This window comes from Lactuca sativa, chromosome 4 (assembly GCF_002870075.4).
Source record: "Lactuca sativa cultivar Salinas chromosome 4, Lsat_Salinas_v11, whole genome shotgun sequence".
NCBI classification, from domain to species: Eukaryota; Viridiplantae; Streptophyta; class Magnoliopsida; order Asterales; family Asteraceae; genus Lactuca; species Lactuca sativa.
Genome location: NC_056626.2, coordinates 398,544,135 through 398,688,313, shown reverse-complemented (window position 1 = coordinate 398,688,313; position 144,179 = coordinate 398,544,135). Strand labels below are relative to the sequence as shown.

Sequence of the window (144,179 nt, the reverse complement as noted above, 5' to 3'; positions counted from 1 at the left end):
AGTACCTTACCCCGCTGCTTTACCTGGTACTTCCAAAGCTATCCACACAAGCCATGACACACGACCCTCGCATGGATCAAACCCGGACACCCTATGGTTGTCCTACTCATAACAGTTAGACCAATCACTACAGGTTGCTTTTAGGCATGCAAATTATACACAGAAAGGATCAATAGACTAAATCAATCGTCCTGGGGCTATAAGCTCCTAACTGTATATAATTTTAAAACATACACTTAGCAATTTCATATAATTGACAAAGCTCACTATCATATAACATGGCTATTCAACTTGGGAAACTACTTACTTGGCTCGGCTGATCACGCGCATTGCACTCTCCTCTTTTTGGCTTAAAATCCTTTTTAAGTTTCCTTTGAAAACATTTTACCACTTCCTTAGTTTGAGTCCCGACACACCCGAGAATATGCCTGAATCCCTCAAACCAAGGCTCTGATACCAACTTGTAACGACCCAATTTTTATCAAGAAATTTTTCATTTTAAATTACTCAAACAATTCCCATAATCCGTAGATTTCCAAACCATTTGTTTCCCAATTCACAATTATTACAATTTCATTGTACTTTTGAAAACATCAGAGAGTCTCAACACACAAAAAGAGAGGTAGAATGCACGCCACGTCATCACGCCTTGTCTTTGTCCTTAGGCTCTGAAGTACCTGAAACAATCAACAACATGTAAGCGAAATGCTTAGTGAATTTCCCAGAGCATACCACACACACACAAACCACATATCATATACCCTGTTAGATATAAAAGCTACACACATATCACGTGAGCCATGCATACATGAAAACTGTGAGATTGCCATGGGCTACCCCACATGGTCTTTACCTAAGACTACCATGGGCTCCCCCACATGGCCTTACATCCAATGCCATGGGCTACCCCACATGGTCTTCACCTAGGACTGCCATGGGCTACTCCACATGGTCTTACATCCAATGTCACGGGCTTCCCCCGAGGTCTTCATACAAAACATGCAATCACAAAACACAGAATGTCTAACACATATAACATAATCACATAATGGGCCGGCCTTGGTGCCTTAGACCAATAGGTATGGTGAGAAACTCACCTGTCAAGAATGCTGAACTGACACTTAGCGACCAAATGTACCCCACAGGCTGCTCCACGCAACTGCCTAAAAATGTCATACAATATCCAGTCATTTCCCCAAAGTCCATCCTGGTCAACCACAACCCAAATTAAGTCAGCGGTCCCTGTTGACCTTAACTCGCCGAGTACAACTTGTGACTCGCTGAGTTTCCCGGGATAACATCTACTCGCCGAGTCATTAAGGTGACTCATCGATTTCATGCGGTCTTGATCGATAATCTAAGGTCGTTTGTCGAGTTTCCTTGTTTGCCACTCGACATGTCTACGAATATCCAACCATTGGGGAAATCTTACCCGACTCGCCGAGTTGTTCCTTCAACTTGCCGAGTTCTAGGTAATCTTCATCCGACTCGCCGAGTTGTTCCTCCAACTCGTCGAGTTCATAGCAATATTCATCGGGCTCGCCGAGTTGTTCGTCCAACTCGTCGAGTCCATGTCTGCCTTCATATGACTCGCCGAGTCCTATCAGATCTCAAGCCATACAGACCCTTTTTGAGCCATTCAATGCTTCCAAACTACAGATCTAGGCTCCTGAGGATTGCTTTCCACGTAAAGTTGCAAACTTTACGTGCATGCAAGGCTTTAAGGCCCTAAAATGGCAAATCTAAGCTTGGAATGGAGTTATACACTTGAGGGAAGGCACATGCTAAGCTCAACTAATAACTTTATGCATCTTAAGGCCAAAAGGGGTTCAGATCTGAAGTTACAACTTCAGATCTTGGCTTAAACACAAAAGCCCTTTCTTAGAATCCATGCACAAGAGGGTTTTAGGTGGAAATGTGCCAAGAGACAACTTAATACCTTCAGAAAGTGCTCCACAGAAGTAGATCTTGAATCCCCACGAATCCCTTGCTCCTTCTAGCTTGATTCCTCAAGTGGTTCCTTCACCAAATCCCTCCTTCAAGCTTTAAAACCACCAAGAAGCACACTCACACTCGAATCAGGGTTTTAGGGAGGTATAGAGTTGTAAAGGGGAGGCCAAGGGAGGCTAATGACCCTTTAAATAGGGTGCAAGGCCCTGAAATCTAGGATTTCATCTGCCAGCATCTACTCGTCGAGTACCATAATGGACTCGACGAGTAGATCATTAACCTCGCGCCCCAAACGCGCTACTACTCGACGAGTAGGGAGGCCAACTCGCCGAGTAGGTTTTCAAGAATCCCAAACTGAAATTTTAATATTAATACCTAATGATCAGGGTGTTACAGAGTACTCCAAGATGTTTGAGTTGTCCTTTCAGATGTTATAAGATGTGTCAAGCCATAAAAATATGATCTTGGATGCTATTTTATTCCCATGCATGTTATAGGTTGTTTTAATGGGTTAAGAGGCTAGGTTTTTAATGATAAGGTCTTATTAGCCATGCAAAACCATAAAGTTGGAAACTTTATGGTTAAGAACACTTTTTAGGGCATAGATATTGATTTTGGACGTAAGTGCTTAAGGATTGAGTACTTAATGGATTGAGTGGGTGGCAGTCGCGAATGCTGGGCATACCAATGGGTACGATGTGCGTTCATGGTCAGCCCTTCGACATTTGTTCAAGTAAGCAATATGCCTCGCGTACAAGTTGGGGACGCCCAACATACTCACCGAGTTAACTCGGTTGACCTTGACCTGGATTTTGACCAGGGTTTGACCATGGTTTATTTTAGGTATTTTAACCTATATTATGAGTTATGGTCACTGTTTTTGTAAAGGGGATTTTTAGAGTTTATTTTGGAGCAGCGTACTATTTTCATTTTCTCATCTGTCTGTGAGGTGAGTTTTCTCACTGTATACATGGGTTGAAGGCACCAATGCCGGCCCATTATTTTGGTTATATAGAATGCTAGTTGTTATGTGATGTATACTTGTTTGTATGATCAGGTTGAAATATACCCCAGGGCGGGGACCACTATGGTATGTCGGGTTGAAATATACCCCACGACGGGGCCTACTATGGCATGTTCGGGTTGAAATATACCCCAGGGCGAGGCCCTAGGACGGGGCCCATATTTTTTATTGGGTTGAAATATACCTTAGGGTAGGGCCCATATTCGTATGTTGGTATGTGGTACTTTCGGGAACTCATTAAGCTTTGTGCTTACAATTTTTGTTTCTGGTTTTAGGTACTTCCGGTACTAAAGGGAAGGGCCCGACGTGGTGGCACAACATCATCCCCTCATATTTTTCCGCACTTTTCTGGATATTAGTACTCTAATGATTTGATATTGTGTATTGTGAATGTTTGGAACAGTTTAGTGTTTGAAATTGTTGGTTTTAAAAACGAAAATTTGTATCACTGTTTTGGGATGTTACAAGTTGGTATCAGCCTTGGTTTGGGGGATTCAGGCACACTTTCAAGTGTGTCAGAACTCAAACTGATAAAATGATAATCTTTTTAAAAAGAAAAAGAAATTGGATTCTGAAAAGATTTTTATTATGTAAAAGGGGGAATACGATGTGTGCAATCACTCGAGCTCAAGTAAGTGGTTCCTAAATTACACATATCTATGTATTGTGATTTGTATGCTTGATATGTGAATTGCAAGCTAGATTAGGGCCAATGATACCTTTAGGAATCATATGATAGAATTACGTGATTTTTGTGATGCTTGTTAATTGCTAAGTGTATGTTTTCGTAGTTGTATACGATTAGGATTATATAGCCCTAGAATGATCGATTTTGCCTCATTTCATAGTTGTTTGGGATGTTACAGGAAAATAAGTCATTTGTTGTTTTTGTACACGTTTAATACTTCTGAACGATTTCTTCAAGTTTTGCTCGCGTGGCATCCTACGTAGGACAACCTGTCACACCCTGGCCAACAGTTGGCGGAAACATTAGGCAATGCGACGTATGGATAATTGGATCTATGAAACAGGTACAATCAGACACAAATGTATATTTTAAACATTTATTTATTGTCGATTTTTAAAGGATTACATTGATTTTGATACAAACACAAACTCCTAAAATCAAATGATACTAAACTTCAACAACTCCCTTGCAGACCTCCTTCTTACTAGCGTGACACTCCTCCACACTCATCTTCCTGAGAATACACGTATTTTGAAAGTCTAACATAATGTTAATAACTCCCTTGCAGATCTCCTTCTTATTAGTGATACACTCATCCACACTCATCTTCTTGAGAATACATGTATTTTGAAAGTCAACATAATGTTGGTGAGTACATAAGTTTTTATTTTTGAATCTTTTTAAAAATCATTTTCTTTGAGAAAACCTTTCTTAATTATTAACCTAACTTTCTATCTTTTGAGGATATTTAACGATCCTAACTTATTTTAATTATGATATCTTTTATTAATCATATATTACTATCTTTTTAGGATATCTAACGATCCTAATGTATTTTAATTAGGATGTCTTTTATTAATCCTAATTTATTATCTTTTTAGGATATCTAACGATCCTAACATATTTTAATTACCACTCCAGGCGTCCCAAATGGTAATTTAAACTCTAAGGCATTTTTTAATAAATTATCGCAAGCCCTTATAATCGATGCTATGACCATACATGTACCCCAAATCACGACGCTTCATCGGACGTCGAATAGTAACTTTTATGGAAGGTATCTTGCCGACATTGTAGCTAGTATGATATTTGGGTAGTGTAACAACTAAGTACTATGCATATCCTAAATCTTGTATAACATAACTCCTAGGTACTAAGGTTTCCTAGGGGTTTGGCCATTATAACATCTAGGTAACACCTACTCATTGATTATTGGGCATTATAACCTCTAGCCATAAGATCGTAGCTTAAAACTAGGCATAGTATCTACAATTATACTATCCTAAGGATTCTAGCTTATTATAAAATGTTTTGACATTTATAAAATAAATATTTTTATAAAACCATTTGATAAGCATGTATCCCTCCTTGAAAACATTTAAAACAGTAAAATAGGGGTCGTGAACTCACTCTAGGGTTTGAAACCGTTGATATAGCGTAGAGACGAGCTCAGAAATCCGATAGCCACTCTACGGGGTAGCACATGGACTAGAGAGAAAGAGAGAAGTGAATGAAGGTGTGTTGGAACTAAATGGAACATCCTTCTATTTATAGTCGAGTTTTAGGGGTGCGTGTCGTCCATTTCTTATGCACGACATGCACTTGAACACCGTGGTTCCACAAGAAGTTGCCATGTGTCACCTCCCTACTCATCCACATCACTCGCAATCTGTTCGAATCCGGTGTCAGGTGTGCGGCACGCGAAGGCACGCACTTGACGTGCAAGTAATGATTTTTCAAAAATCATAACTTCCTCATGTGTGCTCCAATCTAGACCCTCTCTATATCTATGTGAAGATCTCAATGGGTACTACAACTTTTCTTTTGGTTGTGTTGGCCGATTTTGACTTTCATTTTCGAGCCTAACGGGGATAAGAATTAATGATTTTATAAAAATCATAACTTACTCATATGGATCCCGTTGTTGACAAACTTTTTCCTAAAGTTGAGTGTTACCAAACTCTTTTTTGCACTTTTAGTCAAAATTCAACCAATCTCTATATACCGTTTTGACATAATTAATTTTAACTACGCGACTCATTTTTATATCTTATAAAATTCATATACCCTTTGGTGGACGTCGAGACCACCAAATAAAAAAAAAACCTTAATACGACAACATACAAAATTAAATTGTAGTAGCGGTAATAGGGATCGAATCCACAGGGATTAGTTCGAATCAAATCTATGCATTCAGTTTCTATGAAATAAAAAAAATATAAAATTATATGGGGGTTTTCAAAACGTTAAATGCGATAAAAACTATTTCACAAAAATAACAAAAATGGAAAAATACAAAACCTATAAAATAAAACGTTCCAATATCGGGATAAATCACAAGTTGAATTAGTTGACTAATCATCATAATTTTGTGGTGCAATGAGTTTAATGGATACTAATTTGGCTATAACAATCTAAGAAGCTTGAGATCACCTAGATTTTTCTTAGTTAATACAATGGTTAGAGAAGCTCATAACACATTTTTTTAGTTAAAGTCATAATTTCCATGAAGCATGTAATTAATGAAAATTAACTAGCATTAAGATTTAAAAGTCACCAAATCCAAGAGGAGTCAAAATGCTTTCACTACCATGTTGGAGAAAATATTTTCATGATTGTGTGAAAGAAAAACAATCACAAAAACCATTTGTTGCTTGTTAATTTGAAGATCTATTACGTAATCAAGAAATTAACCAACTAATTAAACATTCACATATCTAAACTCATGATTAAAGATATATGAACATAAATAGATGTTTTACTAGAAAATATTCTCATAACATACCATTAAAACCACACAAAACTATTCCTAATCAATTAATTATTTCATAGATTCACCCAATATTGGAAATAAAAACTAACTACACAAAATAATAATAACAATAAAAAAGATAGAAGTTATACCAATACCGATTACGAAACGAAGATGACAAAGCTTCTTGAAATCGTCACTTCTTGTTGCTCCAAAAACTCCATCCATAATCCAAGTATTAATACAAAAATTAACCTAATCTAATTACAAAAATAAATGACTCATTAGCAAATTATGATTGTAAATCATAATTACAATGTTCCAAAAATAAGAAAAATAAAGGAGGAGTTAACACAAAAGAGAGAGTGAACTCTCCACTTGCGCCGTATCCTCCTCCCTACTGCCGGCGAATTGGTGAATTGAAAATGTGATGCAATTTCTTTCTTTCTATTTGCTGCGTTTTTGTCCTACCCCACACAAAAAATGTGGGCCAATTAAATTGTAATGGGCTGCTAAATAAATCACCAAAGTGGACTCACATTGTGAGCATGTCGTAACTTTTCTTTCCGGCCCAAATAAAATATGATGATGCCTGTATATTGGACTTCATGTATTGGGCTTTTTGATGCTGGCAGCTTTGTGTCCTGATGTTCACAAGGACAAAAATTATATCAAAACTAGTGCGAATCCATTTCTTTTTGACGAGGTCGAATATTGATTAGTTATGAAGACTCCTGTAAATTTTCAGCTCAATCGGACATCGTTTGCCCCTCCGTCTGATCGCTTGAAGAAAGGTGCGCAAAGCTGTCAAAATCCAAAAAATTAATTTATATCGCTTTGTTTTTCTTTTCGCTTCCGGATTTTGCTACGTGATTTCAATCTTGGTTGCAAGGCATTCGATATGGCTTCAACGATGCTCCGAAATACCATCTTGCTCGTACAAATCTGCACAAAAATAAATTAAACGAGTAAAAATATTCAAAACAATAAATCTAACGATTTAATGCAAAAAGAATATTAAAAATGCTAAAAGTAAAAGAAAATGGTTGCTAAAATATATACAAAAAATCAAGTTATCACCCTTCATATGAAGTCGGATTTTTACGAAATTTATATTTTCAGGATTGGGGAGATGTGTACTTTCAAAATATATAATAAAATATATATGGTTCAGCGTACTAATTTTTATGACTTACGGACGATTCGGTTGTTTTTCCTATTTTTCTTAATACGAAACATTATATTTTGATTATATGTTGATATATATAGCATATTAAGTCTATTATATTTGATGTTGGTCACTTTCATAAATATCGATCGGTGCCAAAAGTCGCAATTATTACACAACCATTAATGATGTGTTCTCATAGTTGGCTCGTTTGGGCAGTGGAATTGTAACGCCCCATTCCTAGTACGCAATTATTTAAATTATTCAAGTATTTAGTTTGAGCTACTCGACGAGTTGGTAGCCCTAACTCGTCGAGTAGATGCCAGAATGGACGCGGGATTTAAAGAGTCTACTCGGCGAGTCCAAGCATGGACTCGACGAGTAGGTCTTCCTAGAGGAAACCCTATTTTCGGGGTTTTGCACCCTATTTAAACCACTTAAACCCCCCTTTGGGCCTCCCTTACCAGCCTCCCTGTCCTCCAGAAACCCTAATTTTCGATTGAGAGCTTCACCCTTGAGTTTTGAGTGACATTATGTGTTTTTCAAGATATTTGGTAGAGCTTGGAGCTAGCAAGTTGTAGAAGAAGAACAAAATCCGGAAGCAAATCCATCTTTGGCAGCCTTTTGAGGTAAAAAGCTCCTTGCTTGACTACCCATAGCTTAGATCTCTTTGTATGTTGATTTTTGGGTCTTTTTCCCCTTTTGAGAAGGATAAGTTGGTTTCCATGGATTGTATGCAAAGCAATCCCTTTTTCCTATAGTATTTAGCCTCTAGAGTCATAAAAGGAGTCTTGAATCCATTTTCATCCAAGCCATGGTCATATTCATGGAAGTAGATTGCTATAACTTGAGTTTGGGTCTATTTGAGGTGTGCAAAGCTGGTGGTTGTCGAGGCCAACACAAATAATTACCCTAAATATTACACACTAAAATAATGTATAGTGGTAAAGGGATCGAATCCATGGGGATTGGTTCAATTTATAACTCTATGAAAAATCTCTTTGTAAAAATACTTGTAAAATGACAATAAAAATAAAATGGGGGGTTTTGGTGTTTTGAAATACTTGAAACACCCTAGAGTTAACTATGATTTAAATAGACAAATGCAACAAAAATAAGAGTTTGATGTAAAATCAATAAATGAGAGATGGTTGACTTAAAGTTTCCTCACTTTGACTTTTGATGAACATGTCATTAGAATCCAATGGTGCAATACTTTGATTTAAATCCTTAATTTGGCTATAGTAATCCAAGGAGCTTGAGATTACCTAGACTTTTCTTAATTGTTGAAATTGATAGAGAAGCTCATAACAATTTCCTTAGTCAAAGTCACTAATTCCAAATAGCATGTAATTAGTGAAAGTCAACTAGCATTAAGAACCAAAAAGTCACCAAATCCAAGAGGGGTCAAATGCTTTCACCACCATGTTGGAGGAAATGTTTTTATGATTGTGTGAAGCAAAAACAACACAAAAATCATTTGTTGCTTGCTAATTTGAGGATCATTTACTTAATCAAGAAATTAGCCAACTAATCACCACAAACATATTTAAACTCATGAATAAAAATATACTAATAGTGATAATATGATAAAACACAAAACAATTCCATAAAGATTTAAGATCAAGTTCTTGGATTCTTCAACATCCAACAAAAGTTCAAAAGATTCAACAAAAAGTCAACCAAGATTTGCTTAGCCAAACATGGCTAAACTCAAATGAACAAATTTAGATGAGATTGTACCAAACATTTGACAAGATTCAAGAGATGAAAAGAAGATATTCTTCAAGTGTTCTTGGCCTCCAAAAGTGCTCCAAAATCTAGAGAGAAAGTCTCAAAATCGGACCTTCAAGATAAGGCTAAAGAGGCACACCAAACTTCCCAATATAGAGCTCTTAGCAAAATCCTGAAATTGCCCTTGTCAGGAATCCACGCGGGCCGCGGGGAATCTTACGCGGGCCGCGGGCTCTGACGGGTATTTTGGGCTTCTTCAAGTCTTGGGCCCCCACAGCTAATCCATTGGCCCAGTTTGAGTCCAATCAGCTTCTAGCCCATTTTTCTTCAATATTTCTTCAATTAAAGCCCAATTTGTCTTTCCATAACACTCAAAACTTCTGCAAACTCTTAAACATCGATCTTGCACTCTCAAGAATTCTTTCGTTCCCTTTCAAATTTAAAGTTCAACACTTCTGCGCCTTCGAGCAATCGACAAGCCTACTCCCTGGATCACCTCCAAAGCCATCAAGCATGATATCCCCATTGCTCTTCAAGTCCTAACGCCATCCAAAAGATCCCGCACACTCCCGCTCCTCTAGTTTCCTTAAAATCTGCAATAATGCTCAAGAAACTAGAAAGTACCCGCAATGGTCATAAAAATAACAAAAAGGAAAATATTCATGGAAATTAACTAAAATGCGAATGAAATGTGCTAAAATAAACTATAAAAAGAAGTAAATAAAATGAAGCTATCAAATCACCCCAAGCTTAAACCTTACTTGTCCTCAAGTAAGACAAAACTAAATGAACTTGGGACGAACTACCCTAGAAATAAAAAGAATGGATAGAACCATGGAACCTGTTCGACGTTAGTCAACATGGTCAGAATTGATCTCGCTGCTGTCTCACAACTTTTTCATCCGATGACAATGGGACCATAAACCACAGCCAGGACAACTCCTCTAGGTGAATAAGGAGGGATGGTCAGTCGTAGTCTTAATGGAACATGCATACAATGAAGAACATCTGTAGTAGGGAGAAAGCAACTGGATGGGCTCGGGTGGAGCTCTTCTTTAAGTGCACACTCTGATCTCACGTCTGCCGGTTTCTCTCATGTGTAACTTGGTTTAATCGCTCGGGAACCGTTGTAGGAATCAGTTCACTTAGTGTTGGCCCAAACCTCCCGTAGTATCCGATTTGACAGTCTCCCTAACATCACCAATTTGCGAAAAAAAATAACAACTCGATCTATATACAAAAAAACAGACCTATACAAATGAATATCAAACGCTGGGTGACCAAGATGTTGGGAAATTTGTTCAATAATTGAACCGGCCACCTATCTAAGATAGTTGCAACTGAAAATTTGCATGCTTCTTTTTTTTTTTTTTTTTGAAGGTAATTTATTAACTATCGAAATTTTTAACAAGAAACCCTTTGACTCAAAATTTGGTTCCCAAAGGTGTGTAAGTGGAACCGAAAGGGTAATGATATAATCCGAATGGCCTAAGTGTGAAAATGACCATGTGTGGAGCATAAAGATGTAATGTAAGCTCCTTTTCAAACTTGTGGTTTTTTCAAAGATAATAAAAATGTCCAAATGTGGACTAAAAGACTCTCTAAAATTCTAAGAAAATCTCAAAAAGATATGGTGATGTAAAGAGACCGGATATGGATTCTACTCGGGGACAAGCACCAACGCTTCATCCTAACAGTTCAAACATGATCAAGTGTGATCCTCTTGGCGGTAGTGACTGCAAGGCTAAGAACATCCATTGCTATAGTATATCCTACAGTTGTTAGTATTGTATGCATAATTTTTTCATGAAACTACCTGGCCATGATCACTTACCCCTTTAAGCTACCAGCATCTAATCCCAAGTATGAAATCCCAAACTGCAGCCAATGGTCCCGGTTCGATGGGTGAGGTAGCAACAAGATCCTGGACCAATAATGATACAATAACTGTGAACCTGTTCCATGGCATCCAAGAGAGGTGAGAATAAACAGACAACAAAAATGCAAGAATGTTAATGCCTTAAGCTCAATTCCATGCAAAAATAAAAAGTGGAAAAGAAGAAAATAAAATCTTTTTGAAATTTTATAAAATAAAAAATGAATGCAAATTAACTTAAACTAATATGTTATGCAACCTAACTAAAGAAAAATGCATGAAAAATTAAAAAGAAAGGGAAATGCCCCACCCCAAGCTTAAGAACAAGCATTGTCCTCAATGCTTAAGCAAAGGGCAGAAAGGACCTAAATCGGTGGGTCGGGTGGCGGGAAATGACCGTGGCGATAATGGTAGTCCCATATATCTTGGACCTGGCGGGAAATGGGAGGGAATGACTGCTCCAATCGACCAACGTGACTCACCACATCTTGGATGGCTCTCGTATTCTTTTGCGTTTGGGTATCGATGCGCTGCACCGTGGAGAACATTATAGCAAATTGATCAAAGAACATAAGGGGGAAATATGGTGGGACTTCGTGTCCCCCCTGCTGCTGCGGCTGGAATTGAGGCTCGACGAATTGTTGTGCAGGCTGAAACTGGTCATCCTCATCATCTACAGGTGGAGGGTAGTCTGATGGAATGATCCATTGCTCGGGATCGGTCGGCTCAAAACTCCCTATATACTCATGGGGGAGAATGAGGTATGGTTGGTTGTCAAGGATCCACATGGGACCGACGACCGAATCCCGGATGAGTTGCATTCGGCGAAGTGCGTTGCCGTCAAGGCTAGAGGGGCCGGAAGCCTTCTCGAATGGAAGAGTAGAGAGATGAAGTTGAAGCGGTGGCCGGGATGCAATGAGGGTGATTATTCCCCCAATGAAAATGTCTCCTTTGTCCATAGTTGTGAGGTTGTAACACTTGGTGAAGAAAAAGGAGGCAAAATCAGGCCGCGGACCGTTCTCACGAGTCATGCACCAAAGAAAAAATAATTCCGCCTTTGAAATTTGTCCCACTTCGGAGCGGGCGAAAATGGTGCATGTGAGAACTCGATGCGCTAGGCGCAAACATGGGTGGATTATGGAGGAGGCCTTTGACGAAGACGATGAGTATTGTGGCTCGTTGGTAATTTGTTGCCAAAAGTGATGCTCATTGAAGTTTCCGGGCCATGGGTCATATTGGTAATATAGGTTGTCCACTGGAGTGCCCATCAGGGCGTTCACGACCCGATGTGGTAGGGATCGTTTCTCACCGAGCATTTGGAAGGTGACAGTTTGGGCTTCCTCCTCGGAATTGAATGTGGCAAGAAATTCCAAGGTGGGTTCAACATAGGTGGCGGCGCGGTTATAGAGGAATTGACCCCACCCGATGTTGTTAAATAACGCTTGGACTCCATCGAGCACCCCAAGACTAGCAAAAGATTCCCTATGGAGGAATTTTGTTGACTTGACTTGACGCTTATTTGAAACGAGAAAATCATAAGTTTTACGATCCTCGCGATTCAACAAATGAAACGGGGGATCCTTGGATTTTCCCTTCGACCCTCCCTTAGAGGAAGTTGCTCCAGCCCCCGTTTTTGCATGCTTTGACATTTATTCGGGACAAAATTTTACCAATAATAATTTTCAGCCACAATAAAGGCACACAATACCAACAACAAATGGGAAATTGGGATGTAAAAAATCAAGTTATAGGAATGAGATTACCTAATTTCTTAGACCCGGGATAAACTAGTGCCACCAAAAAGATTTCGTCAAGACATACCCCAAGCTTGCAATTTTGCTCCGTATTTGACGCTTTAATCGCTAAAACAACCCCACAAACTAGCTTCAAGATGACATTCCGGCGAATGGAGTGGCGGCACCCGGAATTAGACGGAAATTTTTCGTGAGTTTTTGCGGGAAGATTGGTATGACTAGAAAGCTCTTGATGAGAGAAACAAAACCTCGTGCTCGGATTCTCCAATGGTGGCCGGAGTTGGCCGGAAAAAGCGAAAGAAGGTGGTGGTGGGTGGTGGTGGCGCCCGAAATTCCGGCCACAGATCGGACCGGAATTTGGGTGGGGTTTGTAGAGGATGAAAAATGGAGAAGAATGGCGGTGGTTTCGCGAGATTCCGACCGGTAGAACTCCGGGAAAATGGATTTTTTTGTGAGAAGTGGGTTTAGTGTTCTGGAGCTTCTAGAGAGAAAATGGAGGAATTTATAGGGCTTGAATGATGAAGAAGGGTGCTGGAGGTGTTTAATCTTTGGTCAAGGAAGGTCAAACCCGGTCAATGTTTGGTCAACTCATTAAATCTCTTGGTCAACGAAAGTCAAGGCAGTCAACAGCTCAAAACATCAGTTAAACGACCAACACGCGGGCTGGGCGCGAGCCGCGTGCTGGCCGCGTCTAGCCTCCTCGAATACAGCAGAACCAAAAGCAAAAAAAACAACATCTGCGCGGGTTGGCCGCGGGAACTGGTTTGCTCAAAAAAAATCCCAAGTGCTTCGAAAATCCACGCGGGTCAGGCGCGGGCCGCGGGTACTGAATTGAATTTGAGCTTTGGCCCACGCGGGCTGGGCTCGGGCCGCGGGTTGGCCGTGTCTACTTGCTGGAAAACCTTCTGAACCTTCTGACCTTTAACGCGGGCCGGGCTCGGGCCGCGTGCTGCCCGCGGGCTATGCTGCACATCAAAAGTGGGATTTTTCCAAAAAAAAACTGATTTTTAAGCCAAAACGATCCCCGTAAGGCCCGGTATCAAGAATTTGATAAAATTTGGAGTAAAATGGGGATCGATTGGTGAAACCTTTCAAAAATTTATTTTGAATCCAAAAAAAAAACGCTTTGCAAAATGATTTATTAGAATTTTGAAAAATGGTGAAAGCACATTGCTTTCCAAAAATGCCCTTCTTTAACGTCTTTGGCGAGACGTCCTCCTAGCTTTCTTCAACACATCGGGACATCCGAATGGATGATTTCAAGGGCATTAGCACTGAAACCTTCATAGAATGGCTTCAACCGGTGCCCATTTACTTTGAAATTTTGTCCCGTCTTTTCGCTTTGAATTTCCACCACCCCATGGTCAAAGGTCTTAATCACAACAAAAGGTCCAATCCATATTGACCTTAGCTTGCCTGGAAATAACTTCAATCGTGAATGGTATAGTAAGACCCTATGCCCCGGTTCAAAATGCTTCTGGTTGATGGACTTGTCGTGGAAGAGCTTTGTTTTCTCCTTGTAAATCCTTGCGTTTTCATAGGAGTCGTTTCTCAATTCTTCTAGCTCTTGGAGTTGAAGTTTCCTATGCCTTCCCGCCTCGTCAATGTTGAAATTGCATTGCTTGACCGCCCAAAATGCACGGTGCTCTAACTCGACGAGAAGATGACATGGCTTTCCAAAGACCAACCTAAACAGGGACATTCCTATCGGGGTCTTGTACGCAGTCCGATAGGCCCATAAGGCATCGTCTAGTCTCAAACTACAATCCTTCCTTGTCGGATTCACTGTTTTCTCTAGAATAGACTTCACTTCACGATTCGAAACCTCCGCTTGACCATTTGTTTGAGGGTGATAGGCGGTAGAGACACGATGGGTCACGTTGTACTTTTTCAATAAAGCTTCCATCATTTTGTTGCAAAAGTGCGTCCCTCTATCACTAATCAAAGCCCTAGGCACACCAAATCTCACAAACACATTAGATTTTAAAAACTCGATAACCGTTTTGGCATCATCCGATCTTGTGGCTTTAGCCTCAACCCACTTAGAAACCTAGTCAACCGCGAGCAAGATGTAAACGTTGCCAAACGAAACAGGAAATGGGCCAATGAAATCAATCCCCCATACGTCAAAATTTTCACAAACAAGGATTGGATTTTGGGGCATTTGGTTCTTTTGCAAAATGTTTCCTGTCATTTGACACCGTTCACAACTTTTGCAAAATAAGTAGCAGTCGCGTGACATGGTTGGCCAAAATAGTCCACATTTAAGAACCTTTCTCAAGGTTCGGCTAGGTCCGAAGTGCCCCCCACAAGCAAATTCATGACAAAATTGCCAAATGGATTGGTGCTCTTGTTGGGGTACACATCGCCTAATGATTTGATCGGGACAATGTTTCCACAAATAAGGCTCATCCCACACATAATATTTTGCATCACTTTTCAACTTGTCTTTTTGAGCACGTGTGAATGTGTCGGGATACCTTTTTGTGACCAAAAAGTTAACGATATCGGCATACCAAGGAATAGATTGAGTAAGGGAAAAGAGATGCTCATCCGGAAACTCGTCCCGCAACGGGAGAGGAGTTTCATTTGAAGTGATCCGGCTTAGATGATCGGCCACGAGGTTCTCGCATCCGCTCTTGTCCCGGATTTCCAAGTCAAATTATTGTAACAGTAGGATCCACCGGATGAGTCTCGGCTTTGCATCTTTCTTTGTCATCAAGTACTTGAGAGCCGTATGATCCGAATACACTATGACTTTGGTGCCAAGTAGATATTGCCGAAACTTCTCCAAAGCAAACACTATGGCCAATAGCTCCTTCTCCGTGGTTGAGTAGTTGCTTTGAGCATTGTCTAGTGTCCTTGATGCATAATAGATCACGTGGGAGGCCCTCCCGTTCTTTTGACCCAAAACGGCGCCTATCGCATAGTTGCTTGCATTACACATGATCTCAAAGGGGAGATCCCAATTTGGTGCTTGCATGATGGGGGCGGATGTAAGCAACTCTTTGAGCTTGTCAAAAGCTTCTTTGCACGCCTCGTTGAACTCGAAATCAACCTCCTTTTGCAAGAGTTGGCACATTGGTCTTGTTATCTTTGAAAAATCCTTGATGAACCTTCGATAGAAACTTGCATGGCCCAAAAAAGAACGAACTTCCCGAACACAAGTCGGGTAAGGTAAGCTTTGAATAACATCAATTTTGGCCTTATCTACCTCAATTCCTTTTTTAGACACAATGTGACCCAAAATGAGACCTTGACTCACCATGAAATGGCATTTTTCAAAATTTAGAACCAAATTTGTTTCAATGCATCTTTTTAAAATTTTGGTGAGATTAGTCAAACACTCTTGAAAGGAGTTGCCATATACCGTGAAATCGTCCATAAAAACCTCAATTATATTTTCAACGTATTCCGAAAAGATACTAACCATACAACGTTGGAAAGTGGCCGGGGCATTACACAATCCGAATGGCATTCTACGGTATGCGAAAGTGCCAAATGGACATGTAAAAGTTGTCTTTTCTTGGTCCTCCGGTGCCACCGGGATTTGGTGAAAACCGGAGTACCCGTCTAGACAACAATAATGAGATTTCCCGGCCAACCTTTCTAACATTTGGTCAATGAAAGGCAATGGGAAATGATCTTTTCGTGTGCTTGCATTGAGTTTGCGGTAGTCAATACATACTCTCCACCCGTTTTGCACACGGGTGGGGACCATCATACCTTTGTTATTCTCGACCATCGTGATTCCCGTCTTCTTTGGAACGACTTGCACCGGGCTCACCCACTTGCTATCCGAGATTAGATAGATCATCCCCACATCTAGGAGCTTCAAAATCTCTTTCTTAACCACTTCCATCATTGGCGGATTCAACCTTCTTTGTGCGTCCCGTCTTGGCTTGCATTCATCCTCCATTAAGATCTTGTGCATACAAGTGGAGGGGCTCAATCCCTTGATATCCGCAATCGTCCATCCCATGGCTTCTTTATGCTCCTTCAACGCCTTGATGAGTTGTTCTTCTTCAAATTCGGTTAAGTGAGTTGAAATGATAACCGGAAAGGTTTCATTCTTTCCCAAATAGGCATACTTCAAGTGTTGAGGTAAGACCTTCAATTCCAATTCGGGTGGTTAAACAAGGGATGGGGGCAATTTTGTATGAGTTGGGGGCAATTCAACTTGCTTGACATCTAATCTTGTGGATTTCTTCATCTCCATTTTATTTACCAACTTCTCAACTTTCGAATCCAAAGAATAAAGTTTTAATTGCTAGGCTAGCTTCCCACAATCGAATCCTTTGCTTAAGATCATCTCCAATATATCACTGTTAGATAACTCGAACAATTCTTGAGTGATTGGCTCGACAACATCAACAAAGTACAAAGATGAAACATCACTAGGATATCTCATGGCATCATAAATATTAAAACTTATTGTTTCGCCATCAAACTCCATTGTCAAACTTCCCGCATACACATCGATCTTCGTCCTAGCCGTCTTCAACAACGGTCTCCCAAGCAAGATTAGAGCCAATTTGGAGGACACTTGCTCATCTAGATCAATCACATGGAAATCCGCCGGGAAGACCAATTGGTTCACTTGCACTAGGACATCTTCCAAAACACCTCTAGGAAAGACACTTGATTTATCCGCAAGAGAGACTATGACACCGGTTTCCCTTAAGGGTCTGACATTCAATGATTCATACACCGAATAGGGCATGACATTGATAGAGGCACCAAGATCAAGCATAGCACTACTAAAAGTGACATCTCCAATCTTGCAAGGAACCGTGAACATCCCGGGATCTTTGCATTTGGGTGGAAGTTTCCTTTGTAAAACCGCAGATGCGTTTTCATTCATAAAAATTTTCTCATTTCCCTTCAACTTCCTCTTGTTGGTGCAAAGTTATTTCAAGAACTTTGCATATCTCGGAATTTGCTTGATTGCATCAAGTAGAGGGATGTTTACTTCCACCTTTCGGAAGGTGTCCAAAATCTCTTTCTCCTCCATATTCTTCTTTGAAGTTGCAAGTCGGGAGGGGAACGGTGGTTGAGTGGCTATCGGTGTTACTAAAGGGGTAGTCTTCTTTGGGGCTCCGACTTGTGCATCGTTCTTGACTATAGGTTCTTCAATGGGAATGATCTCTATTTCTTCCTCTTCTTCCCTTGGCTTCTTCTTTGAACTACTTTCTCTGGCTTGTTTGCCACTTCTCAAGGTCACCACATTGACATTTGGGTTCTTTTCGGTTTGAGAAGGGAGTTTACCACGGGATTCCAACTTGCTTATAGATGTAACTATATCTCCCATTTTTGCTTCAAGGTTGGAGATACTAGTCCTTGTCTCTTTTTGGAATTGTTGGGTACTAGTGGCTAAAGATTTGACAATGTCTTCAAGAGACATTTCGAAGCTACTTGGTTGAGATTGAGGAGGTTGTTGATGATGATGTGGAGGGTGCAGTTTGGGTTGATAGTGTGGTTGTTGATGTTGGTATTGAGGTTGTGGTGGTGGATAGGACGGTCTAACCAATGCATTTTGAGGCAATGGTCTTGAGTTGTAGCTCATGTTGGGATTTGGCTTCCAACTCGAATTATATGCATTTTGGTAACCGGATGGTTTGTTGTGGTAGTTTTGGAACTCTCCTGTGGCATTCACATGTTCCGCATCTTCTTGAAGGATGGGACACATATCCGTAGGATGTCCCATTGTTGCACATATTCCACAAATCATCACTTGTGGAGTTTGTCCCATGGCTAGCTTTTGGACAACGGAGGTTAGATCTTTTATTTGAGACTCAAGATTTGATGTTCCCACTTCATTGACTTTGTGTTGTGTGTCTCTCTTCATATCTTGGCGAGGGCCAAAATGTTGTGAATTTGCGGCTATGGTGTTGAAAAGTTGTCTTGTTTGTTGTGGGGTTTTACTAAAGACATCTCCACCACTTGAGGCATCAACTAGTCTTCTCTCCATTGGAAACAATCCCTCATAGAAGTGTTGAATGAGGAGTTGTTCCGGAATTTGGTGTTGTGGGCAACTATAGCACAAGTTGTTGAACCTCTCCCAATAATCATGGAAAGTCTCATTTTGACCTTGGCGGATTCCACAAATCTCATTTCTAAGACTTGAGACTCTTGAGGCGGGATAGAATTTATCAAGGAAAGCTCTTGCCATGTCGGTCCATGAGTTGATCGACCCCGATGGAAGATAGAATAACCAATCTTTTGCTCTATCGGTCAATGAAAAGGGGAATGCCCTTAGCTTGATTTGGTCATCGGTTGACCCTTGTGGCTTCATGCTAGTGCAAATAATGTGGAACATATTCAAATGCTTATGAGGGTCTTCATTCTCCAATCCATGAAAAGTTGGTAGATGATGGACTAAACTTGACTTCAACTCCAAGCCTCCTTCCAAAACCGGGTAATTGATACCGGTTGGAGTTTGTGTAACATCGGTCTCCATCATTTGCCTCAAAGTTCTTTCGGGAACTTCTCATCTGTCCTCCATTGCAATTGGTTCAATAATGGGTGGATTTTGTTGTAGGGGTGGTGTTTCGGGAATTTCTTGGCGAGGGTTGGGACTAGAATCGGGTTCTATATCACTTAATGAAGCGGTTTCAACCTCCAGGTCCCCGTGGGGGTTAGAAGTTTGACCACGTTCAACTCGTTTTTCCTTCGCCAAACGCCTTGCTTCTTTTTCGATTTCCGGATTGTAAATCAAGTCACCTGTACGCTGAGATCTGGGCATAGAGAAACAAATTGATTAAAAATAAACCAATCCCCGGCAACGGCGCCAAAAATTTGGTGGTTGTTGAGGCCAACACAAATAATAACCTTAAATATTACACACTAAAATAGTGTATAGTGGTAAAGGGATCGAATCCACGGGGATTGGTTCAATTTATAACTCTATGAAAAATCTCTTTGTAAAAATACTTGTAAAATGACAATAAAAATAAAATGGGGGGTTTTGGTGTTTTGAAATACTTGAAACACCCTAGAGTTAACTATGATTTAAATAGACAAATGCAACAAAAATAAGAGTTTGATGTAAAATCAATAAATGAGAGATGGTTGACTTAAAGTTTCCTCACTTTGACTTTTGATGAACATGTCATTAGAATCCAATGGTGCAATACTTTGATTTAAATCCTTAATTTGGATATAGTAATCCAAGGAGCTTGAGATTACCTAGACTTTTCTTAATTGTTGAAATGGCTAGAGAAGCTCATAACAATTTCCTTAGTCAAAGTCACTAATTCCAAATAACATGTAATTAGTGAAAGTCAACTAGCATTAAGAACCAAAAAGTCACCAAATCCAAGAGGGGTCAAATGATTTCACCACCATGTTGGAGGAAATGTTTTTATGATTGTGTGAAGCAAAAACAACACAAAAATCATTTGTTGCTTGCTAATTTGAGGATCATTTACTTAATCAAGAAATTAGCCAACTAATCACCACAAACATATTTAAACTCATGAATAAAAATATACTAATAGTGATAATATGATAAAACACAAAACAATTCCATAAAGATTTAAGATCAAGTTCTTGGATTCTTCAACATCCAACAAAAGTTCAAAAGATTCAACAAAAAGTCAACCAAGATTTGCTTAGCCAAACATGGCTAAACTCAAATGAACAAATTTAGATGAGATTGTACCAAACATTTGACAAGATTCAAGAGATGAAAAGAAGATATTCTTCAAGTGTTCTTGGCCTCCAAAAGTGCTCCAAAATCTAGAGAGAAAGTCTCAAAATCGGACCTTCAAGATAAGGCTAAAGAGGCACACCAAACTTCCCAATATAGAGCTCTTAGCAAAATCCTGAAATTGCCCTTGTCAGGAATCCACGCGGGCCGCGGGGAATCTTACGCGGGCCGCGGGCTCTGACGGGTATTTTGGGCTTCTTCAAGTCTTGGGCCCCCACAGCTAATCCATTGGCCCAGTTTGAGTCCAATCAGCTTCTAGCCCATTTTTCTTCAATATTTCTTCAATTAAAGCCCAATTTGTCTTTCCATAACACTCAAAACTTCTGCAAACTCTTAAACATCGATCTTGCACTCTCAAGAATTCTTTCGTTCCCTTTCAAATTTAAAGTTCAACACTTCTGCGCCTTCGAGCAATCGACAAGCCTACTCCCTGGATCACCTCCAAAGCCATCAAGCATGATATCCCCATTGCTCTTCAAGTCCTAACGCCATCCAAAAGATCCCGCACACTCCCGCTCCTCTAGTTTCCTTAAAATCTGCAATAATGCTCAAGAAACTAGAAAGTACCAGCAATGGTCATAAAAATAACAAAAAGGAAAATATGCATGAAAATTAACTAAAATGCGAATGAAATGTGCTAAAATAAACTATAAAAAGAAGTAAATAAAATGAAGCTATCAAAAGCCATCAAGTCTCCAACTTTATAGAAGTGGACCTTGGAAACGACCCAAATCTATATTTTGGAGTTGTAGAAGTGTGAAACCAATTAACTAGGTTATATCTGTAAGGGACTTGACGAGTTCATAAGGGAACTCGGCGAGTCCGATGAAGGAACCAAGATGATGTTCATAGGACTCGGTGAGTCGATTAAGGAACTCGGCGAGTAGGACGATCTGGTCCCTTATATGTTTATGCAAGGACTCAACGAGTCTGAGGACGGCTCGACGAGTCAGTTCGACAAATCGCGATGTCTAGCAATTAGGAAACTCGACGAGTCAGAGGGTGACTCGGCGAGTCGAGTCGCGATTTCAGGGTTCTTAGTTCTAGGACTCGGCAAGTCACAAAGCTGACTCAACGAGTTTGGTCAACTTGGAGGGTTGACTTTTACCAAGGGTAAAATGGTCATTTTACCCAAAGAATAGTTATCAGTTTTTGACTAAGCATCCTTATAAAATTTATAGTCGGAGATTCGTCGGAGCAACAGATGTGACATCCCCATTTTCACGGCTAGAAAAGACCGATTTTTGTTTATGCTTTATAAAAATCAGAGTACCTCTTTTAATAAAAATGTGGCGGAATTTATTCCCAGTAAAACATGATAAATAAGCTATCAAAGCATTTCCGAAGAAAAGTATTTTTATTCAACTGAAAACATTTGGGATGTCATCGTCAATACAGAAACATAAGCATAAACAGAACTTACATTCATTATCACTGGTGATCTATATCTCCTTAATCTCTCAGTGTAATGTCACTTCATATCGACACCTATGATATAAATAAACTGAGTGGGTTAGGTTGGGAAACATGGTGAGTACATAGGCTTTTCAACCCACAATAATATAATTATTATGTTTAAACAATCAAACAATCAACCCAATTACCCATCCCCATTATCTTCTTTAGTCTTAAGGATCTACCTTAAGAATCAACTATTCCTCGTTCATTCATTCCTAAGTATCATCCTAAGGAATCGGCACGAAGTCCATCGTTGCCACGGTTTACACAATGGGCACTAAGTATGCATAGTCGCCAGTGCTTAGGCACTAAGTCTGCATAGTCGCCACGGTTTAGGCACTAAGTATGCATAGTCGCCAGGGTTTAGGCATCAAGTCTGCATGATCACCAAGGTTTAGGTATCAAGTCTGCATGATCACCATGGTTTAGGCATCAAGTCTGTATGATCACCAAGGTTTAGGCACCAAGTTTGCATGGACGCCATGGTTTAGAGTACACCGGGTGAACACATCGTTCACAACACGTACATGTTGCGAGCCTGCTAGTGTTCCATTGTGTCACACCCCCAAACCAAGGATGACGGAAACGTCCGGGGGTGGAGGACGTCATGTACGGTATCATAACAACGAGTATAATAGTGCTCAAAGTAAATACAACCATCATAAATATAATTGAAAAAGTTACACCAAAGTATATGTTTACATGTTTCAAAATCAATTACATTATGATGACAAAAGTAAATTGTTGACGGCTTAACGTCCCATCCTCAAGGCGCTGAAGTTTTTCCTGTTTCACTGATTTCCTGAGAATACAAGTAGTTTTGAAAAAAGTGTCAACAATTAAGTTGGTGAGTTCATAAGAGTTTTGTTTGAAGTAGAAACCATTTTCCTTATAAAATCGACAGAGTTTGATTTCCAGAAAATTCAATATTTTCTTAGTTAAGTATGAACATAATATTTCTATATGATGCGTTAATGAACCCTAGAATGACCCGTAGATTTCCCCTATAATCGTCCAGCGTATATAAGTTATATAAGATTTAAGTTAGATAAAACGTTGAATATAATGGGTCTGCCCTAGGTCCACAACCTAACGAGGAACAAGAGATGAGGCGGGCACCACCAATTCTAAGCCAATCAAGACTAATTTCTTATATGACTCAAGCATATACGCTCAACGATTATAGTTGAAGTCTAACAATTCTAGATGAAATATAGTTTTAATATCATAACAACTATTTTATGTGAACCTGGTACTTTGGAATGTACCCCATTTGTAGTTAAAAACCCGGTACTTTGTATCTGTACCCCTTTTTGTATAAAACCCGGTACTTTGGAATGTACCCCATTTATATGAAAACCCGGTACTCTGTATATGTACCCCTTTTTGTATAAAACCCGGTACTTTGTATATGTACCCCTTTTTGTATCAAAACCCGGTACTTTGTATTTGTACCCCTTTTTGTATAAAAACCCGGTACTTTGTATTTGTACCCCTTTTTGTATAAAACCCGGTACTTTGTATATGTACCCCTTTTTGTATCGAAACCCGGTACTTTGTATTTGTACCCCTTTTTGTATAAAAACCCGATACTTTGTATATGTACCCCTTTTTGTATCAAAACCCGGTACTTTGTATTTGTACCCCTTTTTGTATAAAAACCCGGTACTTTGTATTTGTACCCATTTTTGTATAAAAACCCGGTACTTTGTATTTGTACCCCTTCTTGTATAAAAACCCGGTACTTTGGAATGTACCCTATTCGTGTGAAAACCTTTTGTAATGTAAATGATCATAAACTATACCTATTATAGTTTATCAAAATGTTTGAAATGTATATGCAACCTAACTATACTTATTATAGTTTAGTATGATTATTTGTGGTGTATAAGAACCCTTTCTATGTAAGTCTAATGTATAGTACAATATAGCTATGTTTATCTTGCTTTGTTCTGTACTAACGGTTATGACGGATGATTCTTATAAATTCAGTAAGTAATTATCCTATTATATAAATATATCATTACAAGAAATACATGTAATATATGAAGTCATCAAAGATTTAACACTTTGCTCAACATGTTACAAAGTGTTTTGAAAGTTAGAAGTTGTTAACTAACTCTTAACGTTTCTGCACTGTTTTAGAAAAATCATATGAAGTCGAAAACTAGATCTGTAAATTCTGAGAGTTCCTAAATTGTGTCGAGTTTACTCATAATTTTTATCATGATTTTTGGAAGCATTTAACTTGTATTAAAATGCTCATATTCACTGACTAGTCCGGACTTGTGTTTGAAAAGACAGACTGTTTTGTAAAAATCACCATAAATTGTAGAAAAATCATGTGGAGATGTGCAAGTAGTCATTTTAAAGATAAGAAGTGGAACTACTTGCTCCTAAAATAGTTTTGAAAACTAAAATGTTTAAGTTGTCCAAAGCAGTCCGTGAATGGATTTGAACTTTTCTGATGAAGGTTGTTAGAAAAGTTTAGTTATGTTTTTGGTGTTTTAACTTGTATTCCCCCCCTAAAAACTTGAGAAAACATGAAAATGTAGGGGTATGAACTCACCTTGAGTGATTTCAGAAGATGGATGATGGAGAAAAGAAGTGTTTAACTCAAGAACACTTGGAAGATGCTTGAAGATTTGAGGAGCTAACAAGAATGTGATGATGTTTGTGTAAGCAATCTATGATTTTGAGTAGGAGGATGTGTAATAATCATAAGAAAGATGATGATAGTTACTAATTGTAGGAGAAAAGTCTTGGAGTATGCCTTGAAATTCTCGAATTGGAGAGAGAAAGATGAGAGAGTTTGGAGTGTGGTTCTTGGTGAAAATGAGAGAATGAATGAAGTGTGAGGAGAGAGGGTGGATGTTCTAGCCCTAAGAACGTGAGAATGGTTGAAAATAATGAGAAAGGACTAATGAAGTGACTAGGGATGGGCTGGTGGTGAATAGTGACATGGAGTGGGTATGGGAGTGGTTGCTTGTGTCATAGAATAAAGGAAGTCAACATTCCACCTCTTGTACTTCACCTACTCTCTTTTGGATAGGGTTTTATCCTTAAAATGTGATTAATCATTAATTAAGGGGTCTTATATGTTAAAATAAAGTTTTGGGTGAAAACCTCGTGTTAAAACAACTAAAAACGGGCCTAAAACGCAAAATTAGTCGAAAATCGGAAGAAAAGAGGCTTCCCAGCGAGACCTCTCGGTCCTCCTGTGGCTGGGTTCGGTCCCTAAGACTGCTTGGCGCGAAGTGAAGGGGGGCGAGGAAGAGAAGGGGCGAGGGCTCGGTGTACTCAGAAGCGAAGGCTCGGTCTTCGGTCTTCAGAAGAGAAAGTGATCAGACCCGAAATGTGCCGAACGTTCGGGTTCGGGTGTGTAGGCGAGGTTCGGGCCCGAGAGGACCTTTCGGGTTCGGTTCAGCAGCCTTCGGCTTAGAAGGGTTCGGTTCCTAAGAGGACTTTCAGGTCCTAAGAGGACTTTCGGGTCCTAAGAGGGGTTTCGGGTCCTAAGAGGGGTTTCGGCTCCTTAAGTCCGTTTTTCGCGTAGACTTCCGTTTTTGGGCTGTTTTCGCCAAATTCGAGGGTCGGTATGCCCCGAGTGATTATAGAAAGTTGAGAGAGATTTTGAGAGAGATTTGAGAGAGATTCCACATACTTAGAGAGATTTGACATTCTTGGAGAGATTTCTCATACAAAGAGATATTTGAGAGAGATTTCACATACTTAGAGAGATTTGGGAGAGATTTGACATTCTTGGAGAGATTTCTCATACAAAGAGATATTTGGGAGAGATTTCACATACTTAGAGAGATTTGGGAGAGATTTGACATGCTTGGAGAGATTTCTCATACAAAGAGATATTTGGGAGAGATTTCACATACTTAGAGAGATTTGGGAGAGATTTGACATTCTTGGAGAGATTTCTCATACAAAGATATATTTGGGAGAGATTCCACATACTTAGAGAGATTTGGGAGAGATTTGACATTCTTGGAGAGATTTCTCATAGAGAGAGATAGAGTGGAAACGATTGAGAGAGGTTTCATTTGTGACCTTTTTGAGTGTCTGGCTTCGCAATGAAAGGTCCGTAAACCCCGTTAAGCCTTGATTAAGGATCTCACACACTCCCGATGAGTATGCAACATTGTTTTATCGGTTTTGCTCGCCACGTACCACAGTTTAAGGTTAAGGAGATCTAGATGTATGCACTTTTCGATTTATGATCTCTCGTTAAAATAGCGAGTTGTTTAGTAAATACATAACGTAAGCCCTAGTACACAAGGGTTAGTTGAGTTGACCGGTTTGACTTGTTGACTTTATTTGACTTTGAATTGACCAGAATTTGACGGTTGTCACACACTGGACTGTCTAGAATAGTCTGTGGTTGTCATCCACACTCTGCTGAATGACGGGGCCATCATTTGGGAAAGGCTTCTCACATCGTTCACCTCTCACCCTCACCTCATGGTCTATAACACCTCTCAACTCATCATCTAACTCATATTCCATCTATTACATCTACCCATGTTTTACCCTAACATTATCGTAGATATAAAATACATATACAATTTAAATCATTTAAAACATATATAAAATCGTTCATCTAGCATAGACAACAAGTACTCAGATAATATGCACACATAACACGTAATTTATATAAAATACTTCATATCTATGTATAAGATGAAAGTAACTATGCACTCACTTGAAAAGGTGGTGATTCCAAACTCAAACAGCGCTTCGCTTCTTAAAAATAATTTCCTTCGACGAAACCTAGTATTATTACCACTAGAGTTTAGTTTTTTTAACGTTAACCGCGACTAATTAATAGTCTAGCTATTATTACTATTATATAAGCGTTAAATAACACTCAATATAACTCATAATAATAGCCCAAATAATTATTTTAAGGTCCTAATAATGTTACTATAACCAAATAAAAGTTATATTAAATATAGTATAGGCATAGCTCACTTACAGCGGGTTTTTATTAAAAACCAGGCTTCGCTGGAGCAGCGTTTCCGAGCCGAAAGCTTTTCTTCTCGGAGCTGTCGGGCGCTCCGGGGCTTCCTTCTCGTGCTAGGGAGGTTCCCTAGACTTGGGAGGGGTTTAAGGAGGCTAGAGAGAAGTTAGAGAGAGAAAGAAATGCTTATGGTGTGAAGAAATAATGAAGGGTTCACCCTTTATTTATAGGGATTTTATAGTAAAGTAGCTGCTAAGTTTCGTCCGTATCTTCCGCGTACGAGCTCCGTTTTCTACGTTCTTTATATCCACGTGTTGGTATTTACGAGGACTACAACTTTCATTTAGACCTCGTTAGCTAATTCTCCTTCTCTCTCAGATTTACAAAAACTGCATCGTATTTATCGCGCTCGAAGAGTAGCGACTAAGCTTCGTCCATATCTTTCGCATACAAGCTCCGTTTCTGACTTTATTTATATCCACGTGTTGGTATTTAGGAGTACTACAACTTTCATTTAGACCCCGTTGGCTAATTCTCATTCTATCTCGGGTTTATAAAACTATATCAAATTTATCGCGCTCGAAGAGTAGTGAATAAGCTTCGTCCATATCTTTCGCATACGAGCTCCGTTTCCGACGTTATTTATACTCATGTGTTGGTATTTACGAGTACTACAACTTTCATTTAGACCTCGTTGGCTAATTCTCAATCTATCTCGGATTTACAAAACTGTATCAAATTTGTCGCGCTCGAAAAGTAGAGACTAAGCTTCGTCCATAACTTTCGCATACGAGCTCCGTTTTTTACTGTATTTTTATCGTTTAACTCCTATTAATGATATCTTCATTTCCCGTTTAGATTATTTTGGCTGAAAATCGACCGATCTAAAGTTCGAATTTTCGGGCTGTGCACTGCTATGCTAAATCTTAGAAAAATCATAACTTCCTCATACGAAGTCAGATTTGGGCGTTCTTTTTATGGACACTCTTGGTTTAACATTTTCTATGACTTTTGTTTAGATCGTTAAGGCTAAAAGTCGCTCTATCGTAAATTCACTATTTACACTTCGACGGGTCATAACTTCTTCGTTATAACTCGGATTTCGGCGCTCTTTATATGTACGGAAACCTTGTAACATATACTACAACTTGGTTAAGATTATTTATTCTAAATAATATTTTGCCAAAAAGTCGTTTTCGACCCCTATTATCCTTAAATTGACTAGTCCGGATCTACGGGCGTTACAACAGACATCGATCCCTCACCCAACTTTTCAGTAGTCAGTCATACAAGGTGAGTTTCCCTTCAGTAGGAACGGGTCTAAAGCACCAATTTCGGCCCGATTATGTAGTATTCCGGGGCGATCCCAAGAAGTAGTTATGTATGCTTGATGTCTCTGTGATTCATGCATGTTTATGTTATGTGTTATGTGTTCCGGACTTCGATTCGATGCCGGGCGGGGCCCAAATTATGCCGGACCTCAGTCCGATGCCGGGCGGGGCCCAATATGTGTTTATTCAGTTATTGTATGGTATGTGGTAGTTTGGGGAAACTCACTAGGCTTCGTGCTTATAGTTTTCAGTTTTGGTTTCAAGTACTTCCACTAGTAAAGGGAAGAGCTTGGGATGATCGCATGACACACACACACACCACCGCATTAAGCCTAGGATTGATTGAGACTCTGATATTTTGTCACATGTTTTGTCACAGTACTTATTATGAGATTTGAGATACATGACACTTGGTTTTCTTATAGATTATGGATGATTATGATTTTTATATTAGTTATAAAAATGAAATTTTTGGCTTGTATTTTTGGGATGTTTCAGGAATCATGTGTCACTTGGTTTGATTTTGGGTTGGTAGTGGGATCATATAATACTATTTAATAGAACCAGATTAATAGCGTTGTACTTTTATTATCATTATAGAAGATTACAAATTATTTTAATCCTATCACTACATGAATTCTTCTTGAGCTCATTCACTTATTTCTTGAGATAGAAAACCCCATCTTTAACTGTTGCAAACTAATCAGTTTGACACGCTCTTCATCAACTTATTACCCAAAGTTGCACTTTTTACTTGGTTTCTTCGGTAACAAAAACAAAATTTAAGCATGTACGAAAGAATGTTAATTTGAAAATAACAAAAAACTCATTTGTAGAAAATGGTCAAAATCGACATACGAAGGAATTAGAGATGTAATGCCCGTGTTTCTGGGCTAAGCATTAATGATGATATAATAGTCTAGGTCAACCATGGGAACCCGTTTTGAAGTAATAAGAATGAAGTATGTGCTTTAAACTTAATTATTATGATTAAGAATAAAAATAAGCATCGAAAATTACTATTAGATAAAGCCGATATCTATGAAGGAAGTTGTAGTGGTCGTGACAAGGATACCGGATATATTAAGAATGTTGAAATCTGAGTTATAATGAAGAAGTCTGTTGAAGTTTCGCGACAAAGCCGATACAACACTGCGTGACGTAAATTGTGAATTTACGATAGAACGAATTTTATCCTTACTGATCTAAACGAAAGTCGTAGAGTTCGTTAAACCGAGAGCGTGCATAAAAAGAATGCCTAAATCTGACTTCGTATGAGGAAGTTACGATTTTTTTAAAGTTTCGAATTAGCAGTATGCAACTCAAAACTCGAAATAAAGATCGAGTGATTTTTAACCGACGCAATCTAAACGAGAATCGAATGTCTTGTCAATAGTAGTACAACGGTAAAAGACAGACGAAAACGGACGTCGGATGAAGAAGTTATGAATGTTTAACGGACTTTTCCTGTCCCATCCTGTTAAAAATATAATAATAAAAATGAATTCAAAATTAGCCGACGGAGTCTAAACAAAAGTTGTAGAGCATAATCTCAGCTACGCGTGGATATAAAGAACGTAAAAAACGGAGTTCGTATGTAAAAGATATGAATTTATGAAGTTCTAAACACAAACTTCGAGGTCTGACTGAACTCACGATGTGAACATAGAAATTCACAACGTGAACTTTTTGAACGACACCTTTCTAGCCTAGAAGACACACGACAAGCCTAAGAAGTGACCAGGATCATAGTCACGACGTGAACACTTATGGTTCACAACGTGAATGTTGAGTTTCAGCCCCTATAAATAGAAAGCAAGGCTGCTGTATTTTGTTTACAAACTCTACGTCCTCTCACTCTAAAACCCTTCTTTAGCCTACTTTTAACCCCCCTGAAATCCAGGTATTATCCCCGACGCCCGAAGCAAGTCTCGACGCCCCGAAAATCCCGAGAAAAAGATTTTTCGAGCCGAAACTTTGCTCGCGAGAAACCCGGTTTTTGAGAAAATATCCCGGTTTCCTCGAAGAATATTGTTTTAAGGGACGAAACATTGTCCAATCGTCGTCTTATCAAGTGATTGTATAGTCACTTTCATCTTACACATAGATATGCAGTATTTTATATAAAATACGTGCTATGTGTATATATGTTGTTTGTTTAATTGAGATGGATGTTGAATGAATGTTTTATACAAGTTTTAAATTGTATATGTATTTTATATCTACAAATATGTTGGGTAAAAATGGGTAGATGAAATAGTTGGTGTGTGATGAAAAATGAGTTGGATGATTAGAAGAAAGGTGATATAGATCATGAGATGAGGATAAGGGATGAAATATGAGAGAAGCCCTTACCCAAACGTTGGCCCCCGTCATTCAGCAGAGTATGGATGACAACCATGAACTATTATAGACGGTCCATGGAACACTAGCAGGCTCGCAACCTGTAAGTGTGTGAACTATATGTTCATCAGTTGTACTCTAAAAACCCATTGACATGTATTGCAGGTGGATTCCCGTGAATAATATTGTCGATAAATGAGAGGTATGGACTTAGCACATGTTGTATAAACCTAGATAGCTATAAACTTAGTGCCTGTTGTATAAACCCAAGTGATGATGTGACTTCGTGCCTATTCCTTTGGTTACCTTGGTAGCTATAGACTTAGTGTCTGTTGTGTAAACCCTGACGACGATGTGACTTCGTGCCTATTCCTTAGTTGAATCCTTAGGAATGAGTGATAGATGATTCTTAGGGTAAATCCTTAAGAATAAATAAGATAATGGGGTTGGATAATTAGGTTGATTGTTTGATGTTTATGATGGGTTTTGGTCATAAGACATCCTATGTGCTCATACAAACCCTAAAGCTCGGATCTAGGTTTCTCTATTGTACATACTTTGAATCCAAGACTTGAACCCTAATTCTAGCATATGGAAATCAGAATTCACATGTAAATAGGTTTAAGAACATACCTTGATTGTTATATAGCAATAACAATCCAATTCCTCCTTGAATTGACCTTGGAAAGCAGAGAGTCACAAGTGTCACTCCTCTAATGGCTTACAAACACCATAAGCAAGTGGAGAAGGTATAAGGAGAGAGGAGGGAGGTTAGAATTCGTATTTGGCACTTCTTGGGAAGGGATCCACGAATTCATAACCCTAGGGGTGTTTATATAGGTGTAGAGATAGGGTTTCAGTCATTATCCTTATCTAGTTGATTATCCATTAAGCAACCAATAAGATAATCCTTGAATCCTTATCATACTCGAATTCTAAGGCTTTCCAACCTTAAATTCGTTCACCATACTTATAAGATAATCCTTACCTTATTTTGTAACTATCACATAATTACAATTCAACCCCTCTAGTTTAATTAATTACATTTGATCACAAAACTAATTCTTAATTAATTATCGACCAATATTAATTAAACAAATATGATTTCTCCTTTAATATATTATTCTTATAACATATTAATAAATCATATTATCCTCTCTTTCTATTTATTTCTCCAATCAAGTTGCTTTGGTGAAGGCAACCCAAAAGGACCATGCACCATCGGGTCAAGTACATACCAAAATAGTTATGGACTTAGACACTAATCCAACAGTCTCCCACTTGGATAAGTCTAACAACTATTCTGCGTATGACTTCGGATCCCGATCTGCAATCGTAGCTTTCCAAAGCCGCTGTCAACTCTGATCATATCAAATACGCGTGTCCTTGGATAAGGGATCATATATTCCTCCATTCTAGATATCATATGAGATATGATTTCAAATCATTCTCTTTGTACTCTATCTCGATTCCCGATTTATGACGACTGACTAATTGAACAAATCAAATTAGCCCTAGCCCGGCCGAGCATTTACGTTTGTCATCACTAAACCATCGAGGGGCCCAAAGATATCGCTTTTATTCTACTTTGGATAAAAGGAACGGATAAACTCTGATACAATGCTTGCTTGTACTCACGCACCGAATCACACACAACAATATGTTTTATAACACCAAGTTACTGGTGCGTTTACATATTATCAATGTGCAACCGATTTGCAAGATACAACTCACACATCTCGGTTTCAAGAATATAAGATGTTATCGTCTCACCAATCACTCGTGATACAATCCATGGAGTGATCCAAGTGAGCGTGGGTCTAATCCAATGCTCAAATCACATTCATAAGCACTCATGAACGTTGCAGCAAACATTTGCTTATGTCTAATACTTTTCTAGACAATCCACACACCTATTCACGACAGTCTTCATTCATATCTACTTCCAACATATGAACGACTGTGGCCCGTTTGAATAATTCGATTATTCTTAATAAACTCAATTATTCTGGAAGTCAAAACATGCAAAGTGAAACACAAGAATAATACTAATCCCATATGGCCTCAAACCTTTGAGTATAAATAAAACTCCTTTTATTTATCACCATATCGATTACTCATTATTTGTCGTTTCGGGTAATCAACTTCTTACTTGAATTCCAACACTTGTCCCATGCTCCTAGCATGCACACAATGTTTACCTATGGTTCTTTCTTTGTGAAATAGATCACATTGAACACATTTCCAATCATTCTCATTTCACAACTCCAAATCCTTTTTCCATAAGTTAAAGAATATCAAATTCTTGCTACTTATAGAATATGCTAGATTCTAACATTCTATGCAACTATCAGAAAACATCTTAACTTTCAGAAAACAATGCTTATTGAATTTCTTATGTTCATGTTTCTAATACTTAGTGCTTTGATAATCTTTTATCAAGGATTCTTTATACACCTTTGCCTTCGATAGTTCATATGTGTGTCTAAACAATTAAGACTAATTGCCAAACCTCACAATTCAAATTATGGAAAGGGATGCCGTAACCATAATTGAATTCGAGAATGCAATTTCACTATCTTCTTAAAATCTTTCTTAGTGAAAGCATTTCCTCACAATCATTTTCATGAAGGAGGAAATCTTATGACACTTAGATTTTAAACGGTGTAAATGTTATTATCCATGTGAATTTGTCAAAACCAACGTTTACGACAAATTCAAACTCATATGGATCGAACTTTCTTAATCTTGATTTCTTGCCTCATGGTAGCACAGCTGCCCACCACGTCTTCCAAGTAGTTAAGCATCTCACCCTTTCTTATCAATGTACCTTTCATTGATTAAGGTGCTTTGCCTTTTATGCGTTCAAAATGAGAACTCATAGAACTCACATGCATAATTAACTCGATTGGATTGGCACATAATCAAGATAATGTCAACACGACAGGTTGTAAACCTCAACTCGTGTGCTAGTGATGATCGATAAGGTTTATTAGATTTGTTCTTGAAACTTTTCAAGACCATTAAGACTCCCACTGACTCCTTGACATATAAGATTCTCTTGTCAAAACATTTCTTGACAAATAAATATTTAAGAGTTAGTGTAGCTTTTATCAAAACTCTTCATAAATTGGTCCTAGTTGGTCTTTGTCTTGTCACAACTTACCACATTTAATGAAAGTTATAAACCTTCTTAATACCTTTCACTCAATGCCACAATCTTAACTTTAAGACTTGTTATTGGAACGAAGTATGATTGACTTATTGATTTAACCATTCCTTCAATTCTTGATTCCTCTTCTTAGACATACAATTGTACTAAGACTCACTTAGAGGATCAATTGAGATATGGTTCTTAATCACTAATACATATCATAAAGCATAAAAGCTACTCTCCCATCTTCTTAGAATGGAGAAACTTTTATCTTTCTGCCTACTTGATTCTTCTTATTCGTTCTGCTATTGATCTAAACCCTTTAATCAATTCAGAATTACACTTAGTCTTGTAAGTATAATCATATTTACTAAGCCTTTAGTAAATCATGACGAATATCTTTGTCATTCTTATGGTGGACTTGATCAACACACTACTTTGTGTACTTGATCTCCTAGTCCTTCACTTGACACTTTGTCAACGAATTGGTCTAATTTCCAAATATGAATTTCTCATTCATCATGCAACCAAGTTGCATGATTCCAAATTTCTGTCCGATTGAATCTTTGGACGATGAGAAACTCTCCCTATTTGGTAAATTCTTGACATTTCCATAAATAACATAAACAAGAATCATATCCATTCGTTGTAGAAATATTCAAACATCGATTTTCATAATGATTTCATTGTAAGGAAATAAACAATTAAATAAATAAGTCAAACAAACAAAAAATTATTTTATTTATAAAAGCAGCGGAAAAATTTGTCCTTACAATGCAAAATCCATTGAAAACTATGTACAAAAGAAAATTTCTAACAACTCTATCATAACTTTCTAAGCTCAAAATCTAATCTTCAAGTCCATGCGATCGAGATCCATCTCTTGTGATTAGATTCATCTTGCTCTCTTATCAAGCTTCCTTTCTTTTCACCGACCCTACAAAGCACTCAAATGTAATCTTATTACATCATGCATTAAGAATCAATGAATAGGAGCTTAATGGAGTTAGATAGTGGATTTTTACCTAAAGCGCAGTCATACCTTTGACTCTCCCATCTCTTAGATCTCTTAGGTAATTAGGGCAACTTCGTCTCCAATGTCCCTTCTCTTGGCAATAAAAACAAATTGACTCTTTTTGGAACAACACATAGAACTACTTCAGACATCGCCTTTCTCTTATGATCAAACTTTTCGATCATTGCATGTCTTTCATTGCCATTGTCTATATCCATAGAGTTCTTGAAGGCAGATTCACCAATCAACCTTGCTTTTCTATTGCGCCAAACCATTGCTGATTCGGCAACAATAAGCATATAGGTGAGATCTATAAGGGTCACGTTGTGGTTCGTCATATAGTACTCTCTTACGAACTCACTATATGAGTTGGGAAGTGACTGAAGAACCCAATCAACAGCCATCTCTTCACTAACAACGGATCCCATCATTCTTAGTCTATCAATGCGCGACTTCATCCCTAGGACGTGTGCACACACCGACTTTCCTTCATTATGTTTACTTGCCAAAAGGGCTTGAGTGATATTGAACCTTTCAATTTTACAATCTTGTGGGTTAGGGAGAATAATTGGAGGAGGAGGAGGAAGTGAAGCATGATTTCTTGATCCTCGATCGAATCGTGGAATATCATCTTCATGTGGAAAGCTTGTTCCACGGGTATTTGGGAATACCATAGTTGTCGAACTTTGACATCTACAAAACGGGAGAAAACGAACTCAAGTTAGTTGATAGATTAAGTCCTTGGTAAATCACCCAAATGAAATTCCAAGGCTAGGACCCAACACAATATTCTACAACTCGGGAGAGGGATGCCGTAACCCTAATTGCAGAATATTTGAAGGTAAGTGAATGACGATTCACTAATTTCCACCATGATAAACGAAAAAGAAATTTAAGTTTTAAATCTATGAAAACTCCTAGATCCTTTGAGATACATTAAACATTTCAATGGCATGTTTAAATCTCGATATGCCCCTCTAGTTTGTGACTGGGATGCCGAGGATCACAAAGCGGGTGTGAATAACCATGCAAACTACATGGTGCCCTCACATGTTACAGTCACCTATTCGATGTGCCGGTAAACCACACACGCTCCACCGAACTATGACAAACATTGAGTCACCCTTTGCTACCTTTGCTAAGACCCATTTAGTGTGCCGGTTAACCACACACGCTCCACTAACGTCTTCGCAAGGGCACAAAGTGTAATTTCATGGAATTGCATCAATTCACTTTTGCCTAAGTAACTAAGATTGGGAATTTTATAAAACATTTAGTTACTTGATAATTCATTATACTTATAATGGAAGGTTTCGTCCTATCCTACCCGTTCGGCTAACGACCCTCCACTAGTCAAGAGTGCGGTGGGTAAGAGTGGATACCCATTCAATCGCCATTTTATAGGCAATTTCCTTAAACACCCCTTATAGACCAGCTTCGTGAATGAGGCCTACTAACGGTAAGACTGACTTTTAGTTATACATATATATAATGTTAGACTTTTAATGTTATATATAGTATAGGGTGTATTTTATAACTTTTAAAATACTATGTGGTTAACTTTAACAATTACACTTTTAATTATATTAAATGGTTAACCTAAACTTTTATGGATTTATTAAATCTCTTTTAATTATACACCTTAATTAATTAATAAAACCATAATGGTGTGATTTGAACTTTTTCAAAACTTCTTAGAGTTTTAGAATTTAACATTCCTAATTAACCTTTTTAATCAACTTTTAAATTCCAAAACTTGAGGGCAAGTTTTGAAACATTTCAACACATTAGGGTTTAGAATTTAAATATGCATCAAAATTAAACTATTTAATCAAAATTTAAATTCCAAAACTTGAGGGCAAGTTTTGAAACCTTTTTCAAAACATTAAGGTTTCAACTATTTAAATTTCAAAACAACAAAACTTTTGGGGTTCAAATTTAAACTATAAAACCTAAAGGGCCAAATATGAAACTTTTCACAACAACAAGGATCAAATAACAAATAATTCAAATTAACATTTAATCACATAATTATCCATATTTGATGATTTCTTGCAAAATAATTTATCAATTTACTTAAATAATTAATCAATTATCTTATAAGGAAACAATTATCCTATTAATTGATAAATATCTTCAATTAGATTAAAATTACAGTCAAATATATCATATAATCGGATTAATATTAATCTAACATGATAAGGTAATTATCCATAAGCAAAAACAGCAAGAAATCCCGAAGTACCCTCCTTCTGACGAGTTGACTCGTCGAGTCAGCCTTGGACTCGTCGAGTCACCTTGGACTCGGCGAGTTCAGCCATGGACTCGGCGAGTCCAGCCTCCAGAATGCAAAAAATCGTATTTTTCAGTTACAACAAGCATCAATACAATAGAAACCAATCAAGGCTCTGATACCACTGATGGGTTTTGGTCATAAGACATCCTATGTGCTCATACAAACCCTAAAGCTCGGATCTAGGTTTCTCTATTGTACATACTTTGAATCCAAGACTTGAACCCTAATTCTAGCATATGGAAATCAGAATTCACATGTAAATAGGTTTAAGAACATACCTTGATTGTTATATAGCAATAACAATCCAATTCCTCCTTGAATTGACCTTGGAAAGCAGAGAGTCACAAGTGTCACTCCTCTAATGGCTTACAAACACCATAAGCAAGTGGAGAAGGTATAAGGAGAGAGGAGGGAGGTTAGAATTCGTATTTGGCACTTCTTGGGAAGGGATCCACGAATTCATAACCCTAGGGGTGTTTATATAGGTGTAGAGATAGGGTTTCAGTCATTATCCTTATCTAGTTGATTATCCATTAAGCAACCAATAAGATAATCCTTGAATCCTTATCATACTCGAATTCTAAGGCTTTCCAACCTTAAATTCGTTCACCATACTTATAAGATAATCCTTACCTTATTTTGTAACTATCACATAATTACAATTCAACCCCTCTAGTTTAATTAATTACATTTGATCACAAAACTAATTCTTAATTAATTATCGACCAATATTAATTAAACAAATATGATTTCTCCTTTAATATATTATTCTTATAACATATTAATAAATCATATTATCCTCTCTTTCTATTTATTTCTCCAATCAAGTTGCTTTGGTGAAGGCAACCCAAAAGGACCATGCACCATCGGGTCAAGTACATACCAAAATAGTTATGGACTTAGACACTAATCCAACAGTTTAAGCATAATAAATTTATTTATTGTGGGTTAAAAACCGTATATGTTCACCAGGCTCCCAAGCCAGATCCACTCAGTTTTCTATATTACAGATAGTGGAACAAGAGCATAGTTGGACGATGACGAGAGATTTTGGATTATAAGACAGTAGATATAAATAAATGTTGTAAGGCCTATATGATACTGTTTATGCTTTTTGTCTATATCGAAACATGACATCCCGATGTTTTATAATACAATGAAAATTCATTTATTTAAGAAATGCTTTAATAAATTTTTTATCATATTTTGGTTTGGGGACAAATTCCGCAACACCTTTTGAAAGACTACTCTGATTTTATTTTAAAAACATAAAAGAAATCGGTCTTTTCTGGTCGAGAAATTTGGGGATGTCATGAGGGAAGACTCTAATTTTTTTTTCCAAGATGTTCTTTTGTTTTAGAAGTGCAAATTCGAATTGGGAGGAAACAATCATATAGAATCTCGTTGTGTACTATGGAGATAAATGAAACTAAAGCCGAATACATCTTCTTATTGGAGAAAATCCAAATACCAACATTATTTGACGGATTCATAAATTATGTTACTGATAAAAGTGAAGGATAAACTACATATAAGAACACATTCTTAATGATTATCACACGTTGGATGCCATGTGAGCAAAACTTGAAATAACCGGTCATAAAAACTGAATATATACAAAAACAACAATGACTTATTTTGGAACAAAAAATATCAAGGCCTAAATATGTACAAAATGAAAACTCTATTACCACATATTAAGTTATATTTTCCGATTGAACTTGAAGTAATCAGTTAAAATGATTAAATGTGTAAACACAAACTTATTTTACGAAAAAACTAAACTGAAAACTATATTATTATTTTCTTTAAAATAAATAAATAACATAAAGCGATATTATGAGGGTGTTTGGCTTAGCTTTTCAAATCCAAAATTCCTTTTTATTTTATTTCACACACAAAATAAAATAACTTTTTAATTAAGATATAGATATTATGGGGTTTTTGGCTTAGAATTAAAATAAATAAATAACATAAAGCGATATTATGAGGGTGTTTGGCTTAGCTTTTCAAAGTCAAAATTCCTTTTTGAAAAAGAAAAAAAAAACAAAAGATGTTTTGGCTTAGCTTTTCAAAGATCTTTTGTTTTTTTTTTTTTTTTTTTTCAAAAAGGAATTTTGGCTTTGAAAAGATCTTTTGTTTTTTTTTTCTTTTTCAAAAAGGAATTTCAAAAAGGAATTTTGGCTTTTCAAAGATCTTTTGTATTTCAAAAAGGAATTTTGGCTTTGAAAAGTTAAACCAAACACCCCCATAATATCGCTTTATGTTATTTATTTATTTTAATTCTAAGCCAAAAACCCCATAATATCTATATCTTAATTAAAAAGTTATTTTATTTTGTGTGTGAAATAAAATAAAATAATAAGTAGGAAAAAGAAACATACAAAAATAGTATAGAAGTTCGAAGTTCGAAATTCGAAATTTTGTTTTTTACCTGCTCCCAAAAATCAATAGCGAAACCAAAATCCACACCCACACTCTCTACTCTAGTGAGAGAAAGTAGAGGCGAGGCGACGCTGGCTTCATGCTCCAATTCATGGTAACACCCATCAAAATTTTGGATTTCAATCTCGTTTGTTTGCGTTCTCGTTAATTTTATCTGTGTCTTCAAAGATATTGTCTGTGTTTTCTTCCAGTTTAAATTTTGTTGCGGTTTTGCAAATTGACAAGGTAGGGTTTTAAGAGCGATTTATTGATCAGGTACATTTCCAGATCTGAAGCACACTTGTTAAAACCCTAGGTCGTCGTTTAATTCTGTTTTTCATAAGTTGAAGTTTGGCGCTGTTGCAGATCTGTGTTAGGTTAGAGACACATTGCTTTAATTTCATAAGTTGAAGTTTGGCGTCGTTTAATTGTCGTTTGTATCTCTACTTGTTACATAATTAAACGATAATCGTATTCTATAATACTTCAGTTCATGTTTTGGGCTTTTGGTTTTACTGACCAAACTTGTTTATATCTGATTATAGGTGAGATTTATGATTCTTTCCTTCTATTTTGTTAAGAATTCATTTATGTAATCCAGGGACTTTTGAGGTTGTTACTTGTTACACTTCAACAATGGGGAAATCTCCTGGAAAGTGGATGAAGACTGTTCTTTTTGGGAAGAAGTCATCAAAATCTACTCTCTCAAAAGTAAGTAAAAGTGTTAATTTACAGTTTACATCTGTTACTTGTAAAAGTAAAACACATATACATGCTGATTTGATGTCTTATTATTCTTGAAGGATGCTAGTTTAGACAAAAAGACCTCCATTACCCTCAACACACAATCAAATGATCTTGCTGCTGATTCTACTATCATATCAACACCAGTGTGCTACGTCAGCAACATAAATGGAGAAGAATCAGAGTTAGAGAAGAACTCCAGTTCCAGTGGCAACTTAATAAATGCTGCAAATGATGATGAGTTAATCAGACTAGAACAGGCTGCTACTAAGGCACAAGCAGCTTTCAGGGGATACTTGGTAAGGTTAATGCATATTAATTCACAAGAACATTGCAGGAATAGCAATTTACTTCACTCCACTTACTAATATAGGCAATCTACTTTACTGGATAAAAAAAATAAAGTGAAAAATATGTTTTTTTTTTCTTAAATCTTAGTAAGTGTGATACTTTTACTGATGTAAATATAACTCTGTGAAGGCTCGAAGGGCATTTTGGGCACTTAAAGGCATTATAAGGCTCCAAGCAGTTATCCGTGGACACTTGGTGAGGAGACAAGCTGTTGCAACTTTACATTGTATGCGTGCAATTGTTGAGTTTCAGGCAGTTGTTCGTGGTCAAATAGTCAGACTTTCCGGAAGCTTTCCTCAAATTCTTCAAAAACAAACTCCAGAAGAACATTTGGATTTGGTAACTCATTACTCTTAGGTTTAATGGAAGAAATAGCAATATACTTTTGTTGATTTTTTTATTAAAGAATTGTACTTTCACTTCTTTTTATTACAACATTATGCTTTGAAAAATCTACTTAATTATATTTATACCAATTTCAGTTAAATGCAAAGCAATTTTCACATATATAATTGGGTAGATATTTCAAAGTATCCAATAAATGAAACTACATTGCTATTTCTTGTATTTTGACTAATTATACAACTAATAATCTGTTTGTATGTTTTATTAGCAGAAGGAAGAGGTTGACTTGCTTCAAACATCCCTCAAATCAGAGAAGCTGTCAACAAATGCATTCGCTGTTAAGGTACTCTCAATTTTTATAAATAATAAACTCTTTTTTTTTTTTTTAATTAACCATTTTGACCTATTATCAAAATGGTTAATTTGGATAATTATATGAAACAATAATATTATGCAAAATTGCCCAAAATGTAATGGTTTTTCTGTAATTTACCCTGATCTAATTTATTAAATAAAGCACAATTTAAGACGTTGCTATTATGATTTTTAAGAATTTGACATATATACCCTTTTTCTGATAATTTCAGCTTGTTACTTCATTAAAGACCAAAATGCCCCTGAACATCCAATACGATCCAACCGAACCGAATTCAGTCACCAACTGGCTTTCCCGTTGGTCAACTACCCACTTCTGGGACCCACTTCCACCACTGAAAAAAAGAAAACCGATTAAATCACAATCAAAAAAATCAAAAACCCCCGAAAACAATCCATTAAATTCCTCACAAAACAAAATAAATCTGGAGTTAAATGGGAAGGAAAATGAGAAAACAAGGAGAAGAAAGTCTTTACCAGTAAAACAACATCATCATGTACCGAGTTACATGGCGGCAACCGAGTCAGCAAAGGCTAAGCTGAGAGCTCAGGCGGCGGCAAAGGTGGCGGAAGATGGCGGTGAAAATGGTTTTGTCAATGTCCGGCGGCATTCTCTTCCCTCCACCACCACCATCACCGCCGGAAAACTTGGTTTGCAGTCGCCTCGTGTTCAGAAGCCTTTACAAGTTAATGTTAAAGGAGGGGGGAAAAATAATAAACCCCAAATTACCCCTGGTGGAGATGGTAAGGATATTTCATATTTGTTTCTTTGATTTATGATTATTTTAGTTGTTAATATGGCTAAATGCAAGAAATAGCAAGGGAAGTAAATTGCTATAAAAAGAAATCAATGAGCTAATTACAATTTTGGTCCCTATACATTTTGATTTTCATTAATTACAGTTTTGGTCCTTGTAATTTTTAATTGATTATATTTACAGTTTTGGTCCTTATAATTTTTAGTTGATCATATTTACAGTTTTGGTCCCTATTCAGGAAATAGGATAATTACAATTATTTTGTGCATCTAACCCTTCATTGTTGTTGTTGTTGGTTTTTTTTTTTTTTTTTTTTTTTTTTTTTTTTTTTACTTTCAGCAGGGTGGAAGAGATGAGTGGAGAAATCTTGTTATTTGTTGTAGCTGGTATTTTTATTTTATATTTATTTAATTTAATTTTGGTTTTATGAGAGTTGTTAGTGAATGTTGTAATGTACAGTAGTAATGAAGCCAGACAAAAAAGTTGGTTTGTTTTATATTTTTAATTATTTATAGTCGCTTTTTAAGACCATAGATGTGTTTTTTTGCATTTGATTTTAGCGTCTTTGGAGTCTAATTTTGTTAACTTATGGATTGTTATATTGTCATGATTTCTTTTTTCTTTTAGGATTCCTAATGTGACTTACGTGTTTTTTGTTTTAGTACCCAACATTTTTGGTGTTTATAACTACAATGAGAAACATCTTATCCACATTCAATAAATGGTGTTTTATATATAGGGAAAATTTTGGAAAAGTTTTTACTTTTTTTGGCTTTCTATCTGAAAAGCTGTTACGAATTTTTTATGGAAAAGTTGGTGATGATTTGATTTTTGTATGTTTTTGTTTAATCTTTTATTTACATGTTAAAATCAGAGTTAGCAGGTTACAAACTGATTATAAGGAAATTATTGTAAATATTTAAGTTAGTAATGTCTTTTAGTAGGTAAAAAAAAGCTTAAGGGCGAGTTTATAAAGTTTTTGAGAATTTTTTGGAGTTTTTAGCTTTTAAAAAAAATTGAAAAAAAAGCTCTGGCTGATAATAGGAGATTTTAGCTTGAATCTAAAAGCTATTTCAAGTAGTTTTCAAGAGCTTTTAGATTTAATTTAATTTTACAAAGTTAAAAATTAACTATTTTTGTCAAACATTTCTATAAATATAAAAAGTAATTACCATTTACGAATTAGCAAATTCAAGTTACTAACTAATAGCTAGTTTTACCAAACATGTCTTAGATAATAAAAATTAGTGATTTTTCTTGGATAAAGAAATATATAGTGTATGAATTATTCTGAAATTTATCCTTTTTAAGTATTAAATACACTAGGAGTTTGACTGTTTTAACGATATTCTTATAAAATAATTATTATAATATTTACTGTCATAGTTTAATTACAGTATATTTTAAGAAACATAATAATTAATCATATCATTGGAAAATGACACATGGAAAAATTCAGAAAGTGTGGGCCCCATGAGCTGGCCACCGGGGTGGAATATGCGCTGCAACCCATTTTGGACTTAACGGATATCTTCTTAATTTTTACCAAAAGGTAATTTTGGTATTTCAAGTGTATATAATTCGAGATTTAGACTTTGTTAATTTAGTTTAAATGCCTTTTTTGCTTGTTTGTAAATTTTCGACCATCATTCTTATGTTTTGTTACATATAAAATATGTCTTCTTATAAGTTTCAAAATTCATAATACACTTACATCACGAAAATTCGAAACAAATAAGAAATAAGGAAACATGTACATTGACAATTTTGGTTCTTTTGGATTGATCTTGTTTTGGTTTTAAAACAGTTTGAGCTTTATGAGACCGGTCATAGGGGGTTTTCGGGATGATCAGTACAACCCCTCAAATTTTACAGTATATTGTAGATTTTTTGGAAATTTTCCAGTGTAATGTAAAATTTTCAACGAGCTACCCCTAAAATCATGTGTGCTGCCCTGAGATTTTGTCCCACGTCTGCCACTGCTCTTAACATTCCGTTCTTTCTCGGACCAGTTTAATACGGTCTGACATTTTTTGGACTGATTTTGGTCTTTTTTTCGGTATGGTATCGTGGTTTTTAGCTTGCACCTTTTTTGATTCGGAATCGAGTTTTTTCAGTTCCTTTTTCTGATAGGTTTCAACCCCACGTTTATTTTTATTAGGTTTAATCACGTTATAAATAATTTCCCATATATGTAACAACACTTACATTTAAGATGCCAGAAATGTGTCAAGAACTCAAGATCGTGTTATAGGAGACAGGATAAGTCATGAGAAACTAATAGCCATGGCTGAGCCTGAGATCATTTCCATGTGAGTAAAGTATGATTATGTCCTCTTTGTAACTTATATATATTCACATAATTGTAAAGATTATCATTATGTATATGTAAATAATATACGATCTAAATTATGGGTTGAATGATGTGTAAAAGTGTAAACCACAACGGTTGAATAGTTGACTTAGTCTCGCCTTCTTTATCCTCTTCCATTTGTCCACATCGATGGTTGAATGAATAGTTGAATACTCATAATAATAATATTGTGTGATTATTGTTTTATTTTTAATTTTTTTAAAGATTTACAACTTTTCCTTTTACTATCCTAACGGGTTCCTCATACCCGACGATGATTCTTTCCCCCAAACTCGTTGGTGATTAAATAGGGTGGGGACATGGATGGGTAAAAGGACGGAGACTATTTTTCTCACAAAGTTCTCAAATATAGCTTTTTGAAAAACTATTTACGATAATTGACTGATAAATTATTGATGATTTTTTTTACAAAATTTTCAAATATATTAATTAATTAATATATACTCTCGTTTAAATTCTACATTTATATTTATTATTTAGTTTACTAGCTTGTTTTGGACAAACACAAATCTCTTTTTATTTTTTGTTAAAAAATAAAGGAATAAAAAATAAATAAATATTAAAGTCTAAAAAATGGGCGTGAGTTTCTCACAGTCCCAAACTCCCACTCCAGATCTTCAAACTAGTTATCCTATATTTCTATATATATTCCCACCATCAGACCCCAAAAAGAAACCCAAAGTCCATTTCTTGAAATTAACTCTTTACACTTTCACCATTAATTTCCATCAATCTAATTTATCCTTTTCTATACCCAATTTAACGATGTACAAATCCCCAACTGTTTTCCACTGTTTCATCACCATTATCATCATCATCAACAGTTTTGTGTTGTTATCAAGAGGTGTGAGTGCCACAAAACATGAAGATATAGGGATTTATGAGCTCAACAATGGCCATTTTTCTGTCAAATTAACCAATTGGGGAGCAACCATTGTCTCTGTTTTTCTTCCTGACAAAAATGGTACACATTCTTGATTTACTTTCTCTCTCTTCTTTAAATCCCATAATCTTTGTTGGAATTGCTATCGGATTTTTGGGAATTTAATAATCATATTCTGGTTTATCTTAACGAAAATGGTACTAACACGCACTAAACTCACCTTTTTCTGTTTTTTTTTCATGGAGTCCTTTTTGGGTCTTTCTTGAATTCCTAATGTTTTTTTGGTAATTTCTAATTGGTTTTGATAAAATCTACATTCATATATGTATTCAATTCTTGATTTTCATCCTAACTAGAATGTCACACACACACTAAACTCACCTTTTCTCTTTGTGTGTGTGTGTGTGTTTTATTTCCTTTGAATCTTTTTTGGTTGTTTCTGGAAATTCCCAGAATTCTTTTTGGCAATTCCTATGTATTTCGAGGAAATTAAGAATAATATATGTGTGTGTTTTCAGGGAAAGTCGAAGATGTGGTTCTTGGATATGACAATATCGATACATACAAGGTGAGATCTTTTGTTATGTTCTTATCTTTAAATTTCAATTCTTAAAGGGTACTAAAATTCGACTATAAATTGCCATATTTCCATTTTGATGTATATATGTTGGTGACATTTTTTTTGGAATAACTAATGGATATCAAATCACACTCATAATTTGGTTAGAGGCTTACTAATAATATGTTTTGATAATATTGAATGGAAATAAGATTCAAACATATCATCACCATTAATTATGAAGAGTTTTAGACTTTTAGTCATATGAACAAAAACAGGGAATTAAATGATGATCACGAATTTCTACACTTCAAATAAATGGAGATCACGACTTTTGACTATATGTATTTATCATGTTGGAAAATAAATAAAATAGTGATATAATATCTTTTTTGAATTATATATATAGAGAGAGGGAGTCCACATTTAAATTTTTGTTGAGATTTGATTTATTTTGTTTAATAATAAGATCATATCCCTTTTAAAATAATTAAGTTCAACATAAAATAAAATAATTATTTTATTAGGATTAAATTAAGATAATGATAACTAAAATCGACATACTAAACCTATCTTATTAGGGGAGAACATGGGTTGGTTTTGGTCTAAATCCGAACCCAAATCGTATATGTTTGTTTTTCAATTTGGTTTGTGGCTTTTTGGTTTGAAACGGTAGGTTTGTGGGTTCATGGTTTTCGGGTTCAGACCTATTGAGAATATGTTGCTATAAACAAAACTGTATCAAATTTAGATATACTAAAATAACTATTAACTACGCAATGATAAATGATAAAAGACCAAATGTATGTTGATGGAAAGTTGATAAGAATATAGTATTTTCTAGTGTCTAAGAGTCTTTTTAAATTTATTAAGGAGATTAAAAACTATGATACCTTTAAGTCTTTTTATTTAAAGTTGGTTTTGTTATCTTTATTATTTGAAGAAAGTTGATGCTGCTTTTAGTAGTCTTGAAGTTTGGTTCTTGCCATTTTGAGCCGAAGTCGACAAAAACATGTTTTGAGTGGTGGTTATCATTAATTTAAAAAGTTAATCACAAAAACATCAAAATAAAAGACACTCTTATCACATTGCAAGAAATAACATTGTGATTAGAAAGCATGAAATGCCCATAATAATGAAAGCAATAGACCTAGATTAGATATAAACCTCAATCACCACCTCTTCACCAAACACTTGTCTTTTACTATTTTTAAACAAGGGGTGTGAGACACGTTGGATAACGGGAAGAATAAACAGCTTAGTATGAGCTGAAATAGAAAGATTAAGTTCACTTTTATATGTTTTTTAAAAGGCGATTAGCATATTATATTTAATATATATTTTTTTGGTATAAATGGTGCAAATAATACGTAATCTTCAATCCTGTATTACTTTTACACCAAAAAATATTCATGTACATAAGATTTTTTCTTTGAACTTATTTAGAATTTTATGAAAATGTGATTCTATTTATTAGATAGTCATAAATTTGTTTTGTATCTTTTTGTTTCAATAATTCTAGTAATTGTATTAATAAATAAATATAACCAAACAAATAATTCAAATTAAAGGTTACACTATTAAAACAAATATATTATTAAAGAAAGTTTTAAATTTATGGCATATTTAAATAAGTTATTAAAAACTTTTAAAAACATACATATATTCGAAATAATATTTACATTTAATACAATTTAAATAAACTAAATATATAAAATCAAATTTGAACATTAAATTTGGTGTTAACAAATTTGTGACACCAAATTTTGTGTAACACTAAAAAATAGTGTTAGGTTGGAACAAATATATATTTTTTTACACCAAAAATAAGGTTGGGTTTAAGATCCTTTAGCTAAAAGTTTGGATTCACTTCTCACCTAGAAAGATAAAACATAACCTAAATCGATTTATTTATTAAGAATTGCTACAACTAGTTTTATTATTGTCTTATACTTATACTCCAAACCAAAAACCATTTATTTTTTTATATGTTTGGGAACTACAATAATCATATTAAGTTATTGATTTTTTTTTTGTTTTAATGTGACCAATGTATATAATGCCAAGAAACAAGTTGTAGTCAATCTAATCCTTCCATATCGCTTTAACACACATCTTCAAATTTGACTCGAAAAGTCCAACTTCTCTTGCGACAACTGATTTCTTTCGAATATTATTATTCAGCTTAGCTGTAAAATATTCCTTCTAATCTTATTACTCAAATAAATGGTTTAATTTAATAACTAAAATTATTACTTTAACAATATAGTTTTAATTTTTTTTAATGATTGTAGAATGATTCAACCTACTTTGGAGCTATTGTTGGACGTGTTGCTAATCGAATAGGAGGAGCTAAGTTCACGTTAAATGGGACTTCTTATAAGTTACATGCTAATGAGAAGGGAAACATTCTTCATGGTGTGGGATCACTATTCACTTCTATTTCTTGTTTATTTAATAAAAAAATTATTTTTGTAAATATATATTGTGATTGTAATGTTCTTGCAAATATCAATATAAATATTTGCTAAAATGAAGAACAAAACTATAAAAAAAACCATTATTTGACTAGACATTTAACAACTTGATCTATTTTTGGTTAATTATATATGAACACTAATTAGGAACTTGTTAAGTTGTTAATTACAAAATATCTTAAAATGTTAACAGTCGAAATAAAAAAGCTTATTTTGAGTGAAACTATTTGAACAAATTCATAGTTTATAAAAACAAAACTTGAAATACAAAATATACAAAATTAATATTATAAAAGGCCTTCTGTTTGTTTTTTTTTATTTTTTATTTGGCAATTTTTTTTCCATAAAAAACTATCAAGTTTGAGGTTTCTTTTTGGAAAAGAATTTTTTTTTTTTTTTGGAAAATAATATAAAGTTGAGACCTTACTCAGAAAAAATAGAAAAATACAAGTTTTTTTTTTATTAAAAAAAAAGTTGAGACTTAATCGAAAAAAAATACAATATATAAAGTTATTATTATTATTATTATTATTATTATTATTATTATTATTATTATATTTATACATAAATAAAAATAAATTGCTATAAGTTACATCTATACTTTCTGATTATCGGACTTCTAATTTCAGGTGGCACTCCCGGGTTTAGCGACGTTGTTTGGAAGGTCAAAAAATATGAAAAAGATTGTGAATCGCCTTGTATTACCTTCACATACCACAGTTTTGATGGCGAACAAGGTCAAATCTCCTTATTCATTTCTTCCTCCATTAATCACAATTCACATTAACTTAATTCAATCTGATTCGATTCATTTTCTGACCTGAATCAGGGTTCCCCGGAGATCTCAAAGTAATGGTGACCTATTCACTCGTCGGCAACTACAAACTCCGCGTAAAAATGGAAGCAAAATCCCTAAACAAAGCAACGCCGGTGAATTTAGCACAACACACATACTGGAATCTCGGAGGCCACAACAGCGGCGATGTATTATCGCAAAAAATCAAAATCTTCGGGTCTCATATCACGCCGACAGACGACGAACTCATCCCCACCGGAAAAATTGTCTCTGTCAAAGGTACGCCCTACGATTTCCTCAAACCCTACACGATAAAAAGCAAAATCGGGGAACTTCCCGACGGCTATGACATCAATTACGTGCTGGACGGAGAAAAGGGGAAGAAGATGAAAGTCGTCGCCGTCGTGTGGGATGATAAGTCTGGTAGGTCGATGAAATTGACAACGGATGCGCCGGGGGTGCAGTTTTATACCGGGAATTATGTAAAAGATGTGAAGGGAAAAGGGGGGTGTGTGTATGAAGCGCATGCCGGATTGTGTTTGGAGACACAAGGATTTCCAGATGCTGTTAACCACCGGAATTTTCCGTCGCAGATTGTGAATCCCGGTGAGATTTATAAGCATAATATGTTGTTTTCATTCTCGATCAAGGATAGGAAAGATTTGGGATCGATATAAGAATCTTTTGGTTTACAGAAGGTGTTTGTAAGTTGTAACTGGTTTGGTTATCATAATTTTCAACTTGCGATCTTATTTCCCTTTTAACTTTTGGAAATTGACAACTCAATTTAGTTATATGATTATTTGTGATTATAATTATCATGATATAGTTTTTACATATTCTTTAGACAAAATCATAAGAATTACTACTTTGGGCTAAATAGGTTTGGACTAATACCAATAGTCAAAAGTATTCCATTTTGCTGGTGTTTTGGTCCAAATCAGTTTAAAAAATTTAAAAAATCTAAAAATAATGGATTTGCTATTTTCCATTTGTTTTTTGTTTTTGTTTTTGTTATTTAATTATTTTCTAACTAAAAAAACTTAAAAAATAAAATAAAATATAAATCTCTCTCTCTCTCTCTCTCTCTCTCTCTCTCTCTCTTTTGAAACCACCTAACATACAAGATTATCTCTCTCGGTCTACAGTTACGCCGGAAACCACCTCTTCACCGGAAACCATCGAAACTGAAGCCCTCCTTCGTCTTCTCCGGCTTAATCATTTTCTTCGTCGAATCACAGCGCTGCCACCTACCGAGATCTGAAGAATTAGGGTTTTGGCAACTCCAGCTCCAATGACTTTGTCTTCTTCGATCTGGGTTACATCCACCGAGTTCGTCGTCTTCTCCGGCTTAATCCTCTTCTTCGTCTAATCACCAGCTTCATCTTCTCTATTGTTTCTTTAGATTTACCTCCATCGAAAACTAATATATCTCAGTCCACCACCACTGCCATCGACTGTACCAACACATTGGGATTACCATCTGCATCAAATGAAACTAAACTTGATGATAATACCTTCCAAAATCGCCAAATACGACACCAAACCACATAATCACCCCAAATAGAGATTGTCGGAAAAGACGTCGGTGTTCATCAAAATCGCCTTCCACCCCATCACTGGAGATGCTACCAGAACCCTAAATTTAACACCACCACCGCCATTATTTGGGATAAATCAATCGCAGGAAGTAATGACAGTGTCCATCACTCTCCTCCTCGTTGATCTCCGAATATCAGATCGATGGTCTGAACCTTCATCATCTAGGGTTCAAAATTCTAATCGATTCAACAAGCCTATTCTTGTTTTAATCGTGCAACCACCTCCATCATCGTCTCCACACCCTTGTTCTTCGAATTTGGTACCACCTGTAAGTTACAATCAGATTCAAGAGAACCATGTTTATCGTTCTCTTCTGTTTACGTCATCACCTTGTTCAGCGTATCACCAGACATGTGGACCGAGAGAAAGGGCAAGAGAGATCGAAGATTCGAGTTTTACCCATTTGAGGTTTGAGAGAGAGAGAGAGAGAGAGAGAGATAGAGAGAGAGAGAGAAAGAGATTTTATTTTATTTTATTTTGTTAATTTTTTTAGTTAGAAAATAATTAAATAACAAAAAGAAAAACAAAAAACAAATGGAAAAGGGAAAATCCGTCATTTTTAGATTTTTTAAACTGATTTGGACCAAAATAATAGCAAAATGAAAACCGTTGGACTGTTGGTGCTAGTCCAAACCTGTTTGGCTCAAAGTAGCAATTTTGGACATACTACTAGAACCATTCTTGCAATTTTGTCTATTCTTTAATTCTAAAGTTTTTTTTTTACAAAATTATCATTTAAATAGCAATTTATCTTGAAAAATGATATATTTTTACAATAAATAAATAAATAAATAAATATTACAAGTATATTTATATAATTTTCTAGTTTTTTTTTGAACCGGGAATCTAATCTACTACTAAATATCTAGATTATCGTCGTCATGTGGATCATTTATTGTCGTATAATTGGTTGTCATGTGGATCATTTATTGTCATATAACTGGTTACCGAAGCCGATGTTATTTGACTCGATGCTATTTTCTGTAATCACCAAAATTATTACTTCTTTCTTTTTTGTTTTCATATATGGTAAGAATAGACATGAACTTTTCCGTTTGTTCTTTGATTGGATAACGTTTTTATGACTTCTTTATTTAGTTGACTGAAGTGGTATGATATATATGCCTATGAAGATGCATTTTTGAAAGAAAAACAATATATTTTCGTACAAGTGTTATTTTCTAGGAATATACCCTCATATTTTAATTTTAGCTTGTACTCGGACGATGGTATACTCATGGAAACATAATCGATTGTTATAGACTCAACCATGTTACCCCAATCGATTTTGAGATGTCATCAAGTGTGCCTACGTGTGTCTGTTATATTTTTTGAGATGAAAGGTTTATTTAGATGAAAGTTGCCGCCGTCATGTGGCTTGAGAAGTCGGGTAGGTCGATGAAATTGACAACGGATGTGCCGTGGGTGATTTTTATACCGGGAATTATATAGAAGATGTGAAGGGAAAATGGGGGTTTGTGTATGAAGCGCACGCCGAATTATGTTTGGAGATGTAGGAATTTCTAGATGCCGTTAATCATTGGAATTTTCTGTTGCAGATTGTCAATCCCGATGAGATTTATAAGCATAACATGTTGTTTCAAGGGGTAATTACTAATCTAGCCAAATTAAGGGGGGTAATTAGCAAATTTTAGCCAAAAATTAGTAACTGGCCAAAAATAGCCCACGAAACCGTAGGTTTCGAGATTAGTCTACTGTTTCGCGTTTTCTATAAAAAAAATCATTTTTGCCATACAAAACCGTAGGTATTATAAAACCTATGGTTTCCCAAACCGTAGTCTACGGTTTTTGAGAAAAAGCTACGGTTTATTTATCTACTATTTTGGCAGTTTTATCTACTGTTTTATCCAAAAAAAACTACTGTTTTGTCCAAAAACCTACGGTTTTATATTTTTTTTTCGATTTTTTTCAAAAACATTTTAACCACATATATAAATCCAACTCCTAATCACAAAGACGGTAAATTTTGATGAAAAGTAGAAAAACCTGGTTGTTTTTTGGGTGCTCAATTGAGAGAAAAAAGTAGCCAAACCAAAGAAAACAATAGGCAAAATGACATAATCTGAAAAAAATTTCATTATATACTTTGGGCTAATGGTCACGAAAAAGTAAACGGACCCTTGAAACAGTAGCCCATTTGCACAAAACAGTAGTTTCCGGCCTAAAACAGTAGTCAATGGCCTTGACCGTAGTCAGCCATAAGTTGGATGACTTGTCAAGTTATTTTTGGATTATTGACATGTTGTTGTAAATAACTGTTGTAAGGTATGTATTGAAATGTTTATGCTTTTGGTCTATTTATCGGAACATGACATCTCGAGTATTGTAATATAATAAAAAATACATTTCTTTAAGAAATGCTTTGGTAAATCTTATTTTATCATATTTTGTTTTGGGAACAAATTCCGCAACTCTTTTAATCAAAGGATTACTCTGAAATCATTTTAAAAGCATAAATTAAACCGGTATTTTCTGGTCGTGATTTTAGGGATGTCACAATTGTCATGTTAAATAGATATGCAGAGTAAAATTGTAATTCATAACAATTGGTATCAGATTGATGCGATCTGAAATAGAAGCATAGTTGTTTCAATCTGAACAATGATAAGAATGGTTACTTAAAGAGTAGACGGAACAGAAAGAAGTAATTGTGTTGTGCAATCAAAATTTTGTAATGTTTAAACTCAAATCGGATCACTAAAAGAAGATGTTCAAAAAGTAATGAAACCATCAGAGCTATTGATCTGCATTTCCGAAGATTTACCTTCAAAGTCGATGTACCTTCAAAATTGATGCATGTGGTGATTTTGGAAGGTGTAGACTTGATTTTAGCTTCAAAAACTTGATAGGAGGCAGCAAAGTTTTCTAAATTTTAAGGATTTAAAAGAGTCTGTGGGCAGTTTAATCAAGATTCAGAGGATTCGGTTTTGAAGTTTGGCGAGAACTTAAGGGACTTGGGTTTTAAATTTGGCCATAGGCTTTTGGTTAAGGAAGAAAGGCAAAATGAAAATTCATATATGTTTTTGGTTTGAGTAGAATTCTGGAAGTAGCTGATAGACAGACGGTTTCGAGGGTTCTGGAAGCAGTTGATGGGTGACGAGGGTTCAATGAAAAGTAGAGAAGTTTCTTTGTTCATAAACATGCTTTTGGACAATCTCAATGTAACGACCCAATTTTCTCGTCCAAAAATTTCGTTTTTAAAACAGTACTTTAGAAAACATTAATAATTAAAAACATTGTTTGATCAAACCACATCACAACGTAAACCATGTCTAAAAGCCAAATCATACAGCCAATCGAAATATCAGAGTATAAATCCCAGAGGAATCTCGTAAGTGCGGAAACCAGTGTGTGTATGATGTGCCGCTACCGCGCCAGCTCCTTCCCCTTCGATGAAGAGGTACCTGAAACCAAAATTGTAAACTGTAAGCACAAAGCTTAGTGAGTTCCCCCATAATAGCCGGGAGATACGGGCCTCGCCCACACTCGTGAAGATACGGGCCCTGCCCACACTTCACTAGCCGGGAGATACGGGCCTCGCCCACACTCTACTATCTGGGAGATACGGGCCTAGCCCACACTCCACTCTCGAAGAGATACGGGCCTTGCCCACACTCAACCGCTAACTCATAATATACAAGTATCACACAGACAATAAGCATAGACAACTCTATCATATCGACACATATATCATAATTAACTAAACCAAGAGATACGGGCTCGGCCCACACTCTAGTGCTAACATCTCGTCTACACGGGTCGGCCTTGGTGCCTTAGACCCGTTCCTACTGGAAGGAAACTCACCTCGAAATAGCTGTTGGTCTGTGTGGGAATTGACTGTCTGCTGCTGCTGCTCCGGAAATCCTCTGGCTATAATTCCCACAAAACACTCGATCAAACACCGCTAACTGACCCTCGGGTAAATTGACCATTTTACCCTTGATCAAGTTAAAAGTCAAAGCCAGAGTCATCTTTCAGTTGACCCGACTCGTCGAGTTGGCTCCCCAACTCGCCGAGTCCTTATCCAATCAATTGTCCTGCAACCCGTCTCTACTCGTCGAGTTGGGCGTTGACTCGACGAGTTCTCCTTCTAAACTGATATCCAAGTCCTTCATCCTACTCGCCGAGTTGTATGAACAACTCGCCGAGTTCATCTTCATCCGATGAACAATTTATGTTGTGACTCGCCGAGTTGTATGAACAACTCGCCGAGTCCGATCTTGATCTAAGAAGATTTCCTTGAACTCGCCGAGTCAGGGCGTTGACTCGCCGAGTTCCTTCATGGGTGAGTTCGGCTACCAACTCACCGAGTCCACCCAGGACTCACTACTCAACTCGACACAACGAAAAAGGGACAAACTCGGAGACTCGCGACCAGACTCATCGAGTCAGATGAGCGACTCGCCGAGTCTGCTTCATGCAAAAGCCATATACGCGATTTTGCTTGAATCCAGTCCATGCCATTCATAGATCTGGGCTCCTAGGGCCTGGTTTACACGTAAAGTTTCCAACTTTACGTGTAGATCATCACCAATAAAGGTTCTAAGGCTCAAAGTGCACCAAAAGGGGTAGTTCTAGGGATTGTGTGCATTATGACTCCATAAAGGCAGTAGATCCAAGCTCCAGGGACTGAATAGGGTCTAGATCTAAAGGCTAACAACTTGAATTAACCAACAATGCACAACCAAGCTTGGGACATGGTTCAAGAAGGACTCTAATGGAGTAATAAGCATAGAAACAGAGGGAAAACGAGTTATACCTCAAAGAAATTACTGAGGGAACACGAAGATTCTTGGCTTCCTTCCCTTCCTCTTGATCTACTCCTCTTCCTTCTCAAAATCTTCAAGGAAACGCACTAAAAGCCTCAAACTCACAAGAACAAGGGCTAGAATGTATGGAGAGCTTCTAAGGGTGAAGGGGGCGGAGTTGGGGCGCAAATGGTCGTTTAAATAGGGTGCAAACCCTTGGAAATTAGGGTTTCATCAGACAGCGCGGACTCGCCGAGTCGCCAACTTAACCGCGTCCCAAGTCTCGTCTCTACTCGACGAGTCGGGCCTCCAACTCGCCGAGTCCAAGACCAATAATACAAAATACTCAGATAAATCTTACATACCAGGAACCAGGTGCTACACTCAATATTTGTCTTCTTCTTAGCATTTCATCACAATGGTCTACCAAATTTAAAAGATGTGACAATCTTCTCCAGTTTTGAAAAGATTTTGCTAATGAAGAATTGATAATCCAAAAATGTTCAATTTTTTTTTTCAACATCCGATGAGAAACATGTCATAAAACTAGTCAATTGCCTCAACGCCTTTATATCTCATTTGTTTTGTGGCTGTCGAGACCTCGGATCATGTGATCATGTGTTTATTACTTGTGAATTGGCTAGCAATGTTCGTAGATTGGTGTTCAAATGGCTTGATATATAGATGCATAGTTGGATTTCTAAGGAAGATATATATGATTGTTGTGGTGTTGTCTGAGGTTCTAAATAACGTAAGACGTGACTTGGCAGCAATGTCAAGCCTCAAGCTTTTTTTGAGTCATAGCAAGCCACGTCGTTTGTAAAACGTGACTTAAAGCGGAAATTTGCGTATAACTAATAATTTTTTATATATTTTCTACTATTATTCACTTTTATATACATATATGACTTAAGGCGACATTTTGTCAAAGTTTGGTGGCAAATACAAGCATTGGAGTCATGATGCGCTATGGCGAGCTTTTTAGAACATTGGTCTCAGGTAATACAAATAATAAGAAAACAGTGGAAGCTATTGTTTTCATAACGATATGGACAATTTGGAGATTTTGGATCAATTTGGTTTTAGAGACAGCTTGTCCCAATGAGATGATATTTGATAATATTGTGGATACCTCGTTCAATTGGTTTGTAAATAGGAACCCTAAAGTTTCTACCAAGTGGAGTGAGTGGTTTAAAAACCCTTTACCTGCAATTTTCTATATCGTTGTTTCTTTCTTGCCTCAACGCCATTGGAAGTAGTAACATAGACATGAGTTTATGTCCAATCCGAGTCTAGGGTTAGGAAGAGAAATACAACAAGACCAAAGAAAGACAACATCAATGGTAAAAGTACAAAATTAGAATTTGAGTGACTCAAATGCTTTTTTGGACTTCATGTGGAAACTTCGTTCTGTCGTGTGTAAAAAATAAAGATTGGTTCATTACTCTTATTGCTATAAAATTCGCCTTCTATGGATTTGATTAATTCTAAAGGAGGTCTGAAAACTACAATCTCATGTGCCATTCATTTCGTCTATAAACCGACATTAACCAAGCTATAGCTTGATGAAAACAAACAATGAATAATATGAACTTTTCGTCTTTTTTAAAGATTTTGAAGTTCATAGGCTTGGTGGGTATACTCTTACTACCTCTCAATTTTTGTCTATCACCTTATCGCCACATCATTTTACCCTCACCCTTTCACTTCACTATTAGAAAATGGTCAATTCTCACTACCTCTCACTTTTATTTTTTATTTAATTAAATATATTAAAATGTAATTTAATAATTATGTAAAATTAATAATAATAATAATAATAATAATAATAAAAGAAAACTATTTCATTAATTAAAAAAAATACATTAATAAATTCAAACAAAACTAAAACATATTAAAATAGCATGTCACTCTTCATCATCGGTCATATTAAAATAGAATGAGAGTGATGAAGAGGAGAGTGAGAAGGCTATTGTTCGCAGGAAGAGGGTTGGGGTTAGTGAATCAAAATAGAAGAAAGATGATGAAAATGAGTCGGATTCAAAGGAGAGGAAGATCAAAGAAGAAGAGTGTTTAAGTGATAGTGATGATGATGTGAGTGGTAAGAAGAGGAAGAAAGAAAAGAGGAGAAAGGATTAGTTGTCCGACGACGACACCAACAATGATGATGATGGAGAACGTCGATTTGAAAAGAGAAAGAGAATGAGAAGCCATAGGCATTCAGAAGATGATTCAGACAGTTCTGAAAAAGAGACGAGTAGAAGGCATAGGAGGAAGAGTAAGAGTAAAAGGGCAGCTTTGTCTTCTGATTCAGATGGTAGCAGCTTTGAGGAGGATTCACGGGTTGGGAGGGACAAAAAAAGGAACAGAAAGTGATTGTTTCTTATCATCGAATGGAGTGTTATTGTTTGAAAAAGGTATCTATCAGTTGTTATCTTGTTTGAAACTAGTAGCGTTGGTTTGATGTATTTGATGATGATTAGTCTATGATTGTATAAGTTATAACCAATCAACTTTTCTGTACTCATTCTTTCAGAGATTGAAAATGTGTGTGCTTGTTATATACCCCAATTTCTACTAGCGGTTTATACATTTTTTGTCATGTTTAATACATTGCTTAACATTATTTTATGTGCATAATTATGCATTGCACGATATTTCAGGATTGTATATACATTTAGGATATGGTCTTACTACAAGAAAATCAATGGCATTAGCATGTTTTCAAATACCTTACGAGGTCATGCAAATTATGCAAAGAAGTACAAAATAGGAGAGAAGATGCAGATCTTGGAGAAAAGCAATTGTTAATGGAAAGAAGTTTATGAAACTCAGTCTATATGTTTTATGGTGTTTACTTGAAAGACTAAAGCAACTCTATTAGACTACAAAAGTGAAGTGAGGTCCATAGATGCTATGGAGGATTAATCTGGTGTAGCTGCACCTTGGTTGAGTTCTGCAAATCTCAATCCAACACGCATGGAATGCTTCAAGAACTTCTCAGCACATCTCCTCACACATGTCTCCTCTTGCTTATCTAATGTCTTGCGTCTGAATGTATCCACACAATCTGTAAAGCATCTCTCCACAAGCGTGTTATACATTCTCAAACTGCAATCGAGAATTTTGTAATATTCAACATATAATTTCAATTTCAAAGTTGATATGCATATCTATATCAAAAAAGCATAAGAGGAAAAAGAAACGAAAATCTGAAGCAATATTGGGGATCAGAGGAGTATGAGTAACATAACATATGTATGATAGATGAATGAATCAGCAGATAAAGTTTATAGAGCAGTGAACCTGTCACGGATTTGAAGCTGGTCGATCATGGTGGCCATTCGAGCCTGATCCTCCGCTGGAAGATTCCCCAGATCTCCGAGCATACTTTTGTCCATTTGAGATTTGCTTCTTCTGTTACACAATCTACATATCATAAATAACAACAAAGATATCATCTTTTTGTATCGTTTAGCAAGGTACAAATCAGATTAACATGAAACGTAAACTCAATTTCACAAAATCATAAATAGCAAAATCGGAATCAAAATGTATATCAGACTCCACAAACATCAGATTAACAAAAATCAGAAGCAACAATCAGCTTCACAAAAATCAATTTCAGGAAATAACGAAGCTATCTGTGTATAATATCATAAACTAAAGAATCTATCTAGAAATTTTTTCATGAGACTCCAAAAAATTATATTTCAGGGAAAACAAAACAAACCTGATGATAGAGAAGGAAAATCCGACGAAGGCAGAATGAAGACTTCGATGGGACAGCAATTCCGGCGAAGGAAGGAGAAGCGCCGGAGACCGGTGATGGAGAGGGTAGAAGAAGCTGCGTCGATGGGGAGGTGGCGTCGATGCGTTTTAGGGTTGGGTGTTTGAAACCTGTATCACAAACTATTTACTACTATTTTTTTAGAACTGCAGGCTATAAAAGAAACAAGCGTTACACCCCGTTCCCTCCCTGCTTCAAGTTAACGAGAGAATGAGAGAAAGGAAAGCAACTAATTGGAAATGAGAAATAAAAAAGTTGGTGTTTTCGAGTTTGATTTGAGGGAAGTGGAAGGAAACAGGAGGATCATTTTTCTTTCTAACTTTCCTTTCAATTTTGGAGGATTTGGAAAGAAAGAACAAAATGATTCATTTTCCTTCTACTTCTCTCCAACTCGGGAACACGAAAGAAAATTTTGTTTTTCCTTCCTTTTTTTTTTTTTTTCGTGACTTTCTTTTCTCTTCTCTTTTTTTTTGTTAAACTTGGGAACAAGACGTTAGGGACTAGCACAAGAAACTAGCCTAAAACAACAAAATTACAAAATCATACGTCGTTGGAGTCACAAGTTTCAATCTCTAACATCTTTTTTGTTTTTAAAAGTAAGCATATTAAAAAAAACAAAACAATGGAATCAAATGACATATCCTTCCCATTCTTATTCTGAAAGACTAAGTAATTTCTAAAGCACCAAATAATCCACAATCCTGTCATTAACACCGTACACACCACCTCCTTATCTTGTCTTACATGCAGGCCTTGAATCCATTCTTGAGCTTCCAAAATGGTATTGAAATCAAAGTTTGGGAGTCCCAGCGCCATAAGAATCCGATTTCAAACCTGTTTAGCAATATCACATTGAAAAAAACATGATCATTATGTTCCAACTGATCATCGCACATCAAACACCTAATAGAAGGTATGCTAATTCCTTTGTGCGACAAATTTAGCCTTGTGGGCAATCTATCCATTGCTATTCTCCAAATCAAAATATTGACTTTTATAGGAGCATATTTATTCCATTTCATAATCACTAGCATAACTGGTAAAGCCCCCACATCCAAAGCTTATCTAAGAGAAGCTACAAAATACTCCCCCTCACCACCGAGATGCCTGCCCCACGAATCCTTATTCGAATTTAAATGAATTTGATGTATCTCCACTTGCAAATCTTGAAGCTGATCCATCTTAGCACCTGCGCAAACCTCACGACGCCATTCAAAACTCCACCGTGTGTCTATCCAAAAATCTTTCACCACTCCTTCTTTATTCAAAGATAAAGCATAAAGTCTATCATACTGCAGGCAAGGTTGTAGAACTCGCTACTCGGTACCTGCTCGGCCGACTGGAGAGTAGCGAGTACTCGGAAGTACTCGGGGAGCACTCGGATTCGGTAATTCATGTAGAAATATTTTTTGGAAAATTATATATGTCAAAATCATAAGTTAAAATCATAATTTGATTGAAATATATAACTAAAATTAGATACATGTAAATACATAAAAACTGAAATACACATAATTGTCTAACTACTTGGATAATTACTGAAAATTTAAGATATATATGTAGTAATAATCACATGTTTGTGTTAAATAATAAATCATTAAGTGCATTATATTAATCTTGAAATTCTTGATTTTTTTCTCTTTTTATGACAATTTGGACCATTTGACCAAGTTTGACCGATTTTGACCGAGTAGACCCGAGTAAGACCGATTAGGCCCTGAGTTTGACCGAGTTTGTCCGATTTTTTACCGAGTTTGACCGATTTTGGCCGATTTTGACTAAATCCGAGTTTTTTGGCCAAGTTGACATTAATCACCTCGGTGGAGGGCCGATTCTGAGTAATCGGCCGAGTACTCGGCCGAGTAGGCCGAGTTTTGCAACACTGACTGCAGGGGCGAGTGTACAGTATTATAAAGGGTGTCCATGGACACCCCTAAATCTCAAATTTTATTTACAAGATATAACGTAAATTCCATGGGACCCCTGTTGGGAAAAAGTCCGGACACCCTTGGATTAAGTAACACAAAAGAATAAATAATACAATATTTTGATTTGATTTATCAAAATTTTCAATCTCAATTTCTTGTTAATCTTTAAAACTTACAAAAAAAATTCAAGAGCAGAAATTTAGGATTTGTTAAGTAAACAAAATATTTTTCAAATATATAATAAGAAAGAATATTGCAAGCTCAGATCGATCTATAAACTGTAAATGGTAGAAAATTAGTAAAGTGGAAAAACAAAAACCTAAAAAATTATGATTTTTGAGTGCCCTTTGTCTTCCAAAAACCGAATTGGCCCCTTCAGGACACCGCTGATTTTTTGGTGTCGCCGACAACAACGACTCCGACTGTCTCGATCTCCGGTGACCGCAGGTTGTCTTCAACATGTCTTGGGGTCATAGTTTTATACTACTGGTCGTCTCTCACTTGTTCTTCGCCACTCGTACCGGATACCATCCCCACCTTCATCCGACCGGACTGGACCATCTATCGTCGGCACTGCAACCAGAAACATGCATTGCTTCTCCTCTATTCAATTTATTTGGGTAAGTCTTTCTTTTCTTTCTTTTAGGACTTAAGGTTAAATTTCTTGTAGCAGTCGATATGGTCGATATGGACTGTAAAGCAATTAAAGAAAAAAAACATAGTCCACCTACAAACTAGAAAAGTCATAGTCTAAACCTATCATTGTTTTTGTGATCATATGTCAGGCATCAGATGCCTCTCTTATTGTTTTCTATAATGAACAGTTGTAATTATCAATTTAATTTACTTCACTAAAATTTTACTAAATAATACGTCTGACATATATAACGTAATAAAGCTTAAATGAAACAAAAAAAAGGCACTCTTCTTGTTAGGTAAAACGAACAATTATGATTATTATTTTATTATACTTTTTTTAAGTGATTTTTTATATATATTATTTGTTTAGATGCTTTATTTATATTATAGATATATAGTGATAGTGTATATGTATTTGTTTTTGATGATTTATATAGATTTGTAATTATTTATTTTATTATTTTTGGCATAATGCTAAAAATTTACATAAAAAGGTGAAAGAAGCTCTTTATGGTATGATCATAATACCAACGATGAATAACAAACACCTTGATCAAAGTATATCAACAAACCGACTCATAACCAAAATTTTCGACTCATCTATTTTATAATGGGACACACGTGAGTTTGAATCCTAGATTCGCCACTGATCATACTTCATTTTAAATCTTAGTTGATCCCGCCACTTATCCCGCCAAAATTGAATAAGACAACCATCACCCAATTTTCGTATCATATTACCTTTATCAACTTTACTTGTAGAATGTAATTTACTAATTAAAGAAATAATATTATTCCAAACCCTTGTCGATTTAATTCAGCCTTCTCACCCATTCAAACCAAATTGTTTGTCATTACACACCCTTATAACTCTCGTCCAAAGAGCATTAGTATTAGTACAATATCGCCACTTCCATTTGTAAATCAAAGCATTGTTAAGGGCATCCAAACTTCCTACCCTAAGCCCACCCTTCTCTTTACAGTTCAAAATTAAATCCCACTTTACCCAACTAATTTTACGTTCCTGCACATCAGCCCCCCAAAAACAACTTGGCTTGAATAGACTCCAACATGCTACACACTTTTATAGGCATCTTTAACAAATACATGTAGTATATCCCTCAGCTTCCCAAAACATATTTTATGAGAGTTAAACGACCCCCATACGAAAGCATTTTAACTTTTCAATTAGACAATCTTTTTAAAAATCTATCAACTATGTTTTCACAAATAGGAACCCCAAGGTATTTAAAAGGAAAAGTAGTTGCATTACAACCCGTGGATAAAACTTGGCATTAATGAAACTTCACCCCAACTCCTAACAAATTAGATTTTACTAGAGCCTAGACATCATATAAAAACATTTTATAATGGATAAGACTTTTTATTTTCCTCGTCCCACTCCCCCAAAAAGAGAGCATCATATGCATAGAATAAATAAGAAACCTACAACCCCATCAACCCTACTTTCGTAGCTCTGAAAATACCATTCGACACAACATCTTCCATAATAACATGCAAGCCTTCCATTTTTATAATAAACAAGAAAGGAGACAATGGATCACCTCGTCTAAGCCCTCTAGCCAACTGAACTCATCAATAGTGGCACCATTTAAAATAACCAAAGATCTAGAAGAGACCAAGCATGCACGAATCCAACTTCGCCATTTGTCCGGGAACCTAAGAAAAAAATAATTCGATCTAAATACTCCCAACTCACGGAGTCATAAGCTATTTACTATTAGCCTGTTTTATTCATTCTATGAGAAAAATGCAGTCTAATTTGTTGTTTCTTTACACCATGACCCTACTATATTTGTTGTTTGTCTATTATATTCATTTACTATTAGGCTCTATTTGATATGCGTTTGACTGAGTCGGGTCAGACATTTTGGCTGACTCTGTCATTTAAAGCTGTTTGGTAAATCAAATTTTGCCATGGAAAGAAAGGTCTCCCTCGGTAACAAGAAAACAACGGATTGACATATAAAGGGAGAAACGTTTCCTATTGTGCCCTTCCCTACGTTCCTTTTTCACGCCTCTGCCCCCACCGATCAGCTCATTCTCCTCTTCTCATCAGGTACGCCTTCTCCTATTTTCATCATGAAACCTATTTCCTGCCTCTGCACTATGCTTTTTCCTATCGGGGATTATCGCCTCCATTCTTCTTCTTTAATTGATTCATGAAATCATTTTTGAAATCGTTTTTGAAATTGATTCATGATTCCGTTTTTGAAATTAATTGATATCGAACCATCTCCTTCAATCGTAGGTTCTCCATCTCGTTTTCACCTTTTTTCCTTGAAATCGATTCTTGAAATTAATTCTTTGATTCGATGGACATGAGTTTCCATCACAAAATGCCTCTTGCTGCTCTCTCAAATACTTGATACCTCTCATATTGTCGTTGGAGTCCAGACTTTCAGGTGACCATAATCACAAGGTTTTTCTTTTTTTCTTGCATGTTTGTGGCCTATGGTTCCAAAAAAATTCATTTTTTTGAAAAAGCATTGTTTTCCTTGGGGGCCTGAATGAGGTTACTGAAAAAGCTTTGAGATTGTGATGCTCTAAAGCTTTTTTTTGCTTTTAGTATTGTATATTGGTGAACGTTGTCTGTATAAAATTGTTTTTAAACTCATTTTTGCTCCATAGGAATTAGTTGATCTAGACTAGTTCATTCATTTTTATGTCTTTGTTGTTTTGTTTATTTCATATTTCGCATAAATAAAATGATTTTCTTTTTCTAGACTTGTAGTTTACTCATAATATTATTTTGCTTTATTTGGTTGATTAGTTCTATTCCTACCCATTCACTTCATCCTAGTGTGTTTGTTAGGGGTAGAAATGGAAAAATAGTTAATTAAATTGAGCTAAATATTGTTGGGAAATCTTTGGTAGTGGAAGGGCATTTTGGGTAATTTAGGTTAAATATATATATGTTAATAGGTTTAGCTTAATGAAGGGTATATCATCTTTTTTTTTTGAAATCTGCACTTGTATCTTGTGAATAAGAATAATATTGTTGCTATATATTATTGATAAGTATATATTGTGTATGTTGGACTTTTGTTGCTCTATTGTATTTTTTTGTATGTGTTTGGTTTGAAATCAAGTGTCTGTGTCTGATCAGATGTACAATCAAAGAGCAAAGTAAAATGGTTATTTTTTATCAACCAGCACATTCAGTCAGATATGCAATCAAAACAAAATGGTTTAGTATTCGGTCAGGATTTCTTACCCAGACAGACAGACATTTCTCAGTCATCACTTTGTCAATCAACAACTATTAAACAAGACCTTATTCTATTCAACATAATCTTTTGATTGTCTTTCACTTATATAGTCAATCAAAAAAGTTATGTTAAACACAAACAATAAATTAGATGTTATATTGCATACTAAAAAGAAAAAAAACCAAATATAAACAAATCAAGAGTTGATTAAATTTTGTGTTTTAATTTGTAAAAAAGAAAAAAAAATGTTTAAAGTCTATAAAAAAAGTATATAAATTTTTTATAAACAAACGTATAAAAGAATATGTAAAATAAGTTATGTAATTTAGATTTGGAAAAAAAAATAAAAAAAAAAGTTTTTGTTTTTGTTTTAAAAAGACTTAGCGGGTGTTTGGATAAATAGTTTTTAACTTATTAGTTTATTGCTTATTGTGGTAGGAATAAACATTTTTTTAAAATGTGTTTGGATTAGCTTATTACGGTGGGAATAAGCAATAAGCATTTTAAGTGTTTGGCAAATAAAACAGCTTATATGAGTAAAATGACCAATAAGCAATAAGCATTCCCCTCTTGCTTATTAAAATCAGCTTATTTAGCTTATTCCTACCGCAATAAGCTGATTTTTAAAGACTTATATTCAAACACTTAAATTTGCTTATTGCGGTGAGATTGAGCAATAATCAATAAACAACCTATTTTTTCCATATCCAAACAACCCTTTACTTAAAAAAAAAAGTAATTTTCTAAAAGAAGTTAACGAAAGATTCTAAACATATTTATATATAAATATCACGATCTATAAAATCCATTAAAATAGACCAAAGTTATAACTATAAGGTAATTATAAAATGGTTTTTTAACCAAATTTATAAAAAGAAAAAAAAAAACTTAAATTTAGTTGTAAAGTATAAAAACAAAAGTTTGAAAGGAGGCGGCTGCATAACAAATTAACAATGTAACATTAGAAGATTCAGAAAATGACCAAAAACAATAGGTGGTTTGAAGAAAATAACAAAGGAAAAACACATTTCAGAAAATGACCAAAAGATCCGCAAAGCACCCTCTGCGGATCTATTAAGCCCTCTGCGGATTTGCTACACCTCTGCGGAATGTAGTTTTTTTAAAATTTTTTTAATTTTTGACCAAAGGATCTGCAGAGCACCCTCTGCGGATCTATTAAGCCCTCTGCGGATTTGCTACATCTCTGCGGAATGTAGTTCTTTTTTTAATTTTTTTTTATTTTTTTTTTTGCGTTAATTTTAGTTTATTAATATTTTTTTTAAAATACATTAATACATTATGTTATTATTATGTAAAAATTTGACAAAAAAAGGTTTTTTTCCGTTTTTTTTTTTTTTTTTTTTGCGTTAATTTTAGTTTATTTATATTGATTTTTCTTTTAAATACACTAATACAAACAAAATACATATAAATAACGTAATACAAACCGGTGCATATAAATAACCTAATTAAAATTATACAAATATTCCATGTTTTTTATAGGTTAGAAAACATACCTTAAAAAACATAAACATACAACCCTCATAATAAACGAAAATGAACGCAAAAAAAACGAAAAAACAAAAAGAAAAATCAAAAAACAGCAATTCCGCAGAGGTGTACACAGATCCTCAGAGGTGTACACTGATCCGCAGAGGTGTATACTGATCTGCAGAGGTGTACACTGATCTGCAGAGGTGTACACAGATCCGCAAAGGTGTATACTGATTGTTTGATCCTCAGTGGTGTACACTGATCCGCAGATGTGTATAATGATCCGCAGAGATGTACACTGATCCACTGATAACAGTTATGTGGATTCCCAAACAGTTCTGTGGACTGATATTAAACATAAGTTCATTATTTTTAACCTCTTTTTGTCAAATTTTTTTTCATAAAACATAAGGTATTAGTGTATTAAAAAAATTAATATTAATAAACGAAAACAAAAAATAGAAAAAACGAAAAAATAAAAATTAAAAAACTCAAGATCCGCAGAGGTGTTTCGGTTCCTCAGATGCAAACGTATTACATAAAACATTTCATTATTTTTAACATTTTTTTGTAGAATTTTTTACATAATAATCACATAAGGTATTAGTGTATTAAAAAAATTATATTAATAAACGAAAATGAAGTTTTTTAACAAAGATTCCGCAGAGCTGTAGAGGATCTGCAGAGCCTTCAATGAAGTTTATTTCAAAGTATGTTTATTATGAAGGTTGTATGTTTATGTTTTTTAAAGTATGTTTTGTAATCTACTTAAAGTATGTTTATTATTTAGAATACCGGTGTGTGTAATTTTATAAAAAACATAGTATATTTGTATAATTTTTATTAAACACATAACTTCTATAAACGGGTAATTAAATAAGAAAAATAAAAAACGAAAGCAATATTTTTTTACATAATAATTTATATAGTACCTTATGTGATTAAAAAAATATAATAAATGAAAACAAAAAAACAAAAAAAAAAAAAAAACAAAAAAAACCAATAAAAAAAGAAAAAAAAACAAGATCGAGGTGTTCACATTCCGCAGAGGTGTTTATGATTCCGCAGAACCCCCTCTGCGGAACCTGTGGTAATTTTCTGAAATGTTCATTTTTGTGGTCATTTTCTTCAAACCTATCCTACATTTTGGTCATTTGTCGAATTTTCTCATGTAACATTAGTTGCTAAAAGAAAAATAAAACAGTAGAGATGGATGGATTGGAACCTAGTTTTGGAGGAAATGATTCTTAGTGTTAGGGAAAATGCTTTAGAAAGATTTTGATTTTATTTAGACAAAACAGCACGAATGGTCCTTATGGTTAGTTGAAAATTGTCACTTAGGTCCCAAAAAGTTTGGAATAACACCAAAGGTCTAAACTTTTCATTTTGTTGCGAGTTTGGTCCGATATTGTTTGCACTTTTTTATAAAGACGATTTTGCCCCTTATTATTTAATTTTTCATTTTTCTTTTATTACAACAATTAAAAATAAAAGAAAAATAAAATACTCTCTCTCTCTCTCTCTCTCTCTCTCTCTTAAAGTCTGTAACTCCATATTCTTTCATTTTCATATACACCGATGCACCACCACTTGCAAGAAGATGAAAATTGCCGATACACCACCGTCAGTCGCCTTCTTCACCACCGTTAGCCACCGTCGTCGTTTCCACAACAACCACCGTCAGATAACCTTCAAGAATGCGACCACCAACATCTTCTTCATGCCTTATTTTCTACGTTATCGGATCTAGAACACCACCCTCTACCTTCTCCGATATCGTCTACTGGAAACCATAAGTCGTCATCGTCTCTATTAGGGTTTTCACAGATCTTTACCTCCAACATAAGAAGCCATCGCCGAAAACCCTAGCTCTGATGAAATAGGATGTTGTTTTCAGATCGCCGCCCTTCTCTCCACCTCTTTAAGATCCAATAACCCTTCTCTCCCCCTCTCCCAGATCTGAAAAACCTTGTAAACCCGCCTCTATGATGTGTCATAGATCTGAAAACCATGTAAACCCACATTTGTGATGTAAACCCACCTCTGTGAGGACATCAGTCATGGCCACTGCAAAGAAATGGGTATTTGAATACAACTCGGAATCACTTTGTAATACTTTCTTTTATTTTTAGTTTTTTTTATTGTTGTAATAAAAGAAAATTATTATATTAAATAATCAAGGGCAAAATCGTCTTTATAAAAAAATTCAAACAAAATCGGACCAAACTCGCAATAAAATAAAAAGTTTGGACCTCTGTTGCTAGTCCAAACTTTTTTTGGATCAAAGTAACAATTTTCAACTAACCACATGGACCATTCGTGCAGTTTAGTCTTTTATTTATATTTGGTTCCTTTATATATTTATACGAAATATATCATTTGATTTTTTGTTTGTCTATCAATAATTATTTGAGTAAATTACACGAATGGTCCTTATGGTTTGGGGTAATTTGCGTGTTTGGTCCCTAATAAATTTTTTTAACTCGGAAGGTTCCTATTATTTGTTTTTCGAGCGTCTGGTCCCTATTTTATCTAAAAAGACTGTTTTGCCCTTGATTTTTTAATTTATTTAAATAAACACACCCCCGATCCCACTTCCATTTCACCTTACCTTACCTTACACACATTATTTAAATTAATTAAAAAAATCAAGGGCAAAATAGTCTTTTTAGGTAAAACAGGGACTAAGCGCGCAACGAAGACAAACTGTAAGGACCTTCTGAGTTAAAAAAATAAATTAGAGACCAAATGTACAAATTACTCTAAACCATAGAGATCGTTCGTGTAATTTACTCTAAAAGCTTTTTGAGATATTGATTTATAACATCTTTTTATTTATTTATTGGGAAATCTCCAGAAAAATATCAATATTTACGGAAAAGTTACACTTTAGTCCCAAATTTTTTTTTTTGAATGAAAAGTCCTAAGATTTTTTTTTTTTTGAACGGTTGAAACCGGTACCAAATTGATTTGGAACTATTTCGTAAACTAACCCAAAATATTATGATTTTTTGTAAACAAAAATATTATGTATTTTCTCCAACAAGGAGTTAAAATACTTATGGTGGTGACAACAACAGTGGTAGCACTGGTTGTGACTTGTGATGGTGGTGGTAGTAGTGACGGTTGGTGGTCGTAGTGGCTGTTGGTTTTTTGATAAGTAAATAGGTATTTTTGTAATCTATCAATTTCCTTGATACAAAAGAATGTTTTCCATCAAACTTTAGAAGAAATCCACTTTCCTCCATATGGTGAATTTTATTTCATTTAAAAATTCTTTTCCTCCTTCTAAGTCCATCCAAACACATGAATTCAAATTAAAATCATTTTCCTCCGAATTTCATTCATTTCCTACCAACCAAAGGCACCCTAATTATTCACAGTTGCAACAAGAACATGTTCTTTCGAAAGTCCTAAATCGGGATTGATGAGGCAGGTGTTACAATGCTCCCCTTAGATATTTAAATTTTGGGCAAACAAATATAATTTTTTTTAATATAGAACAAAAGAAAAGATTTAGACATTAGACTAAATTTATTATAACATTTAAATAAATAATTCAAACTGATTTTTTTTTTAATTCTACTTCTCACATGATTATTAGTTTGTTACCCTGTAGAATTTGTTACATTTGTGCTTTTATTGCCAAAAAATTATTAAGATAATATAATAAAATGGTTGAGAACTAATCATATCATTTTAGATGTAAATCCCGTCAAGAAACGTACCCAGATTTTGAACATAAGACCTCCATTATATATTTTCACCCTATCTTTCATATGCAACAAGATGAAGTTATGAAGTATATATTTATATATATAGTGATGTTTTTGTTTGTTACTAAAAGTTAACCAACTTCCCCTCTACCCAATCTATGAAGGAGGGATAAAGATTCCAAACAAAATGCATATGTTGGATGTTGTCATGGTCAACATCAATGGGAAAAACTTTATTCGAGTATATTATGAATAAGTAGTAGCATGTTCGTATTGTTCAAAATAGAGCAACAATATGTAGAATCCATGGCGTATGTGAATAGTGGAACTAGAACTGGAATTGCATCTCTGCTGAATATCCCAATGCGTCTAGATGAGCAGCCATGGCCTTGTTCATTGGTGGTGGCCCACACCTTAGAATCTGCATGTTTTTTTTTTCTCTCACAATATAATTCTCATATTTACTTTTTTTTTTAAAATAAAATTGAAAACACGTTTGAATGGTACCTTGATATCGGGTGCAGGTGCAGGGCAGTGGGCTTGGATCATTTCTTTTGATACAAAACCAACTCCGCCTGTCCATTCCTCTGGTGGCTGCAAAAGGACAACACATGACATGATTGGGATTGAGACTGATGTCAATAGGACAAAAATTAGGGTTTCATCTGAATACCTGATTTAGCACATAGTAGACTTGGAAACGCCCTGGGTATTTAGCTTCAAGTCCCTCAAGTTCTTCCTGAAATTAAAATCATCCAATCACTCAAATTTAAATAAGCCATGTTTATTTATAATTAATATGGACAACTCTTATAATTATAATTACTCACCTTAAGAAGGATGTCATCATATGTGACATTAGCATATATGAGATGCACCTGGGTGTTGTCCTTTGGGTTTTCTAGTATAGCTCTAGCAACCTACATCCAAAAAAAAAATCACAAAAATATTAAACTATGATGTTTATATACATCATATATAGTTATACAACCTGTTGACATTAAAAAAAAAAAAAAAAACCTGAAACATTGGAGTGATTCCAGAGCCTCCAGCAAGCATTCCAAAAGCTCTCACCTCACCAGGTTGATACTTGAAACGCCCCTGGAATGGAATTTACAGAAATTATTATAGATGGAAGTAAAATTCACTCTTTCTAACAATTACAAACATTCTAGAAAAAGAAGATTTTATGTACCTTGGGTCCCCTTACAGACATATAGTCACCTTCACGCAGCTCTCTAAAGTAGTGGGACATCCGACCTAGTGGATACATCTACACACACACACACACACACACACACACACATATATATATATATATATATATATATATATATATATATATATTTATACAACAAAGATTAAAAATCAAAAAGGTGAATCAAATTTTAATATTGATGTGTACCTTAATAACTAACTCAAAATATCCCACATCAGTGTCAAGGGTGGTTGGGGTGTATGGTTTGATAACCTCTTCCCCTTGACTATCTTTACCCCTACAGTACAAAAACAAAAACAAGGTAAATAACTGTAGGAAGCACAAACCACTTAAAGATAACATGTGATATATATTTAGATTGAGTGAAGAAAATAAATAAATAAACCTGCAACTTATGTGTTGTCCAATAGGAAGGCCCAACACTGAAGTAGGTGTAGGAAGCTCAAATCTGAACTTTGCAACATTATGGCTAAGCTGTGTGCGCTTCACAAGCTTGAATTCCTTAAAATTTTCAGGGTCTATGCTCCCTACTACTGACAACACAATAACAATACTTTCTTATTTAGTTTTACAGATGGAAACCATGAGAAATTGAAGCTTGGAAAATAATAGTTGCACGAGTAAGTTAAATTGTTTGACATGGAAATATAAACACCTTTGCTTTTCTTTGAGGTATATAAATAGGCTGCAGTTGCAACAACAGCAACAATGGCAACAGCAATTCCAACCTGGATCTCCTTTGCTTCCAAGAATTCCATTGCTTGAGAAGGAGGTGAAGAGTTGGTTGTTTTTCTTATCTACTGAAAGATGTCACACCAAAAAACAGAATTTTAATGGTTTGATAATAAGCCAAATTTATAGCAGTTTTAGGAGAATCATAAGAAAAATGAGTCTTCTCCCTAAGCAGTAATATGCTGTTTCTTGTCCATAACCATTTCCAAAATAAATGGAATTGTTTTTTATGAAAAAAATAAAATAAGCAAATAAATAAGTGTGATAGCATGCAGCAAATAACCTCCTAAAGCTATAACTTATACAATGTAAAATAGTATTAGTTATGGTTGAGTTGTAAACATGTTTATGAGGAAAAAGCAGCCAAAACACAATCGCAATGACTTACATTGCGGTTATTTGAAACGGAAACAGAAAACAAACAAGAATATACAAAAGGAAAATAGAATGACTTGGAATTTTGAAGATCATAATTGCAGATTATGAGAGATATATATTGATTGAAACCAAATAAGAGTGTATGATGATCAATGCATGATCTGTATGTGTCTCCTTGGGTCTTTTGCGCTATTCAATCTCAGGAACTCGAAACACAGATTTTTTATACTATATAAACCTCCATTTTTGTTACCTTTGCAACTTCTGAATTAGTTTGATGGAAAGAGATTTGCTTCTTCTGTGACACAATCTTACATATCATAAATAACAACAAAGATATCAACTTTTGTATCATAGTGCAATGTACAAATCAGATTAACATAAAACATAAGCTCAATTTCACAAAATCATAAATAACAAAATCAGAATCAACATGTATATCAGACTCCACAAACATCAGAAGTAACAATCAGCTTCGCAAAATCAATTTCAGGAAATCACGAAGCTATCATGTATAATATCATAAACTAAAGAATCTATCTAGAATTTTTTTCATGAGACTCCAAAAAATTAGATTTCAGGGAAAACAAAACAAACCTGGTGATGGGAAACTCCGACGAAGACACAATGAAGACTTCGATGGACAGCAGTTCCGGCAAAGGAAGGAGAAGCGCCGGAGACCGGTGATGGAGAGGGTGGAAGAAGTTGCGTCGATCTCGGTGGCGTCGTATTACAGAGGATGCGTTTTAGGGTTGGTGTTTGAAACCTGTATCACAAACTATTTACTCCGGCAGTTGCCTAAAAGTCAAAATAGGTCTGTGAAGAGACTTTTTTTTCACAATAACCAAAGCTTTACTTCTAAGGCTACCATTCTCCTCACGAGTTCAACTTTAACGAGAGAAACGAAAGTAAATTGTTTTTCGGAGTGGAGTTTTATTAAAGGAGGGAAGTGGAAGAAAGTGGAGGAAAATAGGAGGATCATTTTTCCTTCTAATTTTCCTTCCGCTTTGAATGGATTTGAAAAGAAATAACAAAATGATTCATTTTACTTCCATTTCTCTCTAACTTGGGAACACAAAAGAAAATTTTGTTTTCCTTTCCTTTCTCTTCTTTTTTCTAATGACTTTCTTTTCTCTTCTCTTTTTTTTCTTTTGTTAAACTAGGGAACGAGACGTAAGAGTATGGTCACACCCAATCTACTCAAAAAGTGATGTCACATCAGCGTCACCTCACCTCTACTACAAACTCACTACCAACCCATTTGCCATTGGAAATGGTTACCACTCCACATCATTTTTTTTTGACAATATTAGATTAAATTAAAAAAAAAGTAATTCAAATAAAACAAACATTAAAAAAATCCTAAAGTTACTTATTTATCCTAAATTACTTTGAAAAAACACACAATATAACAACTAAAACATAAATATGAGAACCTAATCCTCATACTTAGCACGGACACGTTGTTGGATTTTGAGAAATGTCGCGAGATTTTCGGGGTCGAGATCCGGTAGGGGCTTCGAGTTTATGATTTGAAGATCGGTAAGAGCGATTTTTTGGCGACGAGATTCCTCCGTGGATTCATATTTTCTTTCTAGAAAACTTAAAGTTTTATCTATGGATTCGACAACCCGTCGTCGCTAGTTGCGGTTGCTTTCCCGCTTGAAGACGCCACCCGTTTTGCTTTGTCCCTTCTCGGTGGTCGACGGAGTTGGACTTCAGGTGGACCCTCTCCCTCGGCAACATCGACGTCATCATTGAGGTCTAGCCCAAAACCCGCGTCCGATTCAGAAGTTCTTGTTCTTTTGTTGGAGCCGGTGTCGAGTCTAAATGTGATGTCTCCGGATTAAGGACCAAATGGTTTACCGTTGTTGGTCACTTTGAATTGGTAACACGCGGTTGATAAAATGTTGAAATCGTTGGAACCACTTTTATGCATATTTTTTAGATTTTCAAATATGCCATTAAACTTTGTGCAAATCGCGCGAAGATCACACCATTTTCCGTTGACCGTGTCGTAGGACCGATCCATTTCCCTTCCAAGTAGCGCGTGAAAGTGGTCCAAAACACGATTCCAAAAACTTTCTCTAGATTGCGCGTTGCTTCTCCTCGAGTCACAAGATATGATAATCCAAGCTTTTGCTAAAGCTTCTTATTCTTCGTTCCAAGCCGTTGTTTTCTTTTTCCTTTTTCCTTTTGGTTGCCTTCTTCGAGATGGTTGTGGTGTTTCTTGGACCATCTCATCGTCGTTGTCAAGGTTGACGGTTTGGGATTGAGTTAATAGGGCTTGAGATGATTGTGTTTGGAGTTGTGGAGAAACTTGTTGTTGAAAGCCTTGGAATTGGGGAATGAATTGAAGTTGAGTGAATTGTTGTTGTGGTTGTTCTTGTTGGAAGAATTGTGGGTTGTATGGAAGGTTAGTGAATAAAAGTTGTTGTTGGATTGGAGAATTCAACAATTGCATATATGCTTGATAATCACTTGGAGTGGGTGGAGTATTTTGGTTTGGATCCATTTTTTGGAAGAAAAGTGAAAGAAAGTAGAAGTATTTTTTTGATTTGGAAGTGTAAATGTGAAAGTGTAGGTGAAAGTGTAGTGTGTGTGTGTGTATATATATATATATATATATATATATATATATATATATATATATATATATATATATATATATTCTTAATAAAAGATTCATTTAAGCTAGACATGTCCCCCTTATAAACCCCTGTTTTGCCACGTGGCAAGTTCTCCACCATTTTGCTCAATTGTTTTCCCGCTCTTTTGCTCATCTGCATTGTATACCTTTAAAATCGACGATATATCCCTTTAAATCAGCACTTCCATTTTGACTATTTTATCTTTTACCAAAATATCTGCAATAAAAATCAACTTTATTTATGTAAACAAATCAAAATGCATTTAATCCCTAAAATTTGGTTGGTTTGTTTTCTGCCAATGATTTTGAAGCCTGATCACCTTTACCAAGTTCTTTAAAATCTATCAAATCCCTAAAAATCATCAATAATATATCGAAACTAATGTAATTTTCGTAACAATTATGGCATTTTAAATCTTCTCCATTTAAAACAATATATTGCGTCTCATTCCTCTACATATATTTATATGTATTGCTTGAAAAGAGGTCTATTTATTTTCTGCCATTGAATTTGATATCATTCTTTGCTACTCTGCTCTGCTCTGCTCTACTGGTTTCTTCAAGGTTAGTAATATGTTCTTTTTCTATTATTCTTGTGTTATAATATTATGATAGTCATGTATTTTTGCACAAACTAATTTGTCCCTCCCTTTGATAATCGACCTGCTTCAAATATGACAATCGTGATTTTCTGTAAATCATGTTTTTCTATTATTGTTGTTTTTCTAATGTTTTGTGTAGGCCTTAACAATACTCTTTGTAAGCTATTTAAAACACATTATCAACTTGTGAATTTTTTTAAAACTACGATGTTATGGTTTGTATGTTTTTGTGATAAAATACTAAAAAATATATTATTACCTTCCTACATAGATACTTGTTGTGATGACTAACCTTCATTTCCTTGATGTGCTTTTCTCCTACAATCACAAGAACCGGTACCTAAACAATACAATTTATACAAATAAAAACTAAAGTATAATGACCATTATTGTAACTTTTTATAAAATAGTGACCATTTAAAACTTATTAAGATAGTGACTATTTTGTTACAAGACAAGGACCATTTTTTTATATTAGTTAACATGTAAAGATTAGTTATAACAATTACAACACATACATGTTATAACTTATAATGATTATAACACATAACATACATTCATTAAATAGCCTATTTTGGAGAATATAGCCATAATTGTTAAACTTGTACGAGTCACGAGTTGACTCGTACGATTCGAGCCATTTGATACCCAAAACGGTTCAACTCGTAAGGTGACTTGTTTTTTGTCTAACTCGTAAAAAAATTTCGGGTCAAGTACCGACTCAGACCGAGTCGAGTTGGCTCGTAAATCGGACGAGTCATGAAACATATGGCTTACTTTCGTTTATCCAATGGTTAAAGTTATTATCCGGTGGTTAAAACTATTATCCAGCTATATGATGGGTTTTATGGAGATAGAAGTCAACGTGTAAAAAGGTATTGTCCTTTTTTTCTTAAACTGAACTTCATGTCTTCTCCATCTTTTCTTAAACTGAACTTCTTGTCTCTTCTTTCTTTTTTCCTATACTTCTTCATTTCCTAATTCTTCTTTAGTTCTTCTCTTTACCTGCGATACTTCTTCTTGACATTTCTTACGATCTTCTTAACTTTTCCTGCAATTCTCCTTCACTCCTTCATCACTTCACAATCCTTCATCAGTTAACAGGTAAGGTTTTTTCCTCTTTTTCAATTTTTTTGTATAAGATTATGATATTGAATGTGAATAAATTTGTTGAATCAGTTTTTTTTATCTCAAAGATTCGAATTTTCTAGGACAAAAAGAGTCCCCAGGGGTATTTTCGGATTATATTGTTTTTTAAACTTATGTGAGTTAGTTCAGGAAGCTAACTCTTTCCCATAAACTTTTTATTAACTTGTTCTCATTTTTTGTCTTCCCTGTTGTTGTCTATGTTCTTTATATGTTCAAATATTATATGCGTTCTTGTTTTCTTTCTTCCCTGTTATCTCTGTTCTTTCTCTGTTTAAATATTACCTGTGTGCAATTTTATTTTATTTTGATCAGGTTCTTTTTAGTAATGTGATTATCTTTGATCAGGTTCTTTCGTTTGTAGAGTTTAATTATGCCAAAAGGAAAGGCAAAACCAGACATCACGTAGGGACATTGTACTAAAGTAAACCCAAAAAATAGAGTTAGATTGCAATGCAATTATTGCAATAAACACATACTTCATAGGCCACTTCACGCCGCGGGATATTTTCTTAATCCTAGGTATATATTTTTATTATTTCACTAGCATTTATTATATATGACTAAACACATACTTTCTTTTATTTTATAAACTAGTCTTCATTTCGAGGAGAACTTTAATGCTGATAAAGAAGTCAAATGTGGATTGTATGATGTCATTGAAAGGATGTATGATAGGTCAACAATGGTGACAATTCATGAACAACTTGTAAAGTTCAATGAGAGCATCGGGATGTTTGGGATATCCACAGCCGTGTTAATAAGGAAGAAAATGCAACCTGGTAACTTTTAGGAAAAATATAACCTAGTAAAATATACAATAATTACATTATTATTTATTACTCATTTGTTCTATTAAATTGTAGCTAAATGGTGGTCAAGTTATGGAGATGAGTGCCCAAAACTTCAACATCTTGTTATTCGTGTCTTGAGCCTTACATGTAGTGCCACCGGATGTGAGAGAAACTAGAGCACTTTTGACCATATACACTCCAAGAAGAGGAACCGTTTGGAACATCAACCTTGATACACGACTTCAAAAGAGAAAATAAAGAGGGGAGACTTATGATCCAATATGTTTGTCGGACATGGAGTCGGATGATGAATGGATTACTGAAAAGGAGGATGTATGTCTCCCTAAAGATATCTCATGGATGGATGTTCATGAATGTTTTAAATAGGATGAGGGAACTAGTACTAATAAAAGGAAGAGATGTAAATTATATAAAGGGATGATTACATATTATAATATTAATAAGTATCAAGTTTAATAAATTCAAGGTTTATTTGTAGGACCAAGGAACCTAAACAAAGTGACTAATGTTAAAGACAAAGCTAAAAGCCAGCTTGTTGACTTAGATGATGAGGATGAGGATGAGGGAGATGATATTGGTTTCCATGAGACAACGGTGGTTGAAGATGAAGATGATGATGACCACTTTTATCCCTGAGGTTTAGTTTTATGATTTATACACACCAAGTCTTTTTGTCATTTGCTTTGTTACTAAATCACTAGTTATTTTTTGATACTTTATGACATGTATTACCCTAACTAGTGAATTTGTAACATATTAGTAAATGTGCTTAAATATTCGGCTTATATTTTGTTGACACATGATGTTATATATATATATATATATATATATATATATATATATATATATATATATATATATATATATATATATATATATATATATATATATATATATATATATATATATAAACTTTAGTGTCATGACTCTTACGAAGCGAGTCACGAGACGAGTCACGAGTTAAAATTTAGGATTTCGAGTCACGAGTTAACAACTATGAATATAGCAATCTACTTTCTATATGTAAATCTGAGTACTCGACACAAAAAGAGGATTGATATGTATTCCCATTTGATTCTTTCATGCCATTCAATTTCTACTTTCCAGCAAAATCTTAAAATTTTGACAAATTTGCCCTTACCACTTGTATCATGTAGCATTGAGGAAGCATAAAGATTAAAAAGATTATTTTCAATCCCATTTCAGTTGTTGCAAATTTTTTAAAAGTTATTGCCTTCAATTGTTTCATTTTAGTTTGTTTATTTTTTTACTTATTACATAACAAACAATAGGTAATATTGTTTTGTAATTTGATTGAAGGTTAAAGGATTATGATATTCAGATCAATGAAACCTGAAATGAAAGTTTAATCTCCTAAAAATAAATTTAAAAGCACTTTAATAATGTATCAAATTGGAGGTTAAAGCCGAGTTAAATTTAATTAAAATAATTTAAAAAAAAAATGACTTTTTAGAAAAGGCCATAATGGTCATTTCTGTTTAAAATAAATAATGGGAGTTTTTTAAACTTGAGTATAAAATAATGGGTTTTAATATACGTGTTATGAAAATCAAGTAAGGTCGGATGATATTGTGCAATAAAAAGAATGAATGGAAAAAAGGATAATTTGGTCCTTTCATGGTTGTTACCATAAGTGACAGTTTGATGATTCTCTTCACCTTGCAATCTGAAAGTCTTTTTTATATCTTCAAGAGAAACACTAAAATCTATACACAATGCTATAATTTCCAATTGTTCAAATTGCATTCAACTTCATTAAAATATCAATATATATATATATATATATATATATATATATATATATATATATATATATATATATATATATATATATATATATATATATATAAGAAAAAAAATTATTTTACCATTTTCACCAAAGTATATTGTTATAAACAACACAAGTATTTTGATCATAAACCTTTTAAGATATGAAAAAAGGCCTGCAAAATGGTTAGTAAACTGCACAACTTGTCAGCAAATTAATGGTGTCAAAAATACTTAAGTTACATCCATTTTTATATTCATAAGAAAAATCACTTTTTGCAAATGAACTTTTGCACAATTTTTTATCATTGATAACATGTCTATTCTTTTCCAGTAAAAAATTAAAAAAAATGAACAATATTTTAACATTTTCACCTTTAATAAGGAACGTATAAACCAATGTTTTAAAACCCGAGTTTTTAGTTGATCCGGTGTAATGACCGGTTCACGGGTCAACCGGTTCAACCGGTTGAACCGCCGGGTCAACCTGGTTTATGTTGTTTTTCTATTTTCATATATTTTTACTTTCCTGCATTCTACATACACATATAATATCAATAATTTGATGCCAACAAAGTAAACCTGGAAATTCGTGTATCCGTGTCATGAAAACGTGTCAGCCACGAATTTGACACGATATGATTACACGATGAGAAATAAGCTTTATCTAAATTTTAAGATGTATTCATGTCGTGTATTCATGTCGTGTCGTGTCTCTCACAGATTCGTGTCTTCGTGTCTAAAATTGTCAGGTCTGAAACAAAGTTTACTTTCCTGCATACGGTAAACTAACCAAATCTGTCACAACTAAAACCTTGAAACAATGATCAATTAACCATAAATGAATTGTAAACTAACAAAATTTATCACCTTTTTCAAAAGAAAACATGTTTCATAAGAAAAGCTAATCGGAAACTATAAAAGAAAAGAACTTGATTTCACAGTCAATTGGAGAAGAAAAGAAAACAAATTTATCACCTAATTTCACAGTCAATTGATTTTACAGTCAAAAGAAAACTGATTTCATAACCACAACTAATCAAAATTGGATGATTGGACGGATTGGAGTAAGTGGATTAGTAATAGAGGGGGAAACTGATTTCATAACACCAACTATTCAAAATCGTTGTTTTGCTTCTCTTCACAGCTAATCAAAATCGATGTTTTGCAAGAAAAAAAAGAAACACGAAAAGTCGTTGTTTTGCAGGGAAAAGAAGAAACATGAAAACTCACCTGGAGAAGAGAAGAGTCGAGTTTCTTTCTTCAGCTCGCTGCTGATGTCGCTGCTTGCATTCTTCTTCAGCTCATTGCTTTCGTTTCCCAGAGAAGAGAAGAGCCGACTTTGTTTTGCCTGGAGCGATCTCACTTAATTAACAAAGCCCTAATAAACGGGCCAATCCGGGTTTCACCGGTTCGAAATACCCGGTTCAACCGTGGTTCAAGTTAAACCCGGCCGGTTCGATCCGGTCGGTAATTTTACAAAAGCCCGTTCTAATTTGACCCGCTTTCTATCATGGGTCATGGTCCAACCGGTTGAACCGGCCGGGTCGACCCGGGTTTTAAAACATTGGTATAAACTCAAATAAGTCATGTTTATATCAAATTACAATTAATCGTTCTACTTCAACAAATATAAATATTAGAAGCCCCTTTTCTAACATTTTCAATGGTACACATTTGTCTATACATATTTTTTAAATATATACTTGACATTTATATAAATTATTACAATTCCTAACCTTCTAATTTATATTATTATTATTTTTTTCAATTTTAATAATAACAATCAAACATCCCTACCTATTAACAAACATCATTCAGTGTTTACTACTCAAACACCGGCATTACATCCAACAATTGTTCGAATATCATTCAAATTTCTTTATCAACCAAGTTAATAACATGAAAGCGTCAATTAGAAAGGAAATGAAAAAATTAACAATGATCATATTATTCAAAATATTGGTCGTGGTATATCAAAAGGTAATCATAATTCTTTTAATTTTAATATTTTTCATTTTGTATTGTTCAATATACTGATAATTTTTATATTTATCATATTCAATATATTATTTGGATCATGGACACCATATTGTTATATGTGAAATATACGATGCAAAATTTTGGAGATATGAATCTCTAAAAGGGAAAAAGGGAATACATCTTATTTATTCCATATGTTGTGTTTATGACAAAGTTGAGCTACTAGTTTTAAAAGAAGCACCGTTATTTACATCAATGAGTGAAAATTTGATTCATCCATTGTTAGAGGCAACACTTCATATATATTTAGACTTAGCTGTCAAAATTATCATAGTAAGTAAAGTTTTCTACCTGTAGATTGATCAATACAAAAATTCAAATAGATTGACAAGTTTCGGGTATATAATTACACTTAACTATGACAACCCGAAATTTCTATTCTGTACAACCCTTCAATTCAATAGAAGTCAAAAAAGTTGCTGCTAAGTTTCAAACTTTTTGGAACAAATTTGAGTATTTTAGGATTTACACTTCGGGTGATGTTAGGAGAGAGGATGCCCTAGGGTGTTGTGCAACACTGTTACTCCAAAACTCTAAGAAATTAGAGTTTACTGCCTGAATAAAATATTTTCTGCCAAAAACCCTAAATTTGGGGGTATATATAGGACTATTTGTCATTATTTTCACTTTTTCCAAATTCTAAAGATCCAAATCCATTTCTCTCTCAAGTATCACCCGAAAGTTTTTCAAGATCTTCAATCTAGTAAGTGATTCTAGCTTTCTTAAGTGATTATAAGCCTTAATCTAGTGTTTTAAGACACTTCTAACTATGAAATCATTCCAAAAGGTTGATTCTTCCATTTCCACCAAGAACACACACTAGTGTTCTTGGACTTTTGGCTCATTTCAAGCTTCTATATTGTAAGTGTTTCTATCCTAGAGTATCATATTGCTTAGTATACGTCCTTACATCAAGAAAATCACAAGAAAACACCAAGGTTAAAGGTGTTTACGATCCAAGAACACCTTGGGCCGTAAACCCTTCTTAAGGGGTCAAAATGGCCCTAGTCCCTTCACAAGCTTAGGAAACTAGTCTAGATTTTATTTATTGATATGTTTGGGACTTGAAAACATCAAAAGAACATAAATAATATGTGTTTACGGCTGCAAACACATGGAGAAGTGGTCCATGGGCCGTAAACTACATATAGGGGTGATTTGATGCCACAAACACTTCCATAGGCTTATACTTCAATGAAGAATTGCTTCAAGGGACTTACAAGGCTTCAAAAAAACTCATGGTCAAGAAGACATGAGTTTACGGCCGTAAACCCATGAGTTTACGACTGTAAACTCAATGGGTTATGGTCTTTAGGGAGTAAACTCATATTAGGGGTTCCCTTGAACCCTAAACTCAATAGCCTTGTCCTACAATACTTAGATGCACACCTTAGCACTTATAACACTTATATAAAGTGTTTATCATATCCTAGGATGTCTTAAATTTGTTAATTAGTTGTTTAAAGAATAATTGGGTACATATATGTACTACTATATGTTAACTAGGATCCTTGTGTGTGTACAAGTCTTCACTTGGCACTTAGCATCCTACGTTAGTCAATACATCCAAACCATCAACTACAGGTGAGTTCATACCCCCTTAAATTAACCTTTTAAATGTTTCTAAATGTTTTTAAATGCTTTAGGGGGGGAGGGGAATACAAGTTAAATCATGTTTAGTTATTATATCAATCACATGTGATTAATAACTAGCATGCAAATGGATTTACTATACGTTAACTGTTTTACCAAATAGATTTCTTCAAACGACTTTCTTAAACGTTTTTATATTTTTAAAACTCTTTATCAAACTACTTTATACACGGTATGTTTCTTTTCAAACTATGTTACAAATGTGTTTCAAACAAAGGTTTTCTTTATACTTAAACTGTTTATTCAAACAAAATGCTTTCAAATTGTTTTATAAACTGACATCAAGTCAATCTTTTCTTAGGATATTAATCTTTTTCAAAGGTTTTACAAAAATCCTTTTATGCTATTATATTACCGAATGCATGCCTGTATATGTATAGTTATATAAGTAATGTTTAAAGGACTTAGGAAGGCTAATTCACTCTATTTCCTTTTCCTCGTTGGGATATGGCTATGGGGTATCAGTTATCCGTCCGAATGACATCTAAATATTAGTTATATATCATATATACATATGTAGACATAAAAGTGCCTTCAGTCAGTTCGGTACCTTTGGCTAGCAAAGGTATACCTTCGTTGATACTTGTACATTACTAGTAACTATTATAGGTATAGTTAGGAGATACTACTTGTTATTCCTATTATAAGGAATTACACCAGAGTCAGCTCATTCATGAGTCTATACTAAATGATATATGAAGGGATACACTTACTTGAATACACTTACATGGATACACTTACTTGGATACCTTTACATAGATACTTTGTTAAAAGCATGCCTGTATATGTATAGTTATATAAGTAATGTTTAAAGGACTTAGGAAGGTTAACCCGCTTTATTTCCTTTTCCTCATTGGGATGTGGTCTGGTAGGGTATCGGGTATCCGTCCGAAGGTCGTCTAAATATTAGTTATATATCATGTGTACATATACGGACATAATAGTTCTAGTCAGTCAGTTCAGTACCTTTGGGTAGCAAGGGTATACGTTCATATATCCCTAGTAAGCTATTATAGGTATAGTTTGGTCTTATATATGATTTGGTAATAAATATGGATTTCGACCTAGCGATTCATTGCGGAAGTCACCAATAGTTCCAAATGTAGAATAGGGACTACCAATCATATTATTACTTACTTACAGCGGGTCTCGTGAGAAGACTACTTACTTACTAGACGGGACTAACCATTCCGGCACCCAACTGTTAGCAACAGAGGTAATGAACATCTATGGATGCCTACGGTTAATACTTATATTAGGGTACCTTTACGGGACTAACCATTCCTACACCCTGCTGTTAGCTACAGAGGAAAATGAACATCTACCGACGTCCAAGGTTATTACTATTTCGGCAGTCGCGATGTCGGGTTGATCCTAATACAAAAGGATAAACACTTACATGGCTATATTTTTCCTATTACTTTTATTTTGTGATACATTCACGTAAGCAATGAGGTAGACTATATATATATATATATATATATATATATATATATATATATATATATATATATATATATATTGTTAATAGTAGTCATACAAGGGAAAAACCATCTTTGTTACTTTCAAAACAGTTAGGTCTTGGTAGAAGATTTCATCTATACTAATAGGAATCATAGGGATTTCTAGGGTTTTTCAAACGCTTTCCATTACTTACAAACAGTCCACACTTGTACGAACTTTCTTTCAAGACAATGCCTAGACTTTCATTACAAGTTTTACAAATCAAAGACACATTAATACTTATGAATTCACCAGCTTTTTGGCTGATACTCGCTTTCAAAATACCCTATATTCTCAGGTCACAATTAGACAGGTACGACGACCAGGTTTTGTGAAGACGGAGCAGTTCAGACTCGCCTTTTATTTTGATTTTTCATTATGTTGTCTTATACTATGAAAGAACACACTTGTAACTAAAATTATACTATTAATGCAATGGATGATGTTGTTGCTTGTTTACTACTTTGCATTGTTGTGATACATTACATGACGTCCTACGCCCCAGAACGTTTCCGCCATTCCGGTTTTGGGGTGTGACATTAACTTTACTAATTCAATTCACTTCATTTAATTATTTATTTATACTAATATCAAAATATATTTTTATAATCTTGTGGTGGACCAAATAACGTTTCTATATCAACTTATGGTTCAAATAACAGTTCCCCATCAACTTCTGGTTCAAACCAGTGTGATGTTATAGTTTGAAGGGTAAATTACACCATTCGTCCCTCGTGCACATGCCAGAAAGCATGTTTAGTCCCTATTTTCAAAAATTAACTCGGACCGTCCCTCATTTGGTTAATAGTTGCATGCTACATCCCTCATTAGTTTTAATTTGCGAGCTACATCCCTTGCGAGACCTAAAATGACAATTATGCCCTTTTATATTTCTTTTCCATTTTACTTAATGTTATAATTATTATTTTTTTAATTTAAAAATAAAAGAAAAAACAATATGGCCCCATTTCATGCCCCCACCCCCAACAAATCATCGTATGAACACCACCTGTATCTCTCAAACACCATACATCCATCACCAACTTCCCAATTCAAACCCTCTTCGTCAAACATATACCTTATAACACCTTAAAACCCACCACCAGCTTCCTACCTCCTCCTTTTTGGGGTTACATCACCATCGGACACCCTTGCTGCACCCCTGTTCATCATCACAAACCGTAACCAACACCCAATTTAAACCATACCTTCAAAATTGGAAAACCCACCACAGTCGGAACCACCTTCGTACAACCTGCACCATTCGAACAAGGTATGATAAGAATGAAAATTCTGATTTGCACCAATTGTGTTTAGATTTTTTTGGTTCGATCAGAACCCGCTTCTCCGATCTAAATCTCCATCATCTTCAATTTATAAGTTTAGGGTTTAGTTTGGTTTCATTTGCAGGTTCAGGTTTCATTTTTTGAGGTTTGAGTAATGACTGGTGGTGATTGCAGGAGGTGCTAGCAGTCTATGAGACAAAGTGAGAGAGATGACCGATTAAATTCAAAGAAGTAGAAAGGAAATTGGGGAAAGGATCAATCGCAACTTACTTCTCTCTTTTCGATCTTCTAATTTGCTGCAAATTGAGAACAATTAAAATGAGAGGCGACTTAGGGTTAAGTGGAGATATGACATGGTGGTGGTGATTGTAGTGTTGTTGATGATTCCACCGGCGATGGTGGTGGTGTTGATGATTCCATGTACAGTTCCTTCTTGAGTTCTAGGGTTTGATAGCGGCGATTGGAGGAGGATGAAGATCGACTGGTCCGATTTTGGTTTATCGCGTTTGGGTGAAGGTGAAGGTGGGGCTGATGGGGCTTTGTCGGCATTGGGAGTGACCGAGAATTGGGGACAAACGTAGAGGAACACGTAGGAGGGGGAAGCGGGGAGGGGTGGGTTCATGTATGTTTAATTATTGTTTTTTTTTCTTTTTTTTTTAATCTAAAAATAATAAACAAATAAGAAGAAAATTAAAAAAGAAATAAATAAGGGCAAAATGGTCTTTTTATGTCTAGAGGGACGAAACGTGCACGTTTTAAACGAACGAGGGACGGTCCGAGTTAATTTTTGAAAATAGGGACTAAACACGCTTTCTGGCATGTGCACGAGGGACGAATGGTGTAATTTACCCTAGTTTGAACTAATCATTGTATCATTATAAACTTATAAACAAAGCATCCATCTTCATAAATTAATAAATTATTTCTTATCATTGGTCAATCATTATCTTATTATTTATTTATAGTTTTTTTTATTTTCTTATCCATGGTACCCACGGGTTATAACATAGTATATATATATATATATATATATATATATATATATATATATATATATATATATATATATATATATATATATATATATATAGGTAAAAGATGTTGTTATTAATTTTTTTTTTGTTTAATATGCAAACAGTTAAAAAAAGAAACGTTAGACTCTCTCTCTCTCTCTCTCTCTCCCTTTCATTGGTTGTCTTTGTCCGTGATACGCACCACGCCACAAGGCACCTACGCGCACCTGGGGCGGTGTTCACACGTAGGTGACCTTGCCACATCAGCCCCACACGTAGCCACCATAACTCTGTACCGTTCAACCTAATATCTCCGTCTAAAATCACAGTTGATTATTCTATTTACTTACTTACCCCTCAAAATATATCAAGTTTTCAATTTAAACCTTTATACTTTATATGATTAAACTTTACCGTTACTATATTAATTTTATTTATTAAAAGGTTAACAATTAACAACTTTGTATTATCCAAACCATTTTTATTTAACTAAAAATAAAAGGGGCAATTACTGATCTAGCCAAATTAAGGAAGTGATTAACAATTTTTAGGCAAAAATTAGTAAATGTCCAAATATAGCCCACGAAACCGTAGGTTTCTATATTCGTCTACTGTTTCGCCAATGCGTCTACTGTTTCGTATTTTGTATAATTTTTTTTTCATTTCTAAGATACAAAACCGTAGGTTTTTTAAAACCTACGGTTTCCTCTCGTTTTAGCTACGGTTTTCCAAACCGTAGCCTACGATTTTGAGAAAAAAATACGGTTTTTTTAAGTCTACTGTTTTGGGGTTTAATCTACTGTTTTGTCAAAAAAGATACGGTTTTAATTTTTTTCCTAATATAGAGTATTAAAAATTAAAAATTATTTTTTTAAAATAATTCTACATCTTATAAACACTCGTTTTAATACTCTATATCAAAAAAAAAATTCAAAACCGTAGCTTTTTTGACAAAACAATAGATTAAACCCCAAAACAGTATACTTTAAAAAAAACCGTATTTTTTCCCAAAACCGTAGCTAAAACCACTGTTTTGAAAACCGGACCGGACCGGCCGGTTCAACCGGTCCAACCGGGAACCGGTAGGGTCACCGGTTTTTTAAGGCCAAAAAACCGTTTGCAAATGAACCGGCTAAAACCCGCGGTTCAACCAAAAACCGGTCAAAAACCTGGTCGAACCGGATAAAACCGGAACTTTAGAAAAGTAAAAAAAATTATATAAGGTCACTTCAAAGCCAAAACTTCAAAGACTGACAAGGGGACCCACTGTTTTCAGTTGTGAGATCTAGGTCTGATAACCGATGCCTATTATTCCTTTGGGATAATGACTTGATAGAGTAAGATACTTTTTGAAATGTACACATTTAGTCCTTATTCTTTATTTTTTGTAAAATAAACCCTTATACTTTATTAATATGTACACATTAGGTCATTTTCACCGGATTCTACAGGTTTTGTTGACGTGGAAGGGTTTATTTTACAAAAAAAAAAAGAATAAGGACTAAATGTGTACATTTCAAAAAGTATCTTACCCTATGAAGCCATTTTCCCTTTCTTTTATTTTGTTGAAATGAAATACCCAGATGGCATCCACATATCCACAACGAGATTTTTCCAACTTTTATTCATCATGAAAAAGAGGGAGAACCCCGATCTCCGACGACTGTTTTGTGTGTTCCTACACATCACTGGTAGTAAGGAGGAATGATGGCAAAAACAACAAGGTCGAAGGGGGAGGCAGGAGGAAGTAGAGACGGTAGTTGGCGGCAAGGAGCTGCTCTAGTAGCCATCGTCGATTCTTTCTTCTTTTTCTGGCAAGATATCTCAAAGATGGAGGCAAAGAGAGACATATCGGAGAAACACAACATGTAAAGGGTGTTTGGTTGTTGCTGTTCGACCGGAAGGAAGAGAGACGAGAAAGAGAAGGGTCACCGCTCTTTTCTTGTTGCTGGAGGATCACCCACCTCTGGTAACTAAGCTAATTAATTGCTATTTAGTGTCACTTGTGCTTCCACATCAGCAAAACCTATAGAATCCGGTGAAAAGGACCTAATGTGTACATATTAATAAAGTATAAGGGTTTATTTTACAAAAAAAAAGAATAATGACTAAATATGTACAATTCAAAAAGTATCTTACCCTATCAAGTCATTTTCCCTAAAAGAAAATTCGTATATGACCGGTATACCGGGTATAACCGGTCACAAGGATTGCATTGTTACAAAAAATAAAGTATAAGGGTTTATTTTACAAGCAAAAAAGAATAAGGACTAAATGTGTAAATTTCAAAAAGTATCTTACCCTATCAAGTCATTTTCCCTGTTCCTTTTATAAAACTCCTAAGACCTCGCGCTTTTGTTTTTAGACGATGTGGGAACTGGGAATTAGGATATAGCCATCAACATTCATTTTCTCCCTTATGTGATACAATCTAATATTTTTTATTTTTTCATTACTAAGAGACATACGAACAAAGATTATTAGAAATGGATGTTTAATCTTAAAAGTGCAAAAGATTATAAGAAACGATGTTTAATCTTAAAAGTTCAAAAGCGTAACATATATATATATATATATATATATATATATATATATATATACACACACACACACACACACACACACACACACACGGTTTTTCCGGTTTTCGGGACCGGTCCGACCGGTCAGACCGGTTGAACCATTGAAGCTTTATGACTACCGGTTCGATGTCCGGTCCGGTTTTCAAAACCTTGGTTAAAATGAGAGAAACTGTAGGTTTTAAAAAACCTACAGTTTCGTATCTTAGAAATGAAAAAAAAACCGTATTTTTTTCCCCAAAACCGTAGCTAAAACGAGAGGAAACCGTAAGTTTTAAAAAACCTACGGTTTTGTATCTTAGAAATGAAAAAAAATATATACAAAACACGAAAGAATACACGAATTAACACAAAAGAGTAGTCAACGCCGTGACCCGTTGACCGTAGTCAACTATAGGTTGACTACTCTTTTGTGGGCTACTTTTGGCTAAGAGGTTTTTTTTTGCTATTATTTGATAAATAATTAACAATTATGGTTAAATTTGTATTTTCTCTAATATAAAATACTTTATCTAATAAATTTTTAAGTCGATCGTCAGCATGTAGCTCCGGGACACTCTCGTAGAGCACGACCAACAATTAATTTTTAATACATCTTTGAAGTTAATTGTTGTTTTTTGTTTTTTTATTAGTTTGTAACTTTTAAACTAAATATCGGTTTGATTTTTAACTTTTATAAAAATTTGGAATTTTTAAATAAACCGTAGGTGCCTAAACAACAACAATTTTGAAAAATTCTTTATATAAAGTCACTACTATAATGAATATCAGTATCCTTTTCATTTTTATGATTTTTGAAGATTTTTTTTTTTGTTTTTATAAAAGAAAATAATAATAATTTTTCCTAAATTTCAATGTTTATGCTTATTTTATAAAGGATTAAATGTTAAAAAGTTTGGGTTTTTCCGATTTTTTTTCTTACAAGAAAAAATTATGATTAAAATACGAATGTTTTAATTTATTTAATTGCCGAAAAAAACATATATATATATATATATATATATATATATATATATATATATATATATATATATATATATATATATATATATATATATATATATATATATAACACAAAGGATTGTAAATGAAATATTTTAAAATTAACAAGACTTAATACATAAAATTAAATATAGAATAAAAGACCTAAAATGTAATTCTATTAATAATGGGTTGAGCATTGTCGGAGATTTTATTGCCACGTTTTAATGATTTTTAAATTATTAATCGTGGTTTATTATTAGTGGTTTTGACTGTATCAATGGTTTTGACCTATAATGAGTGGGTATTAACAATAATTTTGTTTCTTTACACCATGACCCTACTATATTTGTTGTTTATTTAGTATATTCATTTACTATTAGTTTGTTCTTTTTTTTTTTATTGTCTATCATTTATATATAAAAAAAAATTATGTTAAACACAAACAACAAATTAAATGTTACATATATATATATATATATATATATATATATATATATATATATATATATATATATATATATATATATATATATATAAACAAACAAAATCAAGAGTTGATTAAATTTTGTGTTTTAATTTTTTTACTAAAAATTGTGTTTTATTATGTAAAAACGAAAAATAAATGTTCAAAGTCTATAAAAAAGTTTTTAAATTTTTGATAAACAAACGTACAAAAGAATATGTAAAATAAGTTGTGTAATTATATTTGAAAAAGAAAATAAAAAAAAAAGTCTTAATTTTTGTTTTAAAAAGTCTTGCTTAAAAAAAAGTAAATTTCTAAAAGAAGTTAACGAAAGATTCTAAACATATTTATATCACATCTATAAAATTCATTAAAATGGATAAATGTTATAACTTAAAAATGAGGTAATTATTAAAAAGTTTTTTAATCAAATTTATGAAAAAAATTAAATTTAGTTGTAATTTATAAAATAAAAGTTTGAAAGGGGGCTGCAGCATAACAGTACTTGCTAAAAGAAAAATAAAGAAGTAGAGATGGATGGATTCCAACCTAGTTTAGGAGGAAAGGATTCTTAATGTCAGGGAAAATGAAAATTAACTTTGATTTTGTTAATATTTGTTTATATTTTTATATTTTTATACGCAATATATCATTTAATTTATTGTTTGTGTTCATATCAATAATTATTTTGTTTTTCTAAAGATTAATATAAAAAGCTTTTTGAGATATTGATTTATTACATCTTTTTATTGATTTATTTATTTTATATACATTTGTACTTACAGCGAGCGAGTTAAAATACTGGAAAAGCAAACACAGGAATGGCTACTCTATCGCCTTCTTCTCCCCCTTCTTCCCCATTAATCACGATTACAGGTTCTCTCGAGGTTGCTCTTCGTTTATCTTTGTGCAATTAGTTACTCGATCATTGGATTATGCATTTAGTCATGTTATTTATTGTCCTTAGGCAAATCGACGACTCGTAGATTAATCAATTGTGCTGTCAGAAGCAACTGTGGTAAGCGCATTTCACGATTTAGGAGCGGCACTGTTGTAACAATGTCGACGGAGAAGAAGAAGAAGAAGGAGGTATGGATATGGACGGAGAACAAGCAGGTTATGACGGCAGCTGTTGAAAGGGGTTGGACCACGTTCATCTTCTCTTCTATTCATCGCCAGCTCGCTACTGATTGGTCTTGTAAGTCTACTGATACTGTTAGTTACTTGCTTCTAAAGGGAGATACCCTCGGGACTTCAGTTGTTATGTAGGAAATTTTCATAATTATATGGATCGATTTGTTTTTATATGGATTTTCCTCTCAAAAGCTTAATCGGATGCCCCTAAATAGCTTTCAGCGTAGGTTAGATCATAGACGCTAGCAACGCATTATCCATTTTAGCTTAATTTCTTTAGAAGCTTTTATAGGATTCACCGTGAGTTATTGATTGCTAAACCTTTCTGTCATGTTGTAAATCTTCCCATTCCTTTTCAACATCTACATTGACATTTCCCACAATCACATATTGCGAGAAGTTATGAACATATGAATGTGGTAAATTCCAAGAAACGATTTTCATCCATCCTGATTTCATCGTTTCTACATGCAGCAATAGCATTGATAAATCCCATCTTCATTGAAGACAAGAGTCTTTTTGACAACAAGGCTAAATTGGTTGCCACAATTTCTGAAATATCATCTCCCCAAGAATTGGAGCAACTCCAGCCAGCTTATGAGCATGCAGATAACATTATTGTTGATCTATTGGATTGGCAGGTATATATGCATCATCCCTTTCATTCTTATTCTATATGTCATCAGCAATATTGCAGACAATTTATGTCATTTACACTTGTTAATTTTATATGCTTTATACAAACATATATTAGTATAACAGGTCTATATGGAAGCTTAAAGATCTTAAGAGTTATCCTTACTTATTTTGTTATCACTTATGTTTTTTCAGGTGATTCCTGCAGAGAACATTGTTGCAGCATTTCATGGCACTCACAAAACAGTCTTTGCCATCTCAAAAGGTCTCTCAGAATCTCAAATTTTCTTGGAGGTAAACCTTATAAACCAAAAGTTGCTATTCTTACAAAAAGATGTGCAAATTTTCAAAACAATTCACATTGTAATTATCTGATATTATTTGCCTTTTGTAGGCATTGGAGCAAGGTTTAGGGGGAGTAGTTTTGAAAACTGAAGATGTTGAAACTGTCCTTGAGCTAAAGGTACATTTTTTTAATACCCATAAAGTCTCTATAATTCATACTTTCTTACATAATTCATATTAATATCAGGAATATCTTGATAAAAGAAATAAAGAAGGCAGCCTATTGGATTTGACCAAAGCTACCATTACTCGAGTTCAAACGACTGGAATGGGAGATAGAGTTTGTGTTGATCTTTGCAGCCTCATGAGACCCGGTGAAGGCCTTTTGGTACTCTCAATCATTCTTTCTGAAAAATGATATAACAGAACAGAACAGGTTATACTGCATGACATCATCTGATCTGACATGACATGATATCAGATGGTTAGACATGTATTGTATTTGGCAGTCATGACATGACATGTTATGATGCGACAGAACATAACATGACATGACTTGGCATTCAGTACTGTATAGTCTCAATCTCTCATTTGTGGAAAAGACATTAATGCCCTTATCCTTATGGATGTAGGTTGGATCTTTTGCAAGAGGATTATTCCTTGTTCACTCAGAGTGCCTAGAGTCAAACTATATTGCCAGCAGACCTTTCCGAGTTAACGCAGTGAGTTTCTATTTCGGAGGTATTTTATTATATAAATTATATATAAGTTACCATTTTTCTAGTTATATAAAAAACTTATTTCTTGGGAATATTTTCAGGGGCCAGTGCATGCTTACGTGGCAGTTCCAGGTGGCAAAACATGCTACCTTTCAGAGCTGAAAGCAGGGAAAGAGGTTCTTGTTGTTGATCAAAGTGGTATACAAAGAACAGCTGTAGTTGGACGTGTAAAGATAGAGACACGACCTTTAATCATTGTTGATGCAAAGGTTTAATAATTTCATCTCAAATAGTTGGTGGAATGCTGACATGGCAATTTATTTTTTTAACTGTTTAAAATATGTATAACAACAGGTTGATTCTGATTCTGACAAGGAAAATTGTTACAGCATTCTTCTACAGAATGCAGAGACTGTTGGATTTGTACCTCCTATAAAAGGTGTGTATTTTTAAGGTTTGTTTTATATAGTATATTATATATATAATATTAATTATAATAATATAATATATTTATTTGGTGACAGGTGGAGGAAATGAAGCAACAGCAATTCCGGTGACGTCACTAAAGATTGGTGATCAAGTGTTGGTGAGAGTACAAGGTGGTGCTAGGCATACTGGTATAGAAATACAAGAGTTCATTCTTGAAAAATGAATTTCATTTAATTTTGTCATGAAGTTTCATATATTTGGTCTTTTATAAGTGGTTGGAGTTTTAACGAAAACGATATATCTTAAAAATATATTGAGAGTTTTATACATTGTTTAAAATTGGTGCGTAGGATATTGACATTTAGGAAAACTACTGACAGAGTCTTGCCAAACTCCACCACTTCTCCGTCTCTTTCGGATGACACAATAAACTTCTCCCCTTCTTCCTGTTAATTGTGGCAAATGTTTTCTTTGATGTTGAGTTTTGTGTTGTGAAATAGTGTCGTTTTGTACTTTTTTTTGGGAAAAATGAGTGGAACATGTGTATGAGATTCTATAAATTCCCGATTTATTCTTCCATGGCAATTTTGTAACGTGAATAGCATGTGGAATGCAATAAACTCGTGAACCTGTCCTAAAGAATGTTTCACGAGCGGATGTACCTTTGTGCGAATGATTTAAGGGGTAAATAAGTTGGTGGAGACGGGAAATAACCTTTAAACAACCTATGAGCAATGATGAACTACAGCAAAATTTGTGCTTACGAGTTGCCATCAAACCAAGAAGAATGAGCTTGAAACTAGAAATAATGGGAATGCCAAGGATTAGGAACGCCTTAATCATTCTTATTAGCCAAAACTGATTAAAGTAATGATGAGCAAGCATCTCATGATTCCAAAGATTTGGGAAATAGTATCTACTTTTTTGTTTGGTTTGATGACAACTCATATGGAGACAAGTTGTTATCCAAAAAGTTGATAGTTATTCCTATAACTTTGAACATGTTGGATATTAATGAAATATGTTAGGAAACTTTTGTAACATATACAAATTCATGTTGATGAATAATATATTTTTGGGAGTTATTTAACCAACATAATATATGGATAAACAAATAATGTTTAAGCAAAAATACAACAAAAAATATATTTAATTAGGATGAACATTTGACGCAATAGAACTGTACCATTGGGAAAAAAAACCGGAACCGGCCCCAACCCCCTGACTGGACTGGAATTACATATTATCGGGACGGTTCCTGGTTATGAGATATCCATTTCTTTTGTTTCGTAGGCTAAACTTTGGTCTGGAACTGAGAACTGAAACTGATATCCCCTTAACCGGTCTGGTCTTGGTCCTATATTCCTTGTGTATTTCGGTTCTCAGGTATTCAGTTTTTTGCTCCGGATCGGAACCGGTGCTCGTCCCAAATTCTAACATATAGGATACACCTATAGATAGTCATTCATGACAAATTGGAACTCCTAAAGGTCACACAAGGCTTTAGCTATTATGGTCTCACAATGATCCACAATTAGTTGTAGGTGAGTTAGAATTAAGTTCATGATATTATCCGCGAATGTAATTCATCTTGATAATGGTGGTGGTGGCACATGTGCGACATTGACTCTCTAGTCTCATTGCAATACAAAAACTCTCTCGTAGCCATGGCAATCAAGAGGTGTGTGATGATGTTAAGGACTAATTGTTGAGTCCTCGATGGTCGCAACCCGTAATGACTAATGAGCCATTTATAAAACCAATATGATCTAAAACATGGTTAAACTAGGACATAACAACTATCAGCTAAATTGCATTCAGCGCACTCTATTTTGGGGGACCATTTTTGGGACTTTGCAATTCACAATTGGACTTAATTTCAAACTTGGTGATTATTATTGATATTCTTAAAAAAATTTAGAAAAAATTATCATTTTGGTAATTATCATAAAAAATAAATCAATTCAAAGGGGAACTCCCAAATTTTGTTTTATACTTGCTTTGTTGCTCCCAGTCTCCCAAAAACTATATGCAAAACAAAATACACCTCCAGGACCATCTATATTGGTAAAATGTCATCATTCTTATATATGTGTCATGTTAGTTTTCGTAATTGAACTCTATATCGTGTGCAATGTCTAACAATCTTTCAGAAATATTTATTGGCATATCAACATCTATTTTATATTTTAATTTAATTTTTAGTTATTTTAAATAATAAATATTTACTAATAAGTATATAACTAATATAAATAATAATATACTATTTTCATAAAAAATAATATAAAATGATCAAAAGATACTAACTGATATTGCAAAGGTCGTTGGAGAATTGAAATTTGGAAGGCCTTTTGTTGGTTTGAGTGGCATGGCACACGTCACTTAGAACGGGGGATGGAAATGATAAAAACCACCGTTGTGGTTGCTCGGAGAGAAAATAGAGGCGAAGTTGGCTTCATGCTTCAATTCAAGGTATCATTTCGATCATAATTTTGGCTTCAATCTCTATGTTCTGGATAATTTCTTCCGGTTTTCTACTAGTTGAATTCTGTTGTGGTTTTGCAGCTTGATAAGGTAGGGTTTTAAAGGCGATTTGTTGATCAGGTACGTTTCTCGATCTGAAGTTAACTGGTTAGAACCCTAGGTGGTCGTGTAATTTTGCATTTGATTGGTTGAAGTTTGGTTCGGTAGCAGATCTGTGCTAGGCTATTGATACATTGCTTTAATTTGATGCTTATGCTGTGTGTCGTTTTCGCAATTGCCTTTTAGCTGTCTCTGGTTTGCATTTATACTTACTATGAAATAAAATGATAACTGTTCTCTTATAATTACTTACGTTCTTAATTCATATTTGAGACTTTCGGTTTTCATTACATATAGACCATGATAATATCTAACACAAGTGAATTTGTTCATATTAGATTAATGATACATTAAATATGAGTACTTGAGTATTGACTGAGCATACTTATCTTTTTGCACTGAATCATACTGCTTTTGGAACGTTGTTTCTGATCTTTTCATGAACATTGTGAGAATTTTGATTCATTACTTGTTGGTCATGTTGACATGCTGTACAAGTGATGGAAAAAGAACTTGAATGAGAAAAATGATTTATGGAATCCAGGGACTTTTGAGTTTTGAGGTTACACTGATTCCAACTTCAATCTTCAACAATGGGAAAATCTCCTGGAAAGTGGGTCAAGACTGTGCATTTTGGGAAGAAGTCATCAAAATCTAATCTCTCAAAAGTAAGTAAATTACATTTGTGTCTATCACTTATATTCAAGTAAGCATACTCTATGGATTATTGACCTAATCATTTATTTGATCCTGTATTATTGAAGGATGCTACTTCAGACAAAAAGATATCAATTACTATCAACTCACAATCAAATGATTTTAGTGCTGATTCTTCTGTGATATCAAGTCCACTGTGCAATGTCATCACACATTTAGAAAAGAGCTCCAGTGACAACTTAATCTATGATAGTGCTGCAAATGATGATGAGCTAGAACAGGCTGCTACTAAGGTGCAGGCAGCTTTCAGGGGATACTTGGTATGCTTCTGGAACTTAATAAAATGTATTCTAAAAGATCATTTCAGGAAAATGTACTTCACTCCTTTTACCAATATAGTCAATGATCATTTTTCACCCATTATACTTAGATTTCTTACCAATAATAGAACTATGTAACCCTCTTGTTCCCTTGTGAGTGTCCTAAGAGTAAGGAGGTGAGATTCCATAAGAGAGGTCTTGGGATGGCTTATACCCTTTTTTTATCATCATTTTTTGTTTTATGTCTTATGTAATAAGCGTGATACATTTACTAATATTAATATCTCCGTGAAGGCTCGAAGGGCATTTTGGTCACTCAAAGGCATTATATGGCTTCAAGCAGTTGTTCGTGGTCAAATAGTCAGGCTTTCCGGAAGTTGTCCTCAAATGCTTCAAAAAAGACATCTACAAGAACATTTGGTAACTCATCCTTTTTGTTTAGTTCTATTTAATTATCGCTCTTCTCATACAATATCTTCCCCCTTTTTTGACTTCAATTTGTTCCATTACACATCTTTACTAATATTGTCTGTATTGGAATTAGGATTCCTACAGTTGTGTAATATTTTTATAGTACAGTTTTGTAATACAAGGAAACAAAATTGGATGCAAAACAATTTTATATAATTTGGGACACATACAAAAAAGTATATGCATTAATAACCAGCTATTCAGTATCCATATTTGATCACTCTAGAATTTTTTGTCAATCAAAGATACCTAAACTCTTTGTGTTGTACATAATGATTTAAAGTTTTTAAGGGAGTTTATATGAACAAAAAGAAAATCCAGAGTGACCAAATACGAACACAACTTATAGTCATGTGTAGCTGTCCACATTAAGTGTTGAACCCACTAAGCCTATTAAGTAAAAAAGAAACAACAACTCATTTTTATTATTAGCCTTTTGTAGGAAGTGGAGCAAGGTTTAGAGGGAGTAGATTTAAAAGCTGAAGATGTTGAAGCTGTCTTTGAGCTAAAGGTACATTTTTATAATACCCATAAAGTCTCTAGTGAGTCATGGTTTCTTACATAGTTCATATTATCAGGATTATCTTGATGAAAGAAATGAAGAAGTCAACATACTGGGTTTGACTAAAGCTACCATTACTAGAGTTCAAATGTGTGGAATGGGAGATAGAGTTTGTGTTGATCTTTGTAGTCTCATGAGACCTGGTGAAGGCCTTTTGGTACTCTCAATACATCTTTCTTGTAATTAATTATCTTGATACTGAACAAAACAGACTGTACTACATTTGACGTCATCCAGGACATGACATGACAAGTGATAACAGGCTGTACTGTATTTGGCATGTATATGATATTGACATAACAGGTTGTACTGATTGAAAAGGACAAGACAAGACAAGACAAGACATGTTTTACTGCTTTTAGTATGCATTGGACACATATTGATGTTAGTGGGACCAAAAATTGTAATTTTTTGTGTCACACAAAAAGGTGGGATGGGGACTCACTCTCCATCTCTGGCATGTGAAAAAAGACGATAATACCCTTCTCATACTCATCATCTAAAAATATCCCTAGAAGACAAAAGACATGAATGCCCTCATCCTTATCTTGTAGGTTGGATCTTTTGCAAGAGGATTATTCCTTGTCCACTCAGATTGCCTAGAGTCAAAATCAAATTACATTGCCAGCTGGCCTTTCCGAGTTAACGCAGTGAGTGTTTATTTTCTGAGGTATTTTATCATATTAATCATGCCATTACTGATTTTCTAGTTATAGAAGCTTATTTCTTTTTTGAGTATTAACTGGATACATTTTTTTAATGTATAATGATGGCGTGTCAACATTTTCAGGGGCCAGTGCATGCTAATGTGGCGATTCCAGGTGGCAAAACTTGCTATCTTTCAGAACTGAAGGCAGGGAAAGAGATTCTTGTTGTTGATCAAAGTGGTATACAAAGAACAGCTGTAGTTGGACGTGTAAAGATAGAGACACGACCATTAATCATTGTTGATGCAAAGGTTTGTTTGTTTTCCATTATTTTATTGATTGTCACTTAACTGTTCTCTTTAGTGATTAAACCTTTATTTTATTTTTTTTACCTTTAAGAAAAAACATTTTTTTCCAGGTTATTGTTATGTACTTTTGTAGGTTGTCCTTTTTTGAATTTTAACCTTTTTCAAAACCAGGTAACTTGAAAAAATGGTCAAATATAGTATGATTGCCCTGTCATAAATAAATTCAAAATGGGAGAAATACAGAAAATCACTTTTTTTATCAACTCAAAACTTCGTTTTTCACAATAATAAGCTCCTTTTTTTCGACGAAATTGGTCTTTCAAAAATGTTTTCTTGAGAAAAAATCATGATTTTTTTTTTTTAAAAAAAATGAACAATCCGGTATCACTAAAAAAAATCTTGATATTTTTTTGGCCATTACGAATTGATGGCTATTTTAGGGAATTTATGAACTTTTTGGCAAATTAAAGAAATTGGCTATATTTGTCTTTTTTTTTTTCTCTATGTTTTTAAATGGTCAAAAAAGGATAATGGGTTAATCACTATAGAATATAGAATATGTAGTTAAGTGGTCAAATCCATAAAAGGATCAAAACTTTTCTGTATTTTGATAAATCACTATAGAATATGTAGTTAAGTGGTTAAATCCATAAAATGATAAAAACTTTTCTGTATTTTGTCATATCCCAAAAATTATAAGAAAAAATAATCAAAAGTGGTTGAATCTTTCTTCGAAATTTATAATGACAGGTTGATTCACATAAGGAAACTTCTTACACCATTCTTCTACAGAATTCAAAGACTGTCGGACTTGTAGCTCCTACAAAAGGTTCGTAATTTTTAAGGTTGGGTTTATAGTAATAATATGATATATTTAAATAGGATATATATATATATATATATATATATATATATATATATATATATATATATATATATATATATATATATATATATATATATATATATATAATATAATATAATATATTGATTTGGTGACAGGTGGAGGAAATGAAGCAACAGCAATTCCAGTGACGTCACTAAAGGTTGGTGATGAAGTGTTCGTGAGAGTACAAGGAAGTGCTAGGCATACTGGTATAGAAATTCAAGAATTCACTCTTGAAAAATAATTCTGTTTTTTTTTCCTATTTTTCTTGTAATCTTGACACACAATTTTCATAATGAATAGGTTGCTTAAATAATACCGATTTTCTTAAGGCAACCTAAAGGTGCGAAATTGGCATGTCAAAAACGAATTGGGTCAAAAATCAAAGTTGATACTTCTTTTGGAATTAGTCAACTATGGTTGTGTTGATCTGCAATGAAAGTCATAATAAAAAAAAATTAGTGTAAAAAATTTCACTAAAATCACTTGACTTTGATATATATATATATATATATATATATATATATATATATATATATATATATATATATATATATATATATATATATATATATATATATATATATATATATATATTTTATGACCACTTCAACATGCATCAAAGTGATCGACATAGAAAAAAGTATATAAAACCTTGGTGACATTCGTTAATGAAAGTGAAATATAATGTTTAAACACAAAATAACCAAAAGATAATTATTTTAGAGAAAAGTACAAATTTAGCCAAATACACTAATTATTTTGTGGAAAATAACAAAAAAAAACCAAAATTGCATTTTTAGCCACTAAAATCACAGATGCGTATAATCCATCTGTGACTTCGTCATGTCATCTGCAATTTCGTCATGCCATCTGCGAACGTACAGACGTGTTTTAGTCGCTTGTACGTTCGCAGATTTTTTTTCGCTGTATGTCCATCAGCGATTTCCTCTCCTATTCACCTACGATTTTGTGACTTTTTTTTGTTTTGTTTTTTTTACTACGAAATTGATAGGGTTTGACTGCGAAACAACCTTATTATATATAAACTTTTTCAAAAAATTATCATTTGACTACGAAATTGATATGTTTGAAGAAATCGTCCATGAGGGCTCTAAGGAAATCGTAGAGAAAAAATGTTTCTCTAAAAAAGATAGTGAACAATGAAAAAAAAAACATTTTTATACAAAAATCTACGAAATCACAAATGGAATTAACAAAATCGCAAATGGACTGTTCCATCTGCGAATGTACAAGTGCCTAAAGCATAGATGTGCTTTAGGCACTTGTATATTCGCAGATGGAAATGCGAAATCGCAGATGAGCTTAATCCATCTGCGATTTTAAGGGCTAATTTTGTAATTTGGGTTTTTTTTTTGTTATTTTCCACAAAGTAATTAATATATTTGGCTAAATTTGTAATTTTCTCATTATTTTATCCAATTTATTTTAATTATTATGAAAAAAAAGACTAGTTTGCCAATTTTTGGTTTTACCGAAGATTGTTTACATAAATGTCCTAACAAAAAGTTGAGAAAAGCTTATTGAAATTGTTAAAAATACATTGTTGTTTGTTTATGAATTAATATCGAAATGATGACTTAACAAGTTAAATTGGCTAAAAATATTAAGACATTAAGGTTGTGTTTAGTTACGGAAAAACAATTTTCATTTTCCGTTTTTTGTTTTCCCTTTTCGATTTTCGTTTTCCGTTTTCATTTTTCATTGAAAAATTTAGAAAACGTGTTTAGTTAAACTTATTCATTTTTCATTTTCAGTTTTAAGAAATTAGAAAACGTGTTTAGATGTGTATTTTTCTATCGGTTTTCATTTTTAGAAAACGGTAGTGGTGATAGGGTGTGGGTGGGGGCGGTGACGGTAGCGGGTCGGCGGCGGTGGTGGTGGCGGCGGCAATTGTGTCAGTGGTGGTGATGGCGGCGGCAACGATGGTGATGGTAGGTCGGTGATTGTGGTGATGGTGTTGGGTGGGTGGGGGTACGAGTGTGTGTTTGTGTGTGTATGTGTGTGTTTGTGGGGGTAGGTGTGGGTTTGTGTGTGTGTCTGTGAGGATGGGGGTAGGTATGGGTTTGTGTGTGTGTCTGTGAGGATGGGGGTAGGTATGGGTTTGTGTGTGTGTGGGTGCATTGGTGGGTATGTATGTGTGTGAGTGTGTGGGTGGGTATGTATGTGTGCGTTTGTGGGTGTGGGTGGGTATGTTTGTGGGTTGGTGTGTGTGTGTGTGTGCGGGTGGGTGTGTGGGGGGTGGGTATGTATGTGTGTGTGGGTGGGTGTGGGTGGGTATGTTTGTGGGTTGGTGTGTGTGTGTGTGCGGGTGGGTGTGTGGGGGGTGGGTATGTATGTGTGTGTGGGTGGGGGGTGTTAAGGTGTGGGTAGGTAGAGGTGGATGGGGTGGGAGTGGGTGTGTGTTTATATTTTAGAAAAATTTTGGAATTAGAAAAATATGGAAAACAATGATTATCAGTTTTCCAAAAATTTTCATCCTCTTTGTAATTTTAGAAAACGGAAAATTTTCATTTTCCGTGAAAAATTTAGAAAAATAGACGAACTAAACGCGTTTCAAAAGTCTTATTTTTCTTGGAAATTTTTTCCGGAAAATGACCTATTTTTCCACAGCCAAACGCACCCTAACCCTTTAACTATTTGCTCTTCTTTTCCTCTTAACTGCTCTAATGTTTAAATTTATGAATATTTGGTTAAAAGTTAAAACTATGAATATTGAAAATGTTTTCTTGAAATGTAATATTAATTCAAGTGTGTGCTCTCTTTTTTTCAGATTTGAATCTAGATTTGATGATTCGAGTGTCGTCTGTTTACAAATGGAATTATGAATAATACCAAGGAGTAGATTAAATTTATTGTTTTAAGTAACATTTTAAACATACATAGATTACATATATAACTTTGGAAATATTCAGCAATAAACTTTTAGCTTAAACAAAAAACTGTAGATTTAAATACTTTATTTAAAAAATAATAATAATAATTAAAAGGAACTTTTTAATTTTTTTGATTTATAATTAACTTGAAAAACTAATAAATATTGTTTGCAAGATTTTCTAATTCCAATGTTTTACGCTCAACTTGTCCAAATAATTTACACACATTTAAGATTTTAACTCGTTAACTACCTGTCCATATTGCCATCTATACAGCTTATAAGTTATAAACTGCACGTAATTAAACAGAACAAAAAAATACGCTCAAATAAAGATTTTTTGGATATCTTTCAAAATGCGCGCTTTCAATTTCAACATTGAAAATTCAAACAAGAAAATATAACTTTGATCAAAACAAACACAAACAAAACCACCAACAATCCATCAAAACCAGAAAATTTCACAGATTCACCACATCGCCAACACCTATCTTCCAGGTTTCGGAGATCGATAAGCCTGATTCTGATGATACGGCGAGTTTGAAATCGACAAACTCCTACCCCCCTGCCCTTTCCCCCCACCATTCCCAATTCCATTCCCATTCCCATTTCCATTCCGACTTCCAGTCCTTTCTGATTGCATCGCCTGAAAATACGGAGATGAACACGCCATATCTTTCAGATTCGGGAGCGGTTTCAGCGCTTCATGAACTTCGCTCATCAGCGGTCTCGCTTTCGGGTCGCGGCTCAGACACAACGTTGCCAACTGCGCCGCCTTCTGAGCGCCGCGTATCGAGAATCTTCCTTCGAGCCGCGGATCGATTAATCGGTAGAACCGTCTTCTTTCTCCTAAATATGGACGGGCCCACTCCACGAGGTTGTGTTCTCCGTTGGGTCGGTTTTTATCCATGGATCTTCGACCTGTTATCATCTCCAGTAGAACTACCCCGAAACTGTACACGTCGCTCTTTGATGTTAAATGTCCTGAAATTTTATCCATCGGCTTTGTGAATTGTAAATTAGTTGGAAAAAAGAAATGACCTTTCTACCCTTGAATTGGAAAGCAAGATTTTTTTTTCTTGCTTGGGTAGAGTAATTTGAAAATGTTATCTGATTGCAGCATTGTGCTTTCGATTTCTTCTTATTGGGACATTGTACTTTAAAAAGTAAAAAATAGCAATGTACTTTTGCTTATTTGTGTATTATATAGCATCCTACTTTTGTTTTTTTTTTTTTTTTTTGTTTTTTTTTTTTTTTTTTCTATTAGGACATTATGCTTTCAATTTTTCTTATTAGGACATTATATTACATAGCATCCTGACTATAACATTGTATTTTCAATTTTCTTCTTATTAGGACATACTGTGAAAAATCTAAAACAGAAGCATACTTTCGTTTATTTGTGTATTATAACGTTGTACTTTTCAATTTTCTTCTTATCAGAACACGATACTTCGAAAATCTAAAATAGCAACAGACTTTCTATTACCACATTTTACTTTCATTTTCTTTTTATTATATAGGCATTGTACTTTACCTAAATATAGCATTCTAATTTCAATATTTTTTTTATTAGGAGATTTATACTTTGAAAAGACTACCCAACTGTAGCACTGAAAATTGTTTTGTATTTGGTTGACATTACTATAAATGGGTAGATTTTTTAAAGCACAATGTTGTAATAGGAAGAATTGAAAATATGGTATATATATATATATATATATATATATATATATATATATATATATATATATATATATATATATATATATATATATATATATATATATATAATAAACAAAATCAATAAAAGTAGGTTGCTATTTCTTGCTTATAACCCTTGAAGGAAAATAACGCACCTGTCATGACATACTCAGGGGCAGCATAACCATATGTACCCATCACACGAGTCGACACGTGGGTCTTATCGCCTTCCGGACCGTCTTTCGCAAGTCCAAAATCGGAAAGTTTTGCATTATAGTCCTGAAAATAAGTCATGACGGTCACAATAAGACTATTGTTGTACTGTGTTTGGTGTGGATTAGACTGATACTGATAATACTGTGTGTCTGATGTCAATGGGACAAAAACTACAAATTTTTGTTTTCTATCTCACTCCCACCTAAAAAGGTGGGCTTTTTTTTGTCTTTTTGTCCCCCACCCAAAAAGGTGGTGGGACAACAACTCTAGACTCCTACAAATTTCTTGTCGGTGCAAGTGCAAAAAGACATAAATGCCCTCCTCATCCTTTCTAGAATACTAATGTCAATGGAACAAAAGCAAAAAAGTGGATTTTTGTCTTGTCACATCCAAAAAGGTGACTCATGCCATAACAATTTCTTGTCTATGTGAAAAGACGTAAATGCCCTTCTCATCCTTGTTATAGAAATTAATCAAAAAAGGTGTAGTTAGGAATTTAAAGAGCCACAAACCGCATCGAGTAAAATATTTGATGTTTTAAAATCACGATAAATAACGGGTCTTTCTGCTTCCTCGTGAAGAAAAGCAAGACCCTTTGCAGCACCAAGTGCGATTTTCATCCTCATTGCCCATGGAAGTGGCAACGACCCTATAAAATTCAAGAAAATGTTTAAGACTTTCTATTAATAGAAAGAACCACAACATAGAATAAAAAACACGACATACTTCTGAACAAATGATTTTCCAAGCTTCCACGTGGCATAAACTCATAAACAAGCAGCCTTTGGTCATCCTCGATGCAATAACCAATTAATTTAACCAAATTTGGATGTAGGAGGTCTCCAAGAAAGTTAACTTCCGCCTATCACAAACCAAAAAGAATATATAAAAAAAGTCAACCATATTATCATTAAATACACATGGTTTCGTATCAGTTTGGGTAATATTTTAGGGATAATCACAAATACGACCATCATATACTCTTTTTATTTAACAATTAGATCGCCTTTTGGTCCATGTACTTTACTTAAAATCACAAGTTTGGTCCACTCTTTGAAATCTTCACGATGTTATCCTTAAGTTTGCATGTTGTTGCGGATTTGGTCCATGTGCTTTACTCAAAATTACAAGTTTGGTCCAATTTAAGACTTGCATTTCATTGTAAGAGCCTAAATTCACCACAAAATGAAAACTTAAAGACGACTTCAAGAAAATTTCAAAAATTGGACGAAATTTATAATTTACTCATAAAAAAAATCATATCCCTATATTTCATCTCCAAAAGGTCAAATAGTTAAAACCTAAAAACTTGATGGGTCAAACCGACCCGTTTTGATCCATTATCCAACCCACCAATTTCCCCACCTCTACTTTCCATAAGCTAAAAATATAATTTAAAAAATTAGGGTTAGAATTACATACGAGCCATTCTTTGTGACCTTGTAGACCATCATGGTTAAGGGTCTTGACCGCTACGGTCAAACCGGTGCCCGGTTTGACCGGGGCAGTTCCATTCTCATTGATCCATCCTTTAAAAACACAACCAAATCCACCCTCACCAAGTAAACTCTCTGGCCTAAAATTCCTTGTTGCAGATTTAAGTTCACTGAAATTAAACTTTCTAAGTTGAGAAGCAATTTTAAGTTCTTCTGTTATGTTCAAAGTCGATGTATTGCTTTCCTCATTGCTAGTTGTTGAAGATGATGCACATGGAACAACCGGTTGATCTGTACTTGTGTCATTTGTTGATTTACTTTCCGCTGTTTCACATTTAAAAAAAAAAGTTAATGAATTCAATCGGTTATTTAAGAGTTTAATTAATATATGCAACATACATACGCTTTTTTTACCAATAGAATCAATATATTGCTATTATTGGTAAGAAATATAAGTATGTTGCTATGATAGGTAAGGAATTGTAAATTCCTTCTTATTATGTGTAAAGAAACCTACGTATGTTGCTATTATAGCTTTACATATTGTTGTTATAGGTATACAAAACACAAGTATGTTAATATTATAAATAAAGAAATGCAAGTATTTTGGTATTATGAGTAAAAAAATAAAGCGCATTGTGTAAATTGGAAAAAAAAAAAAAAGAGTAAAGTAAGTTGCTATTATAGGCAAGGAATAGTAAATTAGTGTGTTTGTTGTTATTATGTGTAAAGAAATGTAAGTATGTTGTTACTATGGGATTACATGTGATCGATAAAAAAAATGTGAGAAAAAAAGTACATTGTATATTGGTAAAAGAGTAAATTTGTTGCTATTTCGTGTAGTTTTTTTTACCGATTTTTGAAAATACTAGAACTCGTGTGGAAAACATGTTACTATTTCTTTTTATTGTCGTAGGGAACATGATATGTTTGTTAGTAATACGTTTTAAAATGGTCAAAGAAACAATCGAAACATGAAACATGTGTTTCTACTTAAAAAAGAAACCAAAATACGCGTCAAAATCAAACAAAATTCAAAAGTGAGAAGCAATCTTTCCTTTTTGGTCATACCACAAATAAAGAGAGACACTTTCCCTTTAATTTTGTTCCCCATTGAGAAATGTATTTCTATTTTTGGGCACTAAGCCATTTTGAAAGTGGTTATGTGATATTGAATAATCGGATATGATTAAAAACATCAATGGTGATAGTGTATGGATATGCTTTTGCTACTTGAAGGTGTAAGAAACACTTTTGATGGTGTTCTTATTTTTAATTTTAATTACTATATTATAAGTGATTTGATCTACCATTTGACACTCTCGTTTGTTGCAACTAGTACCAAAACATTCATTTGACCCTTGAAAAAATCATTTTAACAACTTAAAATTATGCAGATATTTAGTACAGAATAATAATATGTTTTTCCATATCTACATATTGAAAAGAGTTTACAAACTTAAAATTGCATTTTAATGAATGAAAAACTTCAAAAGAAGGAGAGTATCGAAAGACAATCTACCTAGAAGCAAATGCAAGATTTCATTAACATAAACACAAATACACCACAACGACAAGAAATTAAAGCTAACAAAGATTCAATTATGCAAATATTTAGCAATGAATTAAATTACTGAATTCGAGTCTTGAAAAATTACCATATTGAGTGCTACTGCCGCTAATAGAGCTCTCAACTTTAGACCTTGAAGATATGCATCTTCCAAAGAATCTGAACTTAATCCAACACCCTGTTTCATTAACCTCGTCTTCTTTCTTCTTGCTTTCCTTCAATTTATCCACATTCAAAACCCTAGTTTTAATAGAATCAGGACCCACACCCATTTTTTCTTCAAAAACCCTAGATTTCAATTTCTCAACCACAAACCCCTTTAAATAATTAAAAAAGAATCACAACCCATCATGAGCTAAACCACACTCCATATACACCCCCAATTCAAACACTCTAAGCTCATCAAGATACAAAGCATCAAGCTTTTCCATTATTCACAAAAGGGTGTGTTCTTGAAAAACGGTAAAGCACAAAGGAAGTGAACCCCAGATCAGAAATCGGGTCGAATTTTAAAAAATGGGGTGGGGATCGATTTACCCAGATCATAAAATGACATGCAAAGACAATGGCGCCGAGAAATACGAGAGATTCATGGACGAAAAACTTTCAAGAACCCTAATTTCAAGAAGCCACAGGGGCAAACAGTTGAGAGTCAAAAATGTAGTCCGGATATTCCCACACCCACACACACTCACACACACACACTATTTTTTTCTTGATAGAGACAGGGCGAAAGGGAAGAGGGGGTAAGACATAAAAGATATAGAATTTAGATATGTAGATATGAGTATATGTGGTAAAGAAAAAGTTTTTTTCTCAAGAAAAGAGGAGACGACAGGGCCAGTTATCGAGGCCAAGTAAGAAAAACAAGATGAGAGAGACGAAAGGAGGGTATTTGTGTCGCTCTGTGCGTTTCGCGTGAAAAGCAAAGCAAGGAAGAGGGAGAATAACATGTAAATGTATGGTGACTCGAATATAATATTACTCTATTACTACTATTTAGGTGTAAAATTAAGTCTACATGTTTGAAATTACATCCTAGGATATAATTTTTTATATTCTAAAATAAATATGCTTATTATTTAAAAGTTAGCTTACAATAAAAAAATGTATTCTTCATATAAGTTTTTAGTTTTTACAGGTAAGTTCGTAGCAAAATTATATTATACGACCAAATCATATAACTCAGTTATTGGTGGTTAATGAATTTTTTTTACTACTCCATTAAAATTAATTAAACTTTCATAATAAAATTTTATAATTATTAATCAGTTATTTTAAATAAATCTTTTTAAATAAACTATTAATTATTAATTAAGACATATATATATATATATATATATATATATATATATATATATATATATATATATATATATATTATATATATATATATATATCAAAATTTTAAAGTTATTATAACTTCAAATTTAACATATAATTAGAAAATATAAATTTAAATTTTGAAGTGAGTTGCCTAATATATATAAATGACAAATGACATAATATTAATGACGGTGTTGTATTAGAATGACGCTTGACAAATGGAGGTTAAAACTATTTTTTATTAGAATAGGGATGAGAAAATAACATTATAGCACAATAAACTTTTGGTTTTTGTCCCAAAATGATCATTAAAATATTTTTTTTATGTAATAGGTCGGTTAATATACAAAATTGATGTCAATTACACCACTTTTAGCAAGGAAATAGGGTAAGTTGGTTTCCTTGCTTACCTGGTAATTAGAAACAACATAATAAGATATTTCGCTGCCACGTATCAGTGTAAATGAGAGTAAAAGCTTGTCTTCTTCGTTTTCATTCCGTTATTCAAAAACTTTGAGAATTAACTAAGTTTTCAACTTCTCTAGAGAATGAACTCAATAAGCAGCCAAGTAGTAGCAATGTCAGCCTCGAACCCCGTTTGCGCTTTATCCTATAGTGGAACTCAACTATAAAGGGGGTATTTATTTAGCATCCTTTCTCTTATAATCATGGTGTCAAATACACATTCAGAGATCATGATTTTGCTGGTATGACATACTTTGAGTGTATTACCTAGCTCAAACGTTTCATACAAGTAGATTGTAAGAAGTTGTACAACTGTGAGCCATGTAATAATCCCTTTTTTGTTTGGCATTATGTCTGTTGCAAATGATAAGGACTATACAAGTTCCATTTTTGATGCTTATCGAACTGATGGTCAAATATCCTTTTATGTGGACCATGTTGATGAAGGAATAGAGAATTTGTTTAAAATTGAGAGAGAAGATGATTCCCATTATTATTGTATTATTGGTAGGGAAAACGAAAAGGACATTGGTTGTAACATCCCAAAATTTAAGACCAAAAATTTTGTTTTCAATTAAGTAATTCATAAAAATGATAATTTGAAAACATATATAGTGTCATCCCATATCATAATCAAAAACCAATATCTCAATAACCAAAACGTGTCATAAGAAAAGAATCATCAGAGTACAATTCCCAAAGATCTCATGCAGGGAAAATCATAGTATAATGTGTTGCGATCATGCCGACTCTTTTCCTTTCGAAGAAGAAGTACTTGAAACCAAAACTGAAAACCGTAAGCACGAAACTTAGTGAGTTATCGCATCATACCACATACCATATAATAAACATACCGCCTAGCATATTCGGGTGCTGGCCTACCCCTTCGATCTCTTTCAACCGGTACTGCCTAGCATATCAAGGTGCTAGCCTACCCATTCGGTCTCTTCCAACCGGTAACTGCCTAGCATATCTGGGTGTTGGCCTACCCATTTGGTCTCTTTCAACCTGTAACTGCCTATCATATCTGGGTGTTGGCCTACCCACTCGGTCTCTTTCAACCGGTTACGGGGTCTATTTTACCCCTACCACTACTATATAATATCCTAGCATCTAAGCACATAAATCACATACTGCCTAGCATATATGGGTGTTGGCCTACCCTTTCGGCCTCTTTCGACCGGTTACGGGGTCTACTTCACCCCTACCACAACCACGTAATTGATGGGTTTTAGCCATAAGAACTTTCCTATGTGCGCATGCAAAACCCTAATGCTCGGATCTAGGCTTTCTAATTAAACATGCTTTGAATCCAAGACTTCTAATAACTATTTAGGCTAAATAACAACATTGAAACAGATCTAGAATCATACCTTTGAGTTCCTTGTTGATCTTGAGGTCTTGGAGCTTCTAGAGTCACAAATGTCACTCCTCTAATGGCTTACAAACACCAATAGCAAGAAGAATGATTTAGGAGAGAGGAGAGGGAAGGAATTCGACCAGAGTTCTCTTACTTTAGGTTAAGTGTCGAATTCCCTATGCCATGGGGTCTATTTATACTTGTAGACTCCTTAAGGGTTACAACCTAAACCCTAATTGGATAATCTTCTCTTAAGGCTATCCAAATCCATTCCATAGATAAGCCTTTGGACGATTTTGGCTATCCTAACACTCTTAGAATTCGTCCAAAGCATATCCCAATGGATTTACAGTCTAAAGCTTAACTATCAAACAATTGACAGTTTATACCCCTTTATTTAATTAATCTCTTTAAGTCACCAAATTAATTCTAATTAATTCTATGACTTATATTAATCAAATAACAAATATATTATTCATTATATTATTCTCATAATATATTAATAATATTTACTCTCTCTTAATAAATCATCCTATCAAGTTGCTATGGTGAAGGCAACCCAAAAGGACCATGCACAACCGGATCAAATATTTGCCTAATATAGTTGCAGCCTTAGACACTATTCCAACAGTCTCCCACTTGGATAAGTCTAGTAACTATATTTACAGGTACAATTCGGTTTGCAATCGTAGCTCTCAAAGACGCTGTCAACTCTGATCTAATCAATCTTGTCCTTTAGATAAGGGAACGTACAGTCCTCTGTTATATATCATGCTGAAAATCCTATGGAATGGTTAGTCAAGCATTTAGGTTTCTCGATCTCTGATTTATTTGACATAGAACTTAATCGAACACATCAATTCAGTTCTGACCGGGCCCGGCACATAAGTCAAATCAAATCATTGAGCGGCCGAGATATCACTTTTACCTTCTTAGATAAAAGTTACAGATAAACTTCGACTTATATGCATTTACTTATTCATTAACCAACTATACACAACAATGCGTTTTATAACACCGAGTTACTGATGCGTTTTCGCATTATCAATGTACAACCAATTAACAAAATAACAAACCATATATCTAGGTTTTTAAGACTATATGATATTATCGTCTTGCGATCACCCTTTTATATCTTATTCCATAAGGTGATTCCAGCAAGCACGGGTTTATTCCAATGCTCAAAACTAGTTCATAAGCACTCATGAACGTTGCAGCAACCCTTTGTTATGTCTAACACCATTTAGACATTCTACACACCAATTCATGACAATCTTCATTCATATCTACTCCCAACATATGAACGATTGTGGACCATTTGAACAATTCGATTATTCCTAATAAACTCAATTATTCTGGAAGTCAAAACATGCAAAGTGAAACAATAGCTAAACAATTAACATAAGATAGTAACATTACTCATAAATAAAACTCCTTTATTTAATCATCAAATGTTAATTACATTTATCTATTACACGTTTCTAATACTATCTAATCTATGCTAATATCATCCTTCAGCCCAATACTCCTAGCATGCTGCAAGTGCTTAACCCTACTCAGTCCCTTCGTAAGCGGATCTGCTGGGTTATCTTCTGATGATATCCTCTTCACTACGAGTTGTCCTTCTTCTACACGATATCTAATGAAGTGATACTTTCTGTCGATATGTCTTGATCTACCATGATCCCTCGGTTCCTTGGTCAAGGCAACCGCGCCTTCGTTATCACAGAAAATCTCCATTGGCTCATTTATGGCAGGTACAACTCCAAGATCACCGATGAAGTTCTTTAGCCATATTGCCTCCTTCGACGCTTCGCTCACTGCAATGTACTCTGATTCGCACGTTGAATCAGCTACGGTTTCCTGCTTGGAACTCTTCCATGTCACTGCTCCTCCATTTAGGGTAAAGACCCAGCCCGACTGTGAACGGTAGTTGTCCCTGTCGGTCTGAAAGCTGGCGTCACTATACCCTCGCACCTTCAAGTCATCACTCCCTCCGAGGACTAAGAACCATTCCTTCGTCCTCCGAAGGTACTTAAGGATATTCTTCACCGCAATCCAATGTGCTTTGCCAGGATTCCCTTGATATCTGCTAACCATACTCAAAGCGAAGGCTACATCAGGGCGAGTACAAGTCATAGCATACATGATTGAGCCAACTGCGGAAGCGTATGGTACTCGGCTCATTTCTGCTATCTCAGCTTCGGTACTCGGACTTTGAGTTTTACTCAATTTGGCATTACTTTGTATCGGTAGTTCTCCCTTCTTTGAGTTTTCCATACTAAAACGTTTTAGTACTTTCTCTAAGTAAGTATTCTGACTAAGTCCAATTAGTCTCTTACTTCTTTCTCTTACTATCCTTATTCCCAAAATGTAAGAAGCCTCTCCGAGGTCCTTCATAGCGAAGCACTTTTCGAGCCAGGACTTAACCTCCTGCAGAGTCGGGATGTCGTTTCCTATGAGTAATATGTCATCGACATATAGAACGAGGAAGCTTACTATACTCCCACTGGCTTTGACATATACACAAGATTCGTCTTCGCTTCGTACAAATCCAAACTCTTTGACTTCTCATCGAAGCAAAGATTCCATCTGCGAGACGCTTGCTTAAGTCCATAAATGGACTTCTCAAGCTTACACACTCTATTCGGATGCTTCAGATCCACAAACCCCTCTGGCTGAGCCATGTAAACATCCCCAACCAACCTTCCGTTAAGGAAAGCGGTCTTGACATCCATTTGCCAAATCTCATAATCATGAAATGCGGCAATTGCTAGCATCACTCTAATAGATTTAATCTTCGCAATTGGTGAGAAGGTCTCATCATAGTCAACTCCAGGAGTTTGAGTAAAGCCCTTCGCAACCAATCGCGCTTTATATGTGTGCACGTTTCCATCCACGTCGGTCTTCTTCTTGAAGATCCATTTGCACCCAACGGTTTTACGTCCGGGCACATAATCAACCAAATTCCAAACTTGGTTATCATACATGGATTGGATCTCGCTATCCATTGCCTCTTTCCATTTCGCAGACTCCGGGCCTGCCATGGCTTCCTTATAGCTATTAGGTTCATCAAGATTTATTAGTGTACCATCACTAATATACGTGTCCCCTTCGGTAGTAATATGAAAACCATAAAACTGGGGTAGAACTCTAACTCTATCGGAACGTCTAAGAGGTAAGGATTCGTCAATCGGTTCAACCGGAGTTTCCTCCTCGGGTTGAGTGCCAGCGGTAGAGGTTCCTTCATCTATCGACTCTTGAATCTCTTCAAGCTCGATTTGCCTCCCACTGTCTCCTTGGCTTATGAGTTCTCGCTCTCGGAAAACTCTTCTCCTCGCAACGAAGACCACATTGTCCTTCGGTCTATAGAAGAGATATCCAAAGGATGTCTGCGGGTAGCCGATGAAAATACATCGCTCACTTCGAGGTTCAAGCTTGTCGTGAGTATCTCGTCTTACGAAAACCTCGCAACCCCAAACCTTGATATGTGCCAACGAGGGAGCTTTCCCTGTCCACATCTCATGAGGTGTTTTGGCAACCTTCTTGGTAGGGACTCAGTTAAGGATATGGGCGGCAGTCTCTAAGGCATACCCCCAAAAAGAGATAGGTAGTGAAGCACGACTCATCATAGAGCGAACCATATCCAATAAGGTTCAATTATGCCTTTCTGCCACACCATTCAACTGCGGTGTCCTAGGAGGCGTCAATTGCGAAACTATTCCACACTCCTTGAGATAATCGTGGAATTCAAGACTTAGGTACTCTCCTCCTCGATCGGATCGAAGCATCTTGATTTTCCTGCCCAATTGATTCTCCACTTCATTCTTGAACTCTTTGAACTTTTCAAAGGTGTCTGACTTTTGCTTGATTAAGTAGATATACCCATATCTACTATAGTCATCGGTAAAAGTCACATAGAAGCGGTTCCCATCCTTCGTGGTTGATCTAAATGGTCCACATACATCGGTATGTATTAGGTCCAATAGACCCTCGCCCCTTTCACATGTACTCGTGAAGGGTGACTTAGTCATCTTTCCAAGCAAACAAGACTCGCATGTGTCATCTTCCCTAAGGTCGAATGACTCCAACACTCCATCCTTTTGGAGTTGGGCTATGCGTTTCTTGTTGACATGTCCAAGACGACAATGCCACAAGGATGCTTTATCCATACTAGTGGAAGAATCAATATTCAAAACATCATTTCCTAAGTTATCAACAATCATAACGGTTTCATATATTCCATTACATGGTATAGCTTCAAAGTAAAAGACACCATTTAGATAAGCCAAAATAGAACCATTCTCATTATTAAAAGAAAATATAAATCCTTGTCTATATAAACCATGAAATGAAATGATGTTTCTTGCCATTTCTGGCAAATAGCAACAATTGTTCAAATCTAAAACCAAACTATTCCTAAGCACTAAAGAATACACTCCAATCTTGGTTACAGGCGACGATCTTCTGTTCCCCATGATTAGATTTATCCTTCCTTGCTCCACATCCCTACTTCTTCTTAGTCCCTGCACATTAGAACAAATGTGATAACCACAACCGGTATCAAGAACCCAAGAAATAGCATGATTAGAATCGTTAGATTTGATTGTGTATATACCTGCGAAAGATGGCTTGATCTTTCCTTCTTTGATTGCTTGCAGGTACTCTGGGCAGCTTCTCTTCCAATGTCCTATCTTGTGGCAGTGGTGGCACTCTGCCTCCTTCGGGTTTGAGCAGGGCTTAGCGGGATCAACTTTGGTCCCACTAGAAGAGGCACCATCTCGGGCTTTCGCCTTGCGATAGTTCTTCGATGAAGCTTTTCTCTTCTTTCCCTTCCCTTGACCAATAGCCAAGACAGGAGCAGCGGACGGATTGGGAGTAGGTGCAACAGACTTGTCCTTGAAGTTGCTCTCAGCAACCCTCAAGAGACCTTGGAGCTTGCTTAGGGTGACCTCTTCTTTGTTCATGTGGTAGGTCATCCTGAACTGGTTGTACATCGGAGGCAAAGAGTGAAGCACCATGTCGATCGCCAAGTCTTCCCCGAAGTCAACATTTAACTTGCGAAGGCGGTCGACATACCTTTGCATCTTTTGCAAGTGCACGGTAAGAGATTCTCCATGACCCATCTTCGTGGAAATCATGTTAGTGAAAATCTCATACCGCTCTTGTCTTGCGTTTTGGTGGTACCTCTCCAATAAGTCTTGGTGCATCTCGTACGGGTACATGTCCTCGTAGGACTTTTGGAATTCGGAGTTCATGGTAGCAATCATGATGCAATGTACCTTCGTTGCATCTCGCTCATGAGTTTCAAAGGCGGTGATTTCGGCTGGAGTAGCGATTTCGGTGTTGATTTTCTCGAGCTTCTCATCAAGGACATACTCCTTGTCCTCATAGCGAGCAATGGTGCGAATGTATCTTATCCATTCGCTAAAGTTCGTTCCATCGAAGGTGACCTTTTGGCAAAGGCTCATCAACGTGAAAGAACTAGCAGCAATGTTGTTTGCGTTCGACATCTATTATTGGAAAAGGGCAAATATAGATTAGAATAAGAATCCCTAATTATCACCCAATAAGAAAAATTAGGGCTAGGATCCAACGATGACATTTACATATTAGAAAAGGGATGCCGTAATCTAACATGTAAATAAATTGAAGGTAAGTGAATGACGATTCACTAATTCTCCATCACAAAAACCTAAACTATTAGCCCTAAGTGTTTTTGAGAATTCCTAGGTTCGGATGAGATTCATTGAAACTATTTAATGACATGTTTAAATCTCGATATGCCCCTCTTGTTTGTGACTGGGATGCCGAGGATCACAAAGCGGGTGTGAATTACCATGCAAATTCACATGGTGCCTTCATTGTAACGATCACCTATTCGATGTGCCGGTAAACCACACACGCTCCATCAAACTATGATAAACAATGAATCACCCTTTGCCACCTTCGCTTAGAACCAATTAGTGTGCCGGTAAACCACACACGCTCCACTAACATCTTAGCAAGGTGCAAAGTGTAATTTCATGGGATTGCATCAATTCACTTTTCCTAAAGTAACTAGGATTGAGAAATTTTAAAAAATATGTGTAGTTACTTTATATTTCTTATTATACTTTTAATGAGAGGATGAGGTTGCCCTATCCTACCCGTTCGGCTAACGACCCTCCACCAATCAAGCAAGCGGTGGGTGTGAGTGTACACCCATTAAGCGCCATTTTATAGGCCGCAACCTTATACCCACCTTATAGATCGGCTTCGTGAATGAGGCCTACTAACGGTAAGACTAGCATTTAGTTATACATATATATATATATATATTATTCTAGTAATATCATATTAGTATAGGGTTGTATTTTAAAACTTTTAAAATCTAGGGTTTGAAATTTAAGTTGTCTAAATTAAAACTTTTAATCACAAATATAAATTTCAAAGCTTGAGGACAAGTTTTAAACATTTAAAACATGGAGGATCAAATAACAAATAATTCCAATTAACAATTAATGTCCTAATTATCTATATTTGATTTTATTCAAGATAATTACCAAAATAATTAAAATAATTAATTAATTATCATATAAGGAAATTAAATATTTTATTAGTTGATAAATACCTTTAACTAGATCAAGATAATAGTCATATATATCAAAAAATCGGATTTAGATTGATCTATTATGATTAAGGTAAGTTTCCATAAGATAATTATGAAAAAATCCCGAATCTGGCCATTCCTGACGCCTGGACTCGCCGAGTGCACAAGGGGACTCGCCGAGTCAGGCCTACTCGCCGAGTCCACCTTGGGACTCGCCGAGTCAGTGACTCAGAAACCTAAAAATCGAATTTTGCAGGTTTGTTTCAGTTAATCAAGCAACAATTTAAAGAAAATCAAGCTAGGCTCTGATACCACTGATGGGTTTTAGCCATAAGAACTTTCCTATGTGCGCATGCAAAACCCTAATGCTCGGATCTAGGCTTTCTAATTAAACATGCTTTGAATCCAAGACTTCTAATAACTATTTAGGCTAAATAACAACATTGAAACAGATCTAGAATCATACCTTTGAGTTCCTTGTTGATCTTGAGGTCTTGGAGCTTCTAGAGTCACAAATGTCACTCCTCTAATGGCTTACAAACACCAATAGCAAGAAGAATGATTTAGGAGAGAGGAGAGGGAAGGAATTCGACCAGAGTTCTCTTACTTTAGGTTAAGTGTCGAATTCCCTATGCCATGGGGTCTATTTATACTTGTAGACTCCTTAAGGGTTACAACCTAAACCCTAATTGGATAATCTTCTCTTAAGGCTATCCAAATCCATTCCATAGATAAGCCTTTGGACGATTTTGGCTATCCTAACACTCTTAGAATTCGTCCAAAGCATATCCCAATGGATTTACAGTCTAAAGCTTAACTATCAAACAATTGACAGTTTATACCCCTTTATTTAATTAATCTCTTTAAGTCACCAAATTAATTCTAATTAATTCTATGACTTATATTAATCAAATAACAAATATATTATTCATTATATTATTCTCATAATATATTAATAATATTTACTCTCTCTTAATAAATCATCCTATCAAGTTGCTATGGTGAAGGCAACCCAAAAGGACCATGCACAACCGGATCAAATATTTGCCTAATATAGTTGCAGCCTTAGACACTATTCCAACAGTAATAACATAGCATACAAGCACGTAAGCCTCAACAAATATTGGCATACCAAACAATTATCACAAAGAAAATCATATCTACTGTAAACAACTATTAGTGGGCCGACATTGGTGCCTTCGACCCACTCATACCGGGAAGGTAACTCACCTACTCCTCGGATGGCTTGGGACTCCTCTCCTTAAAGAATAACAAGTTCCCTAGTTAGTTATTGGGCCCAAGTATGACTCCCTTATGGCCCAACTTCTAATTCATGTCCCAAGGCAAGGTCCCCTAGTCCTTGCCCTAATGGGCCTTTTCCCCAAGGTCCAACCCATAATCAATTTAAGGCCCAAGTCCATTCCCTTAAGCTTTAAAGCCCAATAAAGCCCAATATCATAAATCCCAGTCCTAGGCCTAGAGGCCTTACTTGACAGTGGTTCATGAGGCCCAACAAATTCAGGCCCAATCTCCCAAGGCCCAAAAACCCATGTTAACCACTCTGCATGCATACGCACAACGTACCTGGCACGTACCCCTGATGTACGCTGGCTTTGACCAGAAGCGGGAAGCTAACATGAAACAAGCAACGTACTAGGGGCTACGCCCGACGTTCCTTCCAGTCACCCTAAAATCCTTCTTTTGACTTAATCCATTAAGTCCCAATGTCTAGAACGTAGATCTAGGCTCCTAACAACATCCTTAACCATAAAGTTATGAACTTTATGCTTTTGTATGCATGGATGGGGATTAAGACACCCATTAAGTCTATAAGCTCACTTTGTGGCCACCTATCACTTGCATGGTTAGGGCTAAACCATCAAGATCTGATTTTTATGGTCCTAAATGCTTCCAAGAGCTCAAAAGGACATCTCTTATGGATAAATTCTTCCAAAACTCAAGGGACCTCAAATATGGGACCAAAATGTGACATAAAACACCCTAAGACTACATTTAAGCATGAAATGGTCAAGGTTGGAGCTTGATACCTCAAATGAGTAAGAAAAGATGCCAAACATCTAGATCTACAAGCTCTCTTCAAGTCCTTGCTCCTTCTTTAAACTCCTTGCTCTTCAAAACTACCAAAACAAAACCAAAGTGCTCAAAGTAAGCTCAAGATACATGCAATGGAGTTAGGGTTCAAGTTGGGCACTATGAGGACATGGGAGGCTGAGAGAATAAGGGTTTGGAGAATTATAAGTTGCTTAAATAGGGTGAAAACCCTAAAACTTAGGGTTTATGGTCTGCACTTGTATGACGCACGTAATCTTTGGTACGTGATGCGTACGTGAAAGGCATGTGTGATCATCCCTTGTTAGTACGTTGCGCGTACACAGGGTGGTACGCCCAGCGTACGGCACCCTGAAGCCCACTTAGTAAGGATCCAACGGATCCAAGCCCAATCAATATAAAATAATTAATTCAATAAATATATAGATAATACCTTGGAGAATTACAGAGCGTTACAATTCTCCCCCACTTGAATCAAACTTCGTCCTCGAAGTCTGCTGCGGCTGGAAATAGCTTCGGGTAGTGCTCCCCCATCTTATTTTCCGGCTCCCTCGTCCATTCTGAGCCCTTGCGGTATTGTTACTGCACCTTGACCAACTCTAACATCTTGTTCCTCAGATCCTTCGTCTTCCTGTCGATAATGGCTCTCAGCTGTCATCCACCTAAATGTCCTCCTAAGGAACCACCACGGAATCATCGGCTATGCACTTCCGCAGCTGCGAAACATGAAAGGTGTTGTGGATCTGTTTAAGCTCTTCCGGAAGTTCCAACCGGTATGTCACGTTGTCCACCCGGGCTGTAACCCTGAAAGGTCCGATATTCCTGGGGCCCAGCTTGCCCTGTTTTCTGAAGCGAATGACACCTTTCCAAGGTGACACCTTCAGAAGGACCATATCCCCGACTTGAAACTCCAAGTCCGATCGACGTCTGTCGACGTAGCTCTTCTACCGACTCTGGGTCATCTGGAGTCTACTCTGGACCTGCTGGATCATCTCTGTCGGCTTGATTACCATTTCGGTACTCCCCATGACCCTCTTTCCAACTTCACCCCAACATACCGGGGTCCTGCACTTCCTCACATAAAGCATCTCAAAGGGAGGTCAGTCAATACTGGCGTGGGAGCTATTATTATAGGAAAAATCTGCCAAAGGAACGTAGATATCCTAATTACCACCAAAGTCTAGAACGCACTCCATCAATATATCCTCCAAAGTCTAAATGGTCCGCTCGCTCTGACCATCCGTCTGCGGGTGGAATGTCGTGCTGAAGTGCATACGAGTGCCTAACTCGTCATGAAACGTCTTCCAAAATCTGGAAGTGAACCGCACATCCCTGTCAGAAATCACAGAAACTGCCACCCCATGTCGAGCTACTACCTCCTTAATATAGATGTCTGCCAGCTTCTCGATAGAAATACTCTCCTGGATCGGTATGAAGTGGGCACTCTTGGTCAATCGATTCACGATGACCCAAATAGAATCTACCCCACGTGCGGTCGTGGGAAGCTTTGTGATGAAATCCATAGTGATGTCTTCCCATTTCCACACTGGAATCTCTAACGGTCGCGTCTTGCCATGAGGTCGCTGATGCTTGGCCTTGACTTTCCTGTAAGTCAAGCATCGCTCCACATACCAAGCTATGTCTCGCTTCATGCATGGCCACTAATAATCAGGGTGAAGATCCTAATACATCTTTGTTACCCTGGGATGAATGGAGAATCTCGACTTGTGCACCTCCTCCATCAGAACCTGACGTACACCTCCCTATTAAGGAACCCAGACGCTACGATGCAGGGTCAACAATCCACGACTATCATAGTCGAATGAAGCTACCCGCCCTATGATCTGCTCATACTTTCAATTCTCCTCCTTCATTCCCTCGATTTGAGCCTCCCAAATCCGCTCCAGAAGCGGAGTAATCACTATCATCCTCAGACAAATATCCCGAATCGGAGTCGCGACCGCCTTGCGGGTGAGTGCATCAGCCACCACATTGGCCTTCCTCAGGTGGTAGAGGATCTCGCAATCGTAATCCTTCACCACATCCAACCAACTTCGTTGTCTCATGTTCAGATTTGGATGATCCAGCAAATACCTCAGGCTCTTGTGGTCTGTGTAGATAATACAACAGGCCTCATAGAGGTAATGTCACCAAATATTGAGGGCAAAAACAATTGCCCCCAACTCTAGGTCGTGTGTCAGGTAATTCGCCTCGTGAGGCTTCAGCTGCCTCGAGGCGTAAGCGATGACACCCCCTCTCTGCATCAATATTGTGCCTAAGCCCGTGATAGATGCGTCACAATACACTACAAAATCCTTAACGTCCTCCGGCAGAGTCAATATCGGTGCCTTGCACAACTTCTGCCTCAAAGTCTCGAAAGTCGCCTGCTGCTCAGGCCCCCTAGCGAAAAGTCACCGACTTCTTGGTTAGTCGGGTCAGTGGAACAACAATCTTGGAGAAATCCTGGATGAATCTCCGATAATAACCCGCCAGACCAAGAAAACTCAGAATCTTAGATGGAGACCTTGGAACCTCCCATCTCATCACGGCCTCTACCTTGGCCGGATCAACCAATATATCGTTCTGGTTGACGAGGTGTCCCAGAAAATGCACCTCGCACAACCAAAACTTGCACTTGGAGAACTTTGCAAAAAGTTTCTCCCTCCTCAGTGTCTCCAGCACCTCCCTCAGGTGCTCCTCGTTCTGATCCTGAGTCTTGGAATACACCAAGATGTCATCGATAAAAACTATCACAGACCGATCCAACATCGGTCTGCACATGTGGTTCATGAGATCCATGAACGCAGCAGGAGCATTAGTAAGCTCAAACGGCATCACCACGAACTCATAGTGACCATAGCAAGTCTAAAAGGTCGTCTTATACAAAATCGTTGTCTCTGACTCGCATCTGGTGGTAGCCTGATCATAGATCAATCTTGGAGAACCAAGATGCACCCTGAAGCTGGTCAAATATGTCATCAATACTCTGGAGGGGATAACGGTTCTTCACCATTACCTTTTTCAACTCTCGATAAGCTATGCACATCCGATGTGACCCGTCATTCTTCTTCACAAACAAGATCGGGGCTCCCCATGGCGAACTGCTTGGCCTGATAAATCTCTTGTCTAACAGTTCCTGCAGCCGTGTAGACAACTCCTGCATCTCGGGAGGAGCCAACCGATATGGTGCCTTGACTATTGGAGCCGTACTAGGAACTAGGTCAATCCTGAACTCTACCTGCCTCTCCGGAGGTACCCCAAGCAAATACTCCGGGAACACGTTTGGGTACTCCTGTACGATCGGTACATCGTGTACAGTCGCCTTATCCTTCTCCCAGGTATCCATGACATAGGCGACATAACCTGCGCAACCCTGATGAAGGTAACATCTTGCCCTCGCTGTCAAACACAAAGTCGGTCCACGTTGCGGCCTCTCGCCCTGAATCACTAACCATCCCCCACTTGGGGTCCTAACTTGCACTAGATTCTGCTCGCAGTCGATCACTATCCCATTGGGGCTCAACCAGTCCATACCCACGATAACCTTATTCCCTCGCAGGGGAATAAGGACCAAATCCACAAAGTACTACTCATCGAACAACTGCAGTGTACATCCTCGATGAACGCTCGCGACGTGAATGGTCCTATCATATGCAATCTTTACATCAAGGGGAGAGTCTAGCTCCCCTGGAGCTCCAACAAATTGCTTGTTAAGCGCGAGCGAGACAAAGGATTAGGTAGCCCCTGAGTCAAATAATACCATCACTGGGATACCTTTCACATGGAACGATCCTAAAACAATATACATAGAATGTAAATATCGAAATTGCCATAAAATAAAAACTAGGGAGAAGAAACATACCCGTCACCACATCTGGTACGACACGTGCCTCCTTGGCGGTCAGTTGGAAGGCTCGACTCCTCACCACAGGAGCATCTAACTTGCTCTGGTGGCCATTTATGATCCACAGGGTCGCTGGAGTTGGCGCCGCCACTAGCGCTCTTGATACCAATCTCAGGCAGTTGGCCTTTTTATGGCCTCGCTGATTGTAGTGAAAACAAAGCATGTCTGATGTCTGAATGGTGGGGCTAGGGGCAGTACAATCCCTGCTAAAGTCACCCAACTTGTCGCACTATAGGAGCATGACCCTCTACTCTGCACACTCCCTCATGCGTCTTGCCGCATTTCCCACAGCGGCTCCAACCCTGCTGGCCCTTCGACCTCGAGTCGAATCCCTTGGGTTTCTTCACCGAAACCCCAGTCGTCTAACTAATCTCCGCCTTCCTCTTCCTGATGTGCTCTATATCAATCTTCATCGTGCCCTGGCTATCCAATCATCCAAGGTCGGGCACGCCGAATAGCTGACATATTTACGAATGTCAGCTCTCAACATATCGTGGTATAGAGTTTTCTTCATCTCCTCGTCAGCCACGTACTGGGGCACCAACAAGGCCCTATCCCTGAACTTGGCGGTAATCTCTGCCACCGTCTCCTTAGTTTGTCTTATATCCAAAAACTCCCTGGCCAGCTATTGAACCTCCACAGCTGGCACAAACTCTGCCCAAAACTTAGACACAAAATCCGACCAAGTCATGGCCTCAATGGCTGGTGCTCCCAAAGTATCACCGACTGCCTCCCACTAGTCTCTAGCTCACTCCCTCAAACACCCAGCATCGAATCTGACCTTTGATACCTCAAGGCATAAGCTCGTCACCTATGCATACTCAATGTCTGTGATCCATCGCCTAGCCACAATGGGGTCTTTCACCCCATAGAAGTCTGGTGCTCCGCATCCCATGAAATCCTTGAAGGAGAGCATACGAGTCCCTGACTTTCCAAGTGCCATGTCACTCCTGAACGCCCTAAGGTGATCCTCCATCAGCTCAATGAGACCCTCCTTGATCGACCCAAAAATCATAGGGGTCGACTCAAGGATGCCTGTCGTAATCTCGAATGCAATGAACAAGTGCAATCCATCATCAACTGGTTCGGAACCTGTACCCGAACCTGACCCAGATCCTGAGCCCCCTGCTCAATGACGCATCGCCACCATTCTGAAACAAAACACACAATCATCAGGGTCATACATAACATCGAGAGGTCTCACACTCTGCCACTCTTGGTTCCCCGCAACTTTCCAAGAGTCGAGTATGGATCCTATACTTTCAGTAGTACGAGCCCATACTAGCTTCCACATCTATCCGTACTTTCCTCCTGGTTTGCCTTGGTTTACCAAAGTCGCTTCCTATCCATGTATACGATTCACAATCGAATAAATCATGTCACTAATCTCATCCCAGGCTTTCCCTTGGGTAATCTCTGACCCACTCTCCACCATCGGCTGCATAATAAGTCCCTGTTATCTCTCCCTAACTAGCTCATAATACCATTACATATTACTAAGACCAGATAATTCTTCGAATGAGAGGTCCTACCCTACAATGTTTGGACTCAGACAAGAGCTGCGAAATAGGGCCAGACCTAACCTTCTGAAATTATTTAGTCCTTGTAATATGTTGTTGGATTAGGTGTCTAAGCCCATAACTATAATTGGTATGTACTTGAATTGATAGCATCACAGTCCTTTTGGGTTGCCCTCAAACCTAGCAACCGGACAAGGAAATTATGAAATGAGAGATATTGATTTATTATAAGATTAATAAATTAATATAAATGATTTATTAATATGTTAAAAGATTAATATATTGATTAGAAATCATAATGTATAATTAATAGTTAGCCAGAAATTAATTAGAATTAATTTTGGGGTTAACTGTATTAATTATAAAGTGCAGGGACTAGTTTGCAATTATCTAATAGTTGAGTGGAAGGCTCCAGAACCTCCTTGGAAGGGGGTGGACGAAATCTATAGGGGAAACCCTAATGATTTCGTCCAAGGGGGCTTAGATAAGACCCTTGGGTTTGCTTAGGCCTAAGCAAAGGAGCATTAGGGTTTTCCCTAAACCCTAGATCCCTCAACTATATAAGGAGCCCCCCCAGCTCCTAAAATCGATGACTCCTTCTTTGAAGAAAACCTAGGGCCGAAAATTGCATACTCTCTACCCTCTCTCCTTCAAGTTTCCTTCTTGCTAGTTCTTGGGTGTGATTCCATTAGAGGCATTACATTTGTGGTGCTAGGCTTCCAAGAAGATCAAGTTCAAGAGGATTATCAATTGTTTACTATAACAATTGGAAGGTATGTAACTCTTAAACCGTAGTTAGTTATTTTCGAAAATAGCCTCTCTCCTCTAGGGTTCTTGTTTGCAATTCAAAGTTATATGTTCAATAGTTAAAACATAGATCCAAGTAGGTTGCATGTGAACTTAGGAATTGTTTTTCTAGTTTATTTGTTTTACCTAAAACCCATCATATGTAACTTAACGTATTCGTTTACTAGTTGATTAAAGATAACTAGAACTCCTGAAAGCACAAAGCAAGCAGTATTCGAGCATGGAGTAACCAAAACCAGGCATATCCTAAACAAACCATCATATCACTGACTAATCAGTACTAGCATATAGTTGAATAAGCACATTCAGTAGGCATACAAGGCATCCCTCCTAGATCCTTAGCCCTAATCTAGCATGTAGTTCAATAAGCACATACAATAGGCATATAAGGCATCCTTCCTAGATCTTTAGCCCTAATCTAGCATGCAGTTCACATATTCACACTTCATATCATAATATAACATGTATGGGTATCTTTGGGGAAACTTACTTGAGCCCGACCGATTACACACATCACACTCCTTGTTCTTTATAAAAAACCCATAATCTTAATTTTAGAAAATTATTTTTCTTGTAAAAATCTCTCAAACCCTCGATTTGAGTTTAGACATACCCGGCCGATTGCACAAATCACACTCCTTGTTCTTTATAAAGGCCCTCTCCCTGAACTTGGCGGTAATCTCCGCCACCGTCTCTGTAGTTTGTCTCATAATCCTCCATTGTTCTTGGTGTTTGTGACTTATTTGAGGTATCACATTTGAGGTACTAAGCTCTTGAAGGGCCAAGTTCTACAAGCTACAACCAAGAGGTATTCATCTAACTTGTTTTATGTTGTAAATCTCTAAATTGTATGCTAGTTAGGGTTCATGCTTTGGATAAATGAAAATTTCATGTATAACTTGATAAAAATTAGATCCAAAGCATTAGGTTGTATGTGCACCTTAGGATTGTTATAGTACTCAAAACCCGTCAGTGGTATTAGAGCCTAGGGTGTTTTCTGTTATATTGATGCATTGGTTAATTGTTCAAAGTTAAAGCAAATTGAAATCTGCTCTCTGACTGGTGGACTCGATGAGTCCTATGAAGGAACTCGACGAGTCCATTGCCTGACTCGACGAGTTGGATCATCTGTTGGTAGATTTTCGAGGTTTTTTTTTGGCCAGAATTGGAGTAGGATCATTACCACAAACTATTTTGACTGATAAAAATCGTTTTTGTTATGATAAGGTAATGATTATTCTCATCCAATTGAAGGATAATTGTCAAATTTTGAGATAATTACTTGTTTATGTGATATATTAATTATTTGTAGTATTTGATGTGAATTATCTTTCTATATGAAATTAGATTATGTCAAATTTTTTGATATAGATAAATCATATGATTAATTTTATTGTTTTCAAATTTAATCTAAGAGGTTTTGAAAAGTTTTAAAACTTGCCCTCAAGTTTTGGAATTTAAAATTTGATTGAAAAGTTTTGATTTTGAAATATTTAAATTCTAAACCCTAGAGTTTAAAAAGTTTAAAAATCAACCCTTAACTATTATAATATTAATAAGAGTAAATTACTGAAATCGTCCCTGTGGTTTGGTCAAAATTGCACGTTTGGTCCCTAACTTTTTTTTGCACTCGGATCATCCATGTGGTTTGCTTTTGTTGCGTTTTTCGTCCCTATGGTTTGGTAAAAGTTGCATGTTTGGTCCTTAACTTTATGTATGTAAGGGATGAAAAATGCAACAAAATCAAACCACAGGGACGAAAAACGCAACAAAATCAAACCACAGGGACGATCCGAGTGCAAAAAAAAGTTAGGGACCAAACGTGCAATTTTGACCAAACCACAGGGACTATTTCAGTAATTTACTCTATTAATAACTTAATACTTATATATATATATATATATATATATATATATATATATATATATATATATATATATATGTATAAGATACTCAGTCTTACCGTTAGTAGGCCTCATTCACGAAATTGGTCTATATAGGGGGTATAAGGAAATTGCCTATAAAATGACGATTGAATGGGTGTTCACTCTCACCCACCGCTTCCTTGACTAGTGGAGGGTCGTTAGCCGAACGCGTAGGATAGGACATTAATTCTCATTAAAAATTATAATGATAATTATAAAAGTAACTAAATGTTTTTCTAAATTCCCAATCTTAGTTACTTTAGGAAAAATGTGAAAATGGTGCTATTCCATGAAATTGCACTTTGCACCTTTCCAAGTCGTTAGTGGAGCGTGTGTGGTTTACTGACACACTAATTTGGACTAACAAGGGTGGCAAATGGTAGCTCAATGTTTGTCATAGATCAATGGAGTGTGTGTGGTTCACCGACACATTGATTAGGTGATAAATGACATCAAGAGTACCACACATATTTGCATGGTTATTCACATCTTGTTTGTGATCCTCGGTATCCCAATCACATACTTGAAGGGCATAATCGAGATTAAACATGCCATTGAAAGGTTCAATGAATCTCAAAGATCTAGGATTTTCATAAAACTTAATTCTTTTAAATTTTGGTTTTAGGTGGTGAAAATTGGTAAATCATCATTTACCTACCTTCAAATAATTCGTAATTAGATTACGACATCCCTTTTCTAAGTTGTGAATTATTGTGTTTGGGTCCTAGCCTTAATATTTCATTTGGGTGTTATATTAAGGAATTTCTATCTAATGAAACTTGTCTTTCTTTTTCAGATGTCTACCTCAAACAACGCTTCAAACTCAAACTCTTCCGGCTCTTTCTCCCTCATGAATTATGTGGGAGGGTCATTTTCGATGGGTCGAATTTCAACGACTGGATTCGAAACATTCGCATGGCCATTTGCTACGAGGAAAAGGAATATGTCCTCGACAAAGAGCTAAAGGAGATTGATGAAGAAACCGCTACTCCTGAGCAACTAGCTGAGTATAGGGCTCATGGGAAGGAGGCCACAAAGGTGTTGTACATCATGCTAGCCACTATGACTTATGAGCTTTAGAAGTCCTACAAGGACTTCTGGCCTTTCGAGATGCACTAAGACTTGATGGAAAGGTACCATCAGAGTGCTCGACAAGAAAGGTATGAAATCATTTTCTCCATGATAAAAACAAAAATGAAGGATGGAGAATCCATCACGGTCTACTTGAAAAAGATGCAAAGATATGTGGATCGCTTGCTAAAGTTGAATGTCAATTTTGAAGAAGAGTTGGCTATTGACATTATCCTACACTCATTGCCTCCTTGTTAAGATCAGTTTAGAATGACTTATCATATAAACAAGGAGGAAGTCACTCTAAGCAAGTTTCAAGGCCTACTAAGAACCGCTGAAAGTAGTTTAAAAGGCAAATTTGTTGTACCCACTCCTATTGCTGTTGCCCTAGTTCTGGCAATTGGACATGGGAAGGGAAAGAAGAGGAAAGCTTCCTCAAAGAATCACAAGGGAAAGTCTCATGATGGATCCTCTTTGTTGGGAATTAGAGTTGCGTCATTGCATCTTATTTAGTAGCTCATTTATGTAAACGGGCTTGGGCTTTTCTAGTTGTCATTTATTAGGGTTAGAATATTTAAGGTGCATGCATGCACCGTGTCTCATAACTTTGGCAATATTCTTGTAACCCTAATCACACCTCTACAGTAGCAATTCTTAATCGAGTTCTTCTGAGGCCGTGGCTTATAATCATTAAGCATAATTTGAATTATTGTCTTGCTCTTGTTCTTAATATGTTTTGAATCTAATTGATCTTTCAAGGTTTATTATCCTAACAATTGGTATCAGAGAAGGAGATTGTGTAATCTATACGCATCTCTTATGTTTATAAAGTCATTAGGGTTTCCGTTAATATTGGATTTGGTTCAGCCGTCATCACAGTTTCATTGACATTAATCTATGATCTTAATATTACCCTAAAAGTACATCAGTTTACACGTCTGATTCTTAACAGGTCTCAAAAAGTATATCATCATGCAACACGACGATTCTCACATCAACTGCATCAGCCTTTCTAGCAACATTGGATCGACCACTAGGATCCCAATTCTTTTCCCCAATGAATATGAAGTATGGGCACTTCACTTCTAAGATTACGTTCTTGGTCTAGAAGACAACGCATATATGATATGGGAGCCCATCGCTCTTGGGGCATTTGTTTACACTGGAACCAGAAGAGTCATTAAAACTCAATCTGAGAAAGACAAAATGATTAGCAATGTTAAGGCAATGAGAATCATTCAATTTGCTTTGCCGCCTGACACTTTTCGACTAGTTAGTTCGTGTGACACAGCCAAAGCCATCTGGGATAGGCTTAAGGAACTCTACTCTATAGATGCGGATCTTGAGCACTCCACACAAACACTCTTGCTTTCAGAGTTTGGTGCCTTTACACAGAAGTCTAAAGAGAGTTTGAGACAAACTTTCAATCGTTACAATCATCTTCTAAGTAGGATGATGTAACATGGCATTAGACATGAAGTTATTGAACAAAAGGTCACGTTCATGAATTGGCTTAGATCTGAGTGGATGGCAATAGTGTCAACAGTTAAGGCGCATGAGCAGTTCAAGAATTATACTTTTGCAAAGCTTGTTGGAATCCTGAAGTCACATGAAAATGAGGTGACATAAGAAGCGAAAGTTGTATTTGGGATGGAATCTTTGGCCCTCGTTGCGAAGGGAAAAAAAGTACCAGAGGATGGTTTAGAATCTAATGTTTCTTATTGTGAGCTTACAAATGAAGAGATTGCATTGATGGTGTCAAATCCGAAGCGATTCGCAAAGAAGAAGTTTCCTTCCAACAAGAACCGAAACTGGTAAGGAAGCTACAGTTTTGAGAAGGTAAAAGAGGAGAGTGCGAATTGCTCACAAAAGGAAGAGGAAAAGAAGGAAAAGAAGCTAACTAGTGACTCTGGCTATGATTGTAACTACTGTCATGGCAAAAATCACTTGGCCAAAGAGTGGATGCTACGAAGGTTGAATGAAAAGAAGGAAGGAGAAGACGATGAGACTTATCATCTCCGAAAGCTTGAGGAGATAAAGAAGAAAAATAACTCTGATAATTCAATACCTGCTTTAATTATGCAGGAACAAGAAGCTGATGATGAATTGGGTAGGGTGGAAGTCTGGTCCACGGATTATGAAGATGTGGAGGTTCGCAGGTCAACTCATGAGAGAAGTTTCATAGCGAAAGAAGAAGATTCGCATTCTGGAGGAAGATTTTTCATGGTGACAAATGATGTGTCACAGATGCGAGGATACGCCAATGATAGTGGACGTGGAAGTGATAGTTTTTTCGCTGCAAAACCAGTTTTTGAGCAAATCAACGAATGCGATCTGATGGTTAACAAGGTAAACTCTAATCTTGAATCTCTTAATATACCTATGTAAAGATAAGAAACTGAACTAAATGAATTTAAATTCACATTTTCTAGTTTTAAACAAACTCGCTTGACAAATTCTAACCTAATCGATCAAATCAGCAGGGTTTCGTCAAAAAGTGAGGAGAGACGTATATGGATAGAGAAGATTGAGTATGATTTAGCTAAGTCTAGGGATGAGTTAATTTACTTGCAACAAGACAATTTAATGCTTTTGAAACAACATAATAGTTTTTGTTTGATTGCGAAAAGGCTTTATCTTAATATTACTCAATTGCATCTTGATTGTGAGATTGGTCAAAAGCTCCATAAGATGATATTGCCATTCCTTGAATTAAAGGAAGACGAAATTGATGCTGACTGTTATAAGTGAGAATCCATCATCTCATCTGATGAAACTTCAAAAGCTTACAAGACTGGTCTGGACAAAATTGAATCATTTATTAAGTCAAAAGACCACAAGAACATGCTAAAACAGCTTTTGGATGAAAATGACAAAATGCGAATTAAATCTGACATTGTGCAGAAGATTGACTCATTGAGTATAAAGTTGAGTTCAGATAACAAATTTAATGTGGATAACACATCTGAATTTGACGATGACAGTGATATGAGTGAAATATCTGTAAAGGATGAGGTTGATTACTCAGAGTTTGTTAAAAATGAACCTGATGTTGGGGAGTCCCAGTTTTTGAAAATTCTGTTGAATTCGCACGACTTTCTGAAAATAATCCAAATGTCTTAAAAGAAATTGCGACTTTTTTCCAAAAGTCCAAATTGTCCCTAATCAGGTTTTCAAAATCAATGGGGTAAATAAGAATCAAACAGTCGAATTAACGTACTTAGTTGAAGAAGACAACGTAGATGGATGTGATAAGTACTTTTGGTCAAGTCCTATTGATAATTCTAACGAAATAGTTGGTCTCTTAGAAAGGACCTCATGGAGAGTAAAAGGAAGATATGTAGCAGAACCTTTAAAAAAAGGTCAATTCCAGCTATAAGAAAGGAAGTCCCAGTGGAACTAAGAGTGTTCCTAGCGACACATCTTCAGTACAAAACAAAACTCCAACAAGAAAGCCAAGAGCGAAAGCTAACATTCATAAATCGTCAGAACAGTTCGTAGCATAGAGACATCAAAGGAATGCAAGATACAGCAAAAATATCAAGGAAAGAAAACAATTATGGCAATCCAAAAATACCAACTTCGTTCGCATTGAAAAACCTCTTAATCAAAATGCGAAAGTAGCATCAAATGCGAACCCAAAGAGCTCTTCACGAAGTCAGTTTCGTAGTCTAAAGGATTCTAAACAATTTTTTTCTTTCAAAAACCTATTCTTTCAAAGCCAAAAGCCCTGGGGAGAATCCAAATCCTCACAACTCATAAACCAAATATGCTTCATATCCTGTCAAGACATCGAAGGATGTTAAGGGACAAGGAAAGCTGATTTCGGATCATCAAGTTCCAATCAAGAAGCCTGAAACTAACACAAAAGATACTAACCTAAAAGATAAGAGGATGAAGGTTTTTAAAATTACAAGGAAATATAACACCACCTTAATAAAACGAACCTATATGGTTGATCTTGCAATTACTTACTCTCTTTCAATAAAAGGGTCACAATGACCCAAAACAACTTTAGTTTCCTAAATCTGCTTAATTTTTGCAAGTAATTCATGATGAACAGTTTGACACTAAATGGTATATCGACAGTGGTTGTTCGCGCCACATGACAGGAAAAATAGAGGAACTACGAGAGTATAGAGAACTGAAAAATGGTGGAAGAGTGAAGTTTGGAAATAACTCACTTGGAGAAATTAAAGGTTATAGAATGATAACAAATGGCGAATTCTCAATTCATAAGGTTGCTTATGTCGAGGGTCTACAACACAATCTTATAAGTGTTTTGTAGTTGGTCGTTGGCACAGGATTAAAGTCTCATTTGACGACGAAGGTTCTGAGATCATAGAAAAGAAAACCAAAGCAGTCTTCTAAAGTCTAAACGCAAAGGCGAGATGTATCTGTTGAACTTAAATCCGTTACGAGGGAAGCCAACCATTTGCCTTCTAACGAAAGCTCCTGCAGACGATAGTTGGCTATGGCATAGAAGATTTTCGCACCTTAAATTCAAAGATATCAACAAGCTTGTTGTTGGTGATCATGTGCGAGGGCTTCCTCTCCTAAAGTACGACAAGGATCATCTTTGTGCTGCATGTAAAATGGGAAAGAAAAGCATGAAAAGTCATCCAACGGTGGTGAATACGAAAGTCATTGAGCCACTTGAACTTTTGCACATTGATCTTTGTGGTTCGTTTGCGATCGAAAGTATTGGTGGTAATAAGTATATTCTTGTTATTATAGATTATTTTTCTCGTTTCACTTGGGTTTATTTTCTTAAATAGAAATCTGAAGCCACTCCCAAGCTCAAAGACTTCATAAAGCAGATTGAATTACAACTGCGAAAGCTAGTTTGCAATATTCATAGTGGAAATGGGTTGGAACTCAAAAACCAGGAGTTTGAAGAATTTCTGACCTCGAAAGGAGTGTCGCATAAATTTTTGGCTCCATACAGTCCACAACAAAACGGAGTCGTTGAAAGGCAAAATTGATCATATTGTGAGGTTGTAAGAACCATGCTCTCATTTACGAATCTGCCACTATATTTCTGGGCTGATGCGATTGGGACAACTTGTTTCACCCAAAACCGTTCAATTCTTAATAAACGATTTTCTATGACTCCCTATGAAATCATAGACAAACGAAAATCTAACGTAAAGTTTTTCCATGTTTTTTTGGTTCCAGGTGCTTCATCTTTAATTCTAATGAACAAAGGAACAAATTCGATGTGAAAGCTAACGAAGGTATCTTCTTGGGATATTCGTTGACCTCTAAGGCATATAGGGTTATCAAAAAATGATCAAACGAATAGAAGAAACCTATTATGTCACGTTCGATGACAACTACTTAAAGAGGACTCAAGCGAATGACAGTCAATCAAAATAGATCTTTCCTAAACCAAGCCCAACTACGATTCCACTATCCAATCTCTATGAAGAATTCATGCTACTATTCGATGAGCTAGAGAAGGCTATCTCTTCCGAATCTAATGCGGGTTACAATAAGGTTGATGAATTAAAGAAGATAATTGATGACGCTGCGAATGATATGCATAAAGAGAAACAAAGTGTGTATGGCCTACATGACACAAACGCTACATTACATGGGGAGAGTTCTGAATCACCTTCCAATGCAACTTTTCAGGGGGAGCACTCTAATCCACAAGAGACTCATGAAATTCCACTCCAGGGGGAGAATCCAACACCTGATGAAGAGACATTCACATCATTCGAGGGGGAGAAAGATAATATGAATGATGATTCGGATGTACCGAATGATGATTCGGATATACAATCAGAATTTGAGGACATAAATGCTGAATTGGATCCTTCTTATGATCCTGATTATCCTTCTCTGGCTAAATGAACTAGAGATCATCCAAAAACACAGGTTATAGGCGAATCCTTTTTAGGAGTTCTTACAAGAGCACAACAAAAGGCGAATCGAACTGCTTTATTCTCCAAAGTAGAGTATTGCATGTTTAATTCATTCATGTCCAAAGTCGAGCCCAAAAATGTTCAGATTGCTTTGGATCATTCAGATTGGGTACAAGAGATGTAGGAGGAGCTCAATGAATTCGAATGAAACAAAGCCTGGATACTGATTCGTACTCCAAAGGATGCAACTATTGTAGGGTTAAAGTGAGTGTTTCGCAACAAGCTTGATAAAGAGGGAAATGTTATATGAAACAAAGCACGACTGGTTGTAAAGGGGTATTGTCAAGAAGAAGGCATTGATTACGAAGATATCTTCGCACCCGTTGCTAGGCTAGAATCCATTCGCATTTTTCTGGCTTATGCGGCACATAAGAATTTTGAAGTATACCAGATGGACGTCAAATGTGCACTCTTGAATGGGGTACTTGAAGAGACAGTGTATGTGGAGCAACCACCTGGCTTCATAAATGTGAAGTATCCTAATCACTATTACATTCTATACAAAACAGTCTATGGTCTGAAACAAGCTCCAAGGGCCTGGTACAAAACTCTCACTCGTTTCTTAAAAATGTCCAAATTTAAACAAGGTTCAGTGGACCCAACCTTCTTTCGCAAGAAAGAGGGTGACCACTTAATGATTGTCCAAATCTACGTTGATGACATTATCTTCGGATCAACTAACCCCAACTTAACAGCTGAATTCCGAAAGCTAATGGAAACGAAATTTGAGATGAGTTCAATGGGTCTAATTAACTTTTTCCTTGGATTAAACATAAGCCAGGAATGTATACTTGGAATGGTGGGATATTCAAAAACGAATGTTCAAATGGCATTCAGAACAAAACTAACACCATCTCTGGAAAAACCAGCTGCTAATATGACCTTTTATCGTTAGATTATCAGTTCATTGATGTATTTAACAACTAGTCGGCTAAATATTATGTTTTATGTTTGTTATTGTGCTAGGTTCCAAGCGAATCCTCGCGAACCCCACATGGTAGATGTCAAGAACATATTCAGCATTTTCGGACACTGATCTAGGAGGATGCGGCCTGGATAGAAAGAGTATAACGGGAGGATGCGAATTCTTGGATGGCAAGCTCATAAGTTGGCAGTCGAAAAAGCAAAATTGCCTATCCCTCTCAATTGTTGAAGCAGAGTACATAGCTTCAACCTCATGCACTTCACAAGTCATTTGGATTCAAAGCCAACTTTATGACTATGGTTTGAATATAAAACAAATCCCCTTTTACTGTGACTCCGAAAGTGCCATTCACATTGTCACAATCCAGTGCAATACTAAAAAACGAAACACATAGCACTGAGATATCATTTTATCAAGGATCATGTGGAAAATGGTAATGTTGAAATACACTTCGTAAGATCTGCTAGTCAGTTAGATAACATATTCATTAAAGCCTTACCTGAACCTACCTTCCATCGGATTCTTCAAGGATTGGGAATGATAGAAGATGAATCTGTTCCAAAACCACTTTCACTTTCATAATGACCCTTTCGTTTTTTGTTGTACTTTCGCACTCGTAGTCTAGAGCATGTCACGCGAATTGGTGTGAACGCTCGCAGTAATTCACAGTCATCTTTTGTTTCGCGAATCGGTGCGAATGCTCATAGTAATTCGAGCCCTTGTTTATCCTATGACTTCATGCGAAAGCTCTACATATCTCATGATCAACTGTTCATTCGTGGTCTGGAGCATTTTATATCCTTTTGTACATTATGTATATATATATATATATATATATATATATATATATATATATATATATATATATATATTTACTTAATGGTTTTGTTTTAATTATGTTTTATAAACTTTATTTTTATTTATTTTATATTTTCAAGAATATCAAAATACAAAAATATTTTACTTCTTTTTATTTTTATTTATTCAAAAAAAAAGTTGTTCTGTTTATATTTCTTTCGTTAAATATTTGTGCAAATTTGAAGGCAAAATATTTACTTTTCAATCACGAATGATGGGGCATGTATAAATTTCTTGATCTATGTACTAGCTAAGTGTCCCTAGAAGCATGTTGCTGCATGTTGTCTGAAGCCTCGACAACTTTATGTTGAAGCCTTAATGAATCGATTATACCAATCGTTTCTTCCTATCTAGGCTACGAATTCACATAAGTCTTGAGCTACCTTACTCTTCTCAAATTGAGTAAAGAGTTAGCTGCTCGTTCATATTTGCATAACAGAGGTACATTCGTTTCCTTGGAACCAGCTCATACTTTTCTCCATCACTTTCTCTTTCATGATTGTAACCCTTGAGATTCTCAAAAATTACCACTGAGGTTTATGGTTACACAACATCTGTGTTAATGATCTTAGTTTTGTTCAACCACGAACTGAGTGAAACCCAAAATTCAACACACTTATTTGAAGGCATTAACGAAAATCCAACAATTAATGTTATAGATTTTTCACCAAGGAATTAACGAAAATCTATTTTCATGGACTGTACCGAGAAATATATTTTTCTTTTGCGAGATCTTAATGAAATATTTTAGAACTAAGGCGTTTCTACTCAAAAGATCCAATTTTTTTTTGAGATTTCTGCATCTATCCAAGTTACTAAAATAATTCCAAAGCTACTTGTTCAACTGACTACACTGGTCACACGAGTACTTCATCCCAACGTTCGTACTTATATCAAGTTTCGGAGTTTGGTTGACACAAAAGACACCTGGTAAGCCTATGGAAATGACGCCTTTCACTGTTTCTTAATAAACAGGTGATCGTAATTTAACGGGGAACCACATAGACACTTCTTAGTCTCTCTTGACTTCGAAGGAAGAGATCTTTGCCCAGGATCCACTGTATCGTGTCTTAAAATAGACATCACTAAAATCCCACATATACTTTGCTTTATTTCATTATCTTTGTCACAATCTAGCACGAAGATCCTTGTGATTTTCCAAAAGTTTGGTTCGTGGTACTTACCCTCATTTTCAGTTTTGCAGTTCCACTCAAGTTTACTTCAAGGCGAAAGTTCGTATCTTAATGCAAAAGGTGGTATACACTTAAATGCAAAAGGGAGAAACTGATGCAACACTCTAGTGGATAAGGATTCAAATGGGCGCGTGAAAATTTGAACCAACGTTTCCTTTACCACCGCCTGACACACGTTTCTGACATAACAGTTGTCAAATCATGCTTTTGCAGGCGACTTTTCAGTGCCTGATACAATCATCTCTCTGGATTTCTCTCACCAAACAAACGGTAGAAAGGGTTTTTATGCTACATCTGCCCTTACCACTCACAAATACTCGCAAAGAATTTTGGCGATCTTCATCATCTACTGTTCACCATCTTCATCTTCAAGCAATTATCAATGGCGGGATCTTCTGAAACTCCTTCTATTCAAGAACAATCAGGGCATTCATCTCTTCTCACTATCAAGCAAAACCAAAACTTGATTCTGGATCTCGATCCTCTCAAGTACGACAACTTCATTTTACCGATTGTTGAGTGCTTGAAATACGCACCATTGGTTAAAGCTTTGAGAACTTGTGAGATTGTTCCATTGTCTCCTCTCTCCAAGGCGTACTTATCTGCTTGATACATCAAGGAAGAACAAAGAATCATGTTCGAAGTTCTTGACAGGAAAACCTCAGTCACTGTGTCCCGATTTTGTTCCTTATTAGGGATTGAGTTGACTACTGATATGGTAGACCCCGATTCCATCACTATCGCTGCCATTATGGAGATGTTCTACCAAATGGGTTACAAAGAAGCCCTAACCTCCATCTCCAAGTTCAGGAAACCTAACCTGCCGCCTCAATGGAATGGGCTTTTTACTTTACTATTCAAGAGCTTCTCTGAGTGTGTGATTGGCTCTGACTGCGCCAACAAATTGTTCATGACCATCATGTATGGTATCTACACATGGGAAAACATCGACTTTGGGGAATTTCTTTGGACTCAATCAGTCCAAAGTACTCATTCTTCAAACCGACACAGTGAGATTTCATGTGCTCGATTCTAGAAGATTGTTATTCAAAGGGTAATTGAGAGGCTTAAACTTCCGGTGATGCGAGATTCATTCATGTATGCTATTTCGATCTTTCACACTATGAATTTCATCATCACTGACAACTTAAAATTTTCGTTCGTGGGTACCATTCCTGAAGCCATCTTTTGTTCTGTTTTTGTTGCTAGCAAGATTCTCGAGACTTACAGGAAACTTCCAATTTCAGGCTTTCGTCCTTTGACTAATGAGATGTGAGCGATATTAGTAGACGCTGATAATCCTAAGAAAGGAGGAAAGAAGAAAACTCGGAAAGAAGATACTTTAACAATAGCTGCAACCCCCAAGAAACAAGAGGAAAAAGCTGGCTCATCTGCACCATCTCCTCCTCCAGCCAAGAAGTGAAAGATCAAGAAAGCCACTCTTAAGCCCAGATCTCCAACTCCCAGTGAAAGCAAACATTCGCAGTCTAACACTCACTCAGACATTCGCATTGAAAGGGACAAGCCTATCCAAACTGAAGATGCTACTACAACATCTATTTCTGAGGTTTCACAGCCTATTTCCACAAACCCCAAGGTAATCTTTTTGATTCCCATCTCCGTTCCTATTATTGATGACTTCTTTGAGAATGCATCTATTCCCTCTCCTACTGTTACCGTTTTTACACCGATTACCATTGAACCATGTCCACCCCCTGTTAGTTCGCAAGTTCAAACCATTCTTGCTTCTTCCACTCCTATGTCCACTGACTCTACTGCCACTACCTCAACCACGAACATGACCAGTGAACCTCTTGTTACTATCAACGCATCTGATGCGGGGGTAGGAGCTTCAGGTTTAACTGCAGGTCATTCAACACCTCCAATTTCTACTGAGACAAGATGATTCAGATACCTTTTTCAAAGGAGATGGGATTGATTTTAAATCTTTTCAGTTCAGTCCATTCCGAGTTCAGGATGATAGTGATGATGATGCTCCTGTTACTCAAAGACAGTTCAAGGCTATCAATGCGATGTTAGATTCGCTAAGGCAACAGTTGAGGACTTCTTCCAGTCGATGAAAAAAGAACATCAGGCCAATCTGGATAAAGCGAATCAAGCGGTTTTTAACTCGACTGCTATATGCAAAGGGGTGGTTGAGAAGGTTGAAAAACTCATCTCTGATGCTCAGACCTTTATGAAGACTTTACAAACATGTGCTGAGACAAATACCTCCAAGGCGAATGAGGCAATAGTGTGTCTTCGCACCTCACTACAAAATGAAAAAGAAGCCCATGTGCAGGTTCACACTGATCTGCAAACAGATAGCACTGAGTTTCGGACGTCACTCTCTTCAAAAATTGTTAAGCTTCGTGAAGATCTGGCAGTTGAAAGCGGCATTATGGACGAACTAGCTGTCAAAACAACGAAAGTCCAAGTTCAGGCTGCTAAACTCGCCCACGCAAACAAAGAGATTAAGGATCTTAAGTTCGAACGAGCTGTTATTAAAAGCGTTGTTGGAGATGTTAATGCTTTGCTCTCCAATATTCTTGATGCTCATGATCCTATACTTACAATCTCTATTCGAAGGCATTTCACTGACAAATTTCATCTTGCTCTTTCCATGCTCAATCAAATAGAGGGTGTTTCAGAGTCTCCCGACCTTTCAAAATAAGGGGGAGAATCATCAAAAGAACCTCAACAACCTCCAGAGACCAACACTAGTACATCTAGTCATGAGGAGCAAAAACCGAAAGTCTCCAGTGAAATGAAGGTTAATGTAGCTTTGGGTTCCAAAGGCAAAGAAAAACTAGTGAATAGTGACGATGAAGAGCCTGATGAAAACGAGCTGAAAAGAATAAAGGCTTGAGAGGCTGAAATGGACGAACATCAAAGAATTATCCGAGAGGCAGAAGCTAAGGAGCGAGCAGAACGCAAAGCTCAGGTTACTTTGGAAAGTCGAAAGACTTTGTTTCCACCATGGACCTTGGAGCGAATCCTTAATGAGGCAGTTGATAATCCAAGAATGCATTGGTTGGAGCATGTAACTTCGTTTGATCTGGAGAATTCATAAGATTCTCAATTTGACATGCCTATCACTCCACGAGCATTCTTGTTTCGTAGTTTTGAAGTAATTGTGAATGCTCTTTCAACAGATGAGAAAGTTGATAACTCTTTAATGGAGTTTTACTTATCACATGCCAAGTCTTAGCACCTCACTTGGAGTGCACAAAAGATTACCACTGTGAAGGTCATACGGCCAGTTGAAACGGGGAGCTTCGTGAACATCAAGTTCAAAACAACAAGAGGATCCGAAAGTGCTGTTCATGAGTTTTCCTTGGTTGATCTGCCATGTCCTAATCCCTATGATTGGATCATTTTATTGCACTTCCTTTTTAGGGTTACAAAAGATAAGAACGTGTACGTTATAAAATCTCTATCAAAATCATTACGTTCAAGAATGAATGCAAGTATCTATATATAATAAACCCTACAACGTACTCACGGATGGACAGGCCCATACCGGAGACAAAACTGGACTAGCTAACGAGCCCAAAGACGCAACACTAAACTGTACCTAACAATCTCCCCCTTTGCGTCAATTTGGAGCGAGACTATGACTTCTTCTTGCTGGGTCCAGCTGCCGGAACCTTCTTGGTGGTATCAAACAGACGAGGGATAATAGCGAGGATTGTCTGTCTGAAGCGGATGTACCACTGGATCATATCATCAAAGTATTTCTTGTCGTCAACTGAGTTTTGCTTGCACTGATGAATGATACTCAAAACATGTTCCAGGCATGCAGTGGTGTAGAGATGTTTGTCTGCCAAAGCGAATAGGCATTTTTGGCCTTCGTTTCTGGTAAACATAACAGAGTTTCTCTTCGGGTATACCTTCCCTATCTGCATCATGTTGAGATCACTTGCTGAGCCAAAAGGAGAAATAGTAGGCTTTTTCTTGAAGACACTCGCTATCTCCTGATCCATCTTGACAACTTCCATGATGTAGCAGACAAGCATCCTCTTGAAGTGGTCAATGATCTGACCATATTTTGCTTCATTTGTAAGAAGGATATTGTGCAAAATTATCCAATCGTGTGGATTTAAGTTGGGAAGATCAGCAAGCGAAATGGCATGTTCGGTCTTGGCAGATCCTCTTAGCACCTTAAACCGAACATTGGTTAAGTTTCCTTCCAGATACGGCTTGAGGACCCGAACATTGGCTATCTTCTGAGCGCTCCATGTTTGATACTGTGGTTGAGCATCCCTCAGATAGAACTCGACCAAATCCCTGTCTACCTTTGGATGAGGATGAGGGAACTCGGCAATGTTGTCAAAGGCATGGAAGACGAACGCCTTTCGGGTCAGTGGCATGTCGAACTGAGAATCGACAGAATTAATGCGATCTAGAGAGATCACTGGTTCGAGCCACAAGATACTCGGTGTTTCGATTACTTCTTTCAGCAACTTCTTAAGAGTCCAAGGAGGAAAAAGGGTTTTCCTACTCTCAAGAAGGTCATGAGCTTCTTTCTGTTTTCGTTCAGCTTCTTCAGCCTCTCTAGCAACCTGAGCGCTAATGTCAGCGTCCTTGTCTCGGCCTTGATTTTTCAAAAGATCGGCAATGGTCTCTTTATCTTCATCACTCTCTTCAGCAATTTTCTTGCCCTTGTCTTTGGCACCCGAACCTAAGGCCTGGCCTGTTGGAGGAGGTTCAGTTGTTTTGGTTGCTGTAGAAGTAGGAGGCGGTTGAGATACATGCTCTCCCCCTTGTTTCGGAATGGACACGAAGTCAAGGAGCCCTTCAATTTTGCTCAGAAGAGAAAGGGCAGGAGCAAGATTTTCCGCGAGAGTACGCCTCACAGAGTAGTTTAGTATCGGGTCATGTGCTTCCAGGATGTTTGAAATGGCTGCGTGGACATCCGAAACACACGAAGACACAATCTCTCTTTCAGATCGAAGAGACTCAATCTCCTTTTGAGAATTGGAGAGTTGAAGACTCTTGACCTTCAGAGCAGTGGTCTTTCTGGCAAGAGCGTCCATAAGAGAATTTTCAGCAGCAAGATCTTCCTGGAGCTTGGTCAGTCGCTCCTCAATCGTCGCTTTAAACGCTGAGTTGTCGTCTGAGAGAGTTTGACGAAGAGTGCCAAAAGACTTCATTTCTAAGGCAATTGAGGTAGTCAGCTGGTTGACAAGAGGTTCCAGTTTCGTTTTGGTTTTGTTAGCAGTCTCCTGTAAAGATTTCAACAGAGAGGAAGCATCAGTAAATAGTTTTTCGACTTTTTCGTTCGCAGCCTCACAGGATTTGGTGGATGCATCAATTGCGGCAGTAGCTGAGTCTAGAGAGACTTGATGAGCTTTGGAAAAAGCATCAACAATCTTCTGAACAGCAGCTTCAGAAATAGTAGACTGTGATGAAGAAGAGGAGGCGATGAGCGAATCTA

The 144,179-nt window shown here is 35.9% G+C and overlaps 8 protein-coding genes and 3 long non-coding RNA genes across 21 annotated transcripts in view; 6 read left to right on the top strand and 5 right to left on the bottom strand.

Moving 5' to 3' along the window:
* Positions 1 to 93, bottom strand: part of LOC128133954 (uncharacterized) — a 2,182-nt gene extending 2,089 nt beyond the window's left edge. Inside the window, exon 1 of the long non-coding RNA XR_008232277.1 lies at positions 1 to 93. This exon is cut by the window's left edge and continues 17 nt beyond it. This is a non-coding gene — a long non-coding RNA (uncharacterized LOC128133954).
* Positions 94 to 14,174: 14,081 nt separating this feature from the next.
* On the bottom strand, positions 14,175 to 14,852 carry LOC128133749 (uncharacterized). The gene has a single exon (XM_052771284.1). The coding sequence runs from the start codon at positions 14,850 to 14,852 to the stop codon at positions 14,175 to 14,177; it is 678 nt and encodes a 225-aa protein (XP_052627244.1).
* A 24,760-nt stretch (positions 14,853 to 39,612) lies between these two features.
* Positions 39,613 to 42,751, top strand: LOC111906796 (protein IQ-DOMAIN 31). 6 transcript variants are annotated; one of them, XM_023902578.3, is made up of 8 exons: positions 39,613 to 39,762; positions 39,860 to 39,923; positions 40,249 to 40,358; positions 40,451 to 40,690; positions 40,872 to 41,081; positions 41,356 to 41,430; positions 41,675 to 42,206; positions 42,563 to 42,751. In XM_023902578.3, the coding sequence occupies exons 3-8, from the start codon at positions 40,284 to 40,286 to the stop codon at positions 42,574 to 42,576; spliced, it is 1,146 nt and encodes a 381-aa protein (XP_023758346.1). In that variant the 5' UTR covers positions 39,613 to 39,762; positions 39,860 to 39,923; positions 40,249 to 40,283; the 3' UTR covers positions 42,577 to 42,751. The 6 variants fall into 6 exon arrangements, with proteins under 6 accessions (XP_023758346.1, XP_023758345.1, XP_023758340.1 ...); XM_023902577.2 differs by having other exon boundaries at positions 39,614 to 39,762; positions 41,359 to 41,430; positions 42,560 to 42,751; XM_023902572.2 differs by having other exon boundaries at positions 39,614 to 39,762; positions 42,560 to 42,751.
* A 2,401-nt stretch (positions 42,752 to 45,152) lies between these two features.
* Positions 45,153 to 50,073, top strand: LOC111906798 (uncharacterized). Its single transcript, XM_023902579.1, has 5 exons — positions 45,153 to 45,558; positions 45,996 to 46,045; positions 48,331 to 48,454; positions 49,143 to 49,250; positions 49,343 to 50,073. Exons 1-5 carry the CDS (start codon positions 45,168 to 45,170, stop codon positions 49,984 to 49,986), a joined length of 1,317 nt encoding a protein of 438 aa, XP_023758347.1. The 5' UTR covers positions 45,153 to 45,167; the 3' UTR covers positions 49,987 to 50,073.
* Positions 50,074 to 58,470: 8,397 nt separating this feature from the next.
* LOC111906799 (mitochondrial import inner membrane translocase subunit Tim9) lies at positions 58,471 to 59,691 on the bottom strand. Of its 2 annotated transcripts, none has more exons than XM_023902581.2 (3): positions 59,414 to 59,691; positions 58,987 to 59,097; positions 58,471 to 58,791 (listed from the first exon to the last, which is right to left on the bottom strand). In XM_023902581.2, the coding sequence occupies exons 2-3, from the start codon at positions 59,079 to 59,081 to the stop codon at positions 58,605 to 58,607; spliced, it is 282 nt and encodes a 93-aa protein (XP_023758349.1). In that variant the 5' UTR covers positions 59,082 to 59,097; positions 59,414 to 59,691; the 3' UTR covers positions 58,471 to 58,604. The 2 variants fall into 2 exon arrangements, with proteins under 2 accessions (XP_023758349.1, XP_023758348.1); XM_023902580.2 differs by having other exon boundaries at positions 58,987 to 59,109; positions 59,414 to 59,688.
* A 4,255-nt stretch (positions 59,692 to 63,946) lies between these two features.
* LOC111906800 (uncharacterized) lies at positions 63,947 to 65,102 on the top strand. Its single transcript, XR_002855342.2, has 2 exons — positions 63,947 to 64,117; positions 64,310 to 65,102. It is a non-coding gene; the product is annotated as an uncharacterized LOC111906800 (long non-coding RNA).
* Positions 65,103 to 70,674: 5,572 nt separating this feature from the next.
* Positions 70,675 to 73,655, bottom strand: LOC111906801 (NADH--cytochrome b5 reductase 1). 2 transcript variants are annotated; one of them, XM_023902582.3, is made up of 10 exons: positions 73,407 to 73,655; positions 72,355 to 72,499; positions 72,085 to 72,232; positions 71,886 to 71,976; positions 71,676 to 71,753; positions 71,501 to 71,581; positions 71,311 to 71,400; positions 71,154 to 71,219; positions 70,988 to 71,074; positions 70,675 to 70,901 (listed from the first exon to the last, which is right to left on the bottom strand). In XM_023902582.3, exons 2-10 carry the CDS (start codon positions 72,455 to 72,457, stop codon positions 70,809 to 70,811), a joined length of 837 nt encoding a protein of 278 aa, XP_023758350.1. In that variant the 5' UTR covers positions 72,458 to 72,499; positions 73,407 to 73,655; the 3' UTR covers positions 70,675 to 70,808. The 2 variants fall into 2 exon arrangements, with proteins under 2 accessions (XP_023758350.1, XP_023758351.1); XM_023902583.3 differs by having other exon boundaries at positions 72,085 to 72,229; positions 73,407 to 73,590.
* Positions 73,656 to 73,796: 141 nt separating this feature from the next.
* Positions 73,797 to 78,803, top strand: LOC111906802 (uncharacterized). 2 transcript variants are annotated; one of them, XR_006191075.2, is made up of 4 exons: positions 73,797 to 77,165; positions 77,556 to 77,729; positions 77,805 to 77,989; positions 78,074 to 78,803. It is a non-coding gene; the product is annotated as an uncharacterized LOC111906802 (long non-coding RNA). The 2 variants fall into 2 exon arrangements; XR_006191074.2 differs by having other exon boundaries at positions 73,797 to 77,729.
* Positions 78,804 to 92,075: 13,272 nt separating this feature from the next.
* LOC111906805 (uncharacterized) lies at positions 92,076 to 95,114 on the top strand. Of its 2 annotated transcripts, XM_023902585.3 has the most exons (11): positions 92,076 to 92,210; positions 92,302 to 92,532; positions 92,943 to 93,109; positions 93,300 to 93,398; positions 93,499 to 93,567; positions 93,637 to 93,777; positions 94,022 to 94,111; positions 94,210 to 94,377; positions 94,463 to 94,547; positions 94,633 to 94,725; positions 94,888 to 95,114. In XM_023902585.3, the coding sequence occupies exons 1-11, from the start codon at positions 92,156 to 92,158 to the stop codon at positions 94,893 to 94,895; spliced, it is 1,206 nt and encodes a 401-aa protein (XP_023758353.1). In that variant the 5' UTR covers positions 92,076 to 92,155; the 3' UTR covers positions 94,896 to 95,114. The 2 variants fall into 2 exon arrangements, with proteins under 2 accessions (XP_023758353.1, XP_023758352.1); XM_023902584.3 differs by lacking the exon at positions 94,888 to 95,114 and having other exon boundaries at positions 94,633 to 94,876.
* Positions 95,115 to 96,812: 1,698 nt separating this feature from the next.
* On the top strand, positions 96,813 to 101,287 carry LOC111906806 (uncharacterized). 2 transcript variants are annotated; one of them, XM_052770686.1, is made up of 11 exons: positions 96,814 to 97,009; positions 97,103 to 97,141; positions 97,665 to 97,788; positions 97,885 to 98,097; positions 98,392 to 98,517; positions 99,011 to 99,079; positions 99,147 to 99,287; positions 99,685 to 99,780; positions 99,921 to 100,088; positions 100,836 to 100,914; positions 101,088 to 101,287. In XM_052770686.1, the coding sequence occupies exons 3-11, from the start codon at positions 97,714 to 97,716 to the stop codon at positions 101,213 to 101,215; spliced, it is 1,095 nt and encodes a 364-aa protein (XP_052626646.1). In that variant the 5' UTR covers positions 96,814 to 97,009; positions 97,103 to 97,141; positions 97,665 to 97,713; the 3' UTR covers positions 101,216 to 101,287. The 2 variants fall into 2 exon arrangements, with proteins under 2 accessions (XP_052626647.1, XP_052626646.1); XM_052770687.1 differs by having other exon boundaries at positions 96,813 to 97,141.
* A 2,900-nt stretch (positions 101,288 to 104,187) lies between these two features.
* Positions 104,188 to 109,728, bottom strand: LOC111906807 (serine/threonine-protein kinase PBL34). Its single transcript, XM_023902589.3, has 6 exons — positions 108,882 to 109,728; positions 107,210 to 107,547; positions 106,514 to 106,649; positions 106,300 to 106,436; positions 105,727 to 105,850; positions 104,188 to 104,851 (listed from the first exon to the last, which is right to left on the bottom strand). The coding sequence occupies exons 1-6, from the start codon at positions 109,063 to 109,065 to the stop codon at positions 104,355 to 104,357; spliced, it is 1,416 nt and encodes a 471-aa protein (XP_023758357.1). The 5' UTR covers positions 109,066 to 109,728; the 3' UTR covers positions 104,188 to 104,354.
* Between the last annotated feature and the right edge of the window lie 34,451 nt (positions 109,729 to 144,179).

Coding starts and splice junctions, on each gene's coding strand:
- LOC111906798 (XM_023902579.1), top strand. CDS start 45,168: ATGGGCGTGAGTTTCTCACAGTCCCAAACTCCCACTCCAGATCTTCAA. Junction 45,559..45,995: donor TTTTCTTCCTGACAAAAATG/GTACACATTCTT, acceptor GTGTGTTTTCAG/GGAAAGTCGAAGATGTGGTT. Junction 49,251..49,342: donor CAGTTTTGATGGCGAACAAG/GTCAAATCTCCT, acceptor GACCTGAATCAG/GGTTCCCCGGAGATCTCAAA.
- LOC111906807 (XM_023902589.3), bottom strand. CDS start 109,065: ATGGGTGTGGGTCCTGATTCTATTAAAACTAGGGTTTTGAATGTGGAT. Junction 106,650..107,209: donor AAGGTCACAAAGAATGGCTC/GTATGTAATTCT, acceptor GGTTTGTGATAG/GCGGAAGTTAACTTTCTTGG. Junction 105,851..106,299: donor CAAATATTTTACTCGATGCG/GTTTGTGGCTCT, acceptor ACTTATTTTCAG/GACTATAATGCAAAACTTTC.
- LOC111906801 (XM_023902582.3), bottom strand. CDS start 72,457: ATGGAATTCTTGGAAGCAAAGGAGATCCAGGTTGGAATTGCTGTTGCC. Junction 72,233..72,354: donor TACCTCAAAGAAAAGCAAAG/GTGTTTATATTT, acceptor TTGTGTTGTCAG/TAGTAGGGAGCATAGACCCT. Junction 71,582..71,675: donor TGTCTGTAAGGGGACCCAAG/GTACATAAAATC, acceptor ATTCCATTCCAG/GGGCGTTTCAAGTATCAACC.
- LOC128133749 (XM_052771284.1), bottom strand. CDS start 14,852: ATGGAAGCTTTATTGAAAAAGTACAACGTGACCCATCGTGTCTCTACC.
- LOC111906806 (XM_052770687.1), top strand. CDS start 97,714: ATGGGAAAATCTCCTGGAAAGTGGGTCAAGACTGTGCATTTTGGGAAG. Junction 98,518..99,010: donor GACATCTACAAGAACATTTG/GTAACTCATCCT, acceptor AGCCTTTTGTAG/GAAGTGGAGCAAGGTTTAGA. Junction 99,080..99,146: donor AAGCTGTCTTTGAGCTAAAG/GTACATTTTTAT, acceptor TCATATTATCAG/GATTATCTTGATGAAAGAAA.
- LOC111906796 (XM_023902572.2), top strand. CDS start 40,284: ATGGGGAAATCTCCTGGAAAGTGGATGAAGACTGTTCTTTTTGGGAAG. Junction 40,359..40,450: donor CAAAATCTACTCTCTCAAAA/GTAAGTAAAAGT, acceptor TTATTCTTGAAG/GATGCTAGTTTAGACAAAAA. Junction 41,082..41,355: donor CAGAAGAACATTTGGATTTG/GTAACTCATTAC, acceptor ATGTTTTATTAG/CAGAAGGAAGAGGTTGACTT.
- LOC111906805 (XM_023902584.3), top strand. CDS start 92,156: ATGGCTACTCTATCGCCTTCTTCTCCCCCTTCTTCCCCATTAATCACG. Junction 93,399..93,498: donor AATCTCAAATTTTCTTGGAG/GTAAACCTTATA, acceptor TGCCTTTTGTAG/GCATTGGAGCAAGGTTTAGG. Junction 93,568..93,636: donor AAACTGTCCTTGAGCTAAAG/GTACATTTTTTT, acceptor TATTAATATCAG/GAATATCTTGATAAAAGAAA.
- LOC111906799 (XM_023902581.2), bottom strand. CDS start 59,081: ATGGACAAAAGTATGCTCGGAGATCTGGGGAATCTTCCAGCGGAGGAT. Junction 58,792..58,986: donor CAGCTTCAAATCCGTGACAG/GTTCACTGCTCT, acceptor TCTCGATTGCAG/TTTGAGAATGTATAACACGC.